General features: G+C 38.6%; 1 protein-coding gene across 1 annotated transcript; it reads right to left on the reverse strand.

Annotated features, from left to right (window-relative positions):
* Positions 1-1,334: 1,334 nt before the first annotated feature.
* Positions 1,335-119,040, reverse strand: SLC25A21 (solute carrier family 25 member 21; the record flags this gene model as incomplete). The annotated part of the gene is made up of 10 exons (XM_082485740.1): positions 1,335-1,452; positions 3,961-4,013; positions 4,831-5,012; positions 16,415-16,579; positions 21,491-21,598; positions 23,239-23,298; positions 29,761-29,827; positions 69,501-69,584; positions 118,305-118,353; positions 119,031-119,040. The coding sequence occupies 10 exons, from the start codon at positions 119,038-119,040 to the stop codon at positions 1,382-1,384; spliced, it is 849 nt and encodes a 282-aa protein (XP_082341866.1). The 3' UTR covers positions 1,335-1,381.
* Between the last annotated feature and the right edge of the window lie 25,139 nt (positions 119,041-144,179).

The following is a 144,179-nucleotide window of genomic DNA, read 5'->3' on the forward strand; positions in this document are numbered from 1 at the left end:
TTCTTTAGGATTGCTGGGGAAAAGGTTTGTACCTCCTTAAGAGGAAGAACATTTAAAGTTAACAGTGTGAATGTTGTATGGGGTGATACAGAAACCTTCAGCAATTGCAAGACACGCATCCATTTGACAACAAAGCAAGTTTAGATAAGGGGGATGGTTTTATAACAGAATAGTGTAATTTTAAGTTATTTAAAGAGTTCTTGAAAGGAAACTGTGGAGTGGCACAACTGCATGAATTGAAACAATGCCTTCAATTAGCGTAGCAGAAATGATATTTCACAGAGCTAGTTAGAATGACTAATAAAGACCGGAATATATCACCGAAATATTATTTATATTTAAAGTGACTGGGAAAAGCAACAATTTTAGCTTTAGAGTAACATTTTTTATCTATAGAAAGGTGCATTTCTTTGAGGTGTACAGCTAGCTATTTACGACTGCATATGTGCTATCCATCTAGAATATTGTTTCTCCATCCGCCAGTGGTAATGAAGGGCTAAAGGGGCAGTCAAGGTGCATTGAGCTTTTTCATCACAGAACAGCTCTTTAAGCAGAAATAGTATATGAAGGTGGATAAAACATTCACAGTAAAATCTCATACGCCTAAAGGTATTTTTTTTCTGTTCATGTACTTATTTTTTCTTCGATTCCCACAGTTGTTTTGCACTTTTACGTAACTTAATTCAGACTAATTACGTTCAGCATCTTCTGTGACCCAAGTGGGATTTATATGATATATATGGCTAAGAACAAGTAGGACCAGTATGTGTGTTTTTAAGGTTACGGCTAGTTGCACCGTCCTTTTTCTATCCTAACTCCCAACAACTTAAGAAGCTCTTGTATCAATGTTGAAATTGTACTGGGCTGAATTGAAACTGGACCAAAGATTGATGCAAGAGTTTGCAGCGCATGAGTTATGTGCTTAACCTGGAGTCAACAGAGCTGTCATTTTACACTAGCTTAGGATCTGGCCCCACACGATTATTCCATTTTTTTTCTTCAAAATCCCCTGAAAGTTATTATCTTGCCATCAGCTGAAATTTTTTAAAAAGTGTATTGACTACATGGTATGATTCAGTGTCCAGAATTTTCAGTTTGTCCTTGGAAAAAATAACTTGTTCGTATGTCTCCTTCATACTGTCCCTCGATCTAATAAAACAATTACAAGTATCAACTGTGCTATTTACTTATGCTCTTACAGAAAAGCACGTATTTAAACGTTTTCTTGGATCAGGACCTGAGGACCAAATTTTTTTTTAACTGTATTAACCTCAGTGTAATCTGAGGGCATTCAGCACCATAAAGGATGTGAATCACTTTTACTTTATTAAAGTGTATTTGAGAATGCATATAATTTTAAAGAGTACATTTTTCAGAAGCGCTACTTGTGATCAACTGTGTCTTGAAGCCATGCATAAACGTATTCGTAAACCAAAAGCATCACTGCACCACCTGGAAGAAAAGGTATTATTTTACTACATACACAATTCAGTATTTTTAAGATTTTGCAGAGCATTTGTAGTGTGTAATCTAACCCAGGATACAGCAAAGCCTTATTTGCAAAATGGATGATTCCACTAATTGCCTAATTCATTAAAAATTCTCCATTTCTTAAACCATACCAATTTTACTTAATGTTGGACCATAAAGGTGATGTGAAAAGCTTGTACATTAAATCAAAATCACCCGCAGTGTGATTTTTCCTTACGTTTTGTCAAGACTAATATTTTTCTTTGTTCTTTTACGAGTGAAGCTTGTAATCTGAATAAATGTATATTTATGTGTTTGTTTAGAGTAAGTCTTGGCCACGAAAGCGCAACTTGAGTGGTGGAACGACAAAAATTCATCACCAGGGTGATGAAAATGCTTCCAGGTAAGATTCAAGAGAGGTTTTCAGCTGTTTGTTTACCATGTCTAAAGCAGAAGATCACAGTATTGAAATGAGTGTAATTTTCCTGTGCCTGGACCTGGCTATGAATCCACAGGCTGAGTTTGGATTTGATGAAACGGCATTATCTGCTAGAATTGATAACAATATAAAATCCCAGCCTGAATGCCATAAAGTACCTTTACTGTCAGTGAAGCCAGACTAAAGCCCTTCTGTAACCGGGCTGTAATTACTGTATGAGCTAAAGAAGGGAACATTTCAGAAGGTATATATATATATATAACTAAGCATATAGAGAAGCTTCTAGTTGGAGAAGATGGGGAAAGAGAAGCAGATTCCAGGCTGCAGGAGTAAAAGCCTGTTACAATGTGCTACTTGTGGGTGCCAGCACCGGGGCGCAAATGTTTTCTTTCCTTTGCCTTTGCCCGTTGGCTCAGTCAGCAGGTTAGAGCGGCACCTCTAACAAACAAGTCTTCTGCTGACCTTTCTAGGTAGATGGGACAGGCTCAGACAACCGGGCGCAGAGAACGACCGCATGAGTTTTCCCATGTTATTTGTCCTAACGAACCACCATCAGACTCAAAATCCTCTAAGAACAGCAACTCACGGACAGCTAGACAGAGCAAAAGTTTGGAAAAGGCTTTGACCAACAAACAAATCATAGACACAATGTCTAAGATGCGATTTGAACTCAAATCAAGGCTGATTCCAATTCTCATCCTGTGCGATCTGTTTGTGTGTACCTTTTCCTGAAAGCATTCACACGTTGAAAGAAGGAACTACCTTTCCAGTCACAATAAAGATTGCATTATTGTTTCATCGGAAAGCCAAATCTGTGTCTCAGTCAATGGGACTACAGAAGTGTTTAAAACGAAGCGCACACTGAAGGGACTGGCTGGCTCTGGGCCAGAGCGGGTAGTCATTTGTGAGATGGAAATTTTTATTCCAAAATCTGCTGTGCTAACGCATACTGAGGAAGCAAAACCCTGCCTTCTCTTTGTCCTGTATGTAACCTGGTATCTTTGGAGTACGAAGGAAAATGCTTTTAGTTCCAGAGCTGCCTCGTTTCCCCTCCCCACCTTCTTCCTTTCCCCCGCGCAATAACCAGGCATGGTCTCGCACTTAGCCAGACGGACTGGATATGCAAACATTTACAGACAGACCTAATGCCTCCTTTATACTGCAGAACAGACTCTGTACCTGCTTGCTTTTAACCATGTGTGTTCTTGCCTATTAAATCACCTTGCACAATTGGAAATACAATTTCATGGGAACGGGATACTGCTCAAATTGGGGCTTCTGCTCTTTTTGACACAGGCTGCCTCTGTGGGCTGGCACAGTCTAAGGGCCCAGTGCTTTGCTTTCATGATTAATCAAAACCAGCCAGGGAAAAACAGGCTAAAAGTCAAAGAAGATCTAGCTCTCAACCGCTGTGCTCCCACATTTGGAGTAAGAACTAGCGAGAAGGGGTCAATCAACAAACCCAGTTTTAAGCTGTCCTTGTCCTCGTAGCCTTCTAGGGCCACGCAAGTCTCTTCCCAGCTCACGCTATGGGCCTTTTTAGTATCTGCACAGGAGAAGAAAGTGACTGGAATTTGATAGGCTTGGGCTATGCCTCAACTGGTTGAGAGCATTTATACTGGAGAGACTCTAACCTGCATTTTAAGGTGACTTTACATGGGTACAGAATAGTCATAAAAAATCACATTAGAAGGAATAGGAAGCTTTAAGAAACACTTGCAAAGGTTTTACAGTTCTGGCATTTGCATGGATGCACTTTGGCCTCTTCACAAATAAAGCAATTGCACAAACCCGCAATTACTTGGATCGTCGGTCATCTGATGTGCACGTGTAAATGATTTTTCTAGAGACGTATTTAGCCAAATCCATCCATGATACTATTAGATGATGCTATTATCAAAGAAATCATTCAAAAGTGAAAGAGATTTTGATGATTTCTGGTACACTGTTTCATTTATTTGACTGATGCTTACTACATTTTGCCAAGAAACAGAAAATGGGAAGAGAAAGCAAGAACAAAAGCAATATAGGAATAACAGAGGGAAAATTACCTGGACCAAGCCTCATGATCTTGGGAACCAAGCCTTTGTACAGAGCCAGAAAACTGTAGCAGAAGAAAAACAAACAAAACATTTCAAACAATATTCTTGCTCTAAAAGAAGAATGGAATTTTAGCATGTGTTTGTTAAAATGCTGGCAGAGCACTTAGAAGCAATTATTTGAAATTACACATGTTCAATAGCAGGCAGTATCTGGATTTTAACATTTTACAGAGGCAGATCAGATGAAGAGAAAAAGTTAATCAATGTTCAGTCACAAAAGCTACGTTGTGAGGCTAGCCAATCAGAAGTATGACTTTAATCAGTGAGATGGTTTTGCTTTCAAGACAAGTCTGTTAACAACAGCTGCATACACGGACAAAATGACTGCCATAATTGAGTATCAAAGCTACAACTCAGTCCCCACTTGAGAAATATTTTAAAAAGTTGGAAAAACGTTACTGCCACAAGGATCTGTCCCCAATTTAATTATTTCAGCAGTCATTTTAAAGGTACAGAGGTCTGTATAATTAAAATTAGATTAAATTGGGAAATAGTCTGTTTTCTGTTGATATTTTCCTTCTACAAAATGAAGATTTGAAAAAATTACATGAGATATACGACGCATTTATTTGTGGAACATAAACTTTGACAACCCAATAATCATCTTGTAAGTCTTTTGTAAAAGTTCAGATGGAGTAGGAGGATATCTCCTTGTAATTCTGAAATACGTTTTCAAAAGGTTACAGTGTGCTCTTTTGATACGTGAGTTCAGGGTGGCTTAATGGTCCTCGTCAAATCTGAAATATAACAACACGGTTTTATGGGCCCATATGAACTAAAACAGAGGTCTGGACATTTATTAAAATAAGAATGTTTTACCCTTCCTCTTTATAGACTGTTGCCATAGTTTTAAAACAGGTTCTGTACTTGATCTCTCCAGGAACTGGCTGTGGTCCTTGAATCCTACTTTTTGCAACATCAAAAGGAATGTTAATAATTGAGGCTATTGTTCCCGAGACTAGCCCAATTCCAAATTTCCTCAAAAACTCCAAATTTGGATCCTACAAAAAAAGAGAGAGAGAAAGAATAAAAAGGGAAACGGAAGGACCTATGCAGGTTAAGCATTATAAAGTAATATGCATTTAATCAGAAAACTCGCACAACACAACACACTCGTGTTATTTTAGCGGAACACATTAGGATTTCCTATGCTGGAACTTGTTTTCTTGACAATCCTATTGGCTATGTTTTTACACATGGTCTAAATTGCTGAAGTACACATTTCCTCACACAGGATTTATAAACACAGTTCATAAAGAAAGACTGGTATGGCATATGGGGATGATTTGTATAATTGGGCTTCACAATGTACTTAGTATTACTGTATCAAAACAGGAGAAATCCAAGCACACTATTAGCTAATTGGCCAGAATATTTTACAAATGACAGCAACTTCCACCATGAAGCCTACTAAAACGCTCATTTGTGTGTTGGACCCCCAAATGCTAAATTAAATAAAGGCTAATCTCAGTCTGCTGCCATTCCCCTCCAGGTTTTTTACATTTATTTTCACATGTAGCTGATCCACTGTACTGCGAAGTGCTAGCTTCCTGCTATTAACAATCCAACTCGGCGCAACTGCAAAAGAGCCTCCACGTTCTGCGCATTATAAACGGTGGTAACTCACTCAGCTAATTGGCTGAAGAATTTGCAACAGATTGTTTCGGAACCCCACTATAGTCACAGTAAAAGTTAGAAGCAGGTTAGAAGTGCATCTAAAAGCTTCTTTGCTCACTCACAGTTTATTTGATCTTTTAGAAAGACCTCCTACCTTGGCGTTTGCTATGACATCAAAGAACTCGGAGTTTATCTGGGAGTCAAAGGCTCTTGAAGCAAGTTTAATCCTATTTCGCTCAGTAGGGGAAGTCACAGGGAAGTGTGTTCCAGTGCGTTTGCTATGCACATTTTTATTTGCTATTGGTCTTCAACAGCAAGGATGCTTTTTTGCTATATCAGGCTCTAGATACGCAGTTCCATTTTTTTTTTCATGAAGGTACTTCAATTATAGAAAATCACCAGTAAAATAACAAATGATCTTGCACATTCTAACATCGGCACAATATTAAAAAGAAAGACTTCTTTGTTTCCTAAACCTGTACATTTGTGACTGAAAAAGGAAACAATGAAGAAGTTTTCCTTTCCAGATTAGCAACAAGATACATAAATTAAAACTTCCGTAACACGCATTGGGCAAAGTCCATACAGGTGTTCAGAGAGAAACGTCAAAATTGACAGGGCTTTTTATTACTTGCAGAAAAACTTAACACCCTGATTTCAAAAAACATGAAACATACCGGTAATACCTTTTACAAATTAGAACGGCTCGTGCTACATAAAGAACTGCAAGACTTTACTAGTAAAACTCTTCGCAGCAAATTTCTGTTTATTCGGCACATCCCGACAGTGGTTTGAACGCAGATAGAATGCAGCCAGTACTGCTGGTACCTAGAGAAGGAAAAAGGACCCCTTCTGAAGTTTGAGGGGCAGCAGTGGGGCTGCCCCATTCCAGCACGGTGCCTACCTACCTCCGGGCAGCAGGGGTATGATTACACCCACACCTGAGAGCTAAGTACTATTCCAGATTGTATTAACCTCCTCAAACCGGGCTGCAGTGAGGACGCTGCCACTGCTCTGTTGGCATTTCATAGTCCGGAATGGTCTGAAATATCTTTGTCAAGCGATTTGGCGCAAGGACACTGTCTTCCATAGCGCCAAGCGCAGGGGGCTGCCCTCTGGGCTAGGCAGTACTTGTCAGGCAAAAATACTTACTTGTTAAGCATTGGATTTCAAGCCTGGCTGCTCCTGACAAATCCCTTATATTTGAAAGATTGAACAGTGTCATATTTTGATCGATTCTCAGCGCCAGCATTGCCTGCTTTGTGTTTGGGAGTGCCACAGAGTATAGGATACAGTGGGTGTAGGATCAAGAGAGTGTCTATTGAAACCAGACACTGCACCAACACCACTAAAGGGAAACGACCACAGATTGCTTTATTTCTATTTCAGTATTTGTGACACAGAGAATGTTGAAAGGCAGCAATTTGCTCGTTCACAAAACTGGATTCTAACCAAAGGTGCTACGGTATACACTAGTTTTGCTGTATAACATGATTTTTTTATTACATATCTCAGGGGAAATGTTTTTGTGGCATTCACCACTGTAATATCTGGATAGTTTCATTTGTATAACAGATTCAAAATAAATTTAGCAATAATTAAAAAGTTTTGTTTTTTTTTTTTTTTTTCCAAAAGCACAGAGTAGTGGCTTTTTACTGTGCTACTGCTTCCAAGTGAAAAAAGACATTCCCAAACATAATTTATGCCTTTGTCTGCAATGCTTACACGAACAAAGGAACACTGGCTGTCTATCACGCAGGTGCAAGTTGGTGCTATCAGGAAGCAGCGTCTTTCTTTTTATACCAAAATCTGAACTTTTTCTACCCCGCAGATAATGCCAAAATATTCCTAACAGTGTAAGGCACTGTGAAAGGAGATATGAGGATAACATATCTGTCTAGCGCTAACGCTGCAAGTGGCTAGTGGAGGCAGTTATCATCACATTACTGTCACTAACTTCTGTTCCCTGACTCATTATTTCATGTTTCGTATTTGGCACATTAGAAAAAAAGATTCTGACAAGCTCCTTTTGCTTTCATAAATGGCAGAGCTGGAGGAAAACCATATATGAATTTTGTTCTCAGGCAAAGGTGATTTTTCGGCAGTATGAGTAGAACATGTAGAACAGAAACTTGATTTTAGATGATGCCACACCACAGTACAGTACACCACAAGGAAGTGAAATACCAGTTTGCTTATTCACAGTGTAATAACTTTGGTGTGGTTGGATAACGTAATCTGTGATCATCTCACCTTTTCCCCATGCTCTTCACATTTCCTGTACACCTGAGTTCCTGCCCTGTAAGCACCAGGAGCCATCAAAAATAAAGAGAGAAGTAGACATCACTAATAAATGCCATATCTATGCATATCCTGCTGGATTTCCCTGCTTTCTTTGGGAGAAAAAATTTTGAGATGTTATCTCTCTGCTTTTTGTACTTCATTACTCCTATCATAACACTTTAAAATAAGTGGAGCCTCTGTAAGTTCCTGAATCATATGCTGCTTAATTCCTTCTTTTATATTCCATAATGTCGTGGTTTAGGCCAAAATCCACTACTGGGGACTTGAGGGACCCCAGATGGGACCGACAGATGCTCCCCTCTACCCCTCTTCAAAAAGAGAGGCAGAGGAGGAAAAAGAGACTTATAAGTTTAGAAGGAACTAAACGACTTTAATAAAATATTAATAATAAAATAAAAAGAAATAATGAAATATATACAAAACCGTATCAAGCTCCCGAGATGACAATCACGTCACCGGCTGGCACTGGGGCAGTCCCAGGCTGGACTCAGTGACGGACGGGAACTGGATTCCGGATCTGGATTCAGGATCAGGATCACAGGCAGACGAACAGAGTCCTCCTCAGACGTCGGCCATTGAAGGAAGAGAGAGTGACCCTTTGATCCCTCAGCTTTTATACTGAGCATGAGGCAGATGGGATGGAATACCCTGTTGGTCAGTTTTGGGTCACCTGTCCTGTCCGCTCCTCCCCGCAGGTGGGACCCCACTATGTTTTTCCGCTTCTGACCTTCCAACTGGGAAAATAACAAAGTTGGTTGCCCTTGGCTGCTATAGCAATAAAAGTATAAGCAGGAGCCTCTCTGCACGCCATGCCTGGGCATCAGCTATAAACAATTGGTCTTATCACTCTGAGAGAGTGAACACTGTCTGCACAACATGCAGTTAATTTCAGTAGTTAGAAGAAGCCCAGCTAAGAAGCGAAGTTACTGAACAAAATTGGTTCTGTTTTACCTCAAACCAGCACACAATTTCTAGCAACAGAAAATTCTAGGCTTACATCTACCACATACACACCCATGTGCAAGAGTGTCACCCACTGGAGACAGTTTTAATTTATCAGTTTCTGTCTCCAAAGGCCCGGGCTTTCCTTTCCCTACCATTTTATTCACTTGTTTATTTGCTGGATGCTTTGTCAAAACTTCTGTTTAAATCTGATCTCAGCCTAAGGCTTCCAGACTATCTTCATCCATACTGAAGGAAGGTCACTTAATTCGATAAGCAGCATAGACATTAATCCAGCAATGAAATAACCCTTTGGTAAAGGCATGTATGCTTAGAACTCAGTTAATTTAATTTTTTCAGAATCACAAAATCATAGAATGGTTAGAGTTGGAAGGGACCTTGAAGATCGTCGAGTTCCAACCCCCCTGCCATGGGCAAGGACACCTTCCACTAGACCAGGTTGCTCAAAGACCCATCCAACCTGGCCTTGAACACTTCCAGGGATGGGGCATCCACAACTTCCCTGGGCAACTTGTTCCAGTGTCTTACCACCCCCACAGTAAAGAATTTCTTCCTAATATCTCATCTAAATCTACCCTCTTTCAGTTTAAAGCCATTACGCGTTGTCCTATTGCTACGCTCCCTGATAAAGAATCCCTCTCCACCTTTTCTGTAGGCCTCCTTTAAGTACTGGAAGGCTGCTATAAGGTCTCTCTGGAGCCTTCTCTTCTCCAGGCTGAACAACCCCAACTCTCTCAGCCTGTCCTCATAGGAGAGGTGCTCCAGTCTGCTAATCATCTTTGTGACCCTCCTCTGGACTTGCTCCAACAGGTCCAGGTCCTTCTTATGTTGGAGGCCCAGGTGGGGTCTCACGAGAGCAGAGTAGAGAGGCAGAATCACCTCACTCGAAAAGTCATTTTATAATAGATAATGACTCACCATAGTAGATGTATTTGTACCAACTAAACACCCGTGTTGGGTGCAGTCCGAGGGTTCAAAGGTAGGACACGACACTCGCGTATGCAGTGGAGAGAAGTAGGTACCTTGAAATGAACAGCTCAAAGTCCCTAAGGCAGGTTGCTTGAAGTAACCAGAAACAGATAAAGTGGACAGTCCATCAACATGCATGAGAGTGTTTAGAAACCCGACTCAAGAACACTATTTGTTTTTCCTTGTGAGGTCCTGTTCAGTCTGAGTAAAAGTGGCAGAATGTGTTGCAAATAAACTTATAAAAATCAATAAAATAAAAAGATCAACAAATATTAATTTGTCTAACTGAAGCTATTTTTAGGTGTTTGTTTGCTTCGATATTGTGATGTTTGCCTTGAGATCTTGTCACTGGTTTGTTTTTTTTTTCAGTTGATGAAGGTATATATTGCATGAGAAAGAATACTTTTATAAATATGTTTTAGTACTTCTAAGCACCTTGTAGATAAGTCCGCTATAAAAGGATAATGATTACTGGATAAGGAGAATGCCAATTCCTGAAAACTTGCATGAAGAATAAATAATAATTATAAAATAATGTTTGAAGTTGGTATCTGCAAAGCAGCCTACTGAAGTTAGCCCAAAACTAATACTTAGAGTGGAATATTTGCATTATGTTTCTTAAACTCTTTTGAAAATGTTAACCATAATATTAGTTTTATAGATGCATTACACTTGGTACAAAAGTTCCAAAAGTGATTTGAAATGACTGCTAAATTTAAGTGCGTTTGCTTAAGGTCACATAATGGGTCAGGGGAGAAGCCAGGAATGGAGCTGAGCAGCTTTGCACTGTATGTTGCACATTCCGCCTCCCTACGTGTGACAAGGAGGACTCAAAAAGACAAGGCTTTAGTTTGGCCAATTCTGGTTCTGCCCAGTATACCTCGGAATTATGGGACTGAAGAGGGAGATAGGCCAGGAGTAAGGGGGGCAGAGTTGCTTCTTGACCTTTTTGGCTAAGGTGAAGTGTGATAGCATAGGAACTTCTGCGGCAAGCTAAGAGGTTGCCACAAGACCTGACTTAGGCTACACCAACTATAATCAAGCGTTTGGCAGCAAAACAGGCTGTAAGGAACTGCCTTAGCCAGCCTGATAATTGGCTTTAATCACTAGAAGGAGATTCTTACGGCAACAGACGGTGGAAGAGAGGAACACGTGGGTCTGAGGAAGGGGAACTTCCAAGACAGAGGAGAAAAGGTGTATGCAGAGAGAGGCAAGGTGGGAGATAGCTCTCAGGAAAGCAACAAGAAACAGATGAAAAACTCAAACAAGTTGCTTTAAACACAGACGCTGAGCCAGAGCCCAGAGGAGAGACAGGGTCTGGGTCTTCGTGCTGAGTCACAGAGGCAAGCTGGGAAGAAAGGCTGTCAAATTCTACTCTTGGAGAGGAAGAGGCTGGTACAGATGTGATTAGATGGTTTGGAGGCATGTAAACTCCCGGCAGAAATCAGCAGTAAGGAGGAGAAAATGATGTAGCCTCACTGCAAGGTTCCAGAAAGGGTGAAAAAGATGAAACCGAGTCTCATCACTGTTGTGATAGCATCATGCTTTGATTCTTCTAAAGAATATTCACAATTTTTGTTTGTGGCTTAATCAAGATTTGACCACAGCTTAAGGAACAGCTTCATAGTTTTATCGACCCCAACTTCTGTCCATCTCATGCATTTACATAGTAAACTCCTCATTGTAAACTATAGCTTGCTGTCTGATTAGTACAATGATGGTCTGATCTTTGTCAAGATGCATAAGAAATGCTGAAATTGTAACTACAATAAACATATTGATGATCGGGAAAGGCATTCCAATGTGCATAGTCACAGCTGTACTTTGTTTGAATTGAATGTGCTTTTTCACACCGGTATTATCTCAGATTCCTCCTTGAGTGCAATCTCACTGCAGCAGACATTTATTTCAGTTTTTAAAATCCACCTGGCAGGTGTCTGACAGCTTAAGAAGATGAATGACAGCCACTAGGATAAATGTCCTGGCTAGTCTCCAGAGTGACATGGCTGTCTGCAGTACAGGGTATATGTTTTTAAACAGTTTGCAATCCTCTCAGTGATTTATTTTTCTCACAACACAATTTCCTGATAAAATTATTAATCTTACTCCAGATTTATAAGTAGCATTATTATCTATTATTTACTAATTTTCTATAACCTTTTGGACCTATAGGGCAAGGCCAGGATGCCATTAGTCCTAAAACAAACATCTGCACCAGAGAACTTTTGATGTAAATAAAAAAATGAGAGACAACAAATACAAAAGGTACAGGATTCTGGAGACTCAGCTCTCCCACATGGAGCTGGTCTACACAGATGATCAGACTGTTCATAAAGTGTTGTAGTTACAAACAGGTCACCTTTTCACGGCATCATTAAGACAATAACTATGCAGAAAAGGGCACCCAGAAATGGATGTCTTATTGCCTACCCCTGCATCCTGTACCTTTGTCTGCACTGTCTATCTTCAGTCCCAGTTATACAGAAATTTATGAAACAGAAACAAAAAAGAGTAGCCCCGTGAATACCAGAACTAAAGAAGTTTGGTGTCCTTTGGGTTCTTGTGGTTGATTGCTACTGATGTCTGGAAAGGTGCAAGCTCAGACTAAGGCTTACATTGTTTTTTCCCCCTGAAATTCAGTGTTTAATAAGGCATAAGTTCCCACTGAAGATTTCTCTCACCTGGGGCACTCATAAGACGCACTTGTAGGATCTCTTCTCCTTTTAAATGGTTATTTGTATGTCTTGCAAGAATTCAGCTATTTTAAGACTGCCTCTCTGCCAGCTAAGTTTGAACCTGGTTATCAGTTTCAGCATTACCCTAATTTTTGTGGGAAAATAGAAGAAACTTGGTTTTTCTTCTTCTCATTTTCATTTTGACCGAAGATTCCTCGCCTGAAAATTCATATCCGCTTTGCCTACAGGAATACCTCAGTACAGAATCAGCTGAGGTAGCAGCAGACTCTCCTCCTTTGAGACAGCATCATGTGGTGACGATGGCCTAGGCTGAAGTCTTTAAACAGCACAGGCCGTAGTTTCCACAGCCAACAGGACACCTCAGATTGCAGTCTGATCAATGGGTGGCTTGTAACATCGTACTGAATACAGCACTGCCATTTTTTTTTCCCAGTTCACAGGGCATCTTGAAATCTGAGCTTGGATGGTAGCTCTGAGGTTATTCTGTTTCCCACTCTGATCCAGTTTTCTAAATCATCTTCATTTACTGTTTTTCCGACTGTGTTTACCGCACGCCCTTTTCACTGTCTGTTCCTCCATATGACTTCTATGTTGGCACAGATCTGAAAACGACTGAAAATAAAATTGTTGTCTGCTACCCTCTTTACTCACCAAGCTGAACAGACCATTTTGGTTTCCCATCTCTTCTTCTTTGCCTATACAAGTTTAGAGCCCTTTCTCTGACAAAACAACATGTTGCTCAGCTCCCACTGTCTGATTCGGCCGCCCTTATAACGGGAGGCACATCTGTGGCAGCTGGGGCAGGCAGCGCCTGACTTGAAATGAGTTTTGCAGTTGGCCACATTTCAAAGGGGGCTTTCAACAGACAGTGAGGAAATTTCGTATCATTAAAAAATACGACAGCCACTTGGAGGTGGTAGTGAGCAAAGGTTTTTTATGAAACTAGCGCTCACCATCAAACCTAACTATGATAAAAAATTGAAAAGCGAGAGCTGCTGGACGCCTATGAAATGTGCTATAAAAGCAGGTGCCATAAAACTGAGACGATATAAATTTTCAGACTAATTTGATTGCTAGTGCAGATGCATAGCTGTTAATGCTCTATGGTTGATACATTAGTGGCAATTGAAACAAGTCTGGCTTATTCCATTTTCAGTAAACAGACCATGAGGTTGGCTGTAAATGGTGTGTTTAGCAGAATAGACTGAACATACGAAAAATTATTCATTACGAACATTTACAACCCACACATGTCATTTATATCACTTGACCACTCAACATAAAAGGTTTATTGTTTTTGGCAAAATAAGCTGCAAACATCCTTAATTGGGATGCAAATTTAATGCACAGTTTAGCACTGTTGACAGCTAAAAGGCTCATACGGACATTTCCATACATTTTTCCACTTACGTTACAGATGGTGAACAGCAGATACACAGTCAAGAGCCAAAATTATTTCAAAAGTGTAGTATTCTTATTTCACAATTTTTATATGTTTGTCAATATCACAGGACTGACTTTAAGTTTTTCTTTTCTGGCAAAATATACCAAGTGAACAAATTAGGTTGTGTAATGAAATCGAGTATGAGAGAAATCTTGAAAAGTTATAACTGTCTAATATTTTTCAGACTAACTGCAAAACAGCTTCTATCAAATTCCTTGTACAGCTTTGATAACTCGGCCTCTAGTATCTGCCCACTGGCAGAAGAGGTTTAAGTTACAGATCGCAAAATATTGTTGAATACTTCTATTTTCCAGTCACTGAGGTGAAGTTCAACGCATGTAAATGCCTGAGCCATACTGTTGGCTAACACAAGCCAGATGAGGCCTGATTTGTGCCCTGTTAAATTCAGGGTGAGATTTGCATTGATTTTAATAAGAGTTTGATGAGAATTGTTGGCTATATCTATATGTGCAGAACTGCCCATGGCACTGGTGCCAGCTGGCCTAGAGAGTCCCATTAACTTTATTAGCACTATTAAATGCTGTTACCATCCAAAACAGACTGGCTGCATGAAACCTGCCTATTAGGAACGGTTCCTTCTCTGTGCTAGCTCCTAAGCCATACCCAGGAACGGCGTTGCCTGGCCTGGGCCACAGCCGTGCCAGGGAACATTTAACAGCACAGATGACTGAGTTTCAGTGATGCTGCTCAATTTACTAGCACAGATGTAGCCACCGTGCAAGCCACCGTGCAAGCCGCTTCGCACTGGTCAAGCGCAAGGCAAACCTCTCCGCTTTTCTGCAGTTAATGCAATCTAATCCTACATTGATTAAATTGCCTTTTGCTTTTCATAGTATGTACAGGAGCGCCGGGCCACTGGCTGACACCACTGAAGTGATTTCTCTTTCTCCTTTTCTAGATGTATTTAAAGCTCCCTTGTAGATGTTAACAATTCTCTGTGTCATTCAAAATCTGTATAAAGTGCTAATTTCTCTCAGACCACAGAGCTCTGAATCTTTCTAATTAGGCAATATTTTTTTCCCATTTTTTAAAATCTGAAAGGCTAGGAAAACATGCTTATGCCAAATACTATCACTATTTTTCAATTGCTACACAAGAACACTTCAGAATTTCCACAGAAGTTGCACACAAGCTTCTTTGTCCTTACCTGCATTTGATTCTGAATGTTCTGCATCGTGATTATAATTTTTACATCTTTTGATCAACATAAACCTGTTTACTCCTATCTTAGTATCAAGCTATGCTTGATACTCTATATGTGCCTTGAGTTTTTAGAACGTGTGATTAAAGTACATTGTAAAGTATGCATAAATACACTAAAAGAAACTCGTAGAAACTTGTGGGTTAGCTGCTCTTGAACAATTCAATTTACTGTAATGATCTGCAAATAAGAAGTGGAGCTTTTCTCCATTTACACAATGTTGCCAACAAAAATACCAGGCTACTCAGAAGTGCAGAAAAAAAAGAGGTGTTACTTCATCTGGGAATAGAAACTGATCCCTTTTGATGTAAATTGCAGCTTCTTATATGAGTATCACTACATATTACACCTGTGACTGTTTAACTGTCATCATCTAAAAATCACATTAGTGAAAACACAGTTCAGTAAGTAACTTGCTGGAGTCATTAATAAACCATTAGCTGTTGCTCACACAGTCATTTAGAAAGTTGCCAGTATTACCGCATTTACCCTTTGTTGTAAAGGGAAATTTTTCCTTTGTTATGTAAAGGAATATAAGACTATCAAATAAAATTGCTTCAAGTGAAATTACAGCTATAAAGATTCTTTTTTTTTTTTTTTTTTTTTTTTAACTTACAAACTACATAAGCCCCTGTGCATAACCCTGTAAGTCCTGTTTTGGTCTGGCTCCCTCCCACTTGGATAAATCTGCCCTGATGTCCTTCAACACTAGGTTGAACTCTTTTTTGAGTAAATAGGCCCTGTACATGGCCAGAACACCCTACGTACTCCAACTCTGCCATCTCCTCAAGCTTTGCCCCTCGCTTTGTGAATACTCAGAAGTTCTAGAAACCAATTTTTCTCTTCTGAGCCAGTTTACCACAAAAAAGTGCATACATACCTAACATAAGCATAACACCTGTATCCCAACTTCTGCCTTTTTACTTTGCTACCATAGTGTAAAGGGAAATTCATAAAAATGAGAATTCAAACATGACTACTTTATTTATACTCAGCTTTTCTTAAAAAGCGAGAAGTACAAATCCTCGATTCACTTCCCTTAAAATGTTATAGATTTCTGCAGAACAGAGATCTAGGTTAGTCACTATCTATTACTAAACAACACAGTTTTGCACAGAAAAATACAGTGTTAAATTAAATTGCCAAACCTCTTATTTGTTTGTCTACTGCACTGTATGAGGAACTTACTTTATTGACCGGAAGAATGTTTTTCACATTGAAGTAAAATCCAAAGTAAACCATGTTAAAAACTCCATGACGGCCCAGCGTTGCAGTAAGACCTTTGTTGAGTCCTCGGAAGCCCAGACCATCGTTTTTTATGATCTGTCGAGCTTGAACAAAGCTAGATGGTTGCTACACAAGTTAAGCAAAAGAAGGAAGAGATCATCTTTACAAAAAGAAAACAATAACCATAGCATTATTTCAATCCTGCTGACAAACACAGTGTTGCCAATTCTTGCCATTTTATGTTGTCTCACCATATTTATTTTCCCTTTCCTGTGACCATGTAAAAATCACAGCTTTCATTAAAAATGGATCCCCCATTTTTCTGATTCTCTCTTCTGAGAAAAAAGAGGAAGGCATGACTTGAGTACTGTAAAAGACTAAAGATCCCTAAAGCAAAGAAAAAGGTCTTAAATTATTATTATTAATAATAATAATAACAACAATAGATTTTATACAGCAACATGTGGCTTTGAATGTGTGAGTTTGGCAATAGTTTTGCTATCATTGATGCTGTGCAGTTAAGATTACAACAGATGAAACCCTTGCACAACTAGAGTATATAACAATTATTCTGGACAATAAGAAGATAAAACCAGCTTCTCTAGGAACATGCATGGTGAGGAGTAATAAAAGGGACAGAATTGGAACAGGAAATTTTTGAGCCGATATGGCTAGGGAAGCAAGTCCTTGGGAGACACAAATTAGAGCAGCAAGGCAGGCTATAAATATTTGTGTTGAAAATCAGTTTGGCAGTTTCCAGATTCAATGTTAGGAATAGGGTTGAAAGGTGACAAAAGGCATATATATTGTCTGGGAACCCTTCTGGATCCTCTGAGGTTCTTCATGCTGTTCAGAATGCAAACCACTGCCTTAAGACACTGAATTTTGAAGGAGTTATTCGGTACACAGTTCTTTTTAAAACCTGATCCCATGTTAAATTTTCTTCTTCTAGTGTTGAAAACCTTGAAAAGAAGTTTGGTTTGGTTGTTTTTTTTTTTTTTTTTCTTTCTTAAGCATCCAACTGGAAATCCTGTTTTTCCCTCCTAATGAGTTATTTGACCTAAAAAGTGTAGTTAGATTTTGAAAATCAGAACATACATTTAAATTCCAAGGCAGAGATTTAGGAAATCAACTTTAGAAATCCTGTTTTTAAAATAATGCCCAAAAGGCATAGAAGTAATTTTAGTCAGCCAACTTCCATTTAACGAAAGGCAGTAAGGAAGAAAGTTCCTCAGAATCCACTTATATAATGATCAGTTCCTCAGGAACTGCCTGACTATATACGCATGTGATCTATTTTCCAATATGCTGTGATACTCAGAATCAGGTGTTCCCCTTCTGGACATTTAAGATTTCTTTTTAGCAGTATTACCAAAAATTTCCATTCAAAAAGTTGTTGACTTGAGTTTGGCTTTCTCCAAAGCAAAAAGCCAGCTCTGGGTAACCAAATACTTAATTAGAAAGGCAAAACATGACTTCCACTAGGAGGCTCAAACATGAAAATACAGAAGAATTTTGACTACAGCGCTGTGAACACTGCTAATTTCAATACACTTATTTGTTTAATAGCTTTCCATTTCAAAATATCACTGGGGTAGATCAACAGCACCAGCCAAATGATGCCTATTATATCTGACACAGCATATGACTGCTTATTTAGGTGACCGACAAGTTTAGTCTTTGATACTAAGTTTCATTCTGTTTTTTCATATTCGGTAACTAATATTATCCTGTTAATGCTCTGCATACATTTTACTATAGTTTACTTTTCTAACTACACCCAGGGATTCAAATCAGAATCTCTGATGGAACACCCAACTAGTCCAGATACTAGCAATAACATCCTTTCTCATGCACAAAAACCGAGGGTTAGATCTTTAAAAAATAACTAGTGGTCCTGAATAAAGTGATTTAAGCTGAATACAGCACCTTTCAGTTGTAAGGTACCCCTTGGTCTCATCTTGAATACAGATTTACTAACGATGCAGAGGAGATGCCTATCACTTGCTGAACACCTGAGATGGGATTCACCAGTCCAAAAGTAGATACCCGCAATGTCTACATCTACACCTGAGCTACTTGAAAAGACTCCCTTTTTCAGTCCTTTAGCGATGAAGAGGGCTTTCTTAGACGGCACTTCACTTCATCCAAAGTAGGCATCTAAAATGATCAAGCCATAGAAGGTCCGTGTTTCATCACTGATGATGGAAGGACCCTAGGATGACTAATTCAGATGGAGGAATTTACTGTATAAACATCTGGAGTTTAATTTACTTCACACAACTATTGACTTATACTTAACAGAGACCTGCTCAGTGGAATCTGGAGTCAGATTCTTCTCACTGTAAAGCAGAAACTTGTATTTGTTTAATTAATCACAACTCTTAAGTCAGGTGGCAAGATTTTTCTTACCACACCAGCTTCTATAGCCAGTGAGTTATCCCTGGCTACAGGAAAAAGAAAAAGCAAAACAACAAAAAAAGGCCTTCTAGCAGTTTACCTTAACAAAAAGTCACCGTTATTTTTACCTGTAGCAATCCACATGACAAAAATGCCGATACGTGATTTATAGAGGCCTTCCTCTTTAAACCTATCAGCCCTAGAAAGATGATCTGGTACCACAGAATAATTCAGCTGTCACCGTAGTGTGTGAATATTTGCTTTGGGGGAGTGCAGGCGTCTGGGTGTGGGTGTATGTGTTCATGCTCTTCCTTGTTCCTTTTAAACAAGATATATTTATTATTTCAATACAATAGTCAAAGAAATATGTGAAGTGCATTAGGTTTCATCATATAGTATGAAAGCTACACAATGGGATAGGTACATACTTAAACTTTTTAGAAAAACAGTGCACAGTAATGAAATGAGCGTACCATTGCCTTACGCTGTTTAATATAGCATGCACGTGCTTCTCCCAATCGGCCTGAGTTTACGTGCTGTAGTGTGGAATGTTCTTTAACTTATTATTAATGAGAACTCGAGATCATGGTAATGAAGTCACTGGAGTTTTCCTGATTTACAGCAAAATGTGAAATTTTAATACTTTTTTTAAAAGATACATTGAAAATTGAAATGTCTGTGATTTAACTATCTTTGTGATTCAAGAACTTCAGTCTCTTGGAATTTTTCATTAGGGCAAATAGACACTTCTATTTATATTTTAGGTCTAAACTAGATTCCTAGTGGAGTCCCAATAGCATTCTTTTACAATTTTATTTGTATGATAATATGCTACTACTTGGATTTTGCAAAAATTTGCATTTAAATTAAATTCAAAGAATATTCACCTAAACCAAACAACTCAGAATGCTTTTGAACAGCTACACAGTGATTATTGGAGTATTCTGAAGGTCACTAAGGAAGGGATGCTGTAATTAAAGTTAGTAATTGCATAGAATTTACTAAGTAAAACACCCCAGACTTTGTTATAAAGTTTGCTATAGAGAAAAATATTAAATGTATGAAGCGAAAGGATATTTTGGTCTCTTGCAACTTTACAGGAGCTAGTTTGCTTAAAATCTAATACTGGTGTATTTACACTCAAACCCAGAGGTTTTATTAAGATAGGTTAATTGCATCTTCACAACTGTGAGGCAGAAAGATCCAGAATATCTGCTTAGTTTAGTCCATAATTTTTCCGTATCGCCTTCTTGAGAGAGAGATGCTCTCACACATTGCCTTCTTCCACTTTCAGTCTCTCTCCCGTACTTCCCATTTTTCACTCCCGTACTGCATTAGCTCTCCGTTTCAGTGCCTTTGTTGCCCATGGTTAAAAAATGCCTTGGCTGAAGACTTGGAGCAACCGAACACCTCTTCACATGCATTGAGAATCGAACAGAAATTTACCAAGTGCGTTAAAATTTATTCTGAAAGAGAATGTTTTTCTGGAGGAGTTATGGAGTGGGTAGCACCTAGTCTACGACATTTGGAAATCAGTGGCAGAATTTTGGCAGAGTGTACCCGAGGAGCATGGCCCAAACAGCTTATGTAAATGGCCAGGTGATAAATCTCTTTACTGTGCACCCCCCCAAAGGGTTCAATTTGTGCAGATGAGTGCTACAAAGCATGCAAGTATTAACTCAGTCAAAACTTAATAGTAGAATATGCAAAAGTCATGCCTCACCAGGGATTTGACCAACCTTTTATAGCCATGCTTATGAGATTTGGCACTTCTACCATAGTACAGCTGATTTCTCAAAGGGTTTTGAAGGAGCTGATTTGACAATTGTTAAGTCTTATTCACTGAGAAACGAAAGCAGGAACTGTGTGACTGCCTTCTTTCACTTTAGCCCGGAACATTTTCTACATTAAAATTCATTGAAGCTGGTGCATTCCTGGGAATCCTTGGTTTTGATGAATCACTGTTTTCCAGTTTAATCTTTCTCCCTTTTCAGCAGTACCCAGAACCATGGACAAAGTCACTTTTGCACACTGACTTCTTTGAACAAAACAATATTTGTATAATAAAATTCTTACGTGAAACAGGAATTTAAATTATCGGTGTGCTTTATTATATAACTATTTCCCAGTTTCTGCTTATAAATGTGAAGACCTATAATATAAATAATTTCATCCAGGACTCTGAAATCCACCAGCTACATTTTTAATGTTGACTACACCAGTTGGATGCTGGCTAGGGCATGGGGCCATGGGGTTTTATGCTAACTTTCAGTGCTCCCGCAAAGTCTGGAGCCTGCTGGGGCAAACGCAGCGTGGGCAGGGGCTCGGGTTCATACTTCGGGATTACAGTTCTTCACGGTGCTGGGCTGCTGGCTGCTCTGGAGGGCTGAAGGTGCACTTCAGGCACAGAATATTTACAATGGAGATGCTGACACCGCTGACAATACTATAATGCATCTCTGCATATCTGAAGGCATCGTCTACTGAGCCTCTTCTCTCTTTTTCCATTTCTGTCAAGCTTGTGGGAAAATCGTTTGCATCAACCCGATGTGTTATAGACATTCTCCTCTAAATATGAACTTTGAAGTGCCTTATGACTAATAAAGCAGGAAAAGGAGAATGGAATGATGGCCATACCTCTGTGAAGGCATTCCGATTTGTCTGCAAGGTAACCTTTACTACTTCAAAAGGGTTAACCACAACTGCCTCTGTCAACCCAGATCCCAATCCAGCAACGGCAAATGCCTAGGAAATTTAAAATTAAAGTTAAAAATTATGGAGTAAAATTTCCCGTACATCAGATTATGAAACGGAATGATACAATGCAAACTGTGAGATTACAGTAATGCAGCGGTATTCTATTACTAAACAACTTTAGCCCTTGATTAGATGCTGACAGTTCATGAAGACAATATGACAATAGCCATAAACTACATTCCAAAAAATGCAAAATAAAATGTCATAGCACTGTCAATGAATTCTCTTTTCAGCTAGAAGAGAAACTGTGGTACCAATTTATTACAAAAACATGGGAAAACAATGCTCTCATGCTATCTTTGGGTGGAGTCTGAATAAAAACCCAAATATAAATGCAGTTATGCAGCACTGGAAAAAATAAAAACTCTGCACTTAGCATTAAGCATATAATACTAACATATTAACTTAAAAAAACCAAAATAAATGTAAGAAATTTAAATAGTGTAGTACTTAGGCAAATTGCACAAGTAGAGGAAAAGTCCTCCTAAGAAAATATCAATCCTGAAAAGGTTTATAGGGGAATAAGTGGCAGACATGGAAATGTCAGCATCCACTGCAAGAATGAATTAACTCCATTTACTTAGAAGCTGATGGTACATTACAGTCATAGAAATGGAGATATTCACTGCTTTGCTGTTCATCATGACACAGCATTTAAAAATATCTTAAATACCTTAATTAATTTCTAACAGGAAAAGAATATTGAAATATTTAGGTCAAGTCACTAATTTTTGTGATCATTTTACACATTTATTGCCTCCATTTAACATTTCCAAACTTTCTAGGGGCTGAAAAGAGTCCGAGGACCAAAATACAATATACCGAGTACATTTGCTGAAATTCAAGGAAATCAATTGTATGGAAAAAACAATAGCGAGAAAATTAACTTATTCAATACAGAGGGATTTGAGCAGGGACTCTTGAGAGCTCAAGAAAGAGAAGAATGGTAAGTTAGGCGGGCAGTGGCAAGCTCCTGCCTTACTGCCTTTGGACAACACCGTGTTACCACCAAATCTATTTTTTCAGCATGAGATGGGAACATAACCTATCCCTTTCACCATCAACCTAACTCCAGTGACGTATAAGGGAGTTTTGCCATTGACTTCAAAGGAGGTAGCAGTTTCCTATCGATAGTTTATGCTTCCGTTATAAAGTCTTTAGAATAAGACTGAGGTCTATATTTTTATTAAAGTTGCACTCTGCCTTGTAGAATAGCACTTTTGATACCTGGTTGAGGTCTCTAGTCACTGAATAAATATTTATTCACGTGAATAAAATTTATTCACGTGAATAAATAAAAATTGATAATATTCAACTTCTTTTTTGGTATTTTGCAAGAACGAAGAATGACGAGCTGCATACAGACTCTTCCATGGTCACTGTCGCTGTCCATGTTAACAAACGTCATGACATTGTAGAGAATGATTTTGAAGACATTTGATATAAAAATTAATGTAACTACCATTTTGATAAATTCTGTTATCAATGTTTTCAAGGGACAAATCTGTTCTGAAAAACTGTTGGTTGAACTGGCCCTTTTAATTTTGGCCTCCTATGGGAGGAAAAGGATGGGACTGTTCAGTAGACACACATTAAATTAGAACATGAAGTTCTGTATCCATACATACCAGCCCTGGTGGTAATGACGCATATCCTAGTAGCTTCTTGTATTGTTCAAAGGTGAAAAACTGTAAATAAAAGTTAAACTCAAATTGCATTGAAAAAAAACAATGAGTTACTTATGCAAATTAATAAAAACAATCTACAATGGAGCTTCACTACCTCGTATCCCAAGTAGCCGTGCACAGTTCTGCAAAATAAACATAAGCCACTTTTGTTTCACACTCTCTGTAGCAGTGTTAGATGTGCAATAGTAGACAAGTAGTCTTTAGAACTGATTTTATTAGTGTATCATGTATAATAGCAGCATAAGTGCAATTAAAGTAATGTTTCATGTAAGAGTTCGCTTACAACACCTAGTTTGTGTTTTTAACTTATAAACTTTTCCTCTAGCATTGAACTTTCATATACTGGTATAAATGTAGTAGTAGATACTATCATTTCTCCCAAGAAATCACCCTCACATCTTTAATATAATATACTGCAATCACTTTCACATTTCTCAGATAATGGTCTACTTCCCATCAGAGAGATGTAATTGCAGATTTTAAAGATGGAAAGTCTGTTGATTTTTATAATCTTTTACTGACAACAGACACATTTGCTTTAGTTTTTGCTCTTTGCAAATAAATCTTTCACCCAGTTGTCTGGTTTTAGTCAGTGGAGCTCAGAAGTTCTGAGCATCTGCAATTCCTTAGAGGAGGAGTTTTGAAAGCTGTACTCTTGGATGTTTGAACTTCAAGGAAGAAATAAGCAGCTCAGTTTCACCTGCACCAACATGGAGAAAGTCAACTATTTGTAATAGTTTGCTTTGCAACCTAAATTTTTTTGCCATCCAAATCCATTAATTTTCAGAATACCTTTTGTGAAATTTTCTAAATATCAAAGCAGAATAAAGGAATGGATTTGTTCTTCCAAGAAGAGTGTTGAGAATAATCCTGAGTGCACTGAAGTCAGTATGAAGCTTCCATTGACATAGGCAGATGGACTTTCACTGCCTATTCCCTTGTCTGTGGACACAAAGTCTAAGACGCACCGGCCAAGGTATACTCTAAAGAACAAGTATTTGTGAACTTTTACAAATTATTGGTAAGATGCCCTGTGAAATACAGCACACAGTCATGGCCACCTTTGTTCAAAAAAGATGAACTCAGACTACAGCATGTTCAAAACAGTGTTACCAGGACCACATGGAGAACATAAAGATTTTTTTAAGACTGAAGAATGAAGGAGAATAAGTGCTTCCCTTGTTTGGTCTAGCAAAAGAGAGGCTGCATGAGAATGAAAAACAAGGAAAGGAAAGACATGTAACATAAAGTAATTGGGTATAAAGGTAAACACTACTCATAAATAGAATGTGGCCTGTGAACTTTCTTAAAAACAAGGGAGTGGGGTCCTGAAACAGACTTCCAATAAGAATAATGGGGGAAAAATCTTAATCACTTGTAAGGGAGAGTTTGATAAGTTTATGAAGGAGATTATAGAACAGCAGGGGAGCAGACTTGCTGACCTAAGAGATCCTTTCTAGTCCAGTGGTTCCATGTAGAGGAAATCTCTCCAGATCCCATATTATTTCAAATGCAGATTCTGCAAATATGTTGCTGAAGCCGCTGAAGGAGCACTTCAGGTTGATGCCACACAAGACAGTTCTGAGGGCAGTGCAAGTTACCTTCTAGGATTAGGAAAGAGGACAGCAGAAAAATGTGCAGGCTATAAATAGTAGATATCTGAATTCCAGCTAAAACCAAAGGTATTGGAGGTGTTATTCCACATAATTTTCACACACCGAACACAAGGCTGTAACTACAGCTCACTATTTGTGAGTCCTGTAAGCTGTCCAAGAAGTATTCGTGATGCATGCAAAAAGAACACAGCTTTTACACGGCACGTCCAGTATTATGGGACCGAACAAAAAAAACCTGTCATAGCTTCACCAAGACTGCATCAGAGCAGGTGGAGATCTACTAGAGCAAGAGCTGTCACACCCCTGTGTGCTAATAGTAAATAACTAGGACCTCTGACTTTCTTGACTGCTTTCCAAAGTTGACCTGTAACACTTAATTAGTTTAGAGTAGCTGATTGGAGTGAAGGTGGGATCCTCTGAAAGCCTGCGTGTTTCGCTCCCACACGGGAGGCCTTGATGCCTCACACAGCACCTGCCCATGCACGTGACAATCAAACTGCTTCACCATGAGAGGAAGGCAGTGGGAAATGAGGTCAAAGGAGATGTGGGAATCGTAAGAAAGATAAGGGAATAGTTTGTCAGACAAAACAGAAAGACTAGATGACCTGTGCTGGGCCTCAGCCAAAGAAGGCAAGCTCAGTCCCTCGGGGCTCAGTTGTCACAGACCTATCAGAACAAAACCGCTCTTCCTTAAACCACGTATACAGGAACACGAGTAATAAGCACACGTTGTCATTTTAACTTGTTTAGAATCCTGTCCTATGGCAAAATCACTAACATCTTTCAATCATCACCTGCTTCAACTGAAAAGTCACTAGAACCACACCAAAATCAGCAGAGAACTGGGTGCTCGTGAGTTACTAACACCACCACATTTGAAGCAGGAGGGAATGCTTATTAGACCTCCATAATGCAAAATTAGGATGTTAAATTGTGAAAACTAAAGGACCGATACTCTGGCCAGTTGATAGATACTTTTTTATCCTCAATAGGAATTACTATTTCATTTTGCAGACAAGCTCCTGGAATCAGGGCCCAGATTGTAACTGCTCTCCAAATAGTGTATGGATTGAACAATAATCTTGCAAACATCCTGCAAATATGTTTAAAATTGTTGTACTGGCCTTGCCAATAATTAGAAAAGATAGAAGTGTTACTTAGACTGTAGGTCTATCTTTTTGGATAACTGAAGATATTTTATAGGTAAAAGGAAGCCTCTGAGAAAGTGTCAGTTGTGGGTGGGTGAGTTACTTCACTGAACTAAATTAATTTCTTATTGTGATAAAGCTTGCTTTATTCTCTCTCCAGCATCTTCCTACTCATTGTTACCCTCTTAACCTTTAATGGAATTTCTGGTATTCCTTAATGTTTTCCATAGTGTCACAGATTTGTAAAATGGTTGTAATAAAGGCAGAAATACATTACCTAGCAATTTTTTGGTCTTAAAAATGTTACCTTAAAAATCAATAGCTTCCTAGAGCCATAAATAAAATAACTACTTAATAGTAACTATGCTTTATATAATTTTTTTAAAGAAAAAAATCAATAGCAATAAAACTCAATGTAAATGTCGCTGGGTGTACTAGAGTGGCTAGTATACATACAATTTTGCCAAAATGTATCTAGATATATCACATGGATTTATATCATGTACGTGCACCCAAAATGTTTTTAAAAACACAGAGTAATTTGTCTTTTTCTCTACAGTTGTATTAAGTTAATAGTTTTGTGCAAAAAATCTCAGAATAAATGTATTTAAAACATGCTTTTGTGTATATAATAACCAATATTGTCCATCTGGCAAAGATACACTTTAATTCAAGTTACACAGAAAAATAGTCATAGTACTTACCAGATGTCTCAATAACTCTAAGGTAAAAATATATGCTTGAAACAAGATGTCTGGGAACACATGAACAATATAAATTTGCCCCAAAAGTTCATCTGTTAACCATTGTATTGGCATCATTACTTCTTTCTTCCAAGTTCAATCTAACATAAAGTTATAAACTGACTTTTCGTCTTCCAGAAATACCAGCTTTCTTTTTTGAAAGGAAATAAAGAGAGAGAGAAAAAAATAGCAAGACAGACATGAGCACGTAGTTGACTAAAACTGAAGCCATATCATCAACGCTTAGATGCGTAACTGTGGCTAAGTAACTTCATTTTAGTAGCTTTATTTTTATTTGCAAATAACCACACCAGATAAATACGATATTCCAGTAGCACAAGTACATTTCTTCTTAGTACAAAATCTGCCTTGTCTATTCTCTATACACTTTTATGAGATCTAAAAGACACTATAACTAAAAGGTGTCACAAAAGTTCATTACAAACACGAACCGCGGCTGCTGGAATCTAGAAATTGCCTTTCTACCTTTTGTGCTTTCTTGAGTCTCAAAACCATAGGCAAGGATGTAGTCTTCCTCTAAATCTCACTAGTCATCTTGGCTGCGGACAAGGGACATCTTGGGGCCTCTTAAAATGAGGAAAACTATTGGAAGAATAAGATATGGAGGATGATCCAAAGGAAACGGTGGCATTTCCATTGGGGTTTTATATTCATATCTAAATAAGGTTAGTGGAAACGCGAGATAAGCTGGATTCTCTTCAGGTCAAATCATGGGTACAGAAAGCATGGGTTAGAAATTGTGCTGGCATATAACACCTCACATTGAATAGCTTCAGTGTCCAGGATCTTACAAAAACATAACCGTCCTGCCCCATTCTGTCATTGAATCATTCTAAAGTAGAATATAGCTGATGTCTCAAGGTAACTTAAAGTTCTCCTGGTGTCCTAGGAACAGCATAAAATTTAAAGGAATAGTGTGAAGAATTAAAGAATTCATCGATTCAATTAAAAAGCATGTTTAGCATTTAAACCTGATTCCCATGGTTGCAGAAACACTGAGCCTTCATGTAAATATCTGAGAATTAGGTAGAAAATATCCCACTAAGGGAGCACCAGTAAGACATTTAAGGAGCTGTGAGCTTGTGATGTACAAGAAGAGGTGGAGAGAACTGAGTCTGTTTAGCTTTGAGACAAAAAGGCCAAAGAGACCTAATTCCTGTCTTCCACCATCTAAACGAGGGTTATATAGAAGACAAAGCCAGACTTCTCTGAGGTGCACAACAGAAGCACAAGACGTGATAGGCAAAAGTTGCAACAGAGGAATTTGGGTTGGATATAAGGCAAAACTCTTCACGTTAAGAGCAATTAAGTACAGGAACAGGAGTACAGCAAAGCTGCGGAGTCTCCATCCTTGAAAATTTTCAGAACTCGACTACACAAGGCATTTGAGCAACCTGATCTAGCCATGAAGTCAGCCGTGCTTTGGGCAAGAGGCTTACCAGACAATGTCCAGAGATCCCTCCCAAATTAAATCTATGATTCTATAATTCTATTGAGTATTCTGGGGTATAAAGCAATTTAATCAATTTGAGTAAAAGAAAGTGACTTAAGATTTTTGAATTACTCAGGTTGGTAGGACAGAAATCAAACCTGGGTTTGTATTTTAACTGAATATCTGCTGGAATCTAAAAAGCATGATCAGATTGACTTTGACCTGTTTCAAATGAAATGAAATGAAGAGACAGAGGAAACATCACAGTCTGAAGAAAATGAGTTATTAGGAATCTTTTAAATATCATCCATCTATTCTTCACTGCCACTTCACTATTAAATAGAAGTTCAGTTTCCTCAGTTGTATAAATAATTTTGAGATAGGTGACATATGTCGTTTGCATCTAAAACGCCAATGCAAACAAGAAGATGACATTACCAGAACTCCTTTAGGATTTTGTTACAAGGTCACATCCTGTCCCTTTATACAAATATTGTTCCTCTGTAAAGGAATTGGAATGTGAATGATTAATTGCAGACTAAGGACCAGAATCATATGCAGCCTTTTTAGAAAGAAACAAAAAAAAAAAAAAAGGAAAATCAAGACATTTTGTATAATAACTGCTTTTATACACATTTGATGCAACTACAGGAAACTTCAAAATTCTGAAGTAAAAGAGAAAGCAATATTTGCTCATAACACAATGGATGCTTTGACAGACTTAGAACTTTAAGATGACGTTTTTAATTACTAGGTTTTGATTAGAAAGGTTGCACGTCTTGATATATTGATGTATTTTGCTTAGGAATGTTACTAAAACAATGCTCTATAAATCAACATAAAGGATAACAAAAGAAAATCAGATCAACATTTGACAGTGAATACGCTTTGATAGGCTAACAGCTATTTCAACTGTAAGAGAGCAGGAGCAAAATGTTCTTTGCCTGATGGAGAGTTGTACCATTACTTTATTCAATCTGTAAAAAAGTGTGAGTATGGAATACAGCGCTCTTTGGATTACAAGAAAACTCTAGGCAGCACTTCAAACCTACAGATACACTACTTCAAGTTACTGAGTAAGTACTTATTAGGAGTGGCTACTTTAATGGCTTCTTGTGTTAATTTATTAAGCTATTCTTGTTTTGTAAATTGCCAGGCATTTTCAGTAAAAAAACCATATAAGCCTATATTAGACTAAAATATCACTTAAATATTTTATTGACTTTGATTATATAAACTAATTGTAATTTGTTTTTCAGTAACATTACATATACAGGTCAAAAATAGCATGTAAGCTAGCATTAGCTCATCATACACTTCTTAATCAAGCGTAGTTTTTACTGTGCTATCAACAGGAAAGTCTCCTCCTAGTAAAAATCAAAGGATCAATATGCCAACTAAGTTAAAGATTCTAATGTCAATCAGTGGGGGAGAAATAAAATGTTTTACAGCTGCCACTGCTCCAACACACATTTTTAAAGTAGGAAGTATAGGTTTTTTACCTTCACCGCCCTTTTGGGTGTCTCAGCCAAGATGGGAGGGAATATTCCTTTGTAGAAGCCAAGCAATCTATTGAAGAAAAAAAGAAAATATTTTTGTATGGATGAACAACATATAATTACCACACTGCCAATTCTATTTTCACTTTTGAGTAAAGCAACTAACCTTTAAGCATTTCCATGCATACGGACAAATAATGATACCCTTTGCTTATTTGCTAATTAATAATGTGCTAATAATTTAATAATTTTCAAAAAAGAGCAATAAGTAAAAATTCATTCCGTTTTTTTTTCTGAGTAGACAAGAAATTGTATTTAAAGGAAGAGGAGCCGTTTTGACAATGAAGAGGAAGTATTATTTAATTGTGTTAATTTTCTTGACATAGCAATGATAATATTAAAAACTGAAGTAAAAAAAATACAGATTTGGAAAAAACTGTGATTTCAGCAAGTTGCATACAAAAAAACCCTGCATGCTCCTCTTCAGCCACTGGGTTAAGTCATCTTTTAAAGCTTAGTTTTAAATAAGCCTCAAAATATACGAAGTAACTTTTTTGACAACTTAGTTTTAACACAAGTTAGCTATTTCACAGGGACATAACAGGATGCATGTGTTTCATCTTGGAAAAAACATTTGGGCAATAGGTTGCCACGGTGTTCATCCTGGGCTTTGCCCCTCTCTTGCCTGGCTCCACAGACACCCAAGGAGTTTACAATAGCTGCTGCTATTTGGAGCTGGCCTGAAGCCAAAGATCCACTCGTTGCAATGCTTTGCTTTGCATCGTCTAGATTATATATATATACAGCCTGCTACAAGGACACGTGGTATTTGCAGGCAGCCCGAGCTCTGCTTACAAGGCCAATGTGGTCTTGGGAATGCTTTAAACCCCACATAGTTCTCGAGATCCTCAGGTGAGATAAAAGTAGACCTAATTCTTGTTTGCTAGGCCTCCACATTACCTAGGTAGTGCGTGGGGAGGGTTCAGAGCGGCATCCAATGCATCCGCAAGAAGCTACCTTTCTAGCCAACAAGGGTACGTCTTACAGCTTCTCCATCTTCAGAGTTTATACACTTCTTTCAGGACTGTAAGAGGGAAACTCTGTCTATAGAAGAAATCACTTCGTAAAGCAAAGCATTTGTGACTTTTAAACATGCAGAAAGGTGGTGATTCACCTTCTTAAACCAGCCTATTTCTTGGAAGGTGTGGAAGAGTCATCCCATCGACAGAATCTCCTATAGTTATCCTGTGCCCATCAAAGGAAAACAATTAAATTCATATTCCCAACCTGAATGTAAAATACCACAAATGCTATCCTTCCCACCCTTCTGCTAACGCTTCTCTGGAGTTCTATTCTTAAAGTGTTCCAATATAAATAAATTCATTTAGGCTGTGTAAGATGCACCAGTGTGGGAATATTGATTATCCTTCCCCTGAAGTAAGCAAGTTATGGATTCCAGTCTGTGATAAAAGAAAACCTTGAGCATTTTATACAATGATGGTTTTGTGACAAAACACTGAAAGTCTTGGGTAGGGGATTTCAGGAATTCAGTTGAGGAACCAGATGTTTGAATTTCCCCGAAGTGTCACTTCAGGAACATATATATACACACACATATATACACACATACATATATCTATATCATCTATATATCATCTATCTATATAGAAATAACTATAGATATCTGTAGATATTGATATAACAATATAGAAATACTGGATTCAGTCTTAGTCTTTAGTGGTTCATACATATTCAGAGTATATTTTTGCTGATTCAGACAGATATTGAAACGTTGAATAACTTTAAGCATGTGGCTCATACAGTTTAATATGAGTTCAAACTGAAGCTAAGGTCCAAGTAGGATCAGCTACAGGAACAAAGATCCTTATAAACACTTTCTTCCTTTCAGCTGAATCTAAAACACTATAAGCATATCTACAACCAGCATCTCATTTAAAATTTCTAGTTCTCCAGCATGACTGGAATTGGACAAAGAAAAGTGCTCCACTATTCTACTCAGAAGTGTAGCTCTGACTACAGAAAAGCGAGACCCGAACATGGTCTGGATTTTCTCATTAGTTAAGAGATGCGTAAGCAAAGAAATATGCAGTCTAAAGCAACAATTGAGCTCTAAAACCGCACAGCAGCATTACAACACAGCAGCACAGGTTGCTTTTCCAGTGCAGCCTTCATGTATGCTCAAATGTAGGCAGTTTTTGAATATATAAATCTCGTAACATTCCCATGGTCTCTGAGGATCTCAGGGAAAACTTTTTGGAGCAAATGTGGAGGGGAAGGACACACCAGTAATTTGAGCAATAGATCTGCCACCTCAGCTATCTTGGGAGATAGATAATAACTTCTAAAGAGTAATCCACCATTCTATCACATCTGGGTTTTGGAATAGCAGTGATTTGGAGGATCAGCAGACCAGGCTGTGGACTGTTTGAAAATTCTAGAGAAATGGGAACCAAAAATATGAAAAACAATTCTCCATTGCTCTTGAATCACAGAAAGGATAAGGATGGAAGGGACCTCTGGAGATCATCTGGTCCAACGCCCTGCTCAAGCAGGGCCACGAAGAAGTGGTTGTCCAGGACCACATCCAGACAGCTTTTAAATATCTCCAAGGAAGGAGACTCCACAACCTTCCTGTGCAACCTGTGCCGGTGTTTGGTCACCCTCACAGCAAAAAGGTGTTTCCTGCTGTTCTGATGGATCCTGCTGTGTTTCACTTTGTGCCCATTGCCTCTGGTCTTGTCACTGGGCACCACTGAAAAGAACCATCCTCTTTGCACCCTTCCTTTAGGTATTTGTGCACAGTGATGAGATCCCTCCTGAGCCTTCTCTTTTCCAGGCAGGACAGTCTCAACTCTCTGCCTTTTCTCATGTGAAAGATGTTCCAGTCCCTTAATCATCTTAGTGGCCTTTCGCTGGACTCTCGGCATTACATCCATGTCGCTCTTGTAATGAGGAGCCCAGAACTGGACCCAGCAATCCAGCTGTGGCCTCGCCATTGCTGAGTAAAGGGGAAGGATTCCCTTCTTTGACCTGCTGGCAACACTCCTCTTCATGCAGCCCAGGATACCATCAGCCCTTTTGGCTGCAAGGGCTCATGTTCATCTTGGTGTCCACCAGGACCCCCAGGTCCTTTTCTGCAAATCGACTTTGCAGCTGGTTGGCCCTCAGTATAATACTGGGGCATGGGGTTGTTCCTCCCCAGGTGCAGGACGTCATACTTCCCCTTGTTGAACTTTATGAGGTTTGTGTCAGACCATTTGTCCAGCATGTCAAAGTCCATCTGAATGGCAGTACAGCCCTCAGGGGTATCAGCCACTCCTCCTAGTTTTGTATCATAGCAAACTCTCTGAGGGTACACTCTGCCCCATCACTCAGATCATTAATGAAGATGTTGAACAGAGTTGCATGCAGCATTGACTGCTGGGGTACACTGCTCCTTACTGGCCTCCAGCTAGACTTTGTACCAACGATCACTGCTCTCTGGGCCTGGCTGTTCAGCTAGTTTTCAATCCAACTCACCGTCTGCTCATCCAGCCCATACTTCAACAGCTTCTCTATGAGGATCTTATGGGAGACAGTGTTAAAAGCCTTGATGAAGACTAAGAAGGCAATGTCCACTACTCTCTCCTCATATACCAAGCAAGTAATTTCATCACAGAAGGTTATCAGGTTGGTTAAGCGTGACATCACCTTTGTGCATCCATGTTGACTGCTCCTAGTAGCTGCCTTGTCCTTCACGTGCCTAGAAAGGGTTCCCAGGATTAGTTGCTTCATCACCTTCCCAAGGATCAAGGTGAGGCTGACCAGCCTGTCGTTCCTTGGCTCCTCCTTCTTGCCCTTTTTGAAGACAGGAGTGACATTTGTTTTCCTCTGGTCCCCAGGCACCTCTCCCATTTGCCATGATCGTTTAAAGATAACTGAGAGTGACCCTGCAATGATATATCAGCCAGCTGCCTCAGCACTCATGGGTGCATCCTTTCAGGTCTCATAGATTTATATATGTCCAGTTTACTTAAGTATTCTTTAACCTGATCCTCTTCCGTCAAGGGTATGTCTTCCTTATGCCAGGCCTTCCTTCTCTCTCCAGAGCTTTGGGTTTCTGAAGGCTGGTCTTGCTACTAAAAACAGAGGTGAAGAAGGCATTCAGTATTTCAGCCTTTTCCATGTCTTGTGTCATCAGGGCCCTTGCCCTATTTAGCAACAGGTCCACATTTTCCCTTGTCTTCCTTTCACCATATAGGTACTTATAGGAGCCCTATTTGTTGCCCTTGACATCCCTCACCATGTTCAACTCCAGTTGGGCTTTAGCTTACCTGACCATGTCTCTGCACATTCAGACAGTGCCTCCATACTCCTCTCACATTACCTGTCCCTGCCTCCACCTTCTCTATACTCCGTGTTTATGTTTGAGTTTTGCCAGGAGCTCCTTGCTCAACCACACAGACCTCCTGGCACTTTTGCCCAACTTCCTGCATGTTGGATGGACTTCTCTTGAGTCGAGCTGATCCCTGAATATCATCCAGCCTTCCTGGACCCCTCTTCCCTCCAGGGCCTTATCCCATGGGACTTTTCCAAGCAGAAGCCTGAAGAGGCTACAGTCTGTTCTCCTGAAGCCCAGGGTTGTGATCTTGCTTTTTGCCCTGCTCCCTCCTCTCAGAATCCTGAACTCCACCATCTCACAGTTATGACAACCAGGGTTGCCTTCAACCTTCATGTCCCCAACGTGGCTTTCCTCATTTGTGAGCACACCTCCTCATTGGCTCCTCTGTCCAAGAGGTTGTCATCAATGCTCTCCAGTAGCCTCCTGGATTGCTTATGCACTGCTATGTTGTCCTTCCAGGATGTATTAGGGTGGCTGAGGTTCCCATGAGGATCGGGGCCTGCAAACGTGAGGCTGCTTCTAGCTGTCTGTAGAGGGTCTCATCCACTTGTTCTTCCTGGGCAGGCAACCTATAGCAGACACCCACAACAATGTCATCAGTATCGGTCTGCTGTTTAATCCTTACCCGTAAGCTCTCATTACTCACCCCCAGGCAGAGCTCCATGCATTCCAGCTGCTGTCTTCCATAAAGCGCAACTTTCCCTCCTTGTCTTCCCAGCCTGTACCCCCCCACTGCAGCACTCCAGCCATGGGAGCCGTCCACCACATCTCTGGGATCCCAGCAAGATCCCAGCTCTTCAGCTGTACACAGATCTCTAACTCCTCGTGTTTACTCCCCACGCTTTGTGCCTTAGTGCGCAGGCACTTCAGAGAGACTTCCTTGCTTACATGCAAATGCTTGAGGTGATGCCACTTAAGCCCTGTTTTGTTAATTTTGTGTTCCTCCTTGTTCACATCACCCCAGGCGCTTTGCTTGTCAGCCTGTCCATCGCTCCCTCTGAGCTGCGGTTACTCTCACTCCCTCCTGGCTCCTGGTTGAAAGCCCTCTTTGCCAGGTTAGCCGCCTGCGGCAAAGATGCCTGTGCAAAGATATCACTGTACATGTCATGTCAAGTTGATCTGCTTATTGCAGTTGTAAGGTCAACACTGAAGATTTTCTGCTGGAGAAATCTCTATTGTGAACCAGGAGAATCCACAGAGCTCAGCAACTATACTCATGGCCCTACAAATCCCTAAAATTTTGAGGGTTCTATAACTGGGTTTCACTGCTTTACTCTTTTCCTCTGTGGAGGCAAGTCTCATCATGAAAAACAGACAGGAAGGAGTTAAGGTCTATTCCTATGGAACACATTAACTTTAGAAATCTAAAAACATGTGAAAACTTTGAGGATGTACATCCATATATGCAATATGTAATTCAGTAAACATGGTAAGAACTAGCTCAGTATTTAATTATGAACTGTGGTTTGGGCTTTTTTTTTTCTTCCTCATTTGAAATAGAAACAGAGAAAAGGTTAGTAAGCACAGCCAGTGAGATGAAAGGAATAAAGGAAAGGAGGAAGCAGAAGACAATCCCATCTCATCGCTGCCTATTGTCAACTGACTAAATTTTTTGCATAAAGCGTAGCCTCTCTTAGAACCTTCTGTGCCTGAGGTGGAGGACAAGCAGCTGCCCCCAACTTTTCCAAGTAATGCTTTACAAATCATGCCCATTAAAGATACAATTATTTGATTTTTTTGCAGAACGAGTTTTAAAAAACTAGCATGATAGTAACAAAAATTTGAACGGCTTTGTCAGTCAGAAAGTACACACTTGCAACAATCTTACACTACTTTTTTCCTTGGTCAATAACACTGAGTTAGTCTACCTGCTCGCTTTTTCAAAGTCAACTAATGAATGGTGATGACATTTCACATTTGAAAGATATTATCACCTGGATTAAGGCCTTCCTTCAGAAAACTGATGTTCAGAAAACTTATGAAACAGCAGCAGCAATCACTGCAGCGTGTGATAGACGAGAGAGGACGTGACATCATATCCCTAGCTACAGACACTGGAAAGAACAAGTAAATCTCTAACAGAAACACAGCTACATCTTATTTTGTTTCAGCATTAAGGGTCTAAATGAACATCACCATTCAATTGTATTCTGGGCAACAGCCCAAACTCATCTTTGCAGCAGTTGATTTTGAAACATTACAGTCAATCATATCTTCTCAATTTGTTCTTTCAGGCTTTTGCTATCCTTCTGGTTTCCATTTCTTGTTTGGAAGCCTTGAGTCATTCACCCTGGCAAAACGACCAACCTAAATCAGTTATTTTCTCCAAATTATACTGAAATTGGGATCTTGCTTAGTTTGTTGTTTTCTTCCTCTGTCTTTCACATAATTTTCCCTTTAAGGATCTAATAAAGCTGATTGAAGGCATGAACATAATATTCCCTTTCTTCTGTTGCTGTCAAATCCAAGTCTCTTACCCACATTGTTTTATAATTGAAACAAAAAACCTCTTAGGTTCAATTCTGCTTTCATTACCTCTGCATTATCCTGAGTATAAATAAAAGACCTGGGTTTCATGACCATGTCAGTTACATTGAACGAATGCGCGACTTTCTGATTTCACAAATTTTTTTTATTTCCACAAAGGAAAGGCATTTTGAAGACATGCTTGGTAGAAGGGTGCGTGTTCAAAAAGCGGAAGAAAGTATGTCTAAATGTCATAAAATGTACTTAGAGTTTCATTTATATCAGGAAAAAGGTATCTTTTTATTTCATGGCATATAGTATGTTGTGAATTTATTACTAACAGAAAGTAAAAGAATTGAAAACAGGGCAATATTACTTTAATGCAGCTATTAGTGGGAAGTAATCTTTATGTTGCCCTAGCTGAAGATTTAAAAGATTTTAAATTCCCAGAAGTTTCCGGAAAATTAGCGAGTGCTTAGTGAAGGGAGGCACAAATTAGTACTTACTGCTGAGAAAAAGGGACTTATTTAGACATTTATTTTGAGAGCAGCAATCCACCAGCCAGTTCACACACGTAGTTCACCCTCAATCACAGCACCTGCAACTCTTTGCCCAGCTGAAGAGGTATGCTAGAGGGAAGGCCGGGTATCATTCACGGGCAACAGGCACAGAGTTGAAAAGATACTGAAGGTTGGACGCGTTCAAAGAAAACTAGCCTTGGACACTCTGTTGCTCGCCAAAAAGCTTTTTTTCTTGTGAAGTATGTTATGTATATTACCCCACTGCAAATGTTAAACACATGTCCCCCCAGGAACCTCATATAAAGCTATCAATGACACACTTAGCCAAGCTAGCTTCTGAATTTCCATTATGCAAATATATCTCTTTACCTATTCTGTGTCAACTATAGAGATACCTGCCATTTTAGACACCAGCACCAAATACCAGGTATTTATTTTCATAGCATATGTCACTTTTTTCACTGAGCGTGCATTCATATACATTACCAGCAGTTGCAACACATGGGAATTAAGGAAGAACAGAATTTTTTTTCACAGCAAGTAAATGTAATACAGAACTATACGTTAACATGTGTCTGTAGTAACACTGATGTTACACTATATGCTAAAAGAAGACCAAGTGTCCAGCTATGAGAACACTAGAAGCAGACCAGCTCTTGAAAGAAATCCCTCAAGTAAATTAAGGCAACAGAGATTATGAAAAGTGACTGGTTATGAAGGAAGAGACTGTCAGTGAAAGGTACTCTTAAGATACTTCAGAAAAATATAAACAGTGGAGGATCTGGCTCAGAAACAATCAGACTGGCCAAGAAATGGATTAATAATCAACATCAATCTACCTCACTTATTCAAAATGACAGTCATCACCATATTTACTGCATGTGGGTCAGATTATGAGGTTATTATGATCCATCATCCATGTGACTTTGTTATTCTTACTGAGAAATGAGTCTTTCTTCCACGACTTCTAATCACTTCTCAATCTCTTGGTCAAAATCCTTGCTAATTTTTGGCTTTCTAGTCTGCACTCTGAATTAATATAAATTACAGGACACACCTAAATATAAATCCCTCAAGAGAGGGAAAGATGAAACCTTCTCCTTCCTTTCTTGTGTCTTTTGTGCAGCAAAAAGTGAGAGTGAAAAAAAGGAATCCTTGTTAAAATTTGTCTCTATTCAATTGAAGGTCTAGCCCTATATGACACTACGTCTTTCCTCATATGCTTTCTATGTTTTGCTAGACTCAGGCACCTAAAAAAAATTCTAGGAAGGCGAAGTTCGCATTCACATTGTTGTGCGCTGCATTGTAACGCACAAAGTAGCCTCAACAGTTCCCCGGGTGTGAAAAAAGAACATCTTGTTCTGGCTTTTTTTCCCCAAGGACGATTATAAATGAATTCGTTTAGTGGTACATTGTTACCATGCACTGCTTTGAGTAATAGCTTCATGTGTATTAAATTAAACGGGATTTTTAAAAATGTGGATCTGCTCACACCTCTGCCACTTACCATGCCAGTGCCAGGGGCCTGTGAAGCCGGGCTGGCCGCTGCCGCCGAGGGGGCAATCGGGCTACCTGGGAGGACGGCGATGGCCGGCGAGCGGGGAGGCAGGACCCCGCCAGCGGCAGCACCCGCTGCTCGCTCCGCCGCTGCCAGCCCCGCAGCAAGGCTCTCTCGGCAGGGCTCCTGGCCACCTTCGCCTCTTCCTTCTCAACGCTTTTCTTGCAGCCTGGCCCCCACGGCCAATGAACGAAATACCAGTTTTGCCCGTGCTCCTGAGACCAGCCTTAAGCTGGTCCGTTTGATGTAATTCCTGTTGAAATCAGCGCAAACGGCAGCGTTATTATCACTGGCAGCTGGTCGAGGCTCTTACAAAATTGCCTGCATGTAATCACTAGCTGGGACGTAGAATGGGTCTACGTGTCTCATTTCTTAAAAACTGACAGCATTTTCTTCCCCAAAAGACTTTCCCTCTAGCTGCCCCTTTGTTTGCAATAGGAATAAGCTACAGACATGCCAAAACAGCTTTGCCTAGAGCTTCTGAAACAGAAAAATTCTTCATTGCGTTTTGGATTGTCAGAACTGGCAGAACGCTTCATTTGTTCAGTAGGAGTTTTAGTTGTTCAAACACTAGAAGAGAATTTAAGTTTCTTCCCCCCCCCTCTTTCGCTAACAGTACTGCCGTAACTGGTAGGACAGGAAGCAGTCACTGTTTTAAAGTAGCTCCACACCTATGTCTATTGAAGCTAAAGAATGCAAGAAAATGATTCATTTTCAGTTTTGATACCAGAGAAAAAAATAGTCTTTTGTAGCTACGTGCTTAGAAATATGTGCTTTTGGTGTTTCTGACACTGAAAAAATAACCACGGAGAGGATAACTTGGTGTGTTTTCTGGAAAAGACTGACAGCATTTCTCTGCGTGAAACTGATGCTGTGATTCCCTAAATGAAAAATCATGAGATGAGCAAAATTTCTGTGCTTGCCCTGGGAGCGCGTCCTACTCAGATCGGTTGTGACTTCATAAAAATACAAAAATTAAGCTGTTTTAATTTCATCAGAAAAAATGTGGCTCAGGAAGGAAATTTTTGATTGCAAGCTAATGTTAGCCTTCATTGGAATAAGTTATACTCTTCAATATCCACATGCAGAATCCCTAGGGACTTCTATGACTACACGTATTCTTTCCCATCTGCTAGCTGAATATGAGATTCAAGAGGCTTTCGGTGTCATTATACAGATTAGTGACTCTCCCAAGAGGACTCTAGGTTCATGATACAGTCAATAACTTACAATGAGATTTAGAAGACCAGCTTTCAGGGATCATTTTGTGTTCGTATGAGTTTTGCACCTGCAATTATTTGTGCTTGTAATTTAGGTTACTTAGATGTTTTTAATTTACAGATGCAATCAGTGATGTAGATACTTAAACCGAACTGAACTGCAGGCAACCATAACTGCAGGTGCAAAATTTTGCCTGCAATGATTTGGGTTCATAAACACATCGATCTTCTGAAGTCTAAAGTAAAACTAGGCCAGTTGTGGTTTTACAGTGTTTTTCACAAACAAAAAAATCTACGTATTTTTCCCGTTTCTCAAAAACATCTCAAGGCAGCGCTTTTTAGCATTAAAAAGAATAGGGTATCATTCAAAATATACAAACATGCACATAATAATTAATTTGATTCCATCTTTCAGCATTTTGACCTTTAAGGTATTTTTTCTTACTCCCTTTGCAGTACCTCTAGCAGGAAATCATAAAAGAGTCGTGAGTTTGTAACAGTAATACTGTTGACAGTTGCACCAGTAGAGAGCAACAGTCTTATAGGCACAGAGATCAAAGCGTGAAGAATTTGTAGCACTACTTTGGTAGTGAACGGCACCGCGAATACGTACACATACTGGCACTTGAATTTCCATCTGGCAGACAGTTGTGGTACCTAGGACGTACCATGGGAGTGAAAGGTATTATTACACAGATGTGTGAGGAAACTCACACGAATGGCAACTACCTGCCTAAAGACAGACAAAATACCTCTCTGTGTCGCTGAGACTGGACTCTGTTATAAGAAAGCTAGAAGACAGAGTTTTATGTACTTGGGAGCAAGAAAATAACTCCTTGGAAAAGCAGAAATTTCTTACAGTTACAAGTGCCGTCCCCAGGTACGGTTACAGGGTCACAGATGCTTTCCTCCACCTCTGGAGCGCCATCGTGCAGTGCCAGTGTGATACAGCGAGGTGTGAAAACGGACTCCAGCCCTTTGTTCCATCCAGCTCACCCCAGCCCAGGCTACGCTGCTTAAGAAAATTCTTGTCAGATGAAGATGAAGTCTGTGTTATACACTGACTGTCACGGATACTGGAATGACCCCCAGAAGGATACCTCCTATTCTTCAGACACCACACGCAAACGCCCTAAAAATACTGCATTACTGAATTAATACATTTTCCTCAACGTTACACCAATCTAAGAACAAATAGAGTTGACAGTTAACACAAACAAACTTATTTTTCATTTTTTTAAATCACAACGCATTTTTAAACGTGAAAACTCCCTTTTCAGGCAATACATGGCAGTGCTTCCAAACTGATCCCACCTTCAATACTATGGAAGCCCCACACTATGGTGACATTCGTCCCGTCCTTCTCACACAACTTAGACGATAAAGCACCGCGATGTCATGTCATTACTTTGTCTGGAGAAGTGACTAACCTTCACTCAGGTCTTCTCAAATAGAAAAAGGACAGGCAAGGTAGGTTTCAATGACTGAGAAATGAAGAAGGTTTACCAAAGATTTACCAAAGGATTCCAAACAAAGTTGACTGTTAAGCAATTAGAAATGGATTTTGCAAGGCCTTACACCAGTGATACACTTTATAGTTACTGAAGAAAAACCTGCTATGAGATTGTGATGCAGAGATACATAAATGCTTTTTGAGACCAGATCAACAGGCAAGACAAATGTGTAAAGGGAAGAATCGTGTAGAAGTAGCTGCCCTAATTATTATTATTGCTGTCTTTCAGTCATCTGCTCTTGTTTTATGTAGCCATGCCCCACCTGCCAATAGTCTCCTCATCTGCACAGACATCTGTAAAGAAACCTGACAGATTTTTTTTTTTTTTTTTTTTCAAAAAAAGTAATGGAGTCTGTGTCTCAGTGATGTGGCAGTTTCCACAGGATTATTTATTTTTTAAAAATACTTGCAATGTGTTCTTTGAGCAGCAAACCTGCCTCAGCAGGTTTAACTTGTACATGTCTTTTGAAATGTTTTCTTTTTCTCAATATACTCTTCTGATCCAGCACCCTTCTCAACTTGAATTCTTCTGCAGAAAAGAAATTTTGCCACTTCGGCATTGAATAAACAAAACAAACGAACCCTCTCTCCCAGGTTACTTTTAAAAGCATGCAGAGTATTTTACTTTACAAATGAAGAAGGTGTTTCGTGTAGCAATTCAAGTAGATCCAACACAAGCTATTTTACAGCAGACAGCATGATTTTTTTTCTGTCAAAACTTTCTGCGTTTTATGACTTAAAATCATAATACCTTTATAACCATCAATATACCGAAAAGAAAGTCAATTTGGGTCAAATCTGCTCTTCTTCTAGGTCACTAATTTTCTCTGAATTTGCAAAAGAGAAACTTTTTTTCTTGCGTAGCTCACAAACAGGCCACGAGGCTTGCCCCGTAACCACCTCTGAGCTGGATTTAGAACTCAGCCAGATTAGCCGGAGATTATCATTGCACCTCTGCAGCAGTATGATTTGCCATGATCTCACACTCCGTAAGTGTAACTGCAATTGGCAACCACACTACTTCCTTGTTCGCCATCATCAGAGAACATTACAAAGTCAATATAAACATTTCACTAGGCATGACTAAATGACTGCCCGCTGTCCGGCAGAGTTGCTCGAGAGCCACGTGAAAACCTTCTCTGCAGACAGTAAAGGCCATAAGAAGACATCTAAATTTTTTTTAGCTGGGGTAACAAGCAGTCAGAAGTGCAGTTTCATTGCAAACCTGTGCCTGGCAAACTGCTGTCAAAGGCAAGAAAGTCTGTGCTATAAGTAGATTTGCAAGGCAAGGGTGGGCAGAGAGCTCCAAGTGCAATGGTTTCTGCTGTAATTGTAGCTGGTTTTGAAGGAACAAGTGGTAAAGTCATTGGGAGCGCTGGGCATCCCCAGGCAATGCTCCGAGAAAAGGCATCCGACGCTATCAGCGTTGATACACAGCACAGCAGGCTCTTCTATGGGTTCCGTTTTGCTGTTAAGTTAAAAACGCTGAAAAGCCCACAAGTGTCAGCAAGCTTTTAGTGAAATGGGTGTCTGCAGTTTAAGAAAGAACAACACAATTTATGATTTTGTACTGAAACTACATAAAACTGGCAGTACCGTTAAAAAAAAAAAAAAAAAAAAGAGAAACACAGCAGTGTTGACAACAGCCTTGTGTTCTCCTTTTCGGCTACAAAAATTCACACAAGGATATCACCTGAGGCCAGCTGAAAATTATCTAAACAGCTGCATAACTAAAAAGTGAGAGAAATCATAAATTCTTGAGCATTAGTATTTCTGAAAGCAGTAGTTTAACTTAACTTTCTTTCTGCCATGATGCGCTGGTTGGTTTATGATGAGTTTTTCTTCCAGGGAAGAACATACTTTTTAGTAAACAAGTTTTTACACTTTCTTGTGTAAAAGTGAGTAACAGTAACAGAGCTATGGACTCTTCTTCACTGATTCAACTCCTACTGAAGTCAAAATAGTCCTTTTTATTTTAATAGAGTTTATAACGCATCTTTTGCAAATAAGTTTTAAGAGTTTGAAGAACATAACTACCCCTTTTCTTTCAAAGACTACATATTCCTTACTTTTTTTCTCTAAGCATTCAAGACCCTTTTGAACCTGTGGTTCAATAGGTTCTTCCTATTTTTTGAGTTTTTATCTATGAAGCCTATAATCCCAGTTCCAAGTAAAAAGCTTGGTACTGTTATTCTTCCAGAGACAAACCAGAGCAGACTACTGCTACATTCAAGCTTTACGCAAAACCAGTGAATTTAACTCATGAATACTGATATATGTCTATTGCCCTACACAGATCTATATCACTAACAAACACAACCAGGCTTCCATGAATAACACTGTACATTTTGATTCAGGATTTGTAACAGAATTTTTTTTTTTTTTGGTTTAGAGACACTTAAAAATAGGCTAAACGTACATTCTGACAGAGAACATATAAAACTTACACTTGAGGATATAAAAAAAAATCATAAATAATCGATAGGGAGTGGAAAGAGAAATGTAATGCTTTCCGTCGTCTCTGGGGTCTGCCCTACACGTGGACCCCTCGGAAACCACAAAGTATAAAGCAATGCCTCATAATGTAATGAATACTCGTACTTTGGAGGAAAAGTACATTTCCCACGCAGAGGGACGCAGAATGGCGCAGTGCATGGAGCCCTGGTACCGCAGCTCGAGTCTGCTACCATTTGAGCTAAAGCAGAACTACATGAGCTGGCACCAACAGCCCTTCATTTATCCCGTCTGCGGGCGAGATATCACAAGGCAGCAGCACAGCGCACACACAGCCAGAATCCCTTTTCAAGCAAAATGAGTAGAGAAAGGAGGTAAGGAGAAAAAATACAACCTTGTATTAAGTTTAATACATATACCTGTCTAATTAATTCATTGTTCAAAATTATTTAAGCCTCTGGGAAGGCGGCCTTCCTACGAGATGTTATACTCGAATGGCACTACATCACAACAAGTCAAGCACGTAGAATCGTCTCGGAGTTGACGAATAATGAAGTATTACTTGAGATTTTCAGCTTATTCACTCCAAACTTGTTTGTGATGATGTGGTAAAAAAAATGCTTTGGATCTCAGTTTTAACTATTTTACTGGACATCTGGTGTTTGCTGCTTAAAGTTTCACTATTACCAGGGTCATTGTAATTCTATAGCACATCTGGGCCAAATTCCCTGGCAGTTTTTAGTGAATTCTGCGGCAGTGGAAACATCTGTAGCTGTGCACAGTTCCACACATACAGAATTGCGAGGAGCTGCAGAACGTTCTCGGATCTTTTGCATTTCAGTGTCCAGGAAATTACGCACTGGTAATGGATGATCTTCTGGCAATTTTTTTTTTTTTTTTTAAATCTTCTGTGGGATATGCCCAAATCGAGTAAAACCACACAGATTCTAATCACTAGCATTTTATTTTCATCAGTTATTAAAGTAAACACTGGTGCCTCAGTCTTCATGCTTTCAGAAGTACACACAGCCTTTGGAAACATTTTCTTGGAAGTGGGTGGACTGATGCAATGCGAAACTGGCCTACTGTCACTGAAAATTTTGAGAACTGCAAACAAAGGCTAGGCTACAAGAGTTGGTGAGAATAAGAAGAGAAATTTAGCAACACAGCCTCACAACAAAGGACCAGGCACGGTAATCACTAATTTTTACCTTCCAAGGTGAAAAATAAAGATTAAGAAAGTGGAGCACTATCACGCATCAGCCATTTGTGCGTAATCAACGTTCGTGTTAAACCTCTTTTAATTACATTACAGTATAATCTAAGTTTCAGTTATTTGTTTTAAAGTGATGGAATAAAACTATTACTCGTTACAAAGAAAGGCCCCTGAGAATGAATGGTCTGGAAGAAATAGTCTTTTACTCCCCAGATCCTGAAGTATTTTTGCCAACTGGTTAGGATTAAATCAATACATTACAATTGCCTGGACTCGATCCAAACCTTTGCATTGCAAAACAAAACAACAACAGCAAATAAAGAAAATCGTAGCACCGGGTTTCTTTCCAGTAGTGTAACACATCGCTGACTAAGCCACCAGAGAAGTAAGCTAAATTTGCTCTGCTATTTGCCGAGTCACTAAGCAGCTCTTGTCGTTATGTGCTTGGATTGACAAAGTGAATCACTGGACAGAGTAAACCCTCATCTATATCTCAGCCTAAATCCCATTCTGAATTAAATACTAAATTCCTAAGAATTATAGTAAAGATACTGAAGGAGGCTCATGCTGGGTTACAATGAGTGAGCATTTTTTCCGCCTCAGAAGAGGCTTTGAAAGTAATTTTTCAGAAGAAAATACAGTACGCCAAGAAGATTGTTTGGAGGTATAGCGAGGATTAGCAATAATAGGCAACAATAAGCAAGAGCGGCGAAGAACTGGACAACCTGTACACATGGATAGCGCAGCTTGGAGAGGACAGCATAAGGATGCCTGCCAGAGGAAATAGGCCAGAGAGATTTCAAACACATTTAATAAGTGCACAAATAGCTGCATTTACTAACTACTTGTTATCGGACAAGCATTCTTCAGCGATGTACCCGGTGAAAGAAATGCCCACACTTTCCTAACAAAGCTTTCCCCAGATGCTCATACCATCTCCATACCATAGTCTTCCACACTCATTCGTGCCAATGCAATTATCAGTAAAACTGCACTGTACACCAGATCACTGAAGAGCAGGGAAAGGAATTCAAAAAAAAGGAAATGCTGACAACAGTAAGTCTTTCTGGAACAGAGATCTGAAAGAAAGAAAGAAATGTATGTGGAGATGACAGGACGAAACCAAAAGAAGCTAAAATATTAAACGCGTGATGGACGCGTAACCAGAGCGTTTATGGTTTGAAATTCTGTTCAGGCTGACTGAAGGGGTGCTCAATATGGATAAAAAGGCCTTTTGCTTTGCTGTATTTGTTCTTATACAGATTAAGACAACACTGGTCTTGAAGGCAGGGAATCTGAGCAGCAGGCTAGGTGGAATGCAGAAAATGGCCAGAAAGAGCCAGAGACGATGCCTGGAACAGGAAATTTATGATATTCCCTACCAGAGCGAGGCAGAAATTCCTTCTTTACCTCCAAACTGTAAATAGGTAAGACTCTGAGCCTCCAAAAATAAGCCACCCTACCCCCCCCCGCCCCCCCCAAATGGATTTCCTTTTTACCTCGAAGGACTAATCCATGCTATCACATCTTCATCTGTATCCAATCATGCTTAAAAGGAAGGAAAAAAACCCTCTCTATCATGCATCTAGTCAATTGTGCATTAAGAAAAAATAATCCCTCTTGATCCCTGACAGTGACTGGCTGAAGCTCTGAAGCATGATGTAAGTATAGTCATTACTATAATGCAAACCTCCAAGTGGTATGGTAGGTTTAGGGCAGCGCAAGATTTCCTGTTCTCAAAGCTTAATACAAGACAGGGGATGAGTTATGAGACTAGACTACAAACTCGGAAGGGACCCTTTAGGATACATCACTTTACTGATACAAGCTTTCATCTAGGAACTACATTAAACAATATTTGGAAAGAATTAAGTAACAGCCCTCCAGCAAAAGCCCTCCAGATGATTGTTCCAGTGTTTTTCTACATTCAGGGAAAGTGGTGTTTGAAGGCTGCATTTGCTTAATAACAGGCAGTGGTTGTGGGGAGTAAGGCTGAAAGCCCTTGAACTCACAGGTGCCGGAAAACTTTTTCCATAGGTGAAAAATATAACTATGGATAGCACTCAAGTAACTTTTCAATGTTCTCTTTCACAACCAGAAAAACTTAGCCCCTTGAATTTTATGACACAAGGATTGTTTTCCTCCCAAGATGGTTTTGTGGCACTCTCAAATTTCTTCACTATCTCTACATTTTCTTTGACGTGTTGATTAAATTCAGTATTTTATCAGTTGTGTTACCAAAGTTATATGCGGAGGCAAAATTCTGTCCTTCATTACTATTCCTTAGTTGCACACAGCACTTTTCTTTTTGTATGCTTTAGGATTGCATGATGCTTTTTGCTATGGTATAGTCCTACGACCTCATGCTGATGTAATTATCTTTAACAACTAATTCTTATGGTGTTAATACTTCCTAAGACAACGTTCTCTGCATTGTTGATATAGCAAGTATAATCTGAATTTTGATTCCCCTTTGAACTACTTTGTATTTGGCCATATGAAAATGCCTTCAGTTGCACAGTGACCATGAAATTGGGTGTAATTCTAAAACAATAATCTGTTCACATTTACTGCCCCACCAGTTTTTGTGTCTATTAAAACGTTTACCAATTTCATTAAATGTTCACCAGGAATAAACCATGCTACTGATTTTAAATGCTTATTTTAATTTCTGTTTTCTGTATGTGGCTTCTTTATTTTTTTTTATTTAACTGAAACGCTTCCCACTCTTAATTATTGTTCCCTACTTGATTCAAAAATATTAAGGGCTGGTTTAAATTATACATTTGATTCTAGAGATAACGATGTCTTTGAAGCATTCCCAAACCAAGCTGGAGAAAAAAACCCAAACTTTAACCGATAACATTTCAGCATACATATTTAAAGTGTGAGAGAGTATCAGTTTCACATCAGGGAAATTCTGAATGCTGTCATCTGCCTGGCAGACAGAATATTCACCCTACCAAGATAACAGGGCCCAGTGATACCACAAATGCACTTTAGCCCATTTGAAGCTACATTCTGTATATGGGTTTGCTGAGCGGGGCGGACTTTTTCAAGGAATTATTTATATAATCAGTATTGAAACTTACAGCACTGAAAGAATAGAAGAGAAGCCCTTTTATCCGATTTCCGTTATCTAGGTAAATTATTTTCTAGGTGTTGTAAATCAATAATGCCAACAATGATGGAATAATCAGTACTCTTAAACAGTAAATAACTTCTCAGTTATTTATTACATAGCTCGACAGATTATATCATAACTATTTTCTTCCCCTCCAATAGTAACATGTTCCACTTTTCCTCCTTCGCATGAGCAAGGGAATTCCTAGTCGCGATTACAGAAAATGGCTTATGTGAAAATATTAGCTATCCAGAATGGACAGGACTTAAAGAGCTAATATTGAGTGGCCAGCTAGTTGTCAATCGAGTAATCACGAAGGCAGTGAAAATGGCTTGTTGAATTAAAAACAAAGCTGTAAACTACAGCCTTACTGATAATAGCCTTACTGATTCTCCGTCATCTTTTTAATAAACCACTGCATCTACTTCACGTTGTTTTTCTTCATTTTGCGTTCCACTGCATGCTATAATCACAGCCACACTGAGACACTGGGGTGCCCAGGCAGTATCTCCAAATCCTGGGCACCGGCCCCACCAGCCTTCCCGCTGCCCTTGCCTTTTGCTTTCTCTGTTCTGTCTTCCCAGGCGGCAGCTGCAGCAACTGGGATTTACCATATTTGCCTCCAATAGCTCTGAATTCTGATTTCACCCACATTTGGCATAAACTAGCACTACCGCCAAAGAGGAAATAATCCCACTCCCTCGTCTTCCTTTCCCAGTCTCTCTGTCCTGCCTCCACACTATCCCTTTCCGCTGGCAAAAGGTCTGTGTGCCCACATCACGAGCCAGCCAGGAGGAACCCTTCTGGATTACCAACACACATTTTAATGGCCAGGTTAATATTAATCCCATCATTTTTCCAACATCCACGACTCCTGACGCAGGAGCGCATGTGCTGGCACAAAGGAGAGCGTGGCACAAAACCAAGAACGTACAGCTCAGGGCACACACGATACGCCATTGCTGCTTCTGGTGGCAGCGCTGGTTTAAAACATCCATGAAACCGTGGCTTTGGTTAGACAGAAATCAGGATGTAGCCTATTACGTTTTCCTCTTTAACCTGATTTTTGATGCATGGTTCACATCTTGCTGTATATTATACTCATCCAGCTGTGCTATAATAATGGCACTTTTACCCTCTCATCAGGCAGTAATTTTGAATTAAAAAGCTTCTTCTAGGGATGGCTTCTAAAGTACAACACATACCACCTCATGAATGTGGTAACTGATATGTCGACATTCCAGAGTGCTAAATAGGTGAGGATGTTGGCTTTCAGGAACAATCTCTTGCCAGATAATACTTCATTATCTGACAGACCATCTGGTTTCCAGTCCGTCAATGCTATATTAATACCGTCAGCTCTATTCTTGATTATTGCCCAACATTTCTATTACTTTGTAAATAACAGAACTCAAAAAAAAAAAAAGAGTCTTCCAGAGACCGAGCAAGGCAAATCACCACTTGCTCATGTACTTGTCATTGTCATTTTTGGATAATGGCCAAACAGTGGATTTTTCTTCATGTGACTCGTGAATTCAGAGTACAGCATACCCCATTGTTATCAGGAGAAAGATCACCAACTTTTAATTGCACAATATATATAAACACAGCTGGCCTAGTGACTCATTTAGTAATGCAATATGTTACTCCCTAGAACTCTGTTTCAGGTGTGACCTCAGGACTCTTTCTATTCCAGTTGTTGAAGTCTGTGAGATTTACAGTGATTTGCTCCCAGACTACTGGGAATATTTAAAGGAATCTTTCTTTTCTGGGATTTCAGAAGGAATGTTTGGACTATAAATGAGAAGCTGTATCTATTGGATATCCTTTTGGTGTCTGTTCAGAGCACCCTGTTTTAGGAATGGCTAATCAGAAGAACGTGCAGTTGATAATTCTGTAAGCAATAATAGTTGATCTCTTTGCAGTAAAATATACATTCCTACAGTGGGAGGAATTCACTGTGGGAATGTCATGACATTACAGTACAAGATAATGAAAAATAATAATAGCTGCATTTTAAAAAGAAACATATATATTAAAATATGAATAGAAATAGTGTTTCAGTGTAGTCGGTAAAGGAACAAAATTTTTATAAATACTGTGTTTTCTTTTAGATGAAATACTCCTACAGCCAGTAAGGTGGTGAATACTCAGCTCTCATTTGTTACCAGCTCTGAGTATTTGCCGTTTGTTTATAGTTCCCCTTTCCACAGGAATCAGCAATGATTATGTCTGTGTCTCTCTTTTTTTCAGTAGTCTTAACTTTTCAGTTATCCCTCAGTAACTGATGTAGTCATCCCTGGCAATACATGGTCTAAGTTAAATATCTGGTTCAAAATCTAGATGCCTAAGGAAATCCTACAGCTAAATAAATAAAACTCAGAACAAAATATTTTTGAAAAAAGACTGTGGTTAGCTTCCAATGAAAAATGCATAAATAATCAATTAAAGAAACATTCAACATTTCTTATATCTCTTGTCCCATTAATTGAATGTTTTTCCAGTGAGTACTCGAGACACTAATGATCACTCTCTTATCAGAAAAAGAAAGACTGACCAAACTGTTCCAAAAAGTAGTTACAACTAGATCAGATCCATCATAAAAGTCTGTTTTAAATTTAATTGTTCTCCATAAGTCAGGTCAAACATGAAAAAACAGGAAGCAGAAATTAACTAGAATAACTTTCTTTTATTCCAATTTACTACTCAGTGCCTACAAGACTCCAAAACAGATGCCTCTGAACCTAACTTCAGTGAAGTCTGAGGTACCGACTGTTTCTCTATTTCAGAACAATGAAATAGTAAATTAATAGTTTTGTAGACACGTATTATGTATCTCAGCAGCGGTGCAGCAGCAGATGCAGCCCTGATGAGATCAGGTCAAGTTGTGCAGTAGTGGAACTTGCCCGTTACGCTGCAGAAGAGCCGCCACTGCCCCAAGGGATGCTACTGGGAGAACTAAAGCCCCGTAAGTATCCTTCTAAGGCCATGCCAGGCTGTGCTAGCAAAATAAGCAGAGATGTTGCTGCCCTTCCTCAGCAACGTCTATAAAATCTTGGCAAGAGGCACCGCTCTTTACTTCTGCAATCAGTGCTACCCCTGCAGCACAGGTCTGCTTTTACAGTGTGTTTTCTTTCCCAGCAAAACCAGAAATTCCTCTTCAGGGGCTGTAAACGCTCCCGCCAGTGCTGCAGTCCCCACCGCCAGCTCCTGCGGTCCCACAGTGTCGTTTTCCAGGACTCTCCTCTCCCAAGTCCTGCTAGTCTGGGGCACCCCCTTCAGCACCCCAAATCACAGCACTTACAGAATTGATGTGCCGTGCCACAAACTTCATGCGCTTCATTATTCAGTTACGGGGAAGATGAGTCCAAAGTTGAAAATTTTAATAGGAGAATATATCATAACATGCCTTAGCCTCTCAAAGCAGAAGGCCTGTGGCAAGACAAGCCTGTGGCTTGCTTTCTGATCACACCACCTGCTCTACACACCTTTGGGTAAACATACTTAGTTACATGCTTGAGATTTTATGGTGAGTAGCCTCCCAGGGAAGGCTGGTGATGTTAGAGAGAGAAGTGAGGACCGAATGTCTAGTTGAGGATGCTGTAGCTGCTGAAGGTGGTGTGACCCCAGGCACCTGATGTGTTGCTACTCTGGGTGAGAAACAGGTTACTGAAACTCCACAGACTCAAGCTAACTGACAGCTATTTCACACAAGCAGAGGAGAACCGGATTTCATGAACAGAGACGGTGCTGCAAAGAATAAGCTTCCCAGCATCGGGCAGAGCAAGACTCAGACTCCCTCTGCAGAGCAGCCACTTGACTTCAGCTACAGAAGCTTTAATATCCCGACTTGTATTGCTGTGCAAGTGGCCCAGTGGGGAGCGCTTTCCTTCATTTATGATTCATGGTTCACAGTCACCCCTCAAAAACAGACACCTACTTCTCTTACAGTCAAGAAGATAAACACCTACTATGTTGCAGGGAAAAAGTTAGGAAGAATTGGTTACCTCTCTTAACCAGAAAGTCACGTTCAATTGCCCTCTTCCACATCTGCAAGGGATTTTTTTTTATTCTTTTTATTTTTATTTTATTTTTTTTTTTTAAGAACCTCATTGTCATAAAGATTTCAGGGAAAACAATTAGAAGCTAAGACTCCATCCAGATGTACTATCACTGAGTCACAGGCCGTGCTCTCCAAATTGATACATCCTGAAGTACACAGTCACAACAGAAATGTAAAATAAGTATTCCCATCTCTACTATCCCTCCTCTGTGACTACCAAAAGAGGCTGTAAAATGGTGGCTAGACCATGCTCCAGCAAGTGGGAGCTAAGGGTCTGGATTCCTGTGGGTGCAGATGGAGTAGGAATCTCCAGGTCCTGGGCAAGCCCTTTAAGGCATTGTATAAAGGAAAATATCTTTCAGAGGCTATTATTTCTCAAAACCAAGGTAGCAGACACAACTGTATTTTATGAGTGTGCTTTAGGCACAGTCTGGAAATGCCTAGAAGTGGATTGAGCCTACCTGGCAACTGCGCGAGCTTACAATAAGAGTTTTAGATTTAGGTGATATCTTTTTCTGGATGTGGCTTTTAAAATTTGTCTTATCAGCATCAAATCTGAACTTTCTAGTACAGTCCAGAAAGAGTAGTTTAACTTTGGTTAATTCTGATTTTCTAATTCAAAAGAACAATCGCAATTTGGAAAAATAGTAGCTTGTAGTTTTTTCATGGGACAACGCATCAGTTTTCATAACAGTATAAACATTGGGAAAGATTTTCTGGTTTAAGTAAAACGTATCTGTGCAGGACTGGTTTTATAAATAGCTTTATTCATAAGCAATTCATATTGTAGCTGTTCTACTTGAAGTTTCCAGACACTGGGCCTTGTCTACACTGCAGGTTGCAACATGCTGCCCTTTGCCCCAGGGTCTCTCCTGGTCGGACTTTCTAGAGGTAGGTGGGCACGCACAGTGGTGCTCTGACCGCGTCCTTCTCCCTGCGCTGGTTTGGCCAGCTTTATCATGTAAGTGTCCACTGTGTAGGATGATCTTTGGTAGGCTGCTATGCCTAAGTTGGCTCCAAGGACAAAGCAGATTTTGTCCCCCATGTTTAAAGATGATTTCAAAGTTCTGCTACACAAACAGGTGCTTAATTTTTCTGAGAAAATGACTATCAGGGGCACATCTGAAGTCAGTAGCAAACCCTGAGGGCTAACAGAATTCTTAGTCCAGCTGTTTTTCAGTGACGGGCAAGTAGTGTCATTTAGATATTTCTGTTATAGTTACACATATACTTATATAAGTGATTTATAATTAACTTCTTTCTGAGAGAGATTTTCTATTCACAGGTGTCTATAAAGTGGTCTCAGATGAATCACAGAAGCAGAAGCTTTGGTCAGGCATCAGTTAAGATAGGAAATGTAGACATCCAAGGCTAGCTGGAACGCTATCAGGCATCCCCACATTTCACCATTGCTATCGGCAACATTTTCTATGACATGAAAGCTCTATCTGAGATTTAGAACAAGATCCTTCAAAAATGAAAAAAAAAGCAAATTTTTTTTGAAAAGAAAAATAGTATAATAGATGATGACTAGTCCATATATTTCAGGTACTGTCTACACAATTTCACCTGAATTCAAATTTTATATAATTCCCATGATTTGTAGAAATGCCTGTTATACACTTGTTGGCACAATGCATGCGTACTATTTACATGACAGAATTCTAGGTGTCTAAATTCTGCTTCCTATGATGGATATCTTAAAACCTAGGGCAATTGTAAAATTAAGAAGTGTGTAATTTAATATGTTGTCTTAAACACAGCTTTAGGTAATATGCCAGAAGAAGCTTAGAAAGGTAATGCAGAAGAACTTGGTAAATAATCTGTATTTTTGCAGGTCACTAATAAATGTGGAAAGAGTACACTGTTTACATAGGGCCTACGGCACTGTAGACTGTAATGATCACACAGCAAGACTGAAGCAAATTTCTGAGCTATGCTCTGGAAGGCAGTATGAGCTTCATTTTGAATGAAATGACTTACCTGGCACAGGAGGAATTGAGGAAGGTCCTAAGGAGTAGATAGACAGCAGCAGCTTATATTGGTCAAAGATCCTGGATCTCTTTTTTTGAAAAATAGAGTTTTAAAGCATTTGTATAATCTAAGCAATAAGAACCAGGATCTGCACACTTTGAGTAGTTTGCATTCAAATTTGCTCTTTTCCTTTACTGAAAAACAAATGATGTTCCTTACATAAACCAAAAAGGAATACATTCCAGTTTTCAGACAGTCTTAATCTTATGTTGTACTTTTTCCAGTCTACTTTTGGAAATACTTTTATTCTTCCCCTCCTGTCTTTGTGTCATCTTTTGGTATGGAACTCTTTCCTTCTCTTTTTGCTTCTCTAACTACCGCAGCTCCACAGATCCCTTGTCAAATATCTGCTAAGAAAGTATTTCTTGTAGGAGGTCTCTCAGTATTAACACACCAAACTATACAAATTTCAGCGCATTTCTCCCAACCGACCCTTCTCTTTTTTTTTTTTTTTTTCAACATGTATACTCATTTTCCTTTTTATGTCTGATTTAGGTTATCTCACTGGTAAAACAAAGGAGAGCACTAACATTTAAGAAACAATGGGAAGGAGTAAAATAAACTTTATATAATACTGCCACTAGCTTAAGTATGAAAGTGAGGGTTGTATAGCAATTACAGGTTAAACTTGAGGGGATTAATTATCATTTTAAAATAAGCATATACATTTAAGCAGCACATGTTACCATCTATATTATGGTAAGATGATAGTCTGCCTCCCAGAAGCAGGATATCTATTATGTCATTTGAAATTGAAGTTGCTACAGCAAACATACTAACTCGTAAGTAAACAGCTAGACAGAATTTTTATGGCTGTGGCTAGAATTAACATTATAGTAGCCCCTAGTCGGCTTAAACAGTTGCGCATGCAAGGTTAGTAACAAAGGCTAACGCTTGTATGGCTCATACTTTAAAACAGCACCTTATTTTTCCATATATACTGGGTTTACTTGTACGCTGGAAGATAATAAGGAAACTCATTATCTTTATGTCATCAGAAAGGATTTCAACGAATTATAAATTCTTTGGGCACTATCTGAACTTCCCCCCAAATTTGCAAACAGCATGAAACACAATTCAGCCTTTGGCACGGACAGATTCTAACGTCCTCGATAATTTCTTAACTCTATCTTCATTCAGAGTAACTTCCAGAATAATGTCAACAAGTAAATAAAACATAAAATCAAAACATAGCCTCCTTCAAAATCTGGTATAGGAATTACTGGGATCGTGAAAAAGACAGCTATAAGAAATACTGTATGAATTTTTGAAATCCCCACTCCCAGTTCTGATTATTTCATGAGTGACCTCTCAGGTTCTACGATCAACTCTCTGCATACCTCCGTGCTTAATCAAAACATTTGCACAGAACACAAGCATTAAGGCATAAAGTAAGAGTTATATTAAAATTACTATTTAGGTGTAAAATCGCATCTAGGGAGAAACGCGGAACTGCATTTTAAGGACAGCCCTGGGTCCTGCTTCTGAAAAGAGAAAGAAAGGTAAAGGCCTGACAGAAAGGCTTTAGCCGACAGAATACTTTCCGTGGAGTTCAGAAGGCTGCGAATCAGGCCCTTAAAGTAGCAACTCGTTCAGTACTGACTGCTAAATTTATAGCGCTTCTTTATTTTCTCTAAGCATAACAGCATCCATTCATCACGCTGCAGTAACAAAGCCGTAACCCGATATATGACAAATATTACAAGCTTAATGGCTGATGTCCATTACTGACGGGACCCGCTCACCATTTAGAAAAGATTGGCACTGAAGGATTACTGAGCAAACATAGCACCTGAAAAAACTTGCATGCAGGAGTCTGTCATCAGGTGTGTGATCGAGGGCATTATCCGAGAACGCTGGCTCTTATCTTCGGTTGGAAACTGCTGCAATTGCCAACAATTCTCAACAAAGAGCTTCCGTCATGGAAGGCTGATATACCGAGCCAGTCTGGTGATGGTTTACCTTCCCAAGGCTTCATTCCTTTTTATGGATCACCTGAGACCAAGCAGCACACCAGTCTTTAATAGCTTAAATAGCAGGAGAACCTAGCAAACTGATGACAATCAAGGGAAAACCAATCCTTTTTGGTAGAAAGACAAAATTCCAAGCATTCCCTTACGGTAACTTAGAAAGAGCTACTTCTAAAACTGCATTTTCCCAAACAGGATGCTGAGGAAAACTTTCTTGCCGCTGATCCCTAGCTTTCTGCAACGACGGCTAGCTCTCCCTAAATTGAACTGCTCACGAGTCAAATTTTCACCTTTTACACCACTATAATTGTTTTCAGGAATACAGTAAATTGCCTTTTCCCCTTTTTCTTCATGTAACGCTAGATAAAATTTACAAAATTTGGAGAAAGCCCATGAAATTGCTATTTGTACAAAAACATACTGTTATTTGTCTTGTAATACTACAGCTTTGAAAAATTATGAATTATTTGCAATTATTAACATGAGCTGTTGAAATATTAATGGAGACATTTTATTTTTCTCAAAATTGTGAAAATATATCATTTACACAGAATTTTTAAAAATGTAACTGTAAGTTTTGGTTTGCTTTTTATATATTCCTAAAGAAATTCTAAATTAGTTTTGGTATTTTAATTGAATTACCCGTTTATTAAGAAAAGATGACAAAAGTGAGATGAAATACTTTAACACGTTGTGACCCAATAAACATGAAAATCTGAATATTATGCAAGTATTCTATTTTGTGTTTTCAAAGGTAGAGGCATATTCTGTAAGAATACATTAAAACCAAGGCTCAAATGCTAATTAGTTAGTACTTTATGTTTGTCCACAAAATGGATTCTTCTAAATCACAGTGGCAATCAAAGGAATAAATATTACCTATATACTAAATGGTAATCCATACCAGAGATAGACAATATTTCCAAATAAAAGTGGTGTGAAAAATGAGCTTTTAAAATATCTAAGACTTTTTTTTTGATATTATAAAGTATTATATATGGAAAACTATTTGAATTTATGTTTTTACTTTAAGACACAAGTGGAATATTTAATATGTTATAAAATGGGGTTTCACAAATAAAACAAGGTACACTGATCACAACTTGACTTTTGTTAAGTCAGGCTATAAAATTATCCTATGATGTGGGATTCAAATAATGAAAAAATGAGTTTTGTTAAGAAATGTTTTAACAGTAAGTAATCTGAGCCCCTACCTAGATTAGGAGGCACCAGGAGTGTAGAAGTATTTGTCCCTGCCATAGAGTTCAACTGCTACAAAGAACAACGAATAGATGTATTGGGTTTGGCTACCAAATTCCTACGATGCAGAGGTGTTTACTTATTATGGAAAATTCCATTTATCAGATTAAAATAAGCCCTAAAAAATCATTCTGTACTGGAGACACCCGGTGCATGATAGTCAGCTACAAAACAGCGTATATGCAAGTTCAGGCAAAGCCAAAATACGCAAAAATACACAAACACTGAAGGCAAGCTGTAAAAAAAAAAAAAAAAAAAAAAAAAAAAGGCATGGGAATTGATCTTGTATTCATAACTGGAGCCAATCCTTCAGTTAGAGTTACTGCCCCGTATGCTACGCGAAAGCTTCAGAAATGTACGATGAGGTGGCTGCCGGCTTACTGGGAAAGAAACTTTCTACGCTGGAGAGACAGAATGCAACGGTACAGTTTATCTGTGCTTACATGCATGCATACCTCTAAGGAGATGCAGTGGGTTGCACACGCTTTACACTTGACGTAGACATGTTTGCAACTAAATAAAATGATTTTTATTGCATTAAAGTTAGTAGTGGTATTTATAGGGTGAAGAACCACAGCAGGCTGTAAGTAAAGTTGCATAAGTAAAGAATGTGAAAACTAAAAACTCAACCTCATACATATTTAGAATTTTGTTTTCTCTGAAGAGGCAAATAGCATAACAGGCAAAGTAAACTATTCATTTCTCACAGTTTGATTCTCAGAGGCATATGGAATGCAACGTGCCCTGAAATATGAGTTAGCATTATACAGAAATACACTCTTCTAAAATATTTCCATACTCGATGCTAATTCTTCATTTTACCTTGTTTTAATTACAGATACAGTCCATGGAAAATCTACATAACTGTCAAATAGCCACAGCTATTTACATTGTCTTTTTTTTTTTTTTTTTTTTTTCAAATTGGTGCATCGCTTTAGATGAATCGTTTCTCCGTGGTCAAGCATAGATATTCTCAACATCTAGCTTACTAAATTTCCTTCAGAACGTGAAGCATGATATACAGGAAGACTTCAACTTGGGTAAAGGACAACGCGAAGAGAAAAGGGGCTGGTAATGGTGTTTGAGATGAATGATGAGCATACTTAGCAGTTACTGCTGCAACGGCAGCTCTACAACTCAACAAAAAGAAGCCTGGCAGGGAAAGATTGTCTTTCTAACAAAGATGTATTCCAGAAGTTTCTCATAAAATGCTATTCATCTTCCAACATTAAAAAAGAAACAAAATTAATTTCTTGGGAAAAAGAAATTGAGGATACCTACATTTTCAAAGTATGGCATAATACAAAGTTGTTAGTAAAATGTTATTATAAGAAACATATAATTAACCTACCCAGAAAACAAGAAAATTATGAGTATTGAAAAAATTCTACCTAATAGGTAGACGTAGTCTTGCTGCATCTTCGTACTTCACAGTTAAAATAATGAGCAAACGTATATAGTGTAAAGCTTAATTATTTCTGGAGTGAAAATGTTTTATCACTGAATGCAATACTTTATTTTGCATAGGATCTTCATCTGCATTTTTTTGAGATTTAAAAATTTTAGGGGTTCAAATCAAGCAAAATAATATAAAAATAAACATCTGAGGACTATAGTGATTAAATGGACTGTCATAAAAGAGGCAAAGCTGTGTTTTCAGATGTAACCAGAGAAGAAAATGAAATTAGATGGGATAAAGAAATGCAGATTAGAGAGAGGTATAATACTGTCATTATAGATAAGTATGAAATCCAGTCTAAGAAATATGCTAAATGTATGTTATCTGATAAATTAGGTCAAGACATGAAAAAAATTAGGATTTTTTCTCTTGCCTGCATCAAACTACAACTTATAAAGTTCAATTTTAAAAAGCAAGCTTTTGACCTAAACCACTGGTGCTCATTTTCACATGCACGCTTCCTACAACTTAAATAAAAATGCTTTACTTTGCATTTTACGCTGTCTGCCAGGTATTTCCTGTGAACATCCCATCTAAAATCTCTTGGTTCTAGTAACTAATGTCTGTAAAGAAAATCCTGGCAAAACTGTAGTTTCAAGCTCCGTGAGCAGCCATTTTAAACAGAAAGCTGGTTTCGTTGTGTTGACAATCACATTTTAAGCTGATTCCTTCCAGATGAAAAGATGCTTTTTCAAACAATGTAATAAAAGTGTAAAGTCAGCTGTTCTAAGGACATAAAAGTGATTTATCTGTTCTCTGGTCACTGTTTTTTCCCCTGATACAGTGGAATTTTTCTTTTAAAGAATAGGTTAACAATTAATGGCTACTAGAAGCCCAAATTAGAGAGAAATAAACAACAATTTGCCTTTTAAAGAAACACAACACATAACTGCAATTAATTTTGCATCTCATGACGCATCCACTATTGTGTTTATGAAATGTTAAATGTTAACGGCTAGATTCACATAACAGATAAATAGTTAAATCTGACAGCTGACGATTGACGATGTCATCATCAGATTTCACAGCTATTACCTTTGATAAGAAAGAGGTTTCAGATAGATTTCAGATCCTTTTATCTACCTGCAGCTGGGCAAGACAGCTTTGTACCGGCTCAGGTTTGAGAGATCCCCCGCCCCTCCACGAGGGCCAGAATCACTTTCTCACCTTTTAAATACAGGTTTCAACTCCGGAGACTCTGATGGCACGACATATATATACGTATGTATAAATACATATACACACACCATTTCAGAACAAGCAAGTTGTGTAGGGACAGATCCCCAGAAAGTGGCGTGATCCAAAAGTATGACTTAAGCTTAATTTAGCTGCTTAGCCTTAACAGGCTAATTCATGCTAATTAATGAAATCCTTGCTCAGAGGATTGCAGCCTTGGCCGTGACTAATCTCGGAGGGGTCTTGGCACCTGACCCAAAAGCTTCTCACTGCCCGAAAATGTTTGTACAGCCCCGGGTGAGGCAGGGAAGCCCTGGAGAAGGGCAACACGTACGGCACACCGTGTGCCAGCTCTTCCCGGCTTTCTAACTCTAGATGGCTCTCGGCTCAGCAGCTCGGCTGCCTGCGGAGCATCCCCCCTCCGCTCCACGCCGCGGGGGTTGCATCTGGAGGCACGGGAGGTTTCGGGGCTCAGCTGCAGCACCGCGTCGGCTGCCCGAAGCGGGGCGAAGGGTGCCGGGCAGAAATGTCCCCATCGGGGCCCCAGGTGCAAACCTCTGCTTGGAGCAGCGGGGAACGTCGCTGTCACAGCAGTGAAATACTGCAGCTCCTCTCATGCTGAACCAAGTACTGAAGCAGGAGAAATTCGTGGCCATTATCCTGGGCTACCAAATTTGGCAGATATGTTCTTCAACTTCAGAGAACATAAACACGTTCAGAAAATCCGATGATACAGCATGGTATGATATTTTCCATACCCTAGACTAAAAGAAGGGCTTTTAGAAGCATAATTATTACATTGATCTATTTAAACAAGATGCTTGAAACCAACAGGAACCTAATGTGGTAAAATGATAAATATTCTTGAATGTTAAAATCATAAGGACTAAAAATTGAAGTTTTGCTGATCTTTCGCTAACTAGAGTAGATATAGATAAAAATGGATTGTAAACAATACTTGTAGGTGTTTTCTTACTTCTGTAAGTGTCTTATAATGCAGTCTTCTGATTCCAAACTGAAGCCTGTAGGAGCTATTGCTATGCACACTAATACCATAATGAGTACTTTTTATGTTATATTAGTAGAAAATAGAGACACTCAAGAAATTATAACTTTAAGATTAAAACAATCTGATTATGAAAATATTTGAAACTTAAAAAAATACCACTTGGACCTTTAGAAAATACAGAACAGACACTTATCCAGTGTAAACAGGTGGACCTCCAGTGGTCTTAGCAAATGATAATGACTAATGCCAGTTAAGGTCTGGCCTGTTTACTTCTAAGGTGCTTATAAGATTTACATTATTTTATTGTATTCTGTTCCTATGGGAAATAAATAAGCATGTGTTTCATCTTTAAAACATACGATTCTCAGAAGTGATTCTCTAAAAGAGTGTCCTTGTTTACTGTGTTGCCATATATACCAGACCAAATTTTGCAAGTAAAATGTGTGTCCATCAGTAATAAAAACGTGGTTAGCCAAACGCTCCCCTTAGTTACACCAGCACAATCTCATTGTATTTCAGAGAGCTACACACATAAAACTGGGAATAGAAGTTTTTCACATTCCAGAGCCATTTCTTATGTTTTCAAGTGTTAACATATGAAGATGGGGGTAGGGAACCTCCGGTCAGGAACAGAGAATTCTTGCCTGAAGGAGATGATGAAAACCTCATGACAGTAACATCACTGTAAATACTGCTGACTATCTGGAGCCAGCGCAGTGCACCGACTGGGGCGCTAGCCTCGCGGTCAGGACATCCAGCTTCAGCCTTCAAACTGCCACTACCTCCAGGTATGCCCTCAGACAAACTCCTTGACAAAACGGATTGCCCAATAAGTCTTCAGACCCCTTCTGAATTAGGAGCCTGTATCAAAGAATGCAATTTTATGTCCAACACACATGTTCCTCAGAACTTTGCCATTAACGTGCTACAGCGGGGCAAACAAACGACATGGTATCAGGCTGCTGCATGAGAACCACCTGCGTGCCTGCCCCACTCCAGACCTACACGACTCCCTGGCGCTTTACACCTCAACATCCCCATGTGTACAGTTGAGATAATGGTAGTTCCTTCTTCTGTGAAGTGTTTTGAGACCTATAGGTTAAAAGAACAAGTATCATCTTTGTTCCATGATTGCATAATGTTGCAAAAGCGTCCAGTCACTTGAGATTGTTGGCAAAACTTCACTGGATTACGAAATGGTTAATTTTTATCTACTTAAGAGACTAAAAGAATGCATGAACATTTTATAAACAGGCATGCATACACATACGTACACGCATTTTAAAATGCAATGAGGCATCAGAATTTCCTGACATTTTTGCTATCTTTATTGGGAAATGAGACAAAATTGACTTATCAAATGTGAATGTTTATTTACAAAGGAAAGTAGAGGGCTCATCACCTTCATATAGATACAAAAAATATGTCTCCATTGTGGCCATTATTAATCTAAAACCTTGTGAGCATAATGTAAATGACAATCTTAAAGTAAATTATCAGGAAAATTCTGTCAGTCAAATTTTCTGCCTTCCTCCTCTCTAATCATGAAAGCAGTCTTAATGATGATTTTACTCAAGGCTGTACCATCATTTAAATTTTATGGCTCAGCACCCATTTTGTATGAAAGAAATGACAGTTTTAGGACACAAGTCCAAACAAACTATAGACACCTATTGCGCGTAGGTCTATGTAGAATAAGCCATGGGTTAGTGAGAGTAAGTGGCACAAGAACAGTTACAGGGAAAGCAGATCTATTACTCTGCATACATATGTCATGGACTATGAAGAAGGAGCTCTTGCTAATTACCCTGAAGAAATTCGAAAATTCTTTTATTGTGTGGCACCTAAAGTCTAGGCTAAGGTATTTTGTTTTCCTTTCACTGCAGATGTGTGAGCCCCATTCCCCACAGGGCCACGTGAATTCTGTCTTTGCAAACTGCACAGGCGTGAGGGCGCTTGCCGCGGAGTGCCGCAGTTTCCCTGCAGAGGAACTGAGAGAGCCAGGTCTCAACCAACTTTTCTGTCAGCAAAGCAAATGGAATGGCTTACTTCCAAAAGTAAGTGGACAGATCAAACCATTGATAATTTTAATTATGTACTATGAGAACTTGCCACGTCCCTACCTAAATTTTGCAAGCTCATGCTCCCTGAAAATACGCAAATACTAGCTTTTCTAACACTGAGCATTTCTTCTTTAAAGATATGCAAAGTCAGCACAAGGGCTCAAAAATTCAGCTCTAAGACTTAAATTTTTATCCACAAAAGCCAACAGATTTCACACAGGTTCACAGTTTAAGCCAATACACCGTCCTTCACAACTTCAGTTACAGTTCTCGGTTCAGCAAGGTGTTACAAAGCTTATTTGACACTTTATGTTTCAGGTGATATTATTTCACACAGGAATACGATAATTATTTCTTAGACTCTGAATCACAGATTTTTACTGAAGTCTGCAATAGACACAATAGTATGGCAGGAAGATGCCAACATAGTATAATGTGACCCACAGAATAACTCTACAATGTGTGGGATAAAGAGAAGAAAAACTAGCGACATACCATGGACTATGGGGACTCATCAGGATAGATACAGACAGTCATTTTGGCACCATAGTGCCCTTTTCTGCATCTTCAGTCTCATTTTAGCAAGGCTTGTTCAAATATTATGAGTTTGTAAGTGGCGAGGCAGGCCAGGAGGACTAGAAAAGAGATGGATCTATATAGATATTGCTGAAGTACAAGTGCTAGCAGACCTTCCTCAGTGTTCAGGTGGAAGTTACTGTTCCTGTAGTGAGTGCAGCAGAGAAAAAGCGCCTGTGCTTCAGTTTGCAAGATCACAGTCTCTGAAACTGGCAGTGCAGGTGGGTCTCTAAGAAGAAACCAGATTCTTGAAGGTAGCAACAAGCATGGGGCCAAGTTCACTTCTGCTCCTCCTGGTATGAAGTGCTAACAAGAAACCAAAGAGTGGGGCAGAGAGCTGCGGGGGGAAATAACATCTTAATTCTGCTGGCCTCTTACAGCAGAGCCTAAAGTCTGGTCTTTTGATACCACAGGAATTCATGCCTCCAGTTAGTGGAAATGAATCTCCGCCTCATAACTGCTCGCTGGGAAAAGGGATTTTTGGCATGACTGACCATGTCACACTTCTCTGGTCGGCAATTTCATTGAAGGATTTGGAGAAGGGCTAGCCAAGTATTTGTATCTTGTATAACACTTATTTGGCAGCCTTCTGATAGGTCTCCTCAGCCCAGTTGGAAGAGCACACATCCAGCTGGGCCCCAGGAACGGGCGGTGATGATTGCTGGAGAGTGCCAGAGGCCGGTGCTTGCCTGCAGGGCTGGCAATCCTGCAAGTCTCCTTCCCTGACCTGCTGGCAATTAGAAGCAGCAGAGTATCGTCTGCAGCCAGCTGGGAGAGCCAGGCCTCAGGAGCACTGCCGTAGTCTCTCAAGCACTTGTTACCATGACAGACAGCCAAGGACAAAGGCAGGACCAAGACAGAGGCAGGATAAAGGAGAGCGCTGGCGAATTCCTTAATTGATGAACGATCGCTGATATCACGTAAACCAGGAACCCTCCAGCTTCTGCATGTTTGCTGACAACCCCGCGCTCATCCAGCTCCTGCTTAGTCTTGGCCGCTCTCCCACCTACTCCACCCGTAGCTGACAAGTTTTGTGCAGCTTTATAACCAAATCCCACTAATGTATGAATCAGTGTCGCTTAATAAAAAAAAGGTGTGTAATCATACAGACAATTATAGGTGCAAGAGAGTGGTAAGGCAGTGCTGAGAACAAGACAGGAATAGTCATAAAGCTATCGGGCCGTGTAAACACGGAGGCAATGGCTCCTTCCCAAACCAAATTAAACATAAATAACTAAATAACTCAGTAGAAGTCATGAAGTCTCGAATGGTCAATGACAATTGTGTTTTGCACTTTCCCAGGACCATCTAGTTCTAAGAAAGGCTAACAGCACTTTAAACTGTAACTTATTCAAGTGTTGAGTTATAAAACTGGAAACAGGAGACTACTGCCCTTGCTATTTCAGGCAACTTAATCAACGAATGAGAAAGTAACAGGTTTCTTGACTGAGTGCCTACCAAAAAAGCCAACTGCAACCCAGAACATTTACTGTTAAAATTATGAGCCCAGGAAAATGCAAGTTTATAAGAACAAAGATGTATACAGACTTGAAATAACCGCATCCATCATTTTAATGCTGTAACTGCCAATTAAGACAGTGCAGATGGGCATAATTTTCCATTCATAATATGAGACACAATACCATGTGTCTTTAATATAAATGCAACATATACATTCAGCTAGACCGTTGGTTTATTCTTACATTTCATATTCAAACCTAAGTCATTATCAAAGAAAAAGCGAGTGAATACAAATGCAGTAAAGATGACGACGATACAAAAATCGGTCATTTAACATAAACTAACCTCTTATTTGTAGGATCCAAGAAGAATGAAAAGTTTTCTCTATTAATGGTTTCAGTTAATCCCGTATCCAAACATTTTCCCCAATAAACATCAGATTATTTTTATGTTGGCTATAAAGCTGTCGCTCCTCAATAAACAGATATGCTCCTGGTGGGTTTTACCTCTGCTGTCAAAGATCTGTCAATTCATGCGTCATCTCATAAGCGAAACCAGAGAAGCTCGGACGCACGGCTCCTCGGGAATCCAGCTGGGCAGAGGTTGCTCACCACCTGAGAGGATTCACGTCACTGCAGCCCCCGTGCGACCGGCAGCAACTGGACTCTCCCAACACAAGTTCACAAAGCCCTGAAGTTAATACTCCTGCCTCGCTTTAATAGAAAGCTATGTGACCTTTAATGCTCTGCTCGACTAAGCCTTCCTTTAGTGACTCTCAATTAAATTTTATGTTTTGTGGCTCCCATTTTCTTGTAAGACAAGAAAAGAGTTCAAGGGATGGATCCTTCTTTGAAGAATTGAATTCCCCGTGGAGAAAATTTACTTCCACCTAAAGAGCTGCTCAAAGTTTGGGGGAAGGGAGCTTTTGTAGGGCTTCTTTTTCTGGTTTTTTTTTGGTTAAGAAATATCTAGTATTTTGTGAAGATAAAGGAGACTTCGGATTCTTTGAAAAGGACAGTGTTCTATTAGTGGTTAGACGGGAAATATTTCCTCTGTCCTTTTCGCTATAATGACGAGAAAATCAGAGGCACAGTTAAAGAAATCCTGGCCATTATTTGTGACGAAGAAGCTTTCCATGAAATCACCAGATTGCTACTGTGCTACTGCAGTAACATAATACTGGTTAATTTTCAGTAAGAGGCATTGCAGCAAATGAAACATTTGCATAGGTATTCATAAAAATAAGTACTTCCTAGGTTGATTCTGCAACATAACAAGGTCAAAAAATGAAGGCATTAGGAAGTGTCTTGTCTGAACTGGACTCTGCCATTCTAGCTCAAGGTAGTTGCTGCTATTGAAAATATAAGTAGAAATGAGCATAAGCACTATTCCCAAATGTAAACATATTCAGGAGCAGGCCATTAGTAACATTTCTTTTCCCACTATGTTCCTTTATTTAATTAGTTTGTTCTGTAGTCAACTTAACATAAAATACATATGCTGGTAGGGAATTCTGAGTGCTGGAGAGAGATGTCTAGACTCTTTATAGTCAGTGTACACTGAATCAGATATTTCAGAAAATCGGTCTAAAAAATGTCACACACCAACGGGTATTTCATATTGCCAGGATGAAATAAACATGAGGCATTAATGAATTTGTTATACCCTTCTCCCAGATTTACACACCTGAATCTGAAGACCTCATAAAATGTTTTTGTTTGTTTGGTATCTAAATGTGAAGCTCTTTCTTGGTACACTCTTCTGCATATTTTTGTGGTCACCCAAGGAGGGGGTTATCAGGATTCACTGTTTCCACTAAGTAAAATACTTCGCAGTCACCTCTCTCAGTTTCCTCACAAGTGCCATAATCACCATGTTCCAGAAACTGGACAACTTGGGCAGATGGGAACGCAAGACTCATGGAGTCAAACAGGTTTTCCATGATTAGTTGATTGCTTTTTTTTATTTTTAGCCAAAATTGAAGATTATATTGTATCTGAGATTACTTGTGTCCTTTTTTTCTAGTGCTTACTACTGATGACTGTTTAAATGCGACCTTCTGCCTCTGCCTAATGTTCTGGAGAAAAACAGGTATTCATAGAAGTTGCTTTTTGTTTAGATCATTATTGACTGCTTTTGCAACAGGCAAGTAAAACTCTGTATTAGGTCTAGCCTGACAGAAGTTTAGTGCAATCCATTGCTAAATTGTGATTTAAATCTATAATAATTGCATGTACGCATCTTCTTGTCTTTCTTATAGAGTCATGACTTGATATGAATATAAAAAAAATTCCGATTTCTTTCCAGTATTGGGGTACTACCGTTCTACAGCAAAAAAAAAAACAACCCAACCCAACAATCTTCATCTCTCCTTTCTGAAGTTCATTCACAGATGACTACTGTGCTGAGACCCTTCGTTGTTTCTCCACAGTCAAACCGTTTATGTGTGTTAGGCAGCAGACTGTCTGAACAGTGGGAAAATAATAACGGAGACAAATCCATAGAACAAGTGATAGCTATGTTTCTGAGAAGCATTTGAAAAGCACAACACGTAAACCAGTTGAAACACAGAGTATTTGTTTCCTTCTTCTCCTCCCCCAAATATTAAGAGAACTGTATTTTGTATGGTACATTGAAGTTTGCAGTGTCCCGCTACTGTTTTATACATGTGGGTTGTACAAATATCCAGTTACACAATATAATAATGTAGGTAATAAAATAAGACCCTAAAATCAGTTAACGTGGAAGCTGTCTCTTGATTTAGATTCGTTCTCTTGATACGTCTACCCATTCTTAACTTTACATTTTGTGACCAGCTCAACAAAATAAAAATACCAGTAAGCTTGGATGAGATAAATAGGATTTTCATGCTCACTGACTTAAATAGTGAAACTAGTTCTGTATTTAAAAATATTGACATGATTGTAAATACTAATACTTTCCTATTATGAAAACATAGTTCTCTTTTGAGAAGCAATAAAATTAACATAGACTCAGCTTAGAAAACACCAGAAGCCACAAATTATCACTTTTTGTGAAATCTTTTTAGCTTTTATGCTTTTTAATGCCTTGTAGCAATAATGCACAACAGTAGTCTTTCATCTAAAATGAATTTACCACTGATAAGGGCAAATGTGACAATGTCCTCTTTCAACACCTTAACGAAGCTTCTCTACATCTCCCCACTTTAGCCATTCAAACCGTCCAGTTCTATATCTAAGTCCTTATGTACTGTAGCTCAGCTAAACCTCACTACAAGAAACAAAACTGGTCTAGTTCATTTTCACTGCCCATCTCACCTCTGTTTTTCCAGTACAGCTCCTGGACTCACTGTGCTGCCTCCATACGTGGTATCTATGCCAGTATACATAAGAACAGTTCCATCTTGATGAATATATGGATAAAAATATGGGTTGCTATTGTATTTACAAAGTTCTTGCAGAAAGCCTGCCAGCTACTCAAAACTGGGATTTACTAATTAGAGTCACCTTGATTAAAGCTAGCTCCCAAAGAGCTCCTGTGGATAACAGGCTTAGCTTTAAGCATACGATCAGTCCCATTACATTCACTGGCTTTAACTGGACTGCTCATAAAATTAAGCATGTATTTAAATGCCTCTCTGGACCAGAGCCCAAGTCCCTTAGAGGAGCTCAGGCTTGGAGCAGTGGTACCTTCTGAAGCCAGTACGATTCAGGTGACTATGGATCCTAAATCCTTTCCCATACTCTGTCGAACCGAAAAGCTGTGGAATTTTGCGCACACGGGTCCTGGAAACATTGCCCACCATGGCTAACTGGGAATGCCAGTTCATCAGAGCTTGCAAACAAGTACTTCACTGAACTGGTAGTGGCTCAGGCTGGTCTCATTCAGAAAAGCAGGACAAGAAGATACAAGAGGGTAGATACTGCACGGCACCGATGCGGCCATCCTGCTCCCAGTACTGAACCAGTGTTTGCCCTGGTGTCTCTACACAGCTCTGCATTCTGGTCTTTAAGCATATCCTAACAGCAAAATTAGGTATTGTGAGTGTAACTAATGTTAAGACTTTTCAAATTGTGCTCGTTATGTAAGACTACACGTTTGCCAAATTCTGGCAATTGCAAGAAAGGGTGGAATATAAAGAGGATCTAATGTCTGGAAAATGGGTGATTAAAAAAGGTCACATAAAATTGACAATTTTAAAAACATATACTCTTACCCTTCTCGTTGGAAAATAGTCCTAAAACAGTCCCCTAGGCTCTTGTAACCGGTCGGATCAGTTTTCCCTCTTTGAATTTGGAACCTAAAAAAAATACAATTTACATCACAGCATGAGAAGTCAGGGATTTTAAGTCACTTTTAACTTTCCAATTATTATATAAAAGGAGTTTTAAAGTTTTTTTTATGTATCTGATTCATTATTATATACTGTTCCTGATATACTTATTAACACTGTTTTCATAGAAGCTGTTAAACTAAGGAAAAATAGAGCTTTAGTAGTAACTTTTTTTGTAGTTTATGGAACTCACAGTATAGCTATCACCTTTGACATTTACACCTCTTTTTAGTTGTTTGAAAAATAAGCTGTTAACCCTGTGCCTGATCCAAAGCCCACTGAAACTAATGGCAGTCTTTGAGTCAAACCCTGTTTTTGAAAATCTGAAATGGAATACTATCGTGGGTTTCACTATGAAATGAATCCACTGTGCAGTTTCTTTGCTTTTATATCTGACGCAATTACAATAAAAATCAACCAGAGACATGACCAGAAATTAGAGCACCATTCATTTTTCATAATTTAATAATAAGATGAACAATAAAAGCAAGCAATGAATTCTTTTAATTAAAACCTTGTTTTCTCTATTCACATTTTGACAACAATAAAGTTTTCAACAGGAAGCTTGTGGCCTCGAAAGGAAAATTAAGATTATGATTTAAGATTGTAAACCTCTTTTTATTTATGATTTATGGATAGCATAACATATGGATAACAAACTATACTATTCTACTAAGAATCTCAGTTAGATTACCCAATTTCTTGCAGTTTTAAAACTGCAGCCAACACATTCAACTCAATAGTATGGAGAAATTTTGAATACATTTTAAGCAATAAAACTTCCTTTTAAACTGCTAATTACTATACAGCACTCGAAAAAAAAAAAAAGAAAAAGAATATTGATGTTAGTAATTCCAGTCTACAGCAGCCCTGTATCAGGCAATCACTAAGTTTGCTTTATCACTAAGTTCAATAATGATTCTACACAACAAATAGTGTTCAACGGTTCCAAGGAATAACTGACATTATAGTCAAGAACATCACATGCCACAGGTACGCTGCTGTTCTGAGAAACATCTATGTTACTTATTCTAATCATGATACTGAATCTCATTAATATGTAACAAACAAAGGTATTTTTAACTCAATGTTAAACAGCAACGTTCTCCTCTCTCTCAACAGAATTCAGTAGGGTCAAGTCAAGGTTTGTATTGTGGCAAAAGGCATTGATTGTTTTGAACATCAGTATTTCCTAAGCCATGTTCTGTGCTAACACATCTAACGTTTTATTCACTTTGAGGAAAAAATTTCCAGTGATGTAATACAATTCGTTGGGCAATTATGAAGGCAAGCCCACACCTTTTTTGAAAACAGTTAGAAGGAAACACTGAGCCCCTCCATAGTTCTAATAAAAGTAGTTCAGGCACATCTGGGATCTCTATCTGGGGTAACCTCTTTTATTAGCACAAGAACTTGCTGCCAAGTTGGCAGAGCGGAGAATGCTATTCAATAGGCTTACATTCAAGTAAGAGCTGATGCATAACATTTTGTCTGAAAAGAACCCTTGGGAAGGCTAATAGTTGAAAAAAATGCCTCAATGCCATCACACAAAGTCCAACAGCAATATCAGCTACAGAAGCTTTCACGTTGTGGCAATCAAGCAATCAAAATTATAACAGAAAGTAGATTGTATGCACATTTTAATATATTTAAGATTTGACTGTTTATACCTCTCTGTTCAAAACCCAAAATGGCTTTCTTTCGCTTAAAGAAATCTTGCAAAAACTCGCTAGTAAATAACTTTTTACAAGTATTTAAATACAAGTATTTAAAAAATAGAGTTTTCTTAACCCAAGCTCTTTTCCTCAAGTTTCAAGATTTGGCCCGCTTGTAAACTCAGAACAAAGCATCACTGTTTCTAAAACATCCTCTGAATAATGCCCCTTCCCTCTCTTTCACCCTGCGAATGCTCAAGCATGTCCTACTAAGCACGTGTGTAAGGTTCCCCACTAAGTCACGCACACACAACTGTTTGTAGCACTGAGGCTTTAATCCCAGACCCACTGTGGATCTCAACAACGTGGTGAACATACTTATGCAATTTTGTTTTACAGTTAACACAGTGTTGACTTCTCAACTAAACTTAAATGATTTAATAAAAATAGATCTTTGATAGCAGTAATGAAAATCACAGGAGAAGAAATGCAATAATAACATATATAATTTATGTGTATCAGATGAAGGGCAACTTTTCGCTAAAGAAGTTAAATCAAAGGAGGTTTACACTTATTTCAGTTTTTTGTTTTAATGTAGATAAGACCTTAATATTAAATGAGTCCGTTTGTAACACTGAGTCACACAAATAACATATTCCTTCCTTTAGGGTTTTTGGATCCATTCCTCCCCTAGTAAATCTTTTTTATAGCTTTAACAGCGATCCTAAAATACATGCCAATTATGTGCTTCAACCTGGATCTGCGAATTGAGTTCTTTGATTCAGAATTGCTTGCCTCAATAAAATCATCTGTAACTTTTTAATGAACTAGCTAATTGATCACCAGCACTTGTTACAAGAAGCTCAGGGAAGAGCTGAAAAAATGTTTGCTTGTCTTGCTGGAGGCGGCAGCAGCTTGTACGAGTAATCTTAATAATACAGACGAGCGAAAGCATTCACTTCAAAAAACAACCTGGCCTGTTTTTAACGATTGTTTAGAGGAATGAACACAACTGGGGGATACGTAATGGCTTTCTCTGCTTCGAATCCATTCCTTTCTAAAAGCATTATAAACCCACTGAATTTCATGCATTTTTGAAAGCTGGATGCCTGCCTTGTATGTTATTAGCTTTGCTAGAACAAAAAAGATAAATTCTCCTATAAATATAATCGGAGCATTAACTTCTGATCGAATTTATTATTATGAAGTCTGGAAAGAAGAATGTGCAGGCAGTGTTCACAGACGTACGGGCAGAGAGGCTTTTCCAGGACTGGAATGAACGACCTGCTACTCACTATCAGCTTACAACTAGTGTCACTGGACACTCCAACATGTTAGGTGTCTACCGAAAGCTTTATCACTCTAAAAACAATCATCCGGCTAACATCCCCCCACCCCCATTTTCCTGCTTCTTGGCTTTCTGGCCAAAATGCTGTGGTACTGAGCACTCTGACCATGGGAACGCTCACAGAGCTGTGGGAGACACTTTGGCCTCCAGGTTACCTCTTCCTACCCGGGACCAACCCCCGGCACCTACAGCCTACCCTCTTGGCTCCTCCTCGCAGTTCTCGCCTCCAGTTCCCGTGCCATGAGGGACCTCACAATCCCCCTTTCTGGCTCGTAGCAGCAGGGCTTGGTCTTTTATACCCCCTTTGACTGAACAGTACCTTTGCAGCAGCTGTGTTTGGTACAGACATGCCCTGATGTTGTTTATGAAGAGAACACCAGTGTCCTTCCCTGTTCACCCCAGAAGACACACGGCTGGGATCTCAAAAAGTGGAAATCATGTAAAACCATTTGAGGTTTTGGGGTCTGTTCAAAAGGCAATATCTTAATTGAAAACTCTGCATGCTCCAAAACCATGAAAATATTTTAACTTATCCACACTAATCAGCACTGCGACTACTACTCGTGAAATGAATAAACCTCAATTATTCTTATTTTATTGCATGCGAGAGAGCATTTTTTATGGTTATAACAGTCCTTGATCAATAACTCTCAACAGGCTCAGCCTGAAATCCCGCAATGCAGAAGATGCTTGAGTCCTTTCATCAGTTCTCTGAACCACTTACCATTTAAAAAGTGATACATCATATTGTGGAGCAATGACTCTACATAAACACACATATCTGTTTCCAAAGCCTAACTTACAGTTCTCATTGGTTTTATAATAGCCAGTATTTTATTCTGAGTTTTATAAAATCCTCAGTCCACAAGATGCTTTCCTGCCCCCCCTTCCTATTGCAAAAATCCTCTAAGTAGACTTTTCTAACAAAATCAACATCTACAGAACAAGCAGATGCGTGTGTTTTCTGAAAAAACAAAACAAAACAAAACAAAACAACCCCCAAAAAATATTTTTTCTCTCTCCATCAGTTGCTAAATTTTTTGCTCATGCTTGCTGAGCATCTCATCAAAGTTGTCTTGTGGATGTCTGCCACTACAGTATCCAGGTATACTTAAAGTCTGTTCACCACAACGTTACCTCACAATCCTCCCCCTTGTATTTACTGATCTGGGCTGGAGAAAGATTTCCAATTCATGCTGAAATTGTTTTAGTCATCTTCAAATCTAAAAGGAGGAAACCAGTATTTTCATATCTAGATTCAAGTAGATAGTGAGCAGTTAAATCCCAGCTATGTAGGACAACCGCAATGTGATGTGGAGCAGACTAGACTCATCAAATTCTTGCCACTGGGTTTGCAAAGACTATACCCTTATGCGTAAATTCCAGATTTTCTTCCTGCTTTTATACAGTGCTGCTGACTAGTTCCTCAACCACAAATTTCAGAGGGAAAGAAAAACACTGACTCAGAGAACCAGGCTTTATACCATGTTGCAGTGCTTGCCAACAAGTGGCAGTCTTAGCTGTATTTTCCTTCTCTTCCCATGTCTTGTAGGATTTTGTCATTTGTTCTATTCTATTTTGAATAAAGCTCTTAACATTTCCCTCCACGATTGGGACTTACGCAGTACCAAAGCAAATAAACTCAGGTACTGAGGTGTTTAGATGCTGTAAAGAAAAGAAGAGAGCTATATGGCATAACAAGAAGACAAATTAAACTATCTGTCCAATGTTAAATTTAAAACAACTTTTAAATAAACTTACAGCCTTCAGAAAACTGAAAACATTTATAGCTTTTTTGCACTTTCAGTAATTCCCATGATTCCAGACACTTCTAGCTGTAGTTACCCCTACCAGCATAAGTTGATAAAAAATGTATAGTCTGAAGCTTTATATAAATATACATTATTTAACAGTTCACATGCTTATAATAAAAAATGACTGCATTGTAATTTAAAAAGATTTTGATTTGCTAACTTAAACATTTATTCAGGTGTTACTACTAGTTAGTGCTATCTACTGATGCTTAGATTTCATGCAAAACTTTGCACTGCAACATGGACCTCGATAATATAATTTATTTAACTTTTTGGCTCAAGTTCTTTGAGTTGCTTATGTTACTTATGGGATAATAACTAAATTGAGAGTATAATTCTGTCACTTATTTTAACAGTAAATCATATGAGCTGTTGAAGAACTGAATATTAGATTTCCAAACAAAAAACCTAATTATTTTAAGCCAAAGATATAAATTTTGCTACTGCAGGGGTCGTATTTTAAGTATTATAGTATTGCTATGATGATTATTTAACTGCAAAACCCATATAAGAATACAATAAAGTAGTAACATAGAGAACAGGCAAAGAAAGAACTTATTCCAATCATTCTCTACAGTAGACATAGATTTGCCTCCATCTAATCACAGAATTTTTCATACGGTTCGTATTTAATTCACAAGTAAAAAAGCAAAATCATAGGTAGAGAAGTATTACCAAAAATTATTTGAAAATTCAGGTAAATTAATTCCACTTTGTTGGAATTTGTGATATTCCTTAGTTTATTTACCTCTGACTTTTGGTGGAACATGTTTTTTTTTGAAAAAGAAGAAAGAAAGGAATAGTAATAATGGAAATAATTGTAAAGATATCCTGAAAATTCAAAATCCTCTGCAGGGATGACTTTTATGCGAGTTAGAACATCACCTACCAGGTATATAAAAAATTACCAAACACAAACTGATGAATTCTCACATTTACCAAAGCATCTATCAAACACTCCAACTCATAGATTTGTCCATTCCACATCTGACCTCTGCCTTATTGCAATTCCGATCTATTCTTCTGTCTACTGCCTATCTGATTGGTTATTCAGCAATTTGTAGTTTCACAAAAAAAAATATCTCAGAAACTGCTATGAAATATAAGTAGGGCAAAAGGAGGAAACGTTACCAGTGGATGAGAAAGAAGCAAACACCTACATCTTAATAAGGAGTACATTCACAGCAAAAGTTAGAGCTAGATCAGCAGCAGATTTAGCAATTTACAGCAGAATTTAGATGGATCAGATTGGCTATTCTGATCAAAATTTGAATCCAGTAAGAACATCATCAGTCACTACTTCCCTTTAGTTTAGCTAAAAGCAATTTATCTAAGTCCTCATAAAGCAATTGATCTAAACTCTTTCAGCCTCGACGATGAAAAATTCCCATGAGTGGCTTACTCTGAGCTTACAATTTTTTGAAAACATTTTCACTGCATGAACTGTGTCATTGAACAGAGAAATAGCAAAGTGCTAAATACGACAAAATGGCCAAAGTGCTTCACTGGTACTCTCAGTCAGTTGTCTGAATGTGAGTTTTATTCTCAGAGCAGACTAAAGCACGCTAATCACAAAAATAACTTCATCTTTCCTGTACTTCCTATTTCTTTTACAGATAACTTTCCTCTGTCTCTTGCTTTTGTATTCAAGCTAAGCAGCATACCATTCTATCATAAATATCGGTATAAAGCAGTACTACATATATCAAGATTGTAATAAAGTGTTTTAGAAATGAAAGCTGTATTACGTCAGCTACTAATGAAGAACTGTTCTACTTTTTTCTTCTGCAGTAATTTTTCCATTATGTGCATGAGACAAACACACAGTAGCTATAATGTCAGAAAGTTTTCCTTTACATGTAGTTTTAGAAGAGAATATTTAACAAAAATAAACTTGACCAGAAGTGGCTCAAATTAACCCACGTAACTGTTTCATGATAATCTACTCAGGTAATTTTGCTAATGAATATCAAAAATAATTAGTCAGCAGTTACATACAAATAATTTAATGCCTTGTTGAGAAAGAAATACAGCAGAAACTATATTCAAACCATAAATCTTTTTAATAATCTAATTCCATCAATGAGTGTGTGTGTGGAGGGGGAGTTCAAAAGAAGAAGAACAACAAATTTAGTGAAAACTACCATTTTGGGGGAAAAACTGGTCAGAGAAACATCACACGTACTCATAGCTATGACGTTGTGCAAGTTGCCTTTTATTTCAAGAATGAAAATACTGGGAACACCTGCATGTTTCAAAGCAAGGTGAAATGAGGCTCCGAGCTGGCGTCCTCCCCACCTACTGCACACACACAGTGTTTCCCTATCTTCAGTCCCCAGCTTCCAAGCCCTGTTACGCTCTTGCGTTTCCGGGGTCCCAGACACAACCGGCAGCTGTGGGCTTCCACGAGCTCCTCGCAAAGTACCAGCCTTCCCTCTCAGCTACGGACCTGCAAACAGCACGCATTTTTATTATCCTTTAGAAATCGCTCCGATGTTCTTCTGGCTGAAAAGCCCATCTCCAAGTCCTGCTCGGAACGGCTCCGCTGGCCTCTCCGCCCGCGTTCTGGATACCTCAAAGGTACAACTTTTGTCCTTGAACCTTGGCTTTGGCTGCCTGGATACAACTTCTGAGCACAAGTTAAGATGACAGCGATGATCATAAAGGGACAGTTATATTTGAAAGATCACACAATATTTTGTGTGAAAGATCATGCAATATGTGTGGCCTTGACAATCTTATGAAGGTAAGATCAGCTAGGAAGTGACCTCTGTAAAAGTAATAGGTAAATTTAAACACTGCTTGGTTTTTTTTTGTCCACATCTTCTTGTGTATAAAGCACTTAGTTATACTGGTGAATGAATCTGCAGAAATCAGTAATGGTAAAGCCAGCCTTTTGTTTTTTTCGCAGAGACGGTTTACTTCTGAAACCTCCTGTAATCTCTATTTCCTAACTAAAAACAGCCCCCCCAAATCTATGGGGTTTTTTGCCCCTTATCTAAACTGGACAAATCATTGGAAATGGCACCACAAGGAATAATTTTGTATGGTCAGAGATGATGGAGTTATTTTTATGATTTTAAATATAGGTAGTCACTCATGGCCTAATAAATACATCAACGGAAGTCTGGTTTTCATTAGTTTTGGATAAAGTCTTGTATGTTTTCCTTAAAAACAGCTTATAGAGAAACAACAGAAAAATGAGGAGGAATATAAACTAATGAGTAGAAGAGATTTCACAAGAAATCAGGTATCAGATTATATTACATAAAGGCCCCAGTATCCAGTCCCAATTCAAGGAAAAATGAGAATGTGGTTTGGCTGATTTCAGTGTGCAACATGTGCCTGCTTAAAATCTGTCCAGTTTCTTATCGCAGTTTAACTTCTGTTACAAAAATGTATATCCTCTCTTGACCTTTCTCAGCTGGACTAGATGGACCTTTAGGCTAACCCTGTAGAGCCATTCTTGTGTCCTGTGACATTACTGCGATCTATGAATCCATTACTGAGTCTGCAAATTGGAGGCTTTGGAAAATTCAAGTGCAAGTATGAACATTTCATCTATCAGTTAAAACTGTTATGGTATCAATGATACCAGATTAGAGGAATAATTTTGCTGTCTTTAAAAAGTAAGGGTATTCTCTATTACTTCAGAAAGGCAAAGGCAAATCTTAATGCAGCTTTGTAAAATAAAGCATGTGTCTGATAAGCCACAGGAAGGCTTCAAATGAGTAATTATTACTGGTCATTACTGGGTAATACCTGAAATACAAACAGTAAGCATTGTTCTAAAACTTTTCCAGGTTAGGAAAATGTAATTAAGATCTAGATCCCACAGGAAAAAGTCACTTTTTAATTCAACAATTCCTACAGAAAGAGCCAAGTACTTCTACATATTTTTCTCAACATAGCTTTGATTTCAGTGTCCCCTATGGTGATCACACAGCACTTTTCTTTCTGAGAAGGCAGGAAAATCGTTGCGGCTTTGTGGCAAGAAGGTTTTGGGGGAGGATTATTTGGCGGGTTGTTCAATACTTTTCAGTATTCATTAGAATTTTAAGTTCTTTGATGAGATCAGTCCCATTATAGCTTAGTGTATTCTTGGGGTTTGTTTTTTTTTTTTAGTATTAAAGTGATTTAGCACCAACAATTTGCAAACCGCAATGAAATATACACTACACTTGCTCCCTACGGTCAAAGTAGGAAAGATAACCAAAAATATCTTTTCTCCCAAAGGAAAGAAATGCTCAAATACAGAAATCCAAATTCATTTTTGGTGGAAAATAGCCAAAATCATATTGTGAGTTGCTGAAAGAAGTGTTAGTTTTGAGTGCTCACCCAACCTCCTATACTTATACTGGACAATATTTAAAAGGGAAACAATTTCATTAAGATATTGCAGCTGAGATTTTTAAAATACTGGAAGGGATACAACTACTGAAAAGCAAAGCTAAACACCCTGCATTTGAGAACCTTAACTCGCATGCCCTTTCTTATTAACAGACCAACCATCTACACTGACTAATAGCTAACATACACAACAATATACATTATCTACTATGCATATGCTGATTCTATGTAAAAAGGACTTTTTTCTATTAGATTGTATGGCTGAGCGACAGTAAATGTACACCCTTAAAGTAGCACTACCTTTTGAAATGAAACTAGTAAAATGAGGAAATTCTGCATTAAAGACTGAAACTCAACTCTTACCCACCCAGCTGTGCCCCAATATTACAGCTTATATGGAATTCATTATCAGCCAGTGCTGAGCGACCTCAGCGATTCCTAACATACAGTAGGGCATAACAAGGCAAGTTAAGGATGAAATTTCCTCTGAAGCGCTATGACTTTCTCTGCTGCGGTGACTTAACGTAAAATTAGTAAAACATTGCAACACTCTTGCTTTCTGTAATGCAGTTTATCTCAAAGAGCGCACTTCCCTCTGTAAAAAGCAAAACAAAAATGTTACCCCATAACTTTAAGGAAAGTTTGCTGTGTCTTGAAATGGTAGCTTGCCAGTGTCCTTCAGAGACCACAGATACATAACCACACTTTCAGCAAATTTTTTTGTAACGTTAAGATTTATCTGAGGAAGTGAAGAGAAACCTTTGACACCTGGGAATATACCTCACCGTATGAAGATATTGCAAAAATAAAGAAGATGAGTTCTCACAAATTCCTTGTAATGGAAAAATAGCAGCTATTTGCAGACTTCAGAAGATTTGTTTTTATTTTTCTAATAACTCTTATACCATGAATAGTTAACAACAAAAAAATAACGCTCAACAAACCTCAGAAGAATCTAGAATCCAGGCTGTACGCTGTGATCAGAAGACTAATTTTGAGTATCCAAAACTGTGAATCACAGTTGCTACAAAGCTGTCAGGGTACTATTTCTTTGCAGAACTAAAAAGCCCCACCCAATGAGATTATTTTTCTTATTTGTAAATACATTTTGAAAACTAATGAAGTTCAACTTCAAGTATTTTACGGCCCAGTTTTAAACTCCAGAAAATAAGACTTAATGCTGTAATGGAAACACTAACAGGCTCTTGACAACAGCCGTGCACGGCTGCACCTTTATATCACAACACACTCTCCCAGCTGAAAAAACTCACTAGTTATCCAGGACAGTCTGGAAAAAAGAGCGTTGTTATTTTAGGAAAGACAGTTGCTTGAAAATTGGCGTAAAGTGGCGAAAATTAAAAAGGAAGGTTTCTTTTTTTCCCCAAACTCAACCTAACTACTCCATAAAGTAATGCACAAATCATTCATTATAATGAGTCATAACAATGATTTGTGATCTTCCCAGTTTTCATTTTATGCCCCTCTGTTTTTCCTTAAAGACAGGAGGATAGACAAAGACTGGAAACTTTGGGTCATATGGATCACGGCACCACTGCTATGTCTGGAATTTTCTTATAAATATCCTATTGCTCTGAGGTTCATAGGCCTGACTGAAACAGCAGGGACGATCTCATTTGTACTTTTATAGTTGTAGAGGGATTTGCAAGAGTTAACGCAATTTTCCATAATATTTCTTACCGACTTCAGGAATAAAGGGAGAGTTCCCTTTTTAATCAGTATCTGAAACATTGTTAAGTCTAAAGAAAAAACAGGACTTCTTTCAGATTTAACAAGACTTTTCCAAGTGCTGATAAGTTTAAAGGTACAAAGCAAGGCAACTTTTGAAAAAGAGAGGATTTCAGAAAAGCGTTTGTGGGTAGCAGGCAGTACAGTAGTCTGGAGGATATACTTCTCAGCAGATTTTACTGCTTGTTTGAAGCCTTGTACCTTTTAAAGATTGTTTTTCCAAAAAGAAATGTTAAGTGATTCCTTTTGATTTCATGAAAACCTTCAAATCAAGGAAATATCTCCAGGTTCTGTTACAGCAATGTCTATCTCAGAAAACAAAAGGTTTCACTAACCACCAGTTGGAAGCTAGAAAAACTCCTCCTTGTGTTTTGTACATTCACAGAAGTCTTTTAAAGGCATTTTGCTCATGTTCTTCTCCAGGCAGGCAGGCAGACTATGCTAACATGGCCGATTCGACTCAGCCATTGAGCCTGAGGACTGAAAAACAGGCACAAGAAAAGGCAGTTCTGATGTTGCCAGGCAGTACTTCTCAGCGACTACTGCTTTGTTTCTTTACCACGTTCAGTAACCCCCTCCATACACCCACTTAGTCAAGGCTTCGTAGCGCTGCATGGACTCAGAGATAAAACCAACTGAATTATTGAATGCCTACTGATAAATAAAATGCGCTTCTTACAAAATGCCTGTTTGAAAAAGCGTTTCTGCATGCTTATACAGAATTAATAGGAAATTACTATATGTTATTGCACATAACGAGCGGAATTATGCCTTTGTTGGTCCATAAATTGCAATGTGTTGTCTAATGCCAAACGAAGAGTGCAATAAATAAAACCCTAAGTGTACAACATGTAGGCATGCCACCTCCCTCCCTCTCTTTCTTAGCACACATATGCTAGCTAACGGGAGAAGCAACTATACGGCTAGCTCCTTGGAAGGATAGTATAACTTATCTTCTTCCTAAGTTACACAGTTCTTCCAAAGAGCTAGCCATATAGTGTGTGCTGCTGGGTTGCTCTGTGAGATAAGACTGGCGGTAGGTTTGGCTGCTCCATTGCGGGTCTAATCTTTGTGTGATACAGGCTGTGTACATAAATAGGAATCCAAGGATTCCCAAGATCCAACTTTCCCTGCCATGGAGCCTGAAACGTGCCCAGACTATGGTGTGAGAAGGACTTACTGTATCTAAATGTTGCAGAGTACATTGGTGTTATCCTTGTTAAAAATCTACAGCTTGTCTGACTTGTGGCCTGAACCCCCTCCCAAGAATAAAGCTGACCTTAAAGGTTGGCAGAAAGGAACCTCCCATTTCATTACATGCAGGGGAGAGTTTTTAGCCTTTTTGAAAGCCTCTCTTGAAAGTGCAAACAGCCACCCTGCCTACCAGCTAAGAGACTTATCACCTGCCAATTTATTAGATGTCATTTATTAGAGGTCACAAGATGCCAACTTGTCATTGGAAATGGCAGCAGAAACGCAGTCTCGCAATCGACAAACACTGCTGCTTTTGTTGCAAGAAGTTTTCACTATGAGCCTGTGGTCTGGAAAAAAGGGCAAATAGGGAAAGTCAATCACAGGGGAATGGCTGTTGGATGTATAGGGAGTGAGCAAAATTATGAAAATAGGTGGGAGAGAGAAGAGTATGGTCCTGAAGAAACACTATATATTGAGCAGATGGAAAACCTTGAGGCAGTCATTGGTCAAAAGATGAGCAATGTATCATTGCCTCTGCTCCTTCCTTGTCATCTCTAACACCTACAACCGAGCACTGTAATTCTGCAATTTTCCCTTCTCTCTCTATTACTGCACTGAAGGGACAGAGATAATGTAGACATAAGTGGTATCTGAATTACTATATGGTATTGATTTCCCATACCGTACTGTCTCAAATTATAATGCTTAAATCCATCAGCTTCCATTAACAATAAAAGCAGCTTAAAAATAGATTAGAAACCTATGTTTTAACTTTATATGAGGTACTTCTGTAGGACTTTCTATCCTCAGCAATAAATATTACAAAAACTTAAGCAGTTTTCAGGTTTCCTAGACCTACATCCCACCTCATCTCTACTTAATATCAAGCAATTCAGCATGTCTTAAAGCCTTTTTTAGGATCGAAGACACTCCTCGGCTCACTGCTCTGTTTAACATACTTCAGCAACTGCTGTTTTCCTTCTCACCACTAGAGTATACGTGTGCACAAAAATAACTTTCCTAAAATACACAGAGGAAATACGGAATGACTCGATAAACTAATTTTCTTTAAAGGAATATGTGAGGCGAGAATGGTTCAATGTCTACACCACTGTTATAAATTATGTCTGAAGAATAAGAGGAACGATCAGAAGAGTAATGTATTTCCAGACCTGCTCATCTGATGGCCTCTAAGTACCCTGCAAACTTCCTGCCCAGGAACTGTCAGGACTAGGTACTAAGAAGCACTTGACCTGCTTCATTTCTTGTCACTTGGTTTCCGTCCCAGGGGCTATGACTGTGTGGAGTTTCCATGTCACTGCCACAATTTTGGGTTTTTCAACAATGGAATGGCCCATGCAGCACCAGGCCTGCTGGCAGCAGACGGGGGTTGGCTCACTCAAAGGGGGAGAAGGGGTTTTGCCCAAAAATTAGCAGGGGTCATTAACTGGGCTTTAAACTAGATTTGATAGGGGAAGCGGGTATTACTGGGTTTGCCTGTGACCAACCAAGGATATTGTACGAAGGAAAGAGGAACGGGGTGTTGGTGAGGGCCTGCAGCCATTTGCTCCAAAATGTGCTGGCTACGCTGCAGCATGCTCAAACTCTTACGTAGATGAGCCAGGAGCTCCTGGACCAAGAGGAGCCAATGGCGAGGCACCGTTAATACATGGCATAGGAATGCCGTCTGGAGAGCAGCACAAAGTAATTACAACTGCTCCAGCCAAGTCAGCCTCAACAAAGACATGGCTGAAGTGCCTCTATGCAAATGCACGGAGCATGGGGAACAAACAGGAGGAGCTAGAGATGTGTGCACTGCTCCAAGGCTACGATCTCATTGGCATTGTAGAAACTTGGTGGGATGACTCCTACAACTGGAGTGTTGCCATGGAAGGCTACAGGCTCTTCAGGAGAGACAGGCAAGGGAAACGAGGAGGTGGTGTTGCCTTATATGTTAATGAGCAGCTGGAATGCATGGAGCTCAGCCTAGGGATGGATAAAGAGCCAACTGAGAGCCTATGGGTCAGGATTAAAGGGAAATCGGGAGCAGGGGATATTACAGTGGGGGTATGCTACAGTCCACCTGACCAAGAAGACTGAGTGGATGAAGCCCTCTATAGACAGACAGGGGTGGCATCACGTTCACAGACCCTGGTCCTCATGGGTGACTTCAACCACCCCGACATCTGTTGGAAGGGTAACACAGCCTGGCATAGGCAATCCAGGAGGTTCTTAGATTGCATTGAGGACAACTTCCTTCTCCAAGTGGTTGAAAAGCCAACGAGGAGAGGAGCTATGCTGGACCTTGTTCTTACCAACAAGGAGGGGCTGGTACTCAAGGGTAGCCTGGGCTGTAGTGACCATGAAATGGTCGAGTTTGAAATCCTCGAGGCAGCGAGGAAGGTGCGCAGCAGGCTGACCAGCCTGGACTTTAGGAGAGCTGACTTTGGCCTCTTGAAGAATCTGCTTGGTATGGTGCCATGGGATGAAGTGCTGAAGGGAAGAGGGGCCCAAGAAAGTTGGTTAATATTCAAGGATCACCTCCTCCAAGCTCAGGAGTGATGCATCCCTACAAAGAGGAAGGCAGGCAGAAAAGCCAGGAGGCCTGCATGGCTGAACAAGATGCTCCTAGACATGGCCAAAAGGAAAGAGGAGGCCTATAGGGAAATAGGCCTATAATGGAAACAGGGGCGGGTAGCCTAGGAGGAATACAGAGGAATAGTTCGAGCAGCCAGGGATAGGGTTAGACAAGCTAAAGCCCAGATAGAACTACATCTGGCCAGAGACATTAAGACAAACAAAAAAATCCTTCTTTAAGTATGTCAGCGAGAAAAGAAAGACTAGGGAAAACGTGGGCCCCCTCGGGAAGGAAACACAAGAACTGGTTACCCGGGACAGAGACAGAGCTGATTTACTCAATGACTTTTTTGCCTCAGTCTTCACTGGCAAGGACTGCAGCCACACTGCCCATGATGCAGAATGCAAAGACGAGGATTGGGAAAATGGAGAACTGCCCACTGTAGGTGAAGATCAAGTGCAAGACCACCTGAGGAATCTGAAGGTGCACGAGTCCATGGGACCTGATGAGATACATCCGCAGGTCCTGAGGGAACTGGCAGATGAAGTCGCTAAGCCACTAGTCATCATATTTGAGAAGTCATGGCTGTCTGGCGAGGTTCCTGCCGACTGGAAAAGAGGAAACATAACCTCTATTTTCAAAAAGGGAAACAAGGAAGACCCAGGGAACTACAGGCCAGTCAGTCTCACCTCTGTGCCTGGCAAGATCATGGAGCAAATACTCCTGGAAACTCTGCTGAGGCATGTAGAAAACAAGGGGGTGACTGGTGACAGCCAGCATGGCTTCACCAAGGGCAAGTCATGCCTGACATATTTGGTGGCCTTCTATGAAGGGGTTACAGCGGCAGTGGACAAGGGAAGACCAACTGATATCATCTACTTGGATTTGTGAAAAGTGTTTGACACTGTCCCACATGATAACCTGCTCTCTAAATTGAAGAGACATGGATTTGACAAATGGACCACTTGGTGGATACAGAACTGGCTGGATGGTCACACTCAAAGAGTCGCGGTCAACGGCTTGATGTCCAAGTGGAGAGCAGTGACAAGTGGCGTTCCTCAGGGGTACCTAAAGGGGGCCTACAGGAGAGCTGGGGAAGGACTTTTTACTAGGGCATGTAGCGATAGGATGAGGGGGAATGGCTTTAAACTGGAAGAGGGCAGGTTCAGATTAAACATTAGGAAGAAATCTTTCACTTTGAGGGTGGTGAGGCACTGGAACAGTTTGCCCAGAGAGGTTGTTGAGGCCCCATCCCTGGAGGTGTTCAAGGCCAGGCTGGATGTGGCCTTGGGCAACCTGGTCTAGTGGGAGGTCTCCCTGTCTATGGCAGGGGGGGTTGGAACTCGATGATCTTCAAGGTCCTTTCCAACCTAAACCGTTCTATGATTCTATGACTTTCTGCCTTAAGAAGTGGAAAAATTCTCTAGAAGATGAGCACCAAAATGTACAAAGTGTCTAGCCAGTGGACATATGCTGGGTAAATACTGGCTAGAAGTGGGGAAAATCTTTACCCTATATCTAGATAGTATCTAGAGAAATATAATAGTATCTATAACTGCTCCTCTATTCCTATAGACTAGATTGTGCATGAGTGAGGAATCACATTCTAAAAAACACAGAAGAGAGTCAGAATCAATCAGTAACAAATCACTTTCACCTGTTCTCTCCTTAGTAGAGAGAACTTTGCATCTGTAAGAAAAAGAAACCTTTCTGAAAAAAAACTTCCAGCTGATTTACCCTGTATTTACACAGATGATTCAAGAAGTAGTTTCCAAAACTCTACCAAAAATCCATTTGTTTACCAGCAACAAGCCCTCATTAGACTTCTAAGAATTTAAAAAAAAAGAAGTCAGAGTGTGAAAAACCCCATCAAGATATTTCATATATAAATTCAGAAGTTCTAGAAACTCCAGGTATGATCATTTGAATGTTTTTATACATGCATGCATGCATATACACATTCCTTGTCTGCCCTGTAATTACCAGGAATAGAATTTTCTGTATTATCAGAGAAAAAGGGTTTTCAGGAAGAAACAATGAACACGCCACTAATTCACGTCTTCAAATTCCTTATTATGCTTGGTATAGACTTGCGTGTTAGTTAACTAAACATCAATCAATAGATTGACATATGCCACAGAGTTTAGATACCAATTTAACACCTCCACATAAAGTTAGAGAGGAGAATTAGAAAATCACTTTGAATTTATTATTTCTAGAAAGAGTAGACAAAAGTCTTTGAGGATTAATTTCATGCTGTGGGTTAAATTTCACTCTCACGATAGGCCAACTGTTGCCTGGGGCTCTACAGATAATGAACCTGCCAAGGGATTAGCAAGGAAACACTTGTGTTATTATAAATCGTGTACACTTCCCTTTCTAACCAACTTCATCCTTCATGACATTAACAAATTACACTCTCTGTCCGTGTTTCAATATAATGCGAGGCTGTGAATGACCCTGAACCAATAGTACATTAGATAAGATCTTCTCAAGGCATAAATAGCTATTAAATTTGGTTGAAAGATCCAGACCTCCTGAAGTGAGAACATAAGACATTTTATGTCAGATCTCTCCAAGACCCAGAGAAACATTTGCATGTAAAATCTGGCTTAAGAATATCAGCTGATGCAGTCTAAAATCGCTTATAGAGAAACGTGCACAAAGAAATTAAATGCAACACAGAAACAGAGAAAATTTTAGGGTGAATTAATCTACCACAAATAGTCTAAACTGACTCAAGCAAAGATGTTAATCATTTGGCTTTGCTGTAAACAATGGATTTACTAAAGAGCTCAAACACATAATTTATTATATTAACATTGGACTAGAAGTTTCAATAATGATTTTATGCCTCAGGCCAGTTAGAATATTTATGATGCAAATATAGATGTTTTCTGTATTTGATTCTTTCCTCCTTCCTTTTCTTGAAAAGTTTCATACTTTTATTTTTTTACTTGTAAAATACCAGCTCAGTTTCTAGACAATGCGTGCTGAGCTGCACTGGCATGCACTGGTAATGAAATTCCATAATATTACAACGTTAAAGTAGAAACCTGACATAATGAACTGAACCCTTTATTTATACACTCCCATATAATCAGAAAGGCAAAAAAGAAGTCCAGGCTCTGGACCTTCTTTTGCTGATGCAAATCAGCTTAGGACAGCATTCCCTGAATTTTAGAGATGGTAGCATTACTGTTAATGCCTCTTGTAAGGAGAGACACCTAAAAATGGTGTGGTTCTAGTAACATAGCTCACCTTTCTGCATCTTTCAGAACAATTGAGCACAACCACTGAAAGCAATTTTTTGTACCCTATTGCTTTCCCTCTTCCTCTGAAGCTGAAGCCTTCTTTGAGACAAACCATCTCCAGGGTACGGCACCACATCCCTTATAATCGCCACACACTAATCATCCATATTAAATTACTCAGAGATTTATTCTTTGTGCTGGATTGTAAAAGGCGTTGAACAAGTTTTTCTCTTGCTCCTCTTGTCAAACAGCCTGGCCATGACCCCTTGCTAATACTCCCTTAAACACCCTGAGGGATTGACCTGACAGGTTGTCCCCGCACCCCAAAAGTGTGAGCTTACGATGTCGGAAAAGTGGCCAGTTTTGTCTCTTTGCTCCTATTTCTGCAAGCCAGTGAGCTCTGCTCTCCCTCACTGTAGTTACAGGCTGCTGCTCTTCCAGCCACCATGAGTCACGCTGAGCTATGCCAGATGACTCGGACCGACAGCGTGGCTGGTATTGTTCTCATAGGACCAAAACAGAGAAAGAAGAATTTCGCCATTGCGCTCTCGCAATGTATCAGTATCATTTTCTTTACTGCCTACAGTAGGCAGGAGTAGTAGTTGCTGCACTTCCCTCTTAACTTTCCGACTGGACAGGAAATAATATGATTGTATTAGGAAGCAGATAATGTCTCACTTTTGAGAATTTGCCATTCTGACTCCTTGGCATCTTATAAGGCTGGGCAGCTGCTCTCTTAACCTACCTGTACCTCTGAGCCTGCTCTGCATCCAACAGCGGGACCAGACCTTTGGCCAACATTATTTTTAAAGAAGGAAGGACAAAACCTATTAAAATGACAACTGAGCATTCCCTTACACTAAAGGAATACTTGGACAGTCTAATGAGTCCTACGCCCAGAGCCCTCCATACTTTTCCAGGACTGGAGTTGCTGCAGACTAGACTACTCGGATTCAGGTGGCCTTAGTAGTGGGAAGACAGTCAAGCATCACTAACATCTTACTTTTTCCACTTGCGATGTAATTCGGCGAATGGTTCCTCTGATAGCAAAGCCAGCTTAAGAAGATCACTCCTTGTTGCCAGACTCTGTTTTGCTGATGCAAATATTTATGAGGCTATGCAGCAGAGGAAAAGCAAACACCCTCCACCTGAATATCTGCTGTTAACCCAGATAACTTTATTTTACACGACGAATTCAAAGCTGCTTTTGGGTGCATGCATACAATTCACACCAAAATTAACACAGCTTTGCTTTAAATAATTACTTTAATTTTCCTGATGCAGCCTGTTCTGTTTTATACGACAGGAACTCATAGATACTATATTCAGCAGAGTATCTAAGAGACGTATCATCACATAGTATGTGTCTCCCCATCTCAGCAAGTTACTAAGTTTAGAGCTGAAAGTGATGCCTCCACCTAAAGGGGTCAAAAGGAAACAGAGCAAGTAAAGGATTGCTGTCAAGTGAAGTGGAAATGAATTGGAGTGGAGGAACCTGGGACAGGTTGTTAAAAAGAACAAAGAAGAGACACAGAGGGAACAGATTTGGTGGAAAAAGGCAGCCACTAGTGTAAGACGGACAGAAAAAAGAGATTTTTGGAGCTAGAAAGCGAAGAGTAAGGAGAAATGGGAGGCTGGACACAGATGTAAATGAAATTATCTGGGCCACAAGGATCTGCAATGATTTGTCCACATGCTTTATGATACATTCTTTAACAAAAACCTTTTCAACATTTTCAGTGAGTGTAATTGTTTAATGAAAATCATGTTCCCTGCCTCTTTGTGGTTTGTTTTTGGAAGTGGCAGGTTCGTCCTGTGAAACTTCTTAGAGAAAACTTTCAACTTTAAACATTCCCACAAGATGCAATTCTTAAGGCAGATACATAGAAATAAAAATGAGCGACAAGAAGTTTATTTTTTGAGACCCCTTCCTCCTTAAGGGCATAGGATACATGATAGTCTGCAAATGAATCAGGCTGCATCAGAAATAAGGATGCTGAAGTTGGTGCATAAAATGCAGAAGCAGTTAAATGTGGTCATGTGGCCCACGTCACTGAAGAGACATGTTATTATAGATTGTGCAACTCACAGTTTCCTGAAAGCTAACGGCTTTAAATTCAGACATATTAAGCTCACTTAGGACATAACAACAGTGTATATTTCTCAGTTGGCCATTACTTGAATAAAAAATGTTAATTCAGCTTAAAACAATTTTGTGCTACGCTTCTAACTGTAGAATAGTGCACATTCTACTTTGCGTTAAACAATTTACGTTCACATCTGTCGCATATTACTCATTGCCTCTTTCCCCCCCTCCCTGAGGGGAGCTTCTTGTTTTGACAGCATTTTAGTGTCTGTACTTCTGGCCAACTCTAGATTTGTAAAGGAATAATTACAAAAATAATGTAAATTTATTTCTAATTTCGATATTTCTACTTTCTCTTCATTGACTATGAATTGTTACTCATTGCTTATAGAGGAAGAATTTGAAGAAAATGCTACCAACAAATGGAATAAGAGAAAGAATAGATACACTTAATTGCTAAACATCACCTGCTTTTATTAACTCTGCTTTTTTTTTTTTTTAAAGTAAATAATAATTAGGTGTGATGGATAAGAACTATCTTCCTCATAAGAGATCTGCCAAGTAGTTGTCAGCTGGCCAAGCTTATATCCTGAACCATTTTTTACCTTTTATAGACTGAGAACTTTCTACTATATATGGCACATACAGACGAGGTCGGTGGGGAAATGCTTTTTAGTGGACAACCAGGTGGGAAAGGTTCTCACTAGGAGATGAGTATTCGATGATACTCATCTCCACTCTAACAGGCACTATAATGCAACGAACACATTCAATTCCAAACAATTTTGACAATTTTATATAAACACTAAAACCAGTAACTAAAGAGAAACTGAATAGACTTAACATTTTAATTATAAGTAATCAGAACGAATTAAATAAGCCTCTGTGCCAAGTGGTAATAATAATGTACCTAGTCAGCTTCTTTGTGTCAGATTTTTTCAAATTCACAGCTAACCTAAACTCCGAGAAGAGAAGAGCTAGGCATTGCTTGACAAGCTGAATTAATGTGTCTATCAGCATTAAGCCCATGCTACACGGTGACATCTCTCCAGTAGGTAAACTGCCTCTGAGACTAATGTGTCTTCACTTATTAGTTGCCTCCTCTTTGGCTAAGCTCTGAAATGCCAAGGGATACAAATGATCTTGTCTTCAAAATAATTTAAAGCCTGCTGTAATACAGAATGGAAAACACAGAGAGCAAGGGCTTGTCAAAATGCAAAATCGACGGAGAGTGTCAGGAGGCAGAGCTTGCTGTCTGTAACGTGATCCTTCCGCACACCATAATCTCCATTTTATTTTGCCTAATGAGGCAGGAGCTAAAACAGTTGACCTGATCAAATTCAGATGGCAGCCCTCAAGGATGAGCCCCCTGCTGCACTCTTGTCCCGACACCCTTTGTTACCTCCAAGTGAGCTGAGACCAGGCTGTGAACCATGTAAATAGGAGGTTTCCAGGTTAATGAAAAGCTGCAACACCCTTCTAAATTGGGACAGAAGGTTATGCTTTTCTAATCCAAAGAAAGTTTCATGAACCTCAGTAATAAAGTTTAACGAATGCTGGTCATTTTGAACCTCGCAAATAGAGACTGGACAAAGGGTAATAGTTTCCTTCAAAAAATTCCTTATTCTATAACCACTGCTCAGCACGTATTATTAGAAAAACATGAATTTGTTTTCTTATGACAAATTCAAATATATCAATTAAAAAAGGATGTCTTGGGAAAAGGTAGTTAATGGTTCTTATGAACTGATGTTTTTATTAGGTGATGGCATGTTTGCTGTTTCATTTCATTACTTATCTGCCAAGGAGTTTCTTTCAACACCAAATCAGAATCTACATGCTACAATCATGTAACACATTCAACTTCGGTCCATGTGCTCCAGCTGCTGACACAGATAAATCTTCAAAAGTGGGCAAAACATAAAAATCGTCTACGTTATCTTTCAGCACGTAGCATAATTTGCAGTCTCTTACAGGATGGAAATAAAAATCGGATTCAGCCACTATACTTCTACCTGCCACTTGAACGATGAGACTGTGTTGGAGAGTACATCTATAGTGTCTACAGAGGGGTCTGGAGAGACAGGGTGTGTTCAGTTGGGCTTTGTGAGTTCGTAGCTTTTTGTTCAACTTTGACTGGGAATGGGGGGGCTCAAACGTGCTCACAAAAGATCATGTAGATAAGTGAAGTGGATAAGAAATACATAAAAATACCTCAGTGCGTCTCTGGAGTTTCATTAAGAAGTTTAAATGCATTTCCTGCTTTGGGATGTCTGAATTTTTTCTACCATGAAGCGTTCCATATTATGAAAATATACACCTAACACACAGAGAAAACATTAAACCGGACAGCAAGATACTGATGCCTGGATAGTAAAAAAAAAAAATACATGTATGATTTATGCTTGGCTTGTGCATTTACATTGTTTTAACTGTACTGAAAATTTATATTAATTTAATTCATCTGTCAAAGAAAAGCATGACAGATTTCACATTTGTCATGTTTTAGGCATATCTCCTGGGTGGCTATTCATTTGTTACTTAGCATATATTACAATTTTGTGTTCAGATTTCACTGGACTGTATTTTTAGTCCCTTTTTCCTTTCCTCAATTATGCATTTGTGACACCACTTTTCATACACTGCAGTAATCAATTCCGAAGCCATTCATCAGCATTTCATAAGCCACTCTTGAAAAATTAGATACATGTGCTCAGTGTAAAAGGGAATGCAATGATTTATGACACAGGTCATTCTGAAAACCCATGAGTTCTTCTCCAGTGACGTGCCAGAAATCACAACTATTACTATAGGGCTGTGATCTGTTTATTATACAGCTTATGGGTAGTGTGTCATGTCTAATTCATTTTTAATGTGTTACATTTTTTCTGGTTGATTTTTGAAAACAAGATTTACAGTTGTTTAGAGTTTGACAAGAACAGTAAACTGCTGGTTTAGTTAATACATTTTAAAATAGATTGATTAAACTATCAGCCTGTTTGCACTCAGTGTTCAAGCTATGAAGGCATTATTGTTTTAATTGCAACTACAGCAGTCAGCAGTTCTGTAAATCATGTGTTATGCATCCCTTGGGTGAAAAAAACATGGATGCTCAATCTAACTGGCAGGGAAGAAATGAAATTCCTGGGTTCTCTTCAATTTACAAAGGGGAGAGGGTGGCAATCACAACAGAAAAAGGGTCTTTCCAGAAGTCCATGATCTCGGTTACCCACTCAAGGGAGGGACGAGTATGTTCCTGAACCATCCAGCTCACAGAGCCTTGTCACTGCATCTGCTGGAAACGTACTTAATCAGCTCCTTCCCATGGGCGATATGAGAGCAGCAAAACAGCTCTGTCATACACACAGCACAAATCAAATGAGATTTTTCATGGTGCTCACTGCAGCTAAAAAGCCAGTGAAGTTGTTTACTGCTTTGGTATTGGCACAACTTCTAACCCCTGGTTAAGAGCAAGCTTACAGAAACTATCAACTGATTTGTCTATAGTATAGATGCAGGTATGGTTTTATCAAGTATATGAGGGCTGTAATCCTCAGTTAATGCTACTTCGCATACAATGCTGTTGCATGACACAGCAACACCCAAGCAGATAGGCACCACAAACGTTCAGGTAGAACGCTATGAATGCGGGAACTAAGTTGCGCCTAGCAAGTCAAGCACAAACAGACAGCTCCGCAGCACTGAAGGGCTCTGCCTTTAGACTGAGTCAGAATCTGGCCAAAACTCTGGTAATTAGATACAGCCTGTTGGAATTAGATATGGGCTAAAGCAGAACGCTTGCATACATTTTTAGTACTTAAGTATTATTCATCTTCTTTACCTTTAGTCATCTTTGATTCAAGTGTTGAGTTTAAGTCAGTCGCCTAGGCTCCCTGCAGAATCAGCGCAGAGACACGCATCTCCAATTCAACCCGTCTGAAGATGGGTATCAAGGACAGATGGAATTACTTGTCCTGCATACTCGTTCCTCTCTTTCCCTTGACTATAGATGGAGCTGTCTACCTTTGCCTTTGATACACTACCAAGGCTCTAGCAAGTGCCCTTAAAGAAGGGGAGCACGTTTGTCAACGGTCTGTTTTCCTAGGTGGCTGTTTGGGTTTTGATCAGTAACAGAGATATTTCACATGAAAATACAACCAACTTCTCATAGTGGAGAGCAGGTCACTTAAACGTGCCAGCAAACTATTACCAAGTGTCCCCAGGCTCCCACAATCTTATCCTCAGGGCACAGCATCGCTGCAGGTGTCCCAGTATTTTGTGGAGGTCACCACAGGAGCAGCAATGGTGGAATTTGGATAGTTAATCCACTTTGGTCTGCTCTCTTTCTCCACAAGACCGCAACGCCTGGGGTAGGCTGTGCTCTTTGGATATGTGATGTAAGCCAGGCTCTGCAGCAGGACAAGGAAAGGGGCAGAAGGTCTAGGACAGGGTCAAGGCATAGGAGGGAGTTCTGGCAGACTCAGCACCTCATTGGTTTTAGCACCCACAAACACATACATGAACAGGCAGTTACAATAAAAACATAGGTTTGATATATAATCACTGGACTTGTCCACAACCTAAAACATTGTGGAAAAGAGAGGTAAAACAACAAAATGCTTGCTGAAAAATGCAACAGAATTAGACACCAACGTGTATTTTGCTTAATCCCAGATAAGCACCCATGAAACAAAATTACTTAAATTTAATTCACTAAAAACAAGAATGCTCACTTGATTAAAAACTAATGTCAGAAGCACCCAGACGCCATTAGGAGAAAATATTTATTTCTCAGTTGTGTGGGTCCACTCTGCAGATGGCTTAGCCCCTTTGTGTTTTGCTTCTGACCATCCTGCCCCCTTTCCCCACCATTCCCCTATTCATAGCTGAGCTGGTTTAACATGCATAGTCTCACTGCTCCACACTCCTGGTGCCTCTCCTCTCTCCTGAAAAACGTCAGGGTAGAGCAGTCCTGCCTTGTATAGGCTCAGGAAGGTCCACAGGTCCTGCAAAAGGTATCTGCAATGAGATCGTGCTAAAATAAAGAGAGAATGTGTCGTGGTTTGGCCTCAGCCAGCAACAAAGAGCCACGCAGCCGCTCGCTCGACTCCCACAGCCGTGGGAAAAATCGGCAGAAAAGGGCAAAACTCGTGAGTTGAAATAGTATAATTTAACAGAACAGACAAAGGGAAGAAGAAAGAAAAACAATAACACCCATAAAGGAATACAAGAACGCGATTACAGTACCGCCGCGCAGCGCACCGACCGGACGCGCACCGACCGGACCCGCACCACCGCAGCCCGCCCCCGAGTGGCGACTGCCCCCCCCCCCCCCCCCCCCCCGGCTACCGCCTCTTATAGCGGGGCACAGGTCACGTGGGATGGAATACCTGCCTCCCCTGCCGGCTCCGTGGGGAAATTAACCCCATCCTTGCCGGAACCAGGACAGAATGCAAGAAGCAAAAGGAGAGGCAGGAGTCCCGGGATGGTAGGGAAGAAGGGGTTGTGCTGTGGAAGATCTGTGCCCCGGAAAAGAACAGGGACTCTGCACGCTCAGCACCACGCTGTGCTGTGGCCTCCACACTGGACTGAAACCACCCTGGGCTAAATTGCAGCCTTTGCAAATTCAGGAGCCTAGTGGAAGAAGAGGGAGAGCGAGTGAGAAGGGGAGAGAGGGGAGGAGAAAGAAGGATCTTACCCATGACCCACACAACCTGTTGATGCCCACATCCGAAACATTTCATAGTAATACGTGGTACAACTCCTTTACCAATACAGTGAAAGATTGAAATGGGTTCATCTATCACTTGCCCGTTTCTGCAATGCCATTCCACTTGTCCCTTCTCTGCCATTCCTTTAAAACACCTCAGAGTGCAACAGAATACTATATGCATCTATAATTTTATATTTAAAGTACAGATTAAAATCTTCAGGTGTTGTAGCACTGTACTGTGGCTTACCTATGCAATGCCTGAAGATTTGTTTCAATGCAAAAAAAAATTCTTTCCAAGCAACTCATGAGCAAATGCAACCTACTACTTAATGTGCAATAATTGCTTATTTTGTGCTTGATCCAAAGAGACTGTAGTTTTGCAATAGCTTTGGCTTGAAGGTCAGAAATTTTAGTTCTATATGTAAATTACGATTTAAAAAAAAAAATATTTTTTACTCTAGTACCTCTTTGTTTAATCTTAGATTAAGACAATAGGATTCATCAGCTGAAAAATGAAGGCCACTTGCAGGGTAAAGTGGTAACATGGTATTAGATTTTACACGAATGGAAAGACTTTATTTGCTGGCAGATCAGACTAGAGGATGGTAAAACAAAAAGACTGTGAAATAGGAGTCAGGATTTAAATTGCTAGGTTTTCCAAAGATATATATCAAAAATATCTTAAAGTAATTTTGATTTCCAAAAGTTCTCAGATTTAATATAGGAATTGAAAAGAGTTCCAAAGGATGAGTTTACATTACTGGGCATTAGGTTTTATCTAAATTATGTCTTATCCCTGTTTCCAACTTTAAATACTTTTGTATCTATGAAGAATAGAGCCAGTGCCAGTATCTTTGATCAGACGTATGTATTAGATTGGCTGTTAGAAGCATCTTTTCAAATCTTGCCTCCCCCAAGCTTGAATTATGTAAGCACAAGTATGTTCAGACTTCTAGCTACTGTTTTAAAAGATAAACTCTGCTGTCAGGGACCTTAGGAAGGCTGGGTTTGCATTCAAATCAAAGAAACAGCCGAAGTCAGTAGGTCCCTGAAGACAGAACTTTTTCTAAACTAGTCAGGAGAGGATTTACTGCACATAAGCTCCTGCAACAATGATAAATGCAGCATGTGCTCTACATCATACGATGTTGCACGTACGCTGCACAGCTCTACCATCTCTGTTTCAGCTATATCCCTCTAACTGGGGTGGAATAATTTCTTCTTTGGCAATATTTCTGGCTACATTACCTACTAGACGATTCTGATAAAATACTAAAGATGGATTCGTTTCAAAAGAAAAGCTCCTAGAATTAGCTCAAGAACCCTCTGGGAGTATTGCCCATAATTTGATTTGGTTTTAAGATGTTTACTCTTCTGGTTTTAGTTAAGTTTAGCTAGCTGTACGAGGAAGAGTGATTCAGAAAATAGGTATTTTTATCTTAATCACAAAAATAAAAATTCACCCTAGAAAGGGCATTTACCCAAAGCTGCCATGCGTGTGCCTTTTCAGCACAGCTGATCTTAGCTCTTTAAGTGATCTTTAATCCTTGAAAGTTTAAACTCTTTCAATGTTTCCTCCATGAAGTTAACAAGCAGTGTGACACAAAAATTAGGGAAGGAACAAAAGAATGATCCTCTTGTAGTACATTTATATAGTAATTTATCACAGAATAAAATCTTATTAATAACAACAAAAAGCATACTAAAGATATGTCTTGCAACAATGTCAGGGATAAAGAAAGATCAGAAATAGCAGACCTTAGTTTAAAACATATCACGGGAAATACATTGAGCAGTTGGAATTTATGACCATTGATTGCTTATTAAAACATTAACCTGTCTGAGGCTATTGTGAAAAGTGACCAATAGCACACACAGCTGCACTCGCAGAAAAGACTACAGGAGAAAGGAATAAAATGTATTACCCAGATTTAAATTTTCCCCAAACTCTCCAAATAACATATTTCCAAAACGTCAGTTGTTGCATCCATTTTGTTCCTGTCATTGCTATGAGTTTACATTCATTATCTAAAATATATTGCACAAATTCTCTGAGTACAATATTTTCTGCATCTCTACCAAAACCACATGTTTTGCAGTGGGAAGGAAAACAGAGAATGCCCATCTCTACACATGGATGATAAGAAGATACAACATTTAGAAAACTTTAATTACTGAGAGATACTTGTCTGTTCTTATGGTATATGTGTCACACAGAAGGGCGATGCAGGAATACATCACGGACAGTGCTAAGACATATTCTGTATCTTGAACGTGCGTGATCCTGCACCTGCAGCATAGATGTACATATGGCAATCATTTTAAGATGGATCCATTTGACAAATAATTTTTTTTTTTTTTTATTCCCATGAGAAGCAAAAATGTGACCTTCCATCTTGTTATTTTGATTAAGGGGAGTTGTAGTTGTCAGAGAAATGAGAGACAGGATATTAGTGGCTACAGTACTGTCCTGGTTTGAGAGACACAGGACTAATTTCTCTTCTAATGCTTGGGAAAACTGCACTTTCAGAAGACTCCAGTGTCTGAATTTGTGAAAATATTTACTTTACAGCCAGCTATGGTGTGTGGGTCTCAAGGTCTCAGTGTTTTTGAGCTAGCCAGGTGCAGGGATAAGGAGGAGCGAGACCCGGGCACTTGACCCAAGCTGGCCAACAGGATTATTTCATACCATCAACGTCACACTCATTATAAATTAGAAAGTTTGCTGCGAAGTCTCTCTCTCCCTTGATGGCTGCCATCCTGAGAACTTCGTGCCCTGGTGTCGGAGCCCTGAGGCCTTCCCTTCCTCCTGAAGCCGTAGCGCTCGCAGTGTCCGACATTTGCTGTCCACTGCTGGGAGTGCACAGCTTCCTACTGATATAACTGGCTGAGTATAATCTTTGCATATTCCGTATTGGTGTCGGGATCAATATCAGTTCTTTAGTGCTGTTAATGTTAATTATCTAATCTTATTTTATTAAATCTGTTTATACTTCAGCTCTCGGGTTTTCTTGTTTTTCCCGATTTCCCTTTCCCAGGTGGGGAGGGGTCATCGGGTGATAGAATGATTGTCTAAATGACAACAAATTGTTATGGGTCTCTCAAACCATAACAAGTACTCACAATAGGATCTGGCAGAGACACGCTGAAGTTCTCGCTTTGTTACAACACAGTCTGTAGTTGAACCATGTGCGCAAGTGAACATGCTGGAGGAATGTCTTAATTAGAGTTCATATTTTAAGTCTTGCCTAGAGCAGTTACTAAGATCTGAATAAAAAATTACACTATAGACACTGAGAGGTGAAGGCACCTGTGTAGATTTTGGGAGGGTCAAGTCCAAGTCTGACTTCCCATTCAGGAAAGGAGAAAATTGAACTGGTTCTCTCACTTCTTAGCTATGTGCGATGATCAGAGTTTACCCTGTCGATTCTATCTTGGAATTAAGAATTTATTACATGGCTTCTTTATAGATATTAAAATGTATCATTGATGCACATCTTAATTTATGTCAATTTCAGAAATACATATATAACAATATATATTTCCCCAACGGCTTTGAAGTTTTTCACGGGCTCTCTGGATTAGCACCTGAATACTCAAGGAACACGTGACTGCTGCTGTGCCCATCATAGTTTACTTCAGTGACCATGAAAATGAGGACAAATAGATCAAACTATGGTGAGCTTCTGTTTAACTACATGGCGGAAACCAGCACAGCTGGAGGCAATTCTTAGCAAATTGATCAGAATTCCTTTACTTTAACTACAGCTTAACTAATAAATAGACTTCCATAATTTTCTGCAATCAATCTAAATGTATTTGCAAAATTAGTGAAACATTTGATCTTGAAATGTTCACTAAATCTTAAGTATATATTTTTGAAGAACTTACACGGTTTACCTTTCTGCCAAATTGGAAAAGAATAACTGTTTATAATAAATTCTTGTTAACTAAGTAAACTTTGTAGACGATGCATGTTCATAATTAATTTGCTATGTAACAAAACTGGCTGCTTTTTTTCCTTTTCAAAATTCAGTATTAACTTTTTTTACTGGGTTTGTATTCTGTTTGGGTTTGGTTTTTGTTTTTGTTTTTTTTTTTTTTTTTTTTTAAAAGATATTTTTGTATCAACTTTGGAACTAATAGTAATCCCACTGAAAATCTGAAACGACTGTATGCATATTGATGCTCTTCTTTTGCCATTTTTTAAAGTAAGCACACTTCATCCAACAATCCAGGCATTTTCCTGGATGGATCTGTTTCTTTTAAGGGGCTTTTCAAATATTCTGTGAACAAGACAATCTTGAACTCCCTTTGAACATAACAGGCACTTGGAAAATTAAATGAAAATACACTTTTAAAAAATGTAATTGATCTGGCTTTCACCCTTTTCACGATTATTTCTGCAGTTGCAGACTGGCAAAATCTGAAAGTAATAGAAACATCCTATTTGCTAAAATAAACGAATACACTGAACTCTTTTTTACTAAAAGCCCATGTTGCAATCCCTCCTAAGGGACAAAAAATAACAAGAAAAAGATGGAGTTTGAAGTCAAAGCAAACATAAAAGCTTTACTTACAAAAAATCAATTACACACCCCAATTTGTTTTTACCAGCAGCCAAAGGAAAACCTGGTTAGCATGTTGCAGGATCCAAACACCTTGGATCTACATGTTTCACCAACTTTTACATTATGGCTATTTCTAAGAAACAAACTAACAATTAGAGACACCTGTTAAAAGTGCCTGTGCTCTGTTCACACTTCATGTAGTGTCTTAAAGTGACAGCATATTAAAATGTCAATGCAATTCTTTTGCATTACAGAAATATTTATAACAACAGAAAGTGCAATTAAATTCTCTGCTCCTAAGGACTTGTACTCAACTTGCTTAGCATACAAGAAATGTGCTAAAATACACCGGTGTAGAAAGGAAATCTATTGAAAATAAAGATTATAATACTACAAAATGCAAAAGTACAAAAGAGACAGAAAAAAATTGGTATATAGATTACACCCCCCCCTCAATTTTATGTACTTATTAAGCACGTAATATATTTCTTCTATAGATAGTCCAGCATTTTTTGACGTATAGGCCCATATTGCAAAGTGAGCATTGCAGATATAAGAAATATAACCACACTGAAATTATTTATTCAAAATTTTGGCTTTGATTATGTGCCCAGACACTATACAACTTCCACACCAATGAAACATTCTTTGAATTTGACCCCCCCCCAGCATAGGCATATGTGCCTAACTCATGTCAGAAATTTCTGAGTGGGAACTAAGCCACATTATGGACCATACCTGAGAAACAGAATAAGATAATACTCCTTCAAACAGTTTCTACAGATCCTTTTTGTAGAGATCACTCATACAGTGACGGTGCATTTGCAGCAAAGTTAAACAAAAATTCCAGCTTGATACAGTGGATTGCTAGTGGAAAATTTCACTTTGAAAAACTTGTTGGAATTTTCCTCTAAATTGACAAATACAAAATTTTTCATGTATCAAAACTGAACTTCTAACAAAAACTGGCTTAAATATTCCATGTCGTGAACTCAAGACCATGCAGACAGTCAGAGCAGAACATCTAAAATACTCCAGCCCTATTTCAATGCTCAGTGGAGTACGAAGGGTGCTGCTGTGCTGCTCAGTCTTGTGGCAGTGCCCTAGTGAAAGGTAAAATTAGACTGTCCTTTAAGACGTTTCACATTTTCTCATCTATTTCAAGTCACAGACATATATCATCCTGAGTTTCTAAAAAATCTCGCGTTATCAAATTATCCACCAATATTGGGTGTATATAACCCCCTCATTTTCTACGTGCCTTAGCATAGTTTCCAGGAGGATCTGCTCCATGATCTTGCCAGGCACAGAGGTGAGACTGATCGATCTGCAGTTTCCTGGGTCTTCCTTTTTTCCCTTTTTGAAACTGGAGCTTACATTTCCCCTTTTCCAGTCAGTAGGAACCTCACCAGACTGCTACGACTTTTCAAGTATAATGGAAAACAGCTTAGCAGCTTCATCCACCAGCCCATCCTTGTTGGGAAGGACAAGGTCCAGCATAGCTCCTCTACCACTTGGAGAAGGAAGGTGTCATCAATGCATTCCAAGAACTTCCTGGACCGCTTATGCCCTGCTGTGTTGTCACTCCAGTAGATATCAGGGTCATTACAGTCCCCCTTGAGGACCAGTGCCTGTGAATGTGAGGTTGCTCCTATCTGCTCCTATTTGTCAGGTCCTATCTGGTCAGGTGGCCTGTAGCAGACCCCCACTGTAATGTCACCTGGCCCTGCATTCCCATTAATCCTGACCCATAAGCTTTTGGTTGGCTCTTCATCTATCCCCAGGTGGAGCTCCATGCACTCCAGCTGGTCATTGATGTAGAGGGCAACACCCCCTCCTCGTTTCCCCAGCCTGTCCATCCTAAAGAGCCTGTATCCTTCCATTCCAACACTCCAGTCATAGGAGCCATCCCACCACATCTCTGTGATGCCAATGAGATCATAGCCCTGCAGGCATGTGCAAGTCTATAACTCCTCTTGTTCGTTCCCCATGCTACATGCATTTGTATAGAGGTATTTAAGCTGGTCCCCCTTGAAGCTGACTTACTGGCTGAACTGGCTGCAATTCCTTTGTGCTGCTCTCCAGGTGGCATTCTTTTGAGGTATTTTACCTGTGTTTCCCCCTTCGCTCCTATTATCTCAGGGGCCCCTGGCTCATCTCCATAAGACTTTGAGTGTGCTGTAGTGTACCAAGCACATCTTGGAGCAACAGACTGAGGGTCCTTGCTAACACCTCAGTGCTCTAACCTTGGTGTGTCGTCCCTTGGCTTGTCACAGGCAAGCCTGATGATAAACCCCTCCCCCATCAAGTCTAGTTTAAAGCTCTGCCAATAAGCCCTGCTAGCTCGTGAGCAAAGACCCTCATCCCACTTTGAGAAAGATGTATCCCACCTGATGTCAGCAAGCCTGGTGCTTTTTAGGCCATCCCATTCTCAAAAACCCCAAAATTGTGGCAGTGACACCAGCCGTGGAGCCATGTATTAACAGACTCAGCTTATCTGTTTCTTCCAATGTCCCTGCCCGCAACTGGAAGGAGAGAAGAAGAAATAACCTGCACCCCAGATTCCTTTACTGACCATCCCGAGGCCCTGAAGTCTCTTTTAATTGCCCTTGGACTATATGTTGCGACTTCATTGCCACCCACATGGAAGAGCAGCAGTGGGTAATAGTCTGAGGGCTGTATCAGGCTAGGAAGTTTCCTAGTGATGTCCCTAACCCAGGCCCCAGGGAGGCAGCAGACTTCCCTAAGAGGAGGGTCCACCTGTCATATTAGACCCTCTGTTCCTCTCAGAAGGGAGTCGCCTACAACTACGCTATATATAACTTTTCTTCCTCATGGAGGTGGTCGTTATACAGGGGGTAGGCTTTCCGGTCCTAGCAACTCCTCTGGTGTAGTTGGACCGTCACCCACATCATCCATTCCTCCCTTTTTTCCATTCCATAGGGATTAAAACCTTTATGGTGTTCTTAGGACTGCTGCAAAGACTGCTCGCACAGTGTTCAGAATATATGAAGTACAAGGAGCATTCAGCATCTGTATCACTTCTGCAGTTTCATACTAGGTTCCAAAGCAGTAGCTTTGTCATTTTGAAATCTGAAAAGTTTACTGAAAATTCTAATGATTGATGTATACCCAAAAGATATTTTCTTCTAACATATTTGTCTCTGCTTTCTGAAATACGACTCATCAAAACTTTAGCTCACCCAATGTCTATTTATTCTGTTTTATTATGCTCTGGATAAAAATCCTGGTTTATTTTTCAAATAGAGAAGCTTTCAAACATCAGTATTTCAAGAAAGCTGTATGTTTAGAAGCCAACTTGTCTGCAGATAGCAAAATAACCTCTTTCCAAAGGCTTCTGGGTATTTATTCACATCAATTGAAATTGGTGCAACTGCATAAATTATGTCTTCCAAAGGCACCTGTGAATTGGCCTTCTGCTGTACCGGTTTTATGATTTGTCACCCAAGATTGAAGTTTACATTATCCTTAAGCAATGTGATTAAGTGGGAGGAAGGACTGTGGGCCAAGCTTTTCAGAGCTGTTTCGTGTAGTTCCACTGCACTCCGGCTAGCCAAGAATAGTGGAACTGTTTAGCCCCAGCACACATAACAACTCTGGGAGCTGTTTTAATTGATGCTGAATTCCTGTTAGTCACAAGGGTCTGTCCTGGCAGCCACAAAAAGCTGAACTATAAAAGACATTCTGACCATTGACTTCTTTCCAGAATTACCTATTCCCATATAAGAGTTTGTGAGGAACAGGTGAAGCCGTCATTAACCCACCTCTATACCACCTACCACCTAAGGATTTCTGTTCCATTAAGAGAATTTTCCAGTGCCAAAATCTCCCTCAAGGTCCCTTGAGCTGTCAGAATAGCATAAAAGGACAAGAGTAAGACTTTGCCCTTCCTCTTCAACAGCTCTAAATACTTCTGCTGTATACATTTCTACAAAGGCTGCAAAGTGAGTAAGTAGAAATGGCATCATTAATGCATTTAATTGATCTCTAAATATTGTTCGGCTAATCAGGGAAAGGTTTCATGTATAGTAGCTTCTGTAGCAGAGCCAGCTGAAGATACCTTGTTCCACAGGTGTGATTTTCTCTGGGATTATGTTGTTTCTAACGGATGAGATGCTTTTCATGTTACTCAGAATGCATGTGAGCATGATACACCCATCATCATCCTTTTATTTCTTTTCTGATGATTTGTCATGCCAATCAAATAGTGGACTGAAAGGGGCTGGCTGAGTCACTGAATTCAGCCCTTGTTATCATAGGCAACTATGTCATATATGCCTTTAAAAGTCACTTGACCCAAGAAAGTGACTGAGCTCTACTGTAAAGATAGTTACAAGGCTTTTTGCCTCCACAGCACCTACTAGAAAGGTGCTCCGCAACCTTGTTGAGATACCTAAAAACTAATTCCTGGTCTTAAATACATTCAGGAGAATTTAGATTGTTATTTTTGTCCTAATATTATTTATAAGAAGACAAAAGATCAGAAGGCCATCCATCCTGATATCTAGTCCTTGCCAATGGTCGACAGGCAATCATTAGATCAGTGTATGCCAAGATGACAATTATATACCCTCTGTATTTCCAGGTTCCATGATTCTGGAGCTCAAGCTTCTTTTTAAGTATGTCCTTGCTCTCTCCTGTGTGAGAGCATCTAACTATGGGAACAAGTTTTATATATGGCCCCATACTCATTTGTATATCCAGGTTTACTTCCTAGCTAGGGCAGAACACTTCAGGTTCCGTTTTTCTCATGCTGCTCAGCAGAACTGACTGAAAACCTCACACCACTGCCTGCAGAGAGAAGTCTCAGTTTATTTCCTTCTGTATTCCTCCCTCTCCAACTACACTTAGTCTTTACTGGACAGTTTTTTTAGTTTTGTGGTTTTTTTTTTTTTTAAATTATTATTTATTTATTTTATTTTTTTCTTCTTGTTATTCTTGAATTAGTTTTTGACCAAGTCAGAAAGCTGAATCTGCTGAATGAAGGGCTGGCATGAGGAAGTGTGAGGCTCCTTTTAGCAGCCATGAATTATTGTATCTGCTGAAGCTGTAACACGAAATTTCAACCCTAATTACATGTTTCACAGAAAAGTCAATGCCTTTTTGTAATGTGCAATCATTTGTCATGCTAATAATACCAAGCAACTTTTGCAATATTGTGCAATTTTATTAACAGGCAACTTCAGGAATCCTTTATTCATTCAATTTTGGCAAAGTATTTAGCCAAATGAATTAAGTATTGCAGAACTAATAAATGAGTACTCTGAAGAACAGGAATTAATTTACCCATGATTTAAATGGTTTCGTGCCCCTGATTTAAGCTGTTCCATGAGCAGTTGAACTGATGTAAGAGTTGACCTGAAACAAAACAGGGAGGTTTCACCCTCAGTTCCTCATCCCCTATTCCTACTCCTTTTTCACTGTGTGGTCCTGCTCCTTTCTCTGTGACAGTTGTGATGCTCACTGAACCCTTCCAATTAGCTGATCAAAAAATCCATCAGAAATTGTACCAATTAGTCTTTCCCTAGGATGATATGTTGTATAGCCCCACGGGAAACTACAACAAGGTCTACAGCTTGTGTAAGGAGTGTTGCTGACATGAGGGAGACAAACATCTTGTCCTTTTAGCAACAATGAATTGCAAAACTGGAATTTCCTGTCTCATGAAATTGAAAACTGAATTTCATTATATCCCTAAATTTCCTAAGATAGATGCCATATACTGTTACAATGCATTATCTGTATAACAATAGAATTGTAAGCTGTTTCACTTCTTAGATATGTCAAATTTTTCCGAGAATAAAACAATTTGGCAAGAAAAAGAAAAAGAAAGGGATACAAAAAGGAAAGGATGCATTGCTATTCATTTAAAAATTCACCTTTAAATGGCTAAATTAGGAAAGTCTTTTACCTACCTAACATTCTTGCATTATTTTTATTCCCTCTGTGGTGTAACTCAACTTATGCTTTCAGAGGAATATTTTTGCCCATATTAACTGGACTTCATATTCTATGAGAAGATATAGCACAATGAAGTACATTCTATCAGATGAGATAGAAAAAATGGCAATCATACAAATAAAAGTTCATATTTAACTTGGAGGCATAGTAAATAAATATGTATATACCTTTTATCAGGATGCAGCTTTGCACTACAACAGAGCTGACCTACCAGTACGCAGCCACTAAAAAACAAATACTTTTTAATAGCTTGATTTTCTGACATCTCATCAAGCTGAATCGATTTCCTCCGCAGTTTTGAAATTGCTAGATCTGACATAACAGAAATGGTGGGACCATAGTGCATACACTAGAGAAGGGAGTCGGGTGGCAAGGGACCGCAAGCAGGACTAACTCTTTCAGTGTCAGACCACCCTTTCATTAGATTAAATATAAGATCACAATGACAGTGTATACACACATGCCTTTCATGCATACCTTTAGCATACAGTTTGGTGGTTGCCACTGATGACCTGTCTGGGTTGCCCCCTTCTTTGTCCTGGTATTGCCTGTTACACAATTGGGTGAGGAACCAGTTCAGGAAACCAAGCTGGTAAAAAAGAAACCCAACCAGAAAATGATTAATCAGTTTTCTGCTGTGCCAGCTCCCTGAACTGCCACTGTACGGCAGTGTAAGTGTCAAGGGAACAAACGTAATTCCAAAAAATTGAGTTTAAAATGTTGTGGAACCACATTTTCTAATGAAATATGCCTTCCTTCACTTCTTTCTAAGATATAAAAAAAGTCAAAAAAGTATTTTCCTTTTTGCTTTTCCTTTCCTAATTTGTATTCCCGTTTAGCAATCTCAGCTGCGACACCTGGGCAGATGCTAGATGGAGAGTATCACACGTAGCACTCAAAAGGGTATCATCCCCCTTCTCTCTGTTACAGACCCTGAACTACATCGTGTAACAGATGGGCATTTGCAGCACTTTCTAACCGCTCCGCTGCAAACGCGTATATGGCAGCCAGTATACCCAGGGGATAGCCGGGCACTATTTTGCCCCTGCTCCAGATTTAGGGAAATGGATAAAAAGTTATAAGGAATGGCAGTACTTCTGTAGTTACGAGAAGTTAGTACTGCTATGGATCAACGATCCATTGCTGGGATAAGGGAAAACCAGAAAAGGTCACAGTGCCTCTGAGGCACAATCCCTTCTGTGTGTTGCTCTTCAGCTGGTGCCGCTGAGCTCTGCCCCGGCTCAACTCTGGTTGTAAAAGCACAATCTAACCCGCTGCCTTCTCACCAGGGAGTCATCAGCTTACTACAACATTGCAGCAGCTAAAAACTTGCAAATATTTCCTTAGGTTTTGGGTTGTTTTTTTTTTTTTTTTACTCTCTTGAGAAATAAATTCAAAAGACAGCTCTATTGTGCCAAGATTATTTTGGAGATGGTATTTTACTTGCATCCTACTCAACATGAAGACTCTTGTTTCTCAAAACCCCCTCTAGACCTAGAATACACACTGATGCATCTGCTCATAAAAACATACAAAAAGCATAGTTCATAAAGATATTATCTCTCTTTTTATTTATTTAGAGATTTACTTGGCACTTACTGGCCTAATGCAGTTATTTTAGGGACATACTTAAATACTGTATTAATGGCCAACTTCTCCGAGAGAATTATTGGCATTGCTACAGTTACATTGTGCTTCCAACACATACAGCTTTATTCTCTTGTATCCATAGCTTCTAAAAGCTAGCTCAAATACAAGTAAGGAAAAAAAAGAAAAAAAAGAAATGTAGAGGTAGAAAATTTCTATTTATTGTAAATGAAGACATTAAATGGTGATTTTCTATACTTCAACTATCTCCCACTCATTTTACTACATGACCAAATACTATTGAAAGTAAACAGTTTTTTTTCCTTTTACTTTATTATTTCTTTTTAAACAAAGTGGTTCCTTGCTTGTTTTATTTTAGGCATGTTCCATCCATGGTTAGAAATCAGGCATGACAGTGGTCTAATGCAAAATTTTTGTCCGTGGAGAAATCAGGCATGACCACAGTCTACCCCTGAATGTGATCTTAATGTTTTATACCACTGACAAATCATTAACATCTGTTAATAACTCACCCAGCTGCTTTGTTAGATTGTTTTAAAAATCTTATGTACACCATAAATGTCTCCGTCTCGTAGCCTATGTAACCTTTCCCAGCTGCTCAATCCTTACTTAAAATATTACTTTAAAATGCATACATTTTTAAAACCATCCCATTTCTTTGTCTCCAGACTACTTTTGTAACTCTGCTAACATCTGTTCATTTCCACTCCCCAATTCCCATCTTAAATACTTATTTTCAGCGTGTATTTTTCTTGTAAATACAATCCCATGTACTTTCTCACCTCCTAGCCCTCCACTTTCTGCTTTCCGCTCTTGCTCTCATTCCACTCTATCCCTCATGGTTTCACTTGACTCATTATGTTTTAAATACAGGGCTGACAGAGAGAAAAGATTATTTAAAGAACTTCTTTGATTATCTCACGCTAATTTAGGCTTGGGAAAAAGAAAGAGGGGCATGCCATGCATCAACTCTGTCTAAAGAGAGTAAACAAAGGGAAAGGGGAACAATGTACAGTAAAGGGGGTGTAGGTAGTCGTTAGGGATGAACTGCATAATGGAAATATTGGAATATTGGAAAATACTTCCTGGCTGTGGGAAGCAGTAGGCTGTGCAGGAGCCTCTCAAGGGAGTTAGAGGGAGCTTGTCACCTGGCATACTTTAAAATGGGCTGCACAAAGCTGTGGTTTGGGACCAAGCAGCTGACAGAAGCAGGGATTAAGCAGAGGAGCGGAATGGAGCAGAGAGGCTGCTGAACTCAGCACCAGGATGGGGATTTCTGAGTGTCGGTACAGCAGTGGCAGGAGGCAGGACATGATGGACACAGACTGTAACACCTCATTTGGGAACTGGCTGTGATTTTAAGTGCTGGCTCTACTGAAGTGGTCTAAACTGCCTCCAGTACAGCCCTGGATAAAACGCTAGCAGTTCTGGTACCATTCCTCATTGCCATGAACTGGCACATGAATAGGAGAATAGATCCCCCATGTCCAAAATAAATAAATCATATTCATAAATGATGTACAGGGTAGTCCAGATTACATTGAGCACTAAGACTCTTAACGTTATTTCTTTCTCACTATTAGAAAATAAGGCTTACTGAGGCAATTTACGTAAAAGGTACATTACCATCAGTTATAGTGAGTCCTTTTTTTTTTTTTTTTTTTTTTTTGACAGCAATACAATAGCATATCCTGAGGCTGTGGGAATCTAAACAAAATAACTAAACACACCTATTGTGTTTAACACAAACCATGACACACACTATAATACTATAGGGTATTTTCTGTACAATTATGGCTATCTTTTTCCAGATCGGTCAGCTGACCCACAGATCCAAAATGTTTCAAACTGAATTTCATTTTTGTCATGAAGATTTGGTCATGGTTTCTGAGTCATGTAAGCGTCCCGGTTATCTGTAGAAATCCTGAGATACTACAAAGAGAATCCAAGTGTTTCTACACTGTCTCTTATTTCTTTGGTAGGTTTTAACTAGGGAAGCCGCCAACAATGATTGTATTTTAGACCACATTTAGTCCTAGGTTCTCTCCCTTTTCTTCCTTTCCCCATCAGACAGTGCAATGAAAAAAGAATTATCCTGTCATACCTGTAACCCATGGCATAGTTCTTCCCCATAATTACAGTTTTGGACCTCTTTTGTCACATTTGCTACCCTGTCACAACCTATTCTGTCTAGAAGAGACCAGAATGTAGTCTCATATTATGAAAGGAAATATTTTCATAAAATTAAAATAAAAACAAAAGGAAGGAAAATTCAGAGCTTTCTTGGATTTAAACTGCAGCTGTACAATGTGCAGCCCATGAAATCACAAAATGCAGTCTACACCACCCTCTTGCAACTGCATCATGAGGACAGCTAATCAACTGCAGGTTTTTCCAGTGCTAGGGAACTTAAACATGAAGAAACTTCACTTTCTCTACCAAGGCAGATGCTGTACCAGTAAAACCAAATATATCTGTGTACATTTATCTTTAAAACATGTAAATATATAGATGCAGATTATAGAATAGAAACCCTCAGGGTCTTGACATGTTACGTTCTGCCCTTGTAGTTGCCAGGAAATGTTTACATGAATTTTGTAAGTACTGAAAATCCAAACACAGAAAGAATATAGTGCTCAGGCATTAGAATGAAAGCAAAATGTAAATTAAGGGATCTCAAATTAACTATTTTAGCTCATTGTCCAAATTGAAGAAAAAAAAAAAAAAACAAGCACAAAATTATTAAAAGAACAAATGCATGTTTATGTTTTGCAGTGTCCGTAAGGAAAAGCATTGTCACTAGGCAGGATGGATAATATTCAATATGCCTTTCAGCATGATTTCCATTTATTCCTCAGATCAGCTGCACAAGGAATCATCTGTAAGGGTCCTACAAGACAGAGCTGTGCTTGGGGTACGTAAAAGGACATATGGAAAGATGCACCAAACCAAAAATCTCAAACAATATTATATGCTGCACTTTGAAGAGGATTAAGGCCGCTTCATGTCAGCTTTGGTCCAGCTTCTTTCCAGAAACCTAAAACACACCTTCTGCATCTACTGGGCTTAGAAGAAAATATGAAAGAAAACCACCACACATTCCCTCTCGTCAGTCCTGGTTGCTCAGGCATTCTTTTTCTTTTGCTCTCTGTGGGAGACTGTCCACTTGCTTCCTCTCCTGGAAAGCTCATCCTCTCATCTACTACTGCCTTTCTCCTCAGTGCTCCTATGATGGTCTCAACACTTGCCTCCTGCACAAAGAGCCATTTCTCTTCTTTCCCACGTAAGGGACCGGACAGCTGCACCCATGTAGTATGTAGATAGCTAATTAGGCATCTAGAGTTTTCATTTATTTTAATATATTCACCTAACAACCTCAGAAACAAGGAAAGGATTCTTTAAAAGTGAAATAGAGATTTTTGTTGAGTGACTCAAGAAACTGAGGGTAGTTTTCGTAGGGCCAGTGAAATGGCACAGATAATGTGTAACCCAAAGCATGCCACGCTGTCAAATGGAAATTGACAAACTTCAGTTGTTTAAGAAAGCACCTACTATTAATTAAGAAAACAGAGTAAATGTCAGAATGCTTAAATAAAATCAAGGAAAAGCTTGAAAAAGAGATCTCTGGCAGTCTGATTTGATGATGTACAAATTCAGTTTCTATCAAAGAAGGGATACGATTATTCTAAAATCAAGAAACAATATACGTTATAGTTTTTACAAAAATCTATACTGATTTGAAATAGGGATATTATTAAGCAGTTCTGCCATTTGACCACAAATAACACAGTATCACATGAGGAGATGATGAAGCTGCATTTATACAGCTCCTTTTATCCCAAAGGATCTCGACACTCTTTATAAAATATACATATGGTATGCCTATGAATACAAAAAACCCCATATAGGAACAGAAATCACTTTGACCAGCACTGCAAATCAGAGCATCTGTTTAACAGTGCACATCAATATTGTTCTTTAATTCAGGGAAAGATTTAAATTGGAATAGTATATCTAGCAGGAATTATTAGCCTGTGTGCCCTTATTAATTCCTAACAGATTCTACATGCAAGGAAAACAAAGGGCAACTTACAGAGCCCTGCATCACATCCACATCCAAATTATTGTAAACTTGAGATAAATTCTTATTGCACAAAAGTTGGATCCGTAAGAAAATATTCAAAGTATTTCAATGCCGGAATTCAAACGCCAAAACCAGAGTATAAGCTACAATATGCACACAAACCCTATGAACAATTGTGCCAAAGGCCACTGATAAATCAAGTAAAACTAATCCCAGGGAAAAGCCTTGACATTTGGTTGAAATAAGGACATTAAGTTGAGTTGGTCAGGGATTATCTTTACTAGTTGGTTTTTTTTTTTTTTTTTCCCTCAAAATGAAAAAAACATTTCCCGGGAAATGATCAGTTTCAATACGTTTTTATCCACTTCTTTTAGGTTGCAATGGATGTCATTCTCTACATTTTCAACCCCAAACTTCTGCTTTCTTAGTTCAAAATTACTTAAAAGTAGTTGAAAAGGAAAAAAGAAATGGAAGTGAAAACTTCCATAATTCAAAATTAATTAAATGAAGAGTTTCGTTGGCCAAAACTCATTGTTTTCCTAACAGTCTTCTGAGAGTTCAACTGTTCATTCCAACAGCGAATTTTTTTGGTATCCTGATAATTTTCCCAGGACAGGAAGACTATTTTCTGCTTAAAACTGTTATGAATCTAAGTAGAGCAGTTTGCATCAAGTAACATGAACTTAACGTGGCCTGATGCAAACCAAGTGAGCTATGGCCATTTGGAAATGGTAACATTGTATAAGGACAATGAACTCTTCCTTAAACCAACATTTTACAGACACAGGCTCCACTACTGCTCACTCAAACAAAAAAGACCAGAAATCAAAGAGGAATTAATGATATAAAGGAAGTAGCTCTTGCAAAACAACAGATGGAATGAGATCGGAAACACATGTAGTAAGCTGAACTTTTTTAATAAGACCAAAATGACAGAATTGGAACAAAGGAACAAAATGGATAAACATGCACACAAATCAGCAGAACAGTTGCTAACTGGAAATGGGTCTGTAATGCAGAGTCCAAATCTGGACTTAGATCCCAAATTATTTCCTAATTTTAAAGAGTGGCAAACCATAAAATCTCTATCGTGACTAGATGAAAGCTTTCCCCAAAGTTTCTAAGGTGAATTATTTCCCTCATTTTTTTAATGCTGATATTCTGGATCACACAGAAGATGGAAAATTAGTTCACATGAATATTCTGATCTAGCACTGAACTGTGTAAAAAGGTGTTAAAGTATAAGCAACGTGGCCTGCATCTTCCCAGATTCTGCCAAAGGTGAGAAACAGTTTTAAGAAAAAAACAAACCAGGGAGGTTGAATATGTTGATCATGAAAACAAGCTATACTTATTAACTTCTTGTCCTGATAAATTGAAGTAAATGCTTTTGAAAGAGTGCCTCCCGGATCTCTCTTAGGTATTGCTTTCCAAATTGCACACCCATCCCAATGCAAGGCTGTGTTATGAAGACACAGTATGTCTGAAAATAGAAGAGATTGTTTAAATAAAAAGCAAAAAAAAATTAAAATCAGCTGGAACTGTCATTGTTTGAACTAACCAGAGAAGTATTAAAATGCTGCCCATTGAATATATGTTTAATTTGTTAGGAAACAAGTTACTCTGATGATTCTCCTGATAAAACAATAAACTAGACTTTCTCCAAGTCCTTTAGATGGTAGTCGGCTTATGATAACATTTACCACTCTTCGAATACATTGTCTGGAAGTAAAAAAACCTTAATCCTCAAGTGGTATGAACTTGTCTGTCTCCACTGAAGTCAACACAGAACTGGAGCACAATTTTGTATTAGTCTGACATGAGAGAAACCATCTTTCTTTCAAATATTTGTCTCAAAATGTATAGCAATGTCAAATTACTGCCAAAATGAAAGAGATAAGTAAATGATTCATCTAATCCACATAACATTTTTCCTATTCACAGGACTTTCAGACACAAATCTTTTCAGATGTGTTATGTCTTTGAAAGTTTTGGTGATGTCTTGTAATTTTTTCTCTATTATTTGAAAGCACTTAATTTGCACACATTTCTTCATATGTGTTTTCTATTAAATTCTGTCATGTAGACAATTGTTAAAAAAGTTACAAAGTACGGTTTCCATTTCCTAACTACACAAACCCAAGTGACATCCAAAATGACTATTGCTACTTCAATACATGTTTCACAGTTTGTATGAATACTTGCACAGGCAACACTGAAGTTTGTTTTCAAGAACAGTGGAGTCACTGAAATTCAGCTGTATAAATATCGGTGATAATCAACAAAAAAGAGAACGCACACGTAAAGGTAATAAACTTATCAATCTGAGGAAATATTAGCCAAAATTTTATTTCTATTCATAGTTCTAATTTTGCAATATCACTGTTGATTCCATGCATTTTTTGAGGTGTTAAAATGTAATAGCAAGGAAAATTATATGTTAGGGCATGTAGTTCAGAAGTTGTCAAGCTCCTGAAGATGTCAGTTTTATGCCAGCAACCCAGCAGTAGGTAAATTAAAAAAAAATGAACAGGTTTTTGTTCTGAAAATTCAAGCTGTTCAAAGCTATAGGACTACATCAGAACATAACATGGAGCCGTCAGACAGACCACAGTATCATCCTCCAGATATCAGTCAGGCTTGCTTGACTGATCCCTCAAACATTAGCTTTCCCTTGACTTCAGACAACTCCCTGTAATTCTCCCCCTTTCACTCACCAACTACACCTGTGAGCTGTCGCACAAGTATTAATTTTCCAACAATTAACCATTATTAAATTCTGAATTTTGTACATTTGCTAAAGCCAAAACATATGCCACTAGGGCACAAAGAATAAACTCTAGCTGGAAAAGCACTTCACTATTTTTAATTTTGAAGTAATACATATGACAATATCTTGTCCTATGTATCATGAGCTAACATACCCTTTTGTCATCCTTTGCTAAGTCTGATGGATGAAAATGACGTTACAGCCTGCATTACACTTGAGACCCAAAAAAGGGTCCAAAATAAGCAAAAAAAAATCTTTATCCAGACTAAGACACTTTTCTCCTCACTTTCCAGCAAAGAAAGATCATCTGGGTTTCTTAATTAAAACGTAGACCTTCTATGTCTTGACTGTATCTGTACCAGAAAACTCTTACTTGCTACTGCTCTCCCTGCTCATACATAGGCACGCCCATAAACCCGTACCAAATTCTGTAAAAGAACAGAGATTCAGTACTTTATTTAATCTACAGATGGCTAAATTCATCATACGGGTAATTGATAAATAAAACTGCTAACAGAGTCTCTGTTATACTGAGATGTTAAAAGTTTAGCACAATTTTTTTAACAGTGTCTCATCAGAAATACCAATACAGCGAGTAATTGAGAAAAGAGCCTTATTTCAAAGAATCAGCAGATTCATAGAGCTAAACCAGCGGATCATAGTTATCTCCATCTAACTAGTTTGCTCACATTAATGTCTTAAAATAATGATCTTTGGTGTTCTAATAGATAACAAAATAAAATTATTTTCAAATATACATTTAGCAAAATACACTCCATTAAGCTTTTGGGTTGTCTATAGTTTATAAACAGTATTTTTAGGTATATATTGTTCCTCCCTTGATGTGAGGAGATAAACCAGTCTAGCATTGTTACTGTAGAATAATAGAAAATTACTAAACACAGAAAAGATATTGCACAATGTTGTCACAAAAGAGCCAAACCATTTTCCAGAGTTTCAAAATAATCTCTGACAGGAACTTTCCTTTCTCCAATTTTTTATTAAAAACATACACACACACAAAAAAATCAATGAAGCAAAGATGCTAAGCCACCAGTCTAGTAGATGTGAGCCTTTGGCATCTTCTCTAAACTCCTTCAGAATGCTAACTTAGATCAAATAAGATTCCACTAATTTGAAAAGGCCACGGGACTCTTTCCACCAAACAAACACTTTATAGAAAAAAAGGCAGGAAATGCAAGACACCATAAAATTTAAGCAACAAATGGTGCTTTTATACATCCTTTCACCTAACCATAAGGAAAAAAAACCCAAACAAACCACCAAAGCTGTAATAGCTGGAAGTGATTAGGAAATGACAGATTATCAATACCACGTTGGAAAAGACTAAGTGCACTGCAGTACTTAGAGGCACTGCAACAAAGGAATAAAGTAAATGAAAATGCATTAGAAAACATTCTAAATCCAAAGTTCAGAATGAAAAATAATGTTTCATTTCAACTTCTCCAAGGCCATCAAAGAATTAATCTGCTATAGTAAACTTGGACTGTTACAAAATGAAAGGAAGTGGCGTGATGTTAGGAACATAGAATGGAATGATGAATGAGATCAAAGGATATTTTTTTTTTGGTTTTGTCATTGGCTATCAAAATGTAAGTATTTTCAAGTACTAACATCTGCTAAGATCAGCAGAAAAGTTACTGCAAAATCTGTGTAATATCCGTGAATACATTTGCATCAAGAAAACGCAGAAAAACTATCCCTTGGGTGCTGCCCACTTCTGCTAAGAGCTACAGCTAGCTCAATGGAAGAGTTGAGTTAACTCAACTTCACTTGAAGCTTCTTCAAATGAAGACATTTGCTTAATGGCTTTTTTACCTGATTCAGCCCCTTGGTTTCACCACAATCCATAATCTGATTTCTCCTGCACACCTATTGTTCTTGCATTTTTCCTGCTTTCTTCTTGAATTCCACTGTTCATGGACTCACGTTTCACGTTTAAAGAGTTTGTAATTTTTATCATGTTTTTTTAAATATTGATAAAGCTTCACAAACATCTCCTTGCACTCTTTAATGCTTTCCATTTCTGGACCTCAGACCTGATTAGCATTTTCACTACTAAAAGTACAACAAACCAGTAAAATCTGGAATAGAAATAGGGGAATCTGTCCTTGTCTTCTCTATGCGTGGTTTCTATCAGTAAGCTGAAAGTACATCTGTTGATTGCCAGTTTATCAGAACAGATGCACAATTAATGCTTTTTATGATATATGACATGTGGCATGTCCTAAATCATAAATGATTCTAAGGATATGTATTAAGTTCTTTCAACCAAGACTGGAGGCACGAGGATGTGTCGGATGACAACCTCAAAGGCACCATAGAAATGAGAAGTAAATCACTGATGCTGCATTTATATTACAGAAGAACATTACTTCTGGTTTAGTACAAAGAGGAAAACAGGAAGAGGTAAAACCAGAAGCTCGAGAGCTGTAGGTGAGTTACAGCACAGCCTACCAAAATGAAGTCACTAAAGCACATCTCATGAGGACCACATGACAGCAAAGCAAGACAGGTTTTTTTCTTTCTAATTTGGTCTTTGTTTGGCTTGTACCCTGTTGTTTCTGTGTCTTTAGTTTCAGTCTTTTTATGTAAATATTGTTTTAATAGCAAGATCCAAGTGGTACTTGGAGGGGCAGAGAGGACCCTTGAAACTACGAGGTGTATGGTCTTTATATGAATCAATGTATTCCATATTATGAAGGCATACAGAAGAATTGCCTGTGCTAACTCCAGGCCCCGAGCAGTACCTACAGCACCTCACCAGCAGTTAACATGGACAAACCCTGCGTTACCGTCCTCTGGTGTTGGGCAATGACCACTGACAGATGGTCTCCTTCTGCAAAATACAAGCTGCAGAAAAGTGTATCTCAAGGTCTTAGGCAAAGCCCAGAATGTGACTTAAACAGAAGCTAAAAATACATCTGTAATGAGCTCGCACGTTGGCTAACTGGAACTAGAATCCCAAGTCATAATTGACTGCTTCAAGCATATTCCAGAGACCACAGCTGTCCTCATCATTTGTTTGGGGCTGATTTATCTCCCAGTGAAGCTTTTCTGCCTACATGACTGAGACCTAGGATAAAGCTCCAGGAGCAGTATATGGTAATTATTGGCATTGCGTGTAACACACATGGCATGAAAGGTTTTCTCCTCCTTATTGAATGCTTCTGCATTCTGGTTTGCTTTTCACGTATAGTAACACTCACTTGTGAATTGATATGAAAACTCAAAAGCATAGAAAACCAAAAAGATATTCAAGAAATGAGAAACAACTATTCTTTTTCCAACTCAATATCAACATTAAAAAAAACCCCTCATTTGACCAAATTTTCCAGGTCACTTAATCTTTTATACTCACATAAGCACAAATACTCAGAAAAGAAAGTAGGGACAGATAAAAAGATAAAAGCATGAAGTTACTTAGCTTACAGAAAGAACATAGAACACCTTATTTTATTATTTAATCAGGTCTCAAAAATCTGTGAAAATTATTTTGGAAGCAATATGGTATTTCCCAATTACACATTAAAGAATGACTGCAGTGGAAGGTGTCATTGCCCTTGGCAAGGGGCTTGGAACTAGATGATCTTTAAGGTCTCTTCCAATCCAAATCATTCTAAGATTCTATGATACATATAGTAAGTGAATTTAACTATAGCCCGCTTCATGATACAAAATTAAAAATATACGCCATAGAATAAATTTAACACCTTTAGATGACCTCTAATCAGAAACATGTCACGCTATTCAAATTCCATCTGTCAAATGCTGTAGATACAGGCAAGTAAATATAAATGCCATTAAAGGCACAAGTTATCTTACTTGGAGAAGTTCTAGCGTTTTATTTTTTGCCAGCTCCTAGTCTGGATATCTTCCAGTGTCAACAAAACCTGTTCAAGCAGAATCTTACCTTGTTTTCACAACATCAAGGGGATGCATCAGGCAAATTTCTACAAGACCTATAAAATAATAATAAAAAAAGGCCTCATAAACATTTGTACAAATAGTAGTTTTACTTTTCATTGACTTTTGAATTTTGAAAAGTAAAATGAAAACCTAAATGTATCAATGATACAGTACTTATATACCTCATATATTAAACATATTCTTCCATAGGATATTGGAACCATCAGGGATTTTAGACAGTAAACGATGCTAGTTGTTCATTATAGTGGGGAAACTGAGAACTTAAGCTATGTGATCAATTTAATCATAGTTTTTGCTCAGTTTTGTGACTTAAGAACAGTGGGAACATTTGACTGGCACCATAAATAAATACATTAAGTCTTGCTGAAAGTAGTGAAGGAAGGGAGTTCAGGCTGGCACTGGCTTCTTTGTCATATAAGACTAATCCCTAAGGACACTGATATGCAAACCAGCGCTGGGGGCTCAGACGAACTTGATGTTAAGATGACAGCCGACTCCCAAGCTGGCTATCCGAGCTGCTGCCTTACTGGTTCTTGGCTCTGTCCTGCTCTGTGCTCACACCCATGTGCAGTCCTGCCTTTTCCACTTCCTGCTCCACTGCTTGTCATGAACACTTAAATTCACATGCTGGGGACTTCCAAGAAAGGAGGGTGTGAATAGCAAGGAGGGAATGCCAAGGAAGAAGAGATCCGGAAGATCCTGAACGCACCTGCCACCATCGGCTTCAAAGTCGGTTCTGTTATTTTTTCCACCCACCTGACACCTCAGGAAAAGTCCAGAAGTTTACCACGCACATTTTGCCCATGCTCCACAGCATACCTAGCCAAGGGAGAACTTTCAGAGCTTCTCTACATTTGCTTAAATTTTCTCGGCTTGTCTACTCCTCTGTTCGTTTCATGTATCACCCTCGTTCCAAACAGCAAACGTACAATAAAAAGATGTATTTATCAGGATCACAGTAAAAGTGTATTTTTCAGATCTGTCAATGTGCACAGATAATAAAAGCAACTACACATATCTTAAAGGATTTTGAAATGCTGAGAAAATACATACGTGTATGTCCAAGATAGTAGATTATCATGCTTTTGAACTTTCTCTGCCCTGGTTTATTAAGACTTTTAAGCATCCACAGTCTCTTTTTGTCCAGAGTAATAAATTTAATGCTACAACATGCAAAAACAGTTTGTGAAGACTATACTTACTATAATGTTTGAATGCATCTATTTCATCTATTATTATAGCAAAAATAATTACAAACCTTTTGTAATACAGAATTTATCTTTTGGCGATTCACGGCTAAACTTCTAAAAATCTTGATTCAGGGAAGCATTCTTATTCAAGTTAAAATATCTGCAAATTCCTTTCTTTATGCATACCATACAGTCCCACTGAAATTAAGCACATGCTTGTGTTCCACCAGATGCTCTCCTTGTTCATATATCACTGTCATAAGGTCCAGATCCTGTCCTCTTATTTGAATGGCCCAGAACATGGCTGAGCTCAGGTGTCACTAAAGGTAAGTCTCTAATACCCAAGACAATTTGTTACATGCTAGGTGACTCCACTGTTTTCTCCTTCTAAGCAAGGCAAAGGAATTACTCTAAGACAAAGTGAAAATCTCATTTTGAAATGTTCCATACACAAACTATTGAACTAATGGAATTTGCATTTTGGCTCTATTCTTTGGCAGACTTGATGGAGAAAGACTCTTGGTGGGCTTCATGCAGGAGCCAGGCTCTGCTTGGGTAGCGTATACTGCAGCATCAGAAACTTGCGTTCTTTTTTTCATTACTGAATATGAACCTAAGGAAGGCTTAACGTTTCAATTATTTTAGAACTAGTAAGTTTAGTGTTCCAAGTATAACAGGAAAACTGTGGGGGTTTTAAACTTTATGTAAGAAAGGATTAAATTCCGAAACATTATCTACTTTCTATTCCAACTTAATCCAAACTTTCTGAGTAATACAGGTACTTACCTAAGTAAGTACTTTTACACTGAACCAAAGCATTAGAAGAGGGAAGATTCTCATAATGGTCAAAGAAGAGTTAGCCAATAAAAGCAATAGAGTTCTCAGCACTGCAAATAAACGTTAGTTTTCTGCTTGATATACTTTACATATTAAATGCATATATTATTGATAATTGCTATATATTTCTCTTAAGGAAGAATACTCTATGTAAGAACAAAGGACTGCAAAAGGTTTTGTACACAAGTAATTTCTGGAGTTAGTAACAGAAGGCGGGCATAAAGTGTAATGCTAAAATTCTCAACTCAACGTATTTTAACAGGAGTTTACATGGACGTTTGTGAAGATGTTAAAATGTTTAAACTGAATTCTTGACATAAAATGCTTGCCCAGAGTTCTAATTTAACATATACAATTTTCGTACTTTTCTATCATTGCATTCTAATGTATAAAGCTTGCAAAACATAAAACTGGCCAGATAACCCCTTACCCCTAGCTTCCTGCCACTGTGTTTGAATGACAGTACTAACTTTGACCTAAGTACTAAGTAACGACCACTGTTTTGTTTTACCTTCTTTCCACTCCATGCAACATTGTTTTGTTTTCAAAGGAAGACAAGACAGGTGATATCAGCCAAAGAATATTAAGTAGTAAGGAGGGTCATTGAAAAAGAATGCAATTTAATATTTGTATTTTTTCTAGAAAGCAAAAGCTGTCATTGTCATTTCTGAACAGATGAATTTATTGCTGTAATTATTGCCTAGGAATTACTTCCATTTTACTAAAATAAGACCAAATCACATGTCACATAAGGGAACATAGACTGCAAGTTTTTTACCCTGATTCTGTCCCAAAACCTATAAAGTACTCCAACAGCTGCCAACAGGTGCTTTGCAAGTGGAGCTGCAGTCGAGTGTTTCAGTGCTGGCAGGGGGCATAGCCTATGAGTTTTTTCCTTTCAAATCACCCTCCTTTTCCAACTTCTTCCCTCCCCCCCATCATTTGTGATCTTCTATTCCATCTTGTTTTGGCAGATAGAGCCTACAGTAGGGGGCCAAGCATGGGGCCAGGGGTTGTTCACCCTATTCTGTTTTTGCAGGATTAATGTCCATTTTGGGAGAAAACTGTACAGTGCCAGAATTTGGTTCTATTTTCTTGGTCCTCGTAGGATAATTTTTAATTCAGGCATTTTTCCAGCAACTGAATCAGATGAATTCCAAGGTTCTTGGCAAGAACTCTGTTTTGATAACTTCAGGATTCTATTGGTTATCTGCCTTTCTCAGCCTTTCCTTTGTCCCATCATTTAATCACACGTTAGGTTTTAAACACTGTATAGCTATTTGATTTCACCAGACAGAACTCTTCAGAAGATGCTGGGATTATGACACAGCTCTCTGAAGAGCACCAAAGAAGCGCACGCTGTGCGAGACGCTAATGGAACAGCTACAAACACGAGCTACATTTTTCCATCTACTATAGTAGTCATGCAAATCATTACAACATCCTACTTGATGGCCTGCCCAGAAAGTGTGGTGGCCCTCCTAAATTACAAGCACTCCGAGATGTGCTCAAAGAAATAAAATATATTGCACTTTCTTTAGCTAACGTTCATCAGCTTTGTGACAAATTCAATTAGCACTATGAAAATCTAATTTGTTGAACAGCTTTATCAGGGTGCAATATATTTTAGCTTGTCACACTGTAAAGACTACTGTTTACAAACTTTATTTTCATGATAAAGTAGTTAACATAGCTACAGATTATCCAAAAGCATATTCTAATTGTCCCGTTGGGTCTCTTTGGTGATGTCACATGTGAACTAACCCAGAGTGATTTATGATGGACTAATTATGTTTAAAACAACTCAGATCCAACTAGCTGAACAAGAACCCAAAGGAAATAAAGGAAAGAACAATTACTAGGTCAGTCCAACATTTGTTGTCTTCTGGGTGGGAAAACATTCCTTGTGAAAACTGAATACTAACCATAAAACAAGACATAATCAAAATCCATGTGTTGAAAAAATAACCAGCTGTCATCATTGACATCCTCTGAGCATGCACAAGTGGAATATCAACAACCGAGAAGGGAGTCCAGAATTCTATTATGTAATACATTCTGCTCAGTAACTGAGCCCACGGAGGGAATAAAATGACAGAAAATACTGACCCCCAAACCGACCCTCCTCAGTAGAGCATTTTCCCTTTTCCAACTAATATCTTCTGTTTTTAAATTGTTCCCCATTATGGATTATGTTACATTTCCCTCTACAGGATTCACACTTAAAATTTCAAGCTGGCAATCTTCATATACATCTCTTCAATGCAAACATTTTGGTGACTGGTGGGTATTTTGAGTTCCTTTGTTCCTCAATTCCCTCACACACAAATCTTGTATCAATAAGCATACAACACGGCCTGAGAATACTACGACTCTGTTTAATATGTGCTCTAATTATCCATCTGGCAAAAAGTGAAAGTTTAAGTTTTCAGCAGCACAGGATTATAGCTCTCCTCATCTCCCCAAGTGTTTCCATACTTCATCTATTCACTAAACAGGGAGGAACAGAATTAAATCTAGCTAACAATACTTGCTAAATAGCACAGATGAAAATAGGATTATTATGGCTTTGGTCCTCCTTAGGAAACATATTCTTGTCTTCAGCTCTTCTTTGATCCTCAAAGCTATGAACTGAAAAGTGTGAAGTGCCTCTGATACACAGTGATTTGTCTTTGAAAGAAACCCGAGGAGCTCACCCTCTACACGTTTTCTGCATAATACACCCTGAACACAGATTCCAGCACAGATTCAAGAGCATGATCCATGTGTTAGTTCAGACAACCCCATACAGCGTAGAAGTCATTATGCACCCTCCTCCCCTTGTGTTACTCATTTCCCTGGAATAACACAGTCACTGGAGAAACACAACAGAGAGAAGACTGGTCAGAGAAAATGTGGCAATAAACACATCAGGCACTGTATATTGTATAGCTGGAACAGTTGGTATTTATTTTGGCTTTTACATAGATATAGTTACAATGTAAGAAATGATCATAAATATTTTACGTGTACTATGCATTTCCTTCTGAGAATATATGTCTGACAGAAAGAATCTTGTGTTGATCTTTGTATCCTAATAAAAACAATGACAAATTCCTCTTAAATCTGCTTGTCTGTTGGCTAAAACACTTTATTTGACAAGATGAAGCATGGACCTCTTCCGGATTATAACAGCATTATTTGAAGAATAATCAATGCCTGGAAAAAAGTATCCCTGCAGTCAACCCTACACAGGCTAATTTCTATTAGCCTGCTGTCCCACTCCACCTTCACAGACCCACAGAGCTTTTACCTGTTCTGTAAGGGTATACCTCCCTCAGAAAAGTCCACAAAATGCTAGGTTCACCGTGATACGTGTGGCAGTCAAGGCCCACTCCTTTCCTAGGGAGGCAGTCGCATATTGTGCCCGTCTCAATTGTAGTACGTGTCAAGTAGGCTCCAAGGAAAACTATACAGCAGTATGCGTGGACGATGCTGGAAAAGATCTACATATTAGTCTTCACTTAAGAAAGTGCAACTTATTTTAACTCTTGCCCAGGATTCCATTTAGCGACGTGGTATGGGATTAACTAATGGTACCCTAGAGCTCCTCACAGACGTTAATTAACCTGTTAGGTAATGAGCCAAATCAATGCTTTCCTTAGAAAATGTGGAGCAATAGAAAGTTACTCCAAAAAGTACTCCATAATGGCAATGCTGCATTCATGAGTCATTCTTCCTTAGAGACCTTGTCTACACTGAGAAAATATACTAGAAAACATGTTAATTAAACAAGATGTTGAATATGATTTTTCCCTTGGTGTGGACAAGGATGTCTGCATTTAAAAATGTGTTAGCTGATCACAATTAACCCCAGGAGGAGCACTTGGGTTTACCATCGTTACCTAATGCATTTCAGAAGAAGGCTTTTGCATGCCTACAGGAGGAGTTGGGTCATGCTCAACATCTTGTTAGGTAACCCTGTTCCTTAATAGATGCAACCTGTCACTGTAGCATTACTATCTGGAAACTGAGAAAAAACAGGGTTGGGAACAGCGATTATCTAGCTTTCAAAAAACCCCAGGACTACAGCAGCAGATGGAAATTTCTGATGTTTGGCCTGTAGCATTTGTGCTGAAAGTGGTCAGTGTTCTTGGAGCTCTCTCCATGAAAGCAATTCAGCCTGTGTTGAATTCATAATGGCTCCTTCATCGTACAGCAAACTAGCATTTTCATCTTCAAGATTTCAAGTAAAGGTTACTCAAATGCTGAAGAATCACATCCTACACGGACCTGTGACAGGACCCGGAAAGGCGTGCTTCAGACAGCATGTCATCTCGACCGGCTCTTGCTCAGCTGTCAATCCCCTTCAGCTTCCCAAGTCCCAGTCCACAGACCGAGCTAGAAATGTGCTCACGCTCAATACTCACAACAGGTAGTTCAAACTGCTCATCTTTGGTGCTGACAATGCTTACCTAGGATCTGCACGATTTCACTGCTCCCTGCCCAGCTAAAGAAAGCATTATTATTATTATTACCAGATGGTAAACTGTTCGGTTCTATTGCTAATATAAGAGAAAAGTAATTACAGTCTATTATTTTTGCTGAGCTTGAAAATTGAGTTACAGCAGTTAAGTGAATAAAGACAGAAAATGATATGGATCTTCTTAAATAGTCATGCCGTGAATACAAGATACTGAAACCTAAGTTGTGATTACACACGGACACACATACTTTTGAAAGGGCAAATTTCACCTTGTGATAATACATGCACATACAAGTACTGACAGGTTATTGTAGTAATAAACCAACATTTGCAATGCAGCATTTGTCAATAAGGAACATATTGTGAAGGTCTTAATGTTTGTCTTGATGTCTCAGGTACTTTGTTAAAAAAAAGAAAAAATGAAGGTTTTTAAAAAAACTAAGATTATTCTTATATCTTAGTTCCCTTTTCATTTATTTTTATTGGATCTTTACATTGAAGATAAATGGTCCTATCAAGCTATTGTATTTCCCTTTCATGGTAGTTCTACCAAAGTATGGGCTGCTTTTTTTTTTTTTCCAGCCTAATACACAGCCACGCTGATACATGTAGATTCAATGAGAGTGGAACAGGTGTAAGTATGCCAGACAAAACCACGGGTCCTCAACCCACAATATGTACCTATCTTATATATAGTCAAGTTCTGTAATAATTTACCAATGTATTTCTTGCCTCTGGGTGAAAGATATCTAGTTTTAATGCTTAAACTATGTATGCAAACTAATCTAAATTTAGCACAAATGTATTCATTATTTGCTTTTCACAATGTTTTTGGCACAATCAGACAAATCAGTATATTATGCTCATACTGCCAGCAATAACCACATCTTTATACTTACTGTTGCCTAGAATACAGCGCACTGAACCTTTTAACATGCTTCAAATTAAACTGCTCAATGTTTATTTACATTCTCTGAGTATTGTTTGCCAAGTAAAACCAGAGGCTATCTTCAAGTTTAATTAGATTTTTTTTTATCTGCTGCCTATTTTAAAATGAAAAAATTAAGTCCTTGGTTCACAGATCTACCAACTTGACGAACCTCAGGTCTATGACTTGACTGCAGAAATACTTATATAGCTGCCATTAGACAAATCTATGACAATTTGGAGGATCAAACTAGTTTTAAATTATGTATAGTTAAATATATCTATAGTAAAACTAGAAGGAAATGCCAAATCACCCAGGGAAAATCAGTGGCCAGTCACAGAGGATCTTCTACTACATCTACATTTCTTTGGAAGAAAGGTTCTTCCAGACTCCCAACAGCATACAGCATTCTCATAGGCAAGCAAGTCCAACTGCACTACTCACGTAGAGCCTTTTTGAGGTAAAATGCCATGTAGAAATGTTCTTTGAATGGTAAGACCTATGAAATTTGCATTTATGGTATAGTCAAAAAGGCAGTCGACATGACTATTTTAAAATTCCAGACTTTTCAGACCTTTACTTGATTTTAAAATACCAAAGCTGTTCCAGTGGGGCTGAATACCATGGAGAGTTTGATTATGCAGTCAAACAATGCAACATTTGGGTACTAACACAAAAGATAATAGAGCAAAACACAGCACACAACATAAAAAAAAGTAAATATTTTCTCTAAGTTCTTAGATATTATTGAGGCAATATGGCATGTATCTCCAGAATTTACCATTTACAATGTTGCAAGAATTTGCTTCACCTTAATTTCCATTTCAATTCCTATTTACAAAATAATAATAAAAAAATTAAGATATCAAACAATTCTCAAAAAATACAGAGTTGGACTCACATATATTTCTGGGCAAAGTCACTTTTTACGAAACGACTAGCAATAAGGAGTTGTTTACGTAGGTAACTGATTTTTTTTCTTAGTCTTTCTACATCCTTTACTGATGTTGTATCAACATTAAAGGTTTGACTTATAAAATAAACACTTGCAATTTACAAACTTAAGCATCTGAGTCTCTAGACACAAGTGAAAGGCTATATATTGTGTAAATTCTCCATAAATTCTTCAGCAAGTATTACGTGCTATTATGTCACTCACATATGACATATTCTTTCCATCACGTGTGTCTGAAAAGGCAGTTTTTTAAAACATGATTGAAGGGACCACTGAGGTCAGCACTGGGTTACATGATGTTTGCGTCACTACAGCTTTAGATATTTCAATGCATATTGAATCAATATTCCTGCAATGAAAACGTGTAACCTATATTTTCTTTGTGTTATAGTAAAATGCTTCTCAATAAACTTGTTTTCATAAGAAGTTTGCCCATTCATATGTCCCAGAGCTGTTGTAATCTTCATTGCTAATGCTGATCTAAGAGCACGGACATTATTCTATTTCTTGACACATTTAAAGTTCTCTAATGAATAAAGCGAACAGCTTATGGCTGCTTGGACTGTCACTCGATTGCCCCGGAGGGCTTTAATGTCTTTAAAATAGGCCTCCTAGTTTGTATTTAACTACCTTGTCCACAGAGGTCTGAGGGGTAGAGCAGATCAAAGATGTGCTGGAAACATAAAAAGCAGCTGTCCTTCATTTACCTTTAATTAGCTACATCTGACCAGATTCTTTATGGCCTCTTTGTCACACATTCAACAGTCCATAAGCCTTCTGACCTGTCCTTAAGGACTGTACCGTTAAAAGAGTTTCAACAAAATGCAAATTTAAAATATTAAATACAGGACTTGGAAAAAAATGTTTGGTCTCACTATGGAAATACTATCTGAGACAACATTATCTTGGATTTATCGGCAACAGCTATAAATTGCTCAGTATTCAAAGAGTCTAAATGGAATGGTTCCTGAGCTTAGATTTAGTTATTTATGGTTCTTTGTGTGCTACTCAACATTGCAATGAGTAAATATCACACAACAAGGAATCCTAAAGAAAACGGAAAGACAAGCAAGCACCTCTTTGGCCAGCACAGTATGCTGCACTTCCAGGAGCTGTGGCACTTTTAGTGAAGAAAGTCACATACCTGCCCTCCCAGTACCCTTAGAGACCTCTCTACTTAGCACAGAACGCACACCAATTCCCAGTAGGATTTTGACTAAGGAGAAAGTCCTGTCATTGCTGCAGGATCGCTAAGCAGTTCTTCTAAGTTCTTGTAAGTGAGAGCCCCACAGTCAGGGCTGCACGAAATGCTTGTGTCATCATTGTGGAATAAAAAAAGCTGTTCAACACAGCAACTAGAGCGTATGCTTAATGACTCGAGTTATTGGTACTTGATCACACGCAGCATTATATAAAGCCACTGAGGTGGACGGAGAGCACCTCTTCAAATTCTCTGGATTTTGGGCTAGGTCCTTTCACAAGGGATTAGTTAACATACAAAAGATACATATACAAAGTAGAAAGGTCTCAAAAATTGGTTCTGCAGTCTAAGCTTGACCTCTTTCTATGTATGCAATAGCAATTTGTAACGATTTTTTTTTCCCAAAATGTCAACGGTTTAGTCTTCCCTAAGAAAGTTTTAATTAATCACCTCTCCAAACAAGTTAGCATGCCTTCAAAGACAGTTGTGGTGAGATACATAAACAGCCATGTAGCCTGCCTCGATATACGTACAGTAGCTAGCAAGCAGGCGTGGCTAGAAGCCAAACTTTATTCTTCAAGAAAAGTCTATACTATGAGCAGCATGCAGAAGTAACTCTCTCCCAAACTATGAACCTTGAGGGATCATTGTTACATCTCAACTTGAATTTTCACAAAGTTCTTTTCTAGTATCATACAGAGTATTTGACCCAAACTGCACAGTTGAAGGCGAGACTTATTCATCACTTATTTCAAGAGGCATGCACCTTTCATCTTTCATTTAAGAGATTTGACTTAAAACAGGAATCAAATCTACTTCTGTATCTAACTCAAGTTAAAAATAATTGAGTAGTTATTAATGAGATATGGATTTTTTCCATGTTTTGTACCATCAATATAAACACATATTGAAGTATCTAGATGTATGAATAATGAAATGACAGTGCTAGTTCCAGCTTAGGTAAAGAAAGCAAATAGAAACAGGCATAGTAATGTGGAATGTATAATACAGATAATGGTAATTTTCTATCCATTACTACATGTTATGCTGAAAATATGTCATCTTTGACCGGGACAATCCTGGGGCCCAAAAACTAGAACTCTGTACAGAAAGTATTAAAAAGGTCGAAGAAAAGCTTGCCCAAAGACAAACCTAACAGGAGGAATGGAAATGTTCCTAAAAGATTGCCATTACAAAGCATTTATAAAATACAGAGGGGAAACTTATTTTTCTTCTGAATCAATGAAGTTAAATCATTCTTCTGGGCAAAAATACACTAAATAGTGAAATAAAACCACATACAAATCTTGTCAAAAATATACATGCGAGACACGGAACAACTAGTGTTTGCAACCATTAGAGCAGACTCCTTTGGAACAGCTGCTGAACTCAACAATGCTATGAAAAAATACAAATGCAAAAGCGTATTGTGAAGTCTCTTACTCTGGGATGAACCATCCAGTCACAAAGCCACCAGCTATCTTAGGGTGAGCTCTCCCTCATTTTCCTCACTAAATTTCAACAGCTTCAATTTCATGCTCGTATGAGCAGAAACATTTCAAAAATATCAGAGTAGTTCCTGTTTGCATCTATTGTTCACAATCTATGAGTAATATTTTATACAAAATATACCCAAAAATAAAGTGTATATGCTGTAAAACACTACTTATGACTATGAACTTATGTTTCAAATCAGTGATGTTACCCCACATGTAGTACATGGAAATACATGAAACTTGGCAAAAATAATAGCTAATTTGCCATGAGGGGAAAGCTCAGTATTGGATGGTCATTGCCTGGAGAGTGAGACAACTGACAACAAATAAAAGCGAAAATTTCAGAATTAGCTTATAATGAGATGTAGGTGCTGCACCTTAGCATATCAAATTGTGTCCATTTTAGCTTTGCAAAGTGGCTTTCTAGCACTGCCTTTGCTAATCTGTATTTCAGTGACTTTTCAGAAAAAGTTGTTGTTCCCATCAAGATAGCTGGAACAGTTTTTTTCCAACCTCTCCAATAGTTGCTCCAATGTAAACTAAACAATGACTGCTTTTTCCTTTGGCTGTGAAAGAAACCCATGGCTGATAAGGCTTTATAAAATTTTTATGAAAACTTAAACTATCTTTAGTTCCCTGACTAGTGAAAACATATTTATAATAAAATCCAAAAGCATAGGTAAATTACTGTTGTACAAATGTCGTAAGTCCATTCCAGATGGCTACTGAAAAATTTTCTTAAAAGGGGCTCTTTCACAATAAATACCACTTAAAGGCATACTTAAGACAATATTTTTTCCCCTTTTCAATTGCTATACTTTAGACTAAGATTACATTTTCTTCATTCCTCTTAATCTTTAATATCGAAGATTGAATTTAACTTTTTTTTTCCATTCTACTGGGAAAACCAGTGACAAAAATATCAAGTATAACTGTACTAAACCCAGTTTGACAATGGAAAACCTTCATCTTTTACACAGCCAAAATTAGCTGTTTCACAAATGCAGCTCCTTGTAGTAAATATTTCACTTAATTAAAAAAATCCCAAATGTTAAGGCTGTAGAAGTTTAGATTTTCATCCAGTGTTTGAGTATTCCTGAGAGTTTCAAATACACTGTTTGTTGGGGTTTTTTGCATGTACCGGTAGTTATAACATTACACGATGACAAAAGAATACAGTACTGTTAAAATTAGGTTGATCTACTGCCATTTTAAGATTTGGGTTTTCACTAAAAATTTTGTACTTTTCATTTGCAGGCAGTGCTCATCAATTTCACAGTACTTTAGAGACAGGTAACTAGAAATTGAATAATTTTGCAGTACAAAAAAACCCATAACCTCATCTTTGATTTGTTGCTGTATAGAATGTCCACTGAACCTTGGTAAACATGTTTTTTTTCCATGGAGACAGGATCAAATTCCAAATGATGTCTCAAGAAGAATATATTCAACCTTTGTGTATCAAAGCAAAGTAGCATTGCAGTAGACATAGTTCTGCAAAGAGATCTAAAACTATATGCCTCTTTCTTTTTCTTCTCCATTATCCCACCAACATTAGCAACACTTACTACAGGATTACAATACCAACATTAATCCCAATTACAAGATGTCCTGGTTTCAGCCCGGAATGAGTTAATTTTATTTCTAGTGATTGCTGTGAAAGGAGTGTCAATAACACATATTGTTTTAGCTGTTGCTAGGTGATGTTTATACTTTCCAAAGAATCTTTTCAGCTTCGAACAGACGCCGAGAAGAAGCATAGACAGAACAACAGAATGGCCAGTGGAATATTCTGTACCATAGACGTCATGCTCAGTATATAAATGGGGGCTGGCCAGGGGGGAGGAATCTGCGATCCCTGTTCAGGAAGGTACCAATTCACTGGGGCTGTAAGAGTGACTTGCGTCATCATTATTATTATTGCTGCTGTTATTATTGCTATTTTCCTTTTCTGTTATTGAACTGTCTTTATCTCAGCTCATGATTCTTTTTCCTTTCCTTTCCCATTTGTTTCTCCCTCTTCTCCCTGCCCTTCTGGAGGCAAGAGGAAGAACTGCACGAGCGGCTGCGTGGTCCTAGCTGCCGGCTGGCATTAAACCACGATGCAAGATGAGGCCTAAATCAAGTGCTTTTTATCAAAAGATATTCAGGACCCAATTCCCTGCTTATTAAAATGGAAGCAGCTTCCTAACATTTCAGAAGTCTGCTAATGTGTACCGGTAAGGAACTAGACTCCTGGTGTCAAGGCTACTAAAACATGATGACTGATTATCAAGTATCTGTGGATAGAATAAAAGAAGACTGATTATCAAGTATCTGTGGATAGAATAAAAGAAGATAAAGTATTTTCTTGATAGTGATCTGTATACACAATACTGTCAAATATTTTAGGGTCTTCTACTGCATGCATTTTTTGTTGAATTCTATGTTGTGGCAACAGGTGATGACAGCACCACTATTTTGTGTTATTTTAGCAGTCGCTGGTCTTCCCAGTATTTTTCACCACTCCCATTTGCTGGCAGTATATCGTGGCAAAGTTTCAAGAGAAATCTACTATGAAGCTGTGTGTTAACTGGGAAATGTCAACATGCAAAGCCATGTCTAGAATTAACCTGTCTTTAACTTCTTCAGGCACCCACACCCTCTCTTCTTTCCAAAACTTAATTATATCAGCAGCTTGCCAGCATTAAAAAAAACACAACAAAACACCAAAGAAGAAAAAGAAGGGGAAAAGGTGTAGCTGCATTTAACACAAAGACAGAGCAATAATCCTCCAAGAGAGGCACAGAGGCTGGTAACGCTGAACTTGCCAAGAGACTTAAAAGAGACTTATGTCTTAAAAACATAAATACCACCAGTTAAGAAGGAATAATTTTCCACTGGAACTATGAGGACTTACCACCACTGACTGTATTGACAGGTATCTTCAACTTCTTCCTTCGAGAAAATACCTGGTCAGGTAGCAAACACCCTTGTTCTGGTATGCTGAAAGTAATTACGAATTCCTAAGGATCCTTTCTCACAGAAGACGCATTTCCTCCACTAAGTTTTATAAAATGAGATTTTTTTTTCAGAACAAAATGAATCCACAAAACAAGTGAGGATACTATAATCCTCTATTTATTTCTTTAAATAGAAGCTCTAATCACTGATAGGTGGTCAGTTACACGACAAGTAAAAAAGGGTAACTGTAAGACTCAGTGTAGCTGTGGTATTTTTAGAGGGACTTCATCACCTGTAGAGAATGCCTCTGCCATGGTACAGTGGGCCACACTACCGTTGATGCTAATCGGAAAGCTCTATATCGCTTAGTCATGTCCATCTTTTCCCTGCAAAAATATGTGTATCAGATCCAGGTCACACAATGCAATCAGCATCTGAAAAGTATTCTACAGATCCAAGTTATTGGCATCTAAACAGTGGATATCGTGAAACCTCCACTGCAAAGTCAATCCTTCATTGTCCAAATCTTTCCACTTTATCTTGAGCTGGACAGTACAATCCACCCTCTTCGCATAATCATTAAAAAAATCCCAGGAAAATAAGAGTTCCTGTATACTGGGAGGTTCAAGTACTGTCCTTTTCTCCAGCTGTGAAAGTTAGGAACAGCTGCAAAATCAGAACCAGCTTGAGTGTTTGCAGGGGGCAAATGATGACATATACTGCTTCCACGCGATGACATGAAAGAAGCAAAAATTTCCTGCAAAGTTCCTAGAGACACAGCATTCGCATTTTACATTATTAGTAGAGGACTAATAATTTACATCATTATTAGAGGACTGTGACTGTGACTAAAAGACTCAACTAATCCAATTAATTCCTTTTTGCTAAGTTGTTATGTCTATATTTGCAATTAATTAAGCACAACAGAAATGAGTGACAAGATTAAGCTATTAGTGCTGAGGCCCCAAAACACGTACATTACATACACTCTTACTTAAAACCAGCTTTTGTCTTATCCTCTGGTTTGGTTTGGACCCTTTTTCTTTGTTAGGGTTTGGAGAGTGCTTGGTGAACTGACAGCAGAGCAGCCAGTTTTGGTTCACTGAAAATGAAGGGGAAAGGGTTTTTTGTGAAACAAACTAAAATACATTTATTTATTTTCCCAAACTACTACTGAACATACCCTGCTCCGCTTTAGAGCTAATTCTCTGATCAGTTTTGATGTGATATCAGAGAAAAAGAAGCAGCGATGTGGCTTTTGAGCTACGGTGCGGCTGATCTACCGGTGTTACATTACACCACTGGCAGTAGGACAGCACTGTGGATTCAGGATGGGCCGCTGTGTGATATTAATGTCTGATTAGAGCCTAGTTCCATCATTTAGTGGAGTTATGCTATGTCAGGAAGCCACCGTTATCTCCTATTTCTGATTTTTTCTCAGAGTTCCTTGTTTTCACAGTTCTCTGCACCTTCAACTACATAAGGCATTGGCAATATGTAGATTTGGAAGTCCAAAGGCCACCCTTTACATGGAATGGGGAGAGGAAAAGCTAATTTATCTCAGTAAGAAGTTGTAATAGGAGGAAGGCATGGGAAAACTCTGGGACTGGCAGAAAGGAAATGGAATTCAGTAATGTCAGGTAGTGTTTGCATATGAAATTACACAGGAGGTCTTACGCAGAAACCAATGGTTCAGATTTGGTCAAAAGCCACATATAAAGCTGAATATAGTGAACCGGGGCAAACACCAACACAGGCTGAAGAGAGGCTCCCAGTATCCACTTCACATTCAGCTGTGTGGGAACTGGGAGCGTTCTACTGATGAAGACAGTGTCAGGGCAGCAGCCTTAGGAAACACCTTAACTCAAACAGACATTTGTTCACTGGCCGAAAATGTAGTTTGTAACATTCTTACTGCAACTACTCATGACAACTAGTAGCGATATAAATTTTAAGTTGTTATGCTCTTTTCTTGAACATGTGCTTTTTTACACCACTACAACAGTTATTTCCGTTACACATGAAATCAGAGCATAATGTAGTTTAGAAGGAACTTTCAGAGCTCATTTAATCTGACACTGGAAAACCCTGGTCTGCTTCCCCCAGTTTGGTGCTATCCACAAACTTGCTGGGAATGGCGTCCACCCCATCATCCGGTTTGAACACTGCTGCTCCCAGTATTGATCCCTGAGCAACACCACTGGTTACTGGCTGCCAGCTGGACTTTGCATCGCTGATCACAACTCCTTAAGCCCAGCGGTCCAGCCAATTTTCCACCTACCTTACTGACCACTTATCTGGCTCACATCTCATCAATATGGTGACAACGAATCTACAGGAGACTGTGTTAAACACCTTACTAAAGTTAAGGTATACAACATCCTCTGCCCTCCCCTTTGTCTACAGAGTAAGGCATCTCATTATAGGATGATTAATTAATGTACAATTAAGTAATGTAAAAACTGTGAGACCAAAGACTTAGACAAGAGTTATGTAAATTACTTTGAGAACAATCACAATCCTGTTATTAGCGGGAACAGTCTTATTCTTACTTGCTTAAATAAAGTCAGGCCTTTAATATGTTTGCTACTATTCTTGTTTTATATGTGATTTTGGTTCTAAAAGTTAGATATTATTTAAATTACTCATTAAAATCAATCGAAGAGTCATTTAGTGAAATGTAATTAATGCAATTTTGTGAATACACAGGCTCTTTTATCAACTTCAGCGTCATAACTCACTTTAAAAACCCACTTTTAACAGCCTCACTATAACAGAGCAAATCTTACACTTTAATTAGGCCAAACATGTAATTTAAAGCTATGAGTCCCTTTTGGTTTTAGTTCCCAAATTCCTCTTTTCAGTGCATGCAATCGATGTTCAGCATTCTTCAGCCTCCATTTTTGTCTGTGTATGGCATGGCAGCTTCAGGTAAAGAGAAACATCAGGTTACAAAGCGCATGAAAATACTGTGAGACTTGAAAAACCTGGAAATCCTAGTTAGAAACCTCGGCATTAACAGCCAGAGAGAACACTCAGTTTCTAATATCTAATTGTTTTGATATTCCTTATATTCCACACTTGGAACTTAATGCTGCAGATACTGTAAGTAACAACATATTTAATTTGTAGGTTACACATTCCCATCTTGGACAGCCCATCAGTATAAAATTAGTCTGTGCATTCAGAGTTAATTCTGAGAATTCATTCTTGCAGAAAACATAAAAGTCCTTTAGAAGACGACCACCTCCAGGAGCCCTGCACTCTGGAACCATTCCAGTAGGAAAGTCTGTGAGAAAGCAGTCCTCCACTACTGAGGTGCAGGACAGCATTGAAACTTGATACTTAGACTGCAGAGGATATCATCTGTGTAGCTAATTACCACCATTTTTATGGTCTATGCATAGGTACATGAATAAACACTGTGTACATGTTGCAGGGTCATTAACTGATAAATGGTTAGATTGCAACTTTTATTTGGTTTCCTACCATGAGACCCAATGAAGAAAACTTCACTGTTTTCTTCAAAAATAATGGCTGGTGCCTCTGCACCTGACTATTTATAATCATTGTACAAGCCTGTATTGGAAATCACCCCATTTCTGACCGAAAATGTAGGGAAAAAAAACGTTTATTTTTGTGAAATGGAAAACTGTTCTGAGGAAAGTGACACAGCTTTTGGAACAATTACAGTTTGTTTTAAACAATAGCATTCACCCACTTAATTTGGTAAAGTATTCCTTTTCAGGAAAGCAAACAAGTCTCTGCTGTCACTTAAAAAATAATATGAATTTTGAAGGAGTAAAGAAGTTTAAAGTATTAGGAACAGCAACCTGTCTTCTAACTTAAGTACATTGTGTTTTCCAATGTTCAACACGCTCAAGTGCTACCACAACTGCATAGATTTTTTTTTTTTTCCCCTCTTGCAAACTAAACCATCAGGACATTTTCTCATTAAACAGTTTTTGAATACAGATGCCGTGGACATTATGTTTCAGAATCAAAGTCCATCTGATAAGGTCTACATCTCTGCAGATCAATGTTGAATCTGTGCTATGTAACAGACGTGTGGACAACATAAATATTAATCAAAACAGTATTCCTGAGTGAACATCAGATGAAGTCACACCAGCAGATATCCAAGGAATCTGGCGATGCATGTATTATTATACAACAGCAACAGAAATGGTAAAACTTAAGTAATGATAGTTTAACCCGTGATGACTGCAGCATTCAGATGGCTACAGCTATACTCAAACTTGGCACACGTGGCACCAGCACTGCATTATAACTGCTTATTCCTTTCTCTTTCTTTACATCTTAATTTATCACTGCCATCCACCTGTTGTCTCTTGCCATTTTTGTGAACAGTAAATCAGACTTTATCCGTACATGCACAGCCTAGCAGTGGGAACCATAATAACTCACAGAAGCCTTGATTTACTAATGCTGCTACTTCTGAATAAACAGTATTTTTCAATTTATATCTTATGCCTTACTGTTTTCTTTTAACTTAAATCATATTTGTTTTCAGTTGAAGGCTTTTTTTTTTCCCTCAAATGCATTAGAAAATACATTGCATATTCTCCAAAAGCACAAATAAATATTTAAGACATGCATATTCTTGTAGTTCCCTGAAGATCTCATGCGCCACTGTCATTTATTAGCTTGCTCTGGGCCATTGCATTTCTACACATTTTACTTATATTGGCTCTCAGCCAGCACGGACTGTTCAACTCTAGAAAGCCCAAATGTTTTTGTATTTTTTGAAACTAGCATGACAACCATTCTGAAGAGTAGCTCTCTCACCTGGTACGTTAAAATGTACAACCATGAACATTGATGCTGTTCTCTCCCTATTTAGTGCTGAAAATGAAACTATTTTTTCAGGTGCAACAAGAGCCATATGAAATCTCCCTGATGTGCAGACGTTCTGTAGCCATATTTTTAATGGAACAGATCCATTAAACTTATCTAGAAATGTAAAAAATAAATGCACGAAGAACAAGCTTTTTCAATCCAGCCCTGCATATATCGCTGTACAATAAACCATAGCTCTGACAAATGCTGGGTAGCACTCATCCCTCTCTCAACTTAAGAATCTGAGAAGTAAGAGAGCAAGAGAGGCTCTTTGTGCAGACAGAATCACAACTGTTTTCCTCCAACATATAAATGCATCAAAATTGACGCAAACTGGGGAAATACTGAACTGGGAACAGCATCATATATCTGTAAAACTAACAAAATGTACATTGTTTACTTAGTTTTCACATATTTATGTAAAAACTATTCACTTCAATACATATTGCCCAACTAAATTCTCACATTGTATGGGAAACTGATCGTGAGAATTACTTTGATTTAACTTTGTTGAAGCTAAAGCACTTCAACATTACTATGTGAAAGTTTTTATTTAGTTAAGGAATCACGATCGCCTGTAATTTTAGCTCGAGAAAATCCCAACAGCTTTTTGCTACTGAGTTTTTATCTGCACGAGCTTCACCAGTATCAGTCAGCGTTCTGCATCTTCTCCATTCTCAACCCTTGAATCATGACTGAAAAATCAGCCACATCACTACTAGTAGATCCTGAGTGGCACAAGTTAATCTACACCTGCTTTACCAAATTGAACCACAGACATCCGTCATCTCCCATGGTCCTTCATGAAATAATTTTTTTTGCTACTGCTCATGAATCCCCTGAAAAGGGAGGGAGGGAAACTGAAGCTTTGATTTAATAAATAATTATCTCACTGGGATTTGTAAGGTAACAGAATGGTCTAAAATGATTTTCTACTGAAAACTTTTCTGTGAATTCTCCACTGACTGCTCCCCTAAATTTGTCTTGTTGCCCTGATGTTTTCTTTCTTACTGTTTCTGAGTCCATTAATGGCAGGTACTGTCTTTGAACTATTAGTGGTACTCGGTATTAGCACTGGAATAAAGTTTGTAAATCCATTTGCTGTGTGTTAATTGCTTATATTATTCAAGAAGCCAAGAACAAAGGAGATGAGAAGAAAGCAACCCTTATTTGGCCAACAACGTCTGTGCATACTCTTAGGCAATGGTCTCCTGAAAATCTGACCCAACTCCAGGCGCTCATTTTCCTAAATACCTGGCCATTAAAGTTTTTGTGCCTTCCCAGAAAACAAATGAATAAAAAATTTTCAGGAAAATGCTGTAATCTATAGGGGTGAGGAAGTCATTTGATATACTATAAAAATAATTGAAAAAAGACATATAAATAGGTACCTACACACAAATATATATAGTTTAAATTCTTTCCTATTTCCACTTTTAAATTAGACAACTGGTAATTAATTAGAGAATTAGTATTTGCCTTTACTTCAATTAAATTAGCTGAATATTAATTAAAGTTCAGAATTACACTTTTTAGTTTAGGTCACTAATTGCAGGTTCACTAAAAGTGTTTCTGACTGAAAAGAATTCTTCCATCCCTATTTGCATATCAAAGTGTGTTATGATTAGCAAGAATCCTGACAGACAAGCATCTTAGAGAACATGACTTTTTTGACCTTTTTTTTTTTTAAATAATATCTGTTTCTGAGAGGAATTTATAAATTATGATGAGTTCATTATGATTACTGTAGGTGGCAAAAATGCTATTCCATCAATAAATTGCACGATTTATTGAAATAAATGATAGCCAGACAGCAGATTCAGAGGCTGTTTTGCAACACCTGTTGGTGACCACTGTAAAATTCGAAAATTAAAATATTTATGGAATGAGACACAACTGAAGAAAGCCTCACAGGCAATTTTCTTGGTAGCTTTGAATTGTTCTCGTTCCCATATGTCTGCCGGACTTTGCTATGCCTTTTCTCCTAGTTGTCACTTCTGTATTTGAATACATCATATTTTAACCATGTGAAAGGTAACTCAAAGGGTTTTACATACCGATGCAAAAAACCCAAATGTGATAAGGTGCAACTGCACGTAACTCTTACTGGAACCTATTCTACTACAGAAAAATCTAAAAATGGGCACAATTCATAGGCATTATATTTGTCCTTCAAATCTAAACCACTCAAATCATTAAAAAGGACGTTACGCCCATGTTACAGACCGACTTCTAGAATGGCACAGTGCTCAGCTAAGGAATAAAGTGGCATCTTTGGAAACAAGTCATGCCTGAGAGAACAGTGGAATCAAAAGGGGAGGATTTAAACATTTTTACAGATCAGTTATATATTTATGTAAGTGTACATGATTTGCAGTTTTATACATATCATATGCAGTCAACATTATAACTATATTTTGTATGGTCATACGTATTATTTATATTGTTCTATTTTTACACTCTCAAACACAGTGAAGTTATACATTCAGAAAGTTTGAAATGCCACACGGTTGTGGCACTTCTGTGTGAAAGGGAAGTCAATAGCCTGCATAAACCTCATTAAAAATTCAGGTACAATCAGAAGACTGCATTCCAACATTATTTTTCTTCAACATAGTCAATTCCTTTATCCAAAATCACATATAGTGAACAATGAATAGTGCTGTTAGCGACAGAAAAGATGCTGTTCCTTTGCATAACCGGCCAAGTATTCCACTTACAGTGTTGGCTAGTATTCCTTCCTCTAGCTTCTGCACATCTTAATAGTTTAGGAAAAGGTAAAAATCAAATCAAATATGCTTTTAAGTCACATTACCTGATCATTTGGGGGTTCATGTACTAAACCAATAATTACCCTTACTGCTTGCTAAGTAAAGCTTACATACATTGAACAGTACTGAACTGTAAGAACAGTTACAGAAGACATGTGCAGTCTTGTACGTGAAGAGTACAGGAGGGAGATGGACAAACTGGAGTCAGTACAACAAAGGGCACTGAAGGTTATTAAGGGACTGGAGCTTCTGATGTATATACCAGAAGAAGCTGGGAGAGTTGGCACCGTTTAGCTTGGCGAAGAGAAGACTCAGGGGGATCTTATCAATGTGTATAAACACCTCACGGGGCAGGAGGTTGCCCTTTCTCAGTGGTGCCCAGCTGACAGGACAAGAGGCAAGGGGGACAAACTGAAATACAGGAACTTCTGTCTCACATAAGAGTATCCTGTAAGGGTGAGACTGAGCAGGCTGCCCAGAGAGCTTGGGAAGATACTCGAAACCATCCTTGAAGATACTCGAAACCTAACCGGGCATAGCCCGGAGCAATCTATTCTAGCTGACCCTGCTTTAAGCAAGAGGTTGGACTCGACAGTGCCTACAGTCACCTTCCAACCTCAACTATTCTGAACACCTCAAATTCATTAGCCAATTTCAATTACATTTATCAGAGAGATACATATCTTACATATACAGGATTCTTCTATTTTTTTAATTTTTTTTTTTTAAATCAGCTGCTGGGAAATCAAGCTAGATACTTTTTTAGTCTAATAGACTTATCAGCTTCTATGAAAACTGAAACGTGATTAAGAATTGTGTTTGGCAGCAGCCATGTAACTAGTTGCAGGTGTTATTTACTAGTCTATTCATAAAATCATTGCACCAAACTAGCCACAGCTCATACTGCTTTTGCTTAACTGTAAGAGCACACGGGTAAAAGCTACCAATATTACAGGATGGTGTTAGGAAGGAACTCAGGAAGCACAGACAGAGCACCTCAAGGCATGAAGAATAAAGGACTGAAGAATCTGTTGTTCACTAAATAATGTACTTCAAATTCTGTATATAAATTACTTAATTATTATTTATTATTAATTATTACTTACTTAATTAAATGACTTCAAATGAGACTACTAAAAATACATGTCACTTTTATGTTCATTTTTGCTACTTAAAATGGGAGAAAAATCTTGCCTTCTTGCCTGTGTTGCAAAAAAGATTGCGGTATCATAACATTACCTGTTAGTAGCAAGAAGCATTTCAGCCCAGGGATGAGAGATGGTGTGATGGCTTACATATCGAGCAGAGGCTCATACAGTCTTGGAAGTCTCTGAAATAATGCAGATAACTTTGCACATAGATTCTGTGCTTCAGCATTCTGCTGCAAAACGGGGGCAATGATATTTCTTGTCCTCCCAGTGACGCGGGGAGGGTAAACACATTCACTGCTGTGGGGTTCTCAGCCATTTGAACAACAGGAGAGGTAAGTGTCGCAGCTGAAAACACCACAGGAATCTGCTATCCTTCCACCTACTACATTTTGGGTTAATATTTCACTTCTTATACCCCATGAATGATGATACGTTTACCCCTCAGCCTGCATCTATCCACACCTTTTCTTATGCTAAGAAAATTTTCTTTTGCATATTTCCAAATTAATCCATATTTTTGCAAACAAGAAATAAACACTAAAAATCACAAAGAATGAAAAATAGCTTTTAAACATTGACTGTGAATGATGCAACTACAACTTATAATGGAACCATAACAACAGTAAGTAAAAATACAAATAATGCTAAAATTCAGGGGCCTTAACTCAGCAATGACTTTGCTTATGTGAAATTAATGGATATACAGGAGTATGCGCATAAATCCTTGCAGGACCAGAACAAAGGGCTTGACTCGACACCTGCGGAAGTTGACAAAAAAGCCTTGCTTTTACAGATTTCAGCAAGTTCAGAATCAAGCCATCACTTTTTCCTGTGAAACATGGAATAGAGATGACCAGACTTTAGTAGCAAAGGCATTGTTTCGCATCCTATTTTGTAAAAGGAGCTGCTAAAAGCATGACTGATCTGATGTTTCTCTTGCACTGCTATAAATCACAGGCAACTTAACAGAAGTCATTAGTGTAATACGACAAAGGCAAAAAACAGGCCAAGGGTGCCGGTACATGAAGCCATATTGTACCAGACTCCCTTAAAAAGAAATTTCTAGTTAACTTCTGTTCTTCTTAGCAACTAATGGCCTGATACGGCTCAGGAAAGTTTGCTTTGGGAAAAGCATTCACAGAGGGCAGCTAACTATTTTCAAAAATTGAGATTCTATTTTTATTAACACTAATAATTTTAATAACTACAGGTTTCTAAAATTGCATCTTGTAAAATAAAACATTCTTTGGTTTACAAGTTTACAAAAATGTGTTTGAAAACCACTAACTTCTATTTATGTACGCCCCCAAAATAGCAGAGCTATTTTTTTCAAATACATATTTAAAAAAATGACTGCCAAAAAAAAGACCTCACAGCTTCTCTAGTTTATTTTTAAATGGCTGAGTTCAGTCATAAACACCCCAAAATACAAGTTTATTGTGGAAGTTACACATTCTTAACCATGAAGTTATGAATGGAGTTGCCACTCTGATTCCTAAATTAACTGTAGAAAAATGCAACATTTTTGTAAGTACATTTTGCTTGCAAACTCTTATCTCTCAGTTAAGAACTCAATAACTTTTTTGTTTAACGTTATTGTCTAATATCTACACAATTGCTTAAAATTATGTATGCAAGCCTTCTTATTTAACTATTTTACAGTTAAACTGTATAGAAGTTAAACTGCATAGAAACTTATGCAATACAGCCAAAGGATGTATTATTTTGATGTCTTTGTAAAAGAAACAGGAAAAAATATTATAATGGGCATTCAATTGACTATGTAGTAAAATGTATTTGCTCTGTACTGTATGAGAAGAAACAGGAAAGTGATGGAACTTAGGGAAGAACTCTTTCTTTAAAATGAAATACTCATTCATACTCCATGTTGTAATAAGAAAAAAAAATAACTGCTATATACAAAACGTATACAAAATGATGTCTCAAAGGCAAACCACAGCATTTTACTAGAAGCGCTGAAATAAACCAGCCTCTAATGTTGCTAGAAATCCTAAGTCAATGTACAAAGCAATCCTTTGTAATGCTCTATCATAAATTTTAAATGTGTAAGCCTTACATGGTCCTCAGCCATTAAACATAAATGGGCCAAATTCTATTCAGACTTGCACCATTTTGGGGAAGAAGGTTAGTAACCAGAGCATAAATCTTGTCAAAATTTCAGCTGGCAATCAGCACTGTAAATCACACTGAATTTTTTTTTACAGGAATGACGTTTTATGAGTCAGTTATTACAAGTCTCTTTTTTCCTAAATATTCAAAATCAACCTTTCTATAAGGTTTATGTTGAAGGCGCTTGGTAAGACAACCATCAAATCAGTGAAGTTATTTCATTTACTTATTGATTAGCATGTTTTATTATTAATGGACACTATTCGTTTTGTTTATGTAATTCGCCTACTGTATACAGTTAGGCATTTGTTTTAAAGACTTATTCTCAGAATGCAGCAGAAGAACGATAAAAGCAAATAGTTCTACTATGTAACAAAGTCTTTTTCTTTATTAAGAGTCAGGACAATTTAGTATGAACACGCAATTATACATGCTGTAAACGACATGCAAAGTAACAGTGTAACATAAAATAATCTCATCAAAACCATGTACTCTTATCAAATGTATAAAAATGCTTATTATAAACACTAAATGGGTCAATCCTGGGCTTTTTAATATTTGCACTTGGCTTTCAGAAATATTTAAAGTCTCTATATCTGACAAATGCTCATTTTAATTAATTACATAATTATATGATCTATAATGTATGTTGTGAAGTTAATTTTTACAGTAAGTTTAATCTTGTTCAGGGACATTGGCTGACAGAATTCGTGTACAGAAGCTTGGAGACATAACTTTACCCAAGTATAGAGCAGCAGTGAAATGAATGTTAGCCAAGATCAGTTGTCAAAATGAATGCAATTTTGCATGGAAATACAATTTCATAAACTTTATCTTTTGCTTTCTTTACAGTGCTTGGGCTTCTCAAACATTTAGAGAAAGTAAGAAGTAACTAAGTGCCAAAGTAAAAGACAACTGCATTATAAAATAC

The sequence above is a fragment of the Vanellus vanellus genome (genome assembly GCF_965231255.1).
Source record: "Vanellus vanellus genome assembly, chromosome: 6".
NCBI lineage: Eukaryota > Metazoa > Chordata > Aves > Charadriiformes > Charadriidae > Vanellus > Vanellus vanellus.